Source organism: Hirsutella rhossiliensis (genome assembly GCF_020360975.1).
Source record: "Hirsutella rhossiliensis strain HR02 chromosome Unknown scaffold00002, whole genome shotgun sequence".
NCBI lineage: Eukaryota > Fungi > Ascomycota > Sordariomycetes > Hypocreales > Ophiocordycipitaceae > Hirsutella > Hirsutella rhossiliensis.
Genome location: NW_025408668.1, coordinates 4,148,545 through 4,271,245, shown reverse-complemented (window position 1 = coordinate 4,271,245; position 122,701 = coordinate 4,148,545). Strand labels below are relative to the sequence as shown.

Sequence of the window (122,701 nt, the reverse complement as noted above, 5' to 3'; positions counted from 1 at the left end):
TCTTATATAGATAATTGTAGCTAAACGGAAGAACCTTTCGGGACCAGATTTAGGCCGTGATAGCCCAAGACTAGGAATTCCGTGATACCTCGAGTAAATCTAGAAGTGTCTTGGTTCTACTAATATTCGTGTTTAAAGGAGGTTAGTCGTGCGGTGTTCTTAAGAGGTCTTAGCTAGTATTCTAAGCTAGCTCTGTTCCTTCGATTCCCGATTATACGATAACCGGCAACCCGTTTAATGCATAATAACATGTAAAATAACGAGCGATTCTTGCTCTATAGGATAAGATTTTGTCTATAATTAATATACTACTTATTGGCTTATATAATCGGGAGAGTATATTATAGTTGCTTTATTTATAATAGGAACACCGTTCCTTATAGAGAGGAAGGAATCTTCTAGGATACGACGTCTAAGCCTACGAGGCTAGTCTAGAAGAATTAGACTATTAGGCTTATCGAGGAGAAATTCGGTTAATTTATTCTCGAATTCCGACCTATCCTTAGGAAGTCTTCTTTAGCACGCACGACTTAGTTACCCGGGCCCCCTAGCTTTATATAAGCTAGGCTAATAATAGGGCGTACGAATAAGGGGCCTAAAGACCGTCGAATACGAATACTACGGCTAAGGGAAGACTAAGAGACGAATTTCTAGACGGACCCTAATACGGCCGGACCAGCTATATAAGGAAATTTAGGTCGACTAGACCGACGTCTCTAGGGATTAGGAAAGCTTTATTAGGGTAATGTTTTTTATAGACGCCTTTTTAGGGATAGTTTTCCCCTATTTCTTACGGACCTACCTAAGTAAGCATAACTAGTCTACCCTCCGGGACTTCGTTAACTAGATAAAATCCTACTTTAGCTACGAGGTAAAGAAGATATAGTCTAATAGAGAGCTATTTACGAAGGATATCTTAAATTAGCTTCGAAAAAGGGGCATTTTACCCCTCCCGTTAGCACCGAATACCTAGGCCTAGAACGGAGGGGTTTTAGGGAAGTCGTTAAGACCGCCTATTACCTTCGGAACCGGACCCTAGAGGGACTACCTAAGGAATAGACTAGAAATCCCCTCTTAAGCTCTTTAAGAAGAAGAGGGCCTCGCTAGCCTACCTTCGTACCTACGGCTATAAGGCATACGTAATAACTGCCGATATATAGCTAAAAAGGAAGAAGAAAAGAAAGCTTAATCCGAGAGCCTTTATTAGTTACCTCGTTAGTTATAATTCTATAGATATCTTCTAGATCTAGATTCCTCTTCTATAGAAGGTTATTTCGACTAGGGATATAATTTTCGACGAATCTAGCTTCTTCGACGGAAAAAGGGATTGATAGCCCCTCTTACTCTCTTAACGTTAGCTAATTTAGAAGATTTAAATCCCCCCTTCCTAATAGTCTTAAGAAGAGGTCCTAGACGAAGAAACGGAAGAAGAAACCAACGTCGAAGTAGTCGAGGATAACGCCGACTTCGAAGAGGAAGCTACTAGATTAGATAATCTAGACGAAGAAGGAGACTATAGGAAAGCGGTAGAGCTAGAATACGCCTACCTCCCTACGCCTCCTCTTACGGAATAAGAAGAAGATCTAGAAGCAGCTTTTTTAGTTAGTCTTCCCGTCTCGACCCCTAAGGGGGTAGGAAAGGCACCTCTCTCGAAGGATTACCCGGCTGCCTTTTTATCCCTGCTTTAAGAAGTAAAGGAAGGTATAGGGCCCGATATAAAAGAAGACTAACCTTTCCCCTATTTCGATCATTTTTCCGACTTCTACCTAACGCTAATAAAAGACGGTTCCTACGGAGCGTTTATAGTAGGCCGGCTCTTTAAGCTATAGCTATTAGTAAGGAAGGTATATAAAAGAGACCTCCCGGACCTACTAGCAAACTAGAAGTAGCTAGAAAAACACCCCTTTAGAGACTAGTTTTTCTAGGCCTAGAAAGACTACCTAGCCTTATACAAAGAGATAGGGTCTTTTAAAGAGGTCCTTAAGGAAAAGGCAAGAGGAAAATAGGTCCTTAGCTATAAGTAGGTCTTTATCTATAAGACTAATAAATATAGCTTCCTTTAAAAGTATAAAGCCCGGCTAGTTATCTACGGGAATTAATAGGAAAAAGGGGATCTACCTACTAGGCAACCACCCTAGCAGGGATGTCTTTTCGGACCCTTATAGCTATAGTAGTAGAATTCGACCTCGAACTCGATTAGATAGATATAGTTAACGCCTTTATTAACTGCCTACTCGAGGAAGAAGAAGTTATCTATATATAACTTCCTCCTAGTTTCTAATAACTAGGAAAGGTTCTACGGCTTAGGAAAGCTCTATACGGACTACGAAGATTACCCCTTCTTTAGCAATAGCATTTAATAGGTTCCCTTAAAGCCCTAGGCTTTACGAAAGTCCCTTAGGAACTATATATAATATAGAAGGGTAAACTTACGGTCTTCTTCTACGTCGACGATATTATCTAGGCCTACCTAAAAGAGGAAGAGGCTGCTGCTAGGGAGGCTATACGAAGCCTATAATAAAGGTATAAGATAACTAGGCTAGGGGAGCTAAAGTGGTTCCTAGGGATACGAATCCTTCGGAATAGGTCCTAACGGACTATCTAGCTTACCTAAGACGCCTATATCGATAAGGTCGCTTATAAATTCCTCCTTAATTCCCTTAATAAGAAGCTTCCCTCTACGCCTATATTAGATAAAGAGCTTTTACCTAATCCGTCCTTTAAGCTAGGGAGCAAGAGAAACACTAATATTAATAGAAGGTAGGCTCCTGCTTTTTTAGCTATTTCTACTAGACCGGATATCTCTTTACGGTCTCCGGCTAGCTAGGCATAACTAGAATCCTAGCCCTAGGCATTAAGAAGCAGCAGATAGAGCTATCCTTTATCTCTATTTAACGAGATTATATAGTCTGCGCCTAGGAGGGCAGGGAAGGAAACAAGCTACTAAAATCTTCCTTTATTCGAGCGATTCGTCCTTTACGGACAATTCCTTAGATAGAAAGAGCTTACTAGGGTATATTATATCCCTTTTTAGAGGAACTATTGCTTAGAGAGCTTCGAAGTAAGCTACCGTTACGACTTCTAGTACGGAGGCAGAGCTACTAGCTCTCTTAGAAGCGTTAAAAGAAGCGATTTTCCTTAGCCGGCTGCTAATATCTCTATAACTATAAATTCCGACCCTATTAGCTATATAATGCAATAACACGTAGACTATACGAATTCTTACGGAAAATAGTAAGTTATTGACCCGGCTATAGTATATCGATATTTATTAGTATTAGTTACGTTAAGAGGTCTAAAGGGGACTTATTTCCGTCCGTTAGGTTCTAACGGCATCGATAAAAGCCGACGGTCTTACGAAGCCCCTACTAAAGCAGAAGCTAGCTATCTTTTTATAGTAAATTAGGCTAGAAGACGTTTAAGAGAAGCTGTCCTTAGAAGCCCGCCTTAAGAATCTACGAGAGGAGCTAATAGCACGTAGGAGGAAGGAGACGTCTATAGCCAAAGAGAGGAATTAGGACTTATCCTAAAGGAGGGCCCCTAGCTTAATTAGGACTTATTCTTCTTAAAGGCCCCCTTTAAGGACTTATCCAGAGAAGCCCCTTTCTTATAGGACTTAATATCCCCAAGGCCCCTTTTCCTAAAGTAGGTCTAAAAGAGCCTAGGCTAAAACCCGGATTTCTTAAGTAGGGGATAAGTATGACTAAGACCTCCTCTATACGCTTACCGGCCTAGGTAGCTTTACCCTTTCTATAAGGGCAGGCTATAGCTAAGGGGGTGTATCGCGTGGCCTAATTCGCAGTTCTCGGAGATATCCCTTAGCACGAGGGACCTAGGAAGCTAAAAATAGGTTTTAAGGAAGGAGCTAAAAGGAGGTATAGAGAGGAGGGTAGGGGCAAGAGGGGAAGCAGAAGTAGCGATAGCTTCCTATAGAGGTAGCGAGAGATAAGACGGATATGCCGGCAATAGCTAGAAAGGAGGGGAAAAAACCAGCAAAAAGCTCGGTAGTTAAAAGGACATTAGTAGCTTCTTTAAGTAGGATCTTCTTTATTAATTAAGATACTAGATAGGTATAAAGAGGGGCGTTAGATAGAGGAAAGAAGGATAATTAAGGCAATATAATAATTACTCCCCTACCGCAATTGCTGCTCCCGTAAAAATCAAATCTCTCTGCCCTGCCTATCCGACCCCTTACTTCTAATTTTACCTTCGTGCATTTTCATGCACTTCTCGCATCTCTCTTCGCGAGAAAACACATATACTAAATTTAAAGCTATTACTAACGCCGCAATCGATAAACTTAGCCGCAGCCCGCGGTCTCTCGCAGCGTTATAATAAGGATCGTTAGCCTGAGGAAATATAAGGGGAAGTGGATTAAGAGGAGGACGCGGCAGGAGGGGCGCGCCGCCGGCTTCGTCAGGCGTTGGAGGGATCGTTGAGTCGGGGTTATGTGACCAAAAGTGCGTTGTGTGCGCGGGCGCGGGCATTTGGGCGGTACTTGCCAGGCGCGCGCGGCATAAATAGGCGGGGCAGGCTGGCGTTAGCACGTATCTTAAAAATGGGGTAAGTGTGCAAACAGCAATATGCTATTGTGTAAATAGCAGTACTCATAGTAATACTCATTAGAATATGCTGTCTTGGTTGTGTGAGACGTGCCCTTAAGTGGGTGTGCCCCTACGTAGGTGAGCTGACTTAAATGTTATTCCCTGATAAATCAGTCGTTCACCTACCCCTTGTCACGTGTACCTAGTCTGAGTGCGTCATGTATTGATGGACGAGTTTGTGATTGGATAAGCCAGTGACATACATGCTTCGCGTAATTTGACTCGAACCGCAGGCGGTCTGCCGTGGCAGAACAGGGGTGACGAAGAGTCGAAGACGTAAGAACCCACCCAAACGGAATTTGCCAAGACTTGCTTACCTTTCTGATCTTTCGGTCTGCCCAGCATCCGCGAGACTTGAATTACCTATTTATCAATGCATACTTGATAGACTCGCTCCATTTCTAGTTCTCGAGGCAATTTAGTACGTTTCCCTTTGGCCAGAACACATAGCGATCGGTCTGTTCCTTCGTCGATCACTGCGGTTCTACGTGCCTGCTCAAACTAACTAGGCCCAGCTCTGATTCAACTGTTTGGCGACCACCCACTATTACTACTTGCAATTTTACGACCTTTTCTAAACGGTTGCGATGACCTCGGAACCGATTCAAGAGGAAGGATGCATTGCTACGACGTTTGAGAGGAAATATTATCAACGCGGGCGCGTCTTTATCAAGAGGAGTCTGCGTCCTAATGAGTTTCGCACCGGGTATCGCGGTCTTCATATCCCCCGCCTTGGCAAGGAACGTCTTAAGAACGAAGCGGAGTCTTTACAGTTCATTTAACAGCACACTGATATCCCAGTCCCGACGGTATACTGCCACTTTGAGGACGACGGAGCATACTACCTAATCACGGAATATATCGAAGGTGTAAGCATGTCCGAACTTGAAGAAGAATAGAAAGCTATTGTGCGCGAGGAGCTTGAGAACCAACGAGCGAAACTCAAGACTTTAAAATCCTATAGTCTAGGGGGCCCATCAGGAATTATAATTCCTCTATATCGAGTTTTGCGACGTGCAGAGACAGAACACTGGTATCTACGGCCCTCGAGTCACGACGAATACGTCTTCTGTCACAACGATCTATCGCAGCAAAATATCATCGTCGACCAGGATACTCTCAAAATAAAAGCGATAATTGATTGGGAGTATGCTGGCTTTTTCCCGGCTCGCTTTGACTACCCATTCTCCGCTAGACTTGGACCTTCATCAGCTATCAACAGTGAAGTCGATGACTCACTGGATTTACTTAAGTTTCTACATTCTAAAGAAAGTGCGAGTCACTCGGCTACGACGAACGCCAACACCGACTCGACGAATAAAAAAACGTGAGTGTGGGCAGGGTGCTCTTGTTGATGTTATATGTTATAGGGCCACAAGGTCTCTTTACTAATGGAAACGGGTATCTAGGCTCATTGAAACTGTCCCAGAGAAAGTAACACATTAGATTCCCAGTTCCATCCACGAAGCATTGTCCAATTTATCCACTGCGAAGCCACGTATCCAAAGGAACCATATGTCAATTAGCTGCAACCTTGGGATAATGTAAGCCTTCAAAATCCGACAATTGAGGGTGAAAACTAATACCTAATGAGGAGCTTTCCCGCAGCTGGGATATTCGGTCTGGGTGCTAGATATAGCTACCCCGCAATGCTTGCATTTCTCGATAGTGGAAGGCATGGTGAGTTTAGAGCCGCTGAGAATAGATGAAATAATATATAGTATTGGAAAACCGGCTCACTGGTCAATCCGTAGCTTCTGATTGCTGCGGTGGTTCGCATAAAAAGTGAGAGATGTAGGAAAGGGGAGGAAGAGTTCTTATCTCTTCCGTTATAGTAACCGATTAACATGCTATAAGATCGATATAACCTGGGCTTGGTGCGTTTCACTTGCCTGGCTGACCTATGCCCGGCGACAAAACGATGCGACCCGCCGCAGCAGTTAGCGCCGAGGCCACCTGCTAATTGGCCAAGCACGGGCGACTTTGCATTCTGACCGGCGAATCGCGTGTCCTCGACACATTCTAAGCCAAGCCAGTATGCGTGTTGGCTGCGTTTCCTTTAGCGAGCGCTTCGTTCAGCCCGTTTGTCCCGTGCAATCCTTGTTCACGGCCAGTCTCTGCCACTAAGGCAGAGACTGCTCTGCATCCCGGCCGCAACCCTCGATAATCCGCCCGAGATGAGCAAGAGGGCAGCGTTTTTTTTGTGGGTGAGGGGGGCGCCTTGGAAGGTCTTCTCGTTTAACAGAGGTCACCACATGATGCTAGGCATGCCATGCATAAAGGCGTGTACGGATGTCGTTGCTTGTGGCGCCGCAACCGGATAAAACTGGTTGACAGATATGTCCGGCTCAACCAACCACGCTACGCACCCCAGCGGTGCTCGCCCCAGGTCACCCGCGGTCGGGCGATTGGCCGCAGCGAGAGAGCTAAGAACGCTTCTTCCCTAGGTCCCTCAATAATGGTAGCCCGCGACTGGCCACGACGGTAGTTCTTGCTTCTGCGGCTGACGATAGCAGAATGAGCAAACACTCGGAGAAATGCCTATAAGCATATCCCACGGCACCTCGCGACGAGAAGGATCATGTTGCATGAGCGGCTGAAGTGGAAAGCCTAGGCATAGATGGATAATGTCGCATAGCGGTACGGACTATTGCCCTGTAGGGAAAGTTCCTCTGGGCGTGATACAAAAGAACCAATGCCTAAATAGGAATTGTTGGACGTACAAAGTCGGGACAAATGTCGTCGCATGCATCGCTCAATTGCTATTGTGGGATTTTATTTTGGTGTGGTTGCGCTAACAACCTGATTAATTTTGGCTGGCCTAGACCTCAGCTCTTAGCGGGGATATTCCGCCCGTTAATTGCTTATCATCACATGCTGTCTATATCACTTACTGTCGATGAAGCAGAGTCACACATAACATGAGCGTCAATGGCAAAGCCGACAAGGGTGCGGGCGCCTGCCAACCCGCCAATGGCTGTGTGGGTGGAAGTACTTGCATATAACCGGGCATCTCATTGTATATGCGCCTCTCAGGACCAGTGATTGCCCGCCTGAAGCAGACCACGCGATGGTCGGCTGCGCCAACCCCGCCTTTGGGGTGGGTCTGAGATGAAAGCTCTGCTATGACAAAGCTTCTCAACCTCCTCTAATAGTGCCTTTACACAGATGCAATGCTACCATTTATAACCAGGATGATAGTTAGATCGGTAGGGATTCTATCTGAGCAGGCCTTGACAGCCCACGGCGAAGCCAACCAAGCTTTACGTTGCATTCCAGGCAGAAGTTCCTTGACTCGGCGCTGACATGAGCCTATCAAATTAACAAAGAGGCCATCCCTTTGAGGAGGAGCAAGGGGGTCACGAATAGGGATCTCAGCCAATAAGACCACTAGGCAATCAGGGTACATTATTTTACTAGCAAGTTTGGCTATGGTAGAAGTCCCAGCAATCCTGCTTAGTACATATAGCTACATCGCACTGGTCACATTCCTTACGAGTCTTCATGCCCGGCTTCTTGCGTGCATTGCTGCTGGTTGTGCCTAACGGCTTGCGCTGACTTCGTGATTTTAGTTCCCAGCTTTCAAAAATTGAAAATGAAGGCAGCGAGAGCTTTTGCCGCGATTGACCTGTTTATGCTGCGTTATAGGCGTAGATATGTCTCCAGTTCGAATTAGTTGTCTTGAGCTACCGTCTTTGCTATAAGCCTCGCAAAGATCTCTCACATTGCGTTGCCGCCACTCGCGCTGTGAGGTTATTAGCAGCCAGCTTGGCTGGCCCCAAAGCTGAAGAAGGTAGCTGTTAATAAGAGCAGTCTCAAGCAGGAAGGTCCACGCAAGTGCCCGCCAATTTCCCCTACAAACACGGAGGTCTAGTCCCTCTCCTGCTCTTAGTTGGTCACCAATATCAACGCCACCAATTTAATCATTATAGTCTGCAGAGATAGATGGCACAGGAAGACGTAGTATAGGCTCGGTACCGAATTTTTGCTGAATTGGGCGTGCTCGAGGCTGCATTGTTGTCGGCCGCCGCCGCCGAATTCGCTCTTTAAATTCCTCGCCAGAATAGACAGTTGAAAGGAATAGCATAAGAGCATGATATTTAAAAGCGAATGGGTTGACCTAAAAGAAGAAAAAGACAAATTAGTAGGGGAATTACTAGAGAGCCTGTCTTCTAGTACTCGTACCTGACCGTCAGGGGTTGGTGCAGTCTTTAGTGTGCCCCAAGGCCAACAGTCCCCCTTTATCGGAGCAGTGAGACACCAGAACTCATCATAGAGCCTCGCCGGCAGCTTGACCGGCTGACGGACAGCTTAGTGTTTTAGGTGAAGTCTTCAGTTGGGCAATCCGCTCTTTCTTTAAGTCGGCTCGAAGCGATTCAATATCAATGAAGATGGGGGTGGTGTGCACCTAGTGATCACGGTCTTCGGATGTCTCTGGATTAACAAAGAGGAAATTGGGCTTGTCCCTACTATCATAACTGGCAGCAAGCGGAAAACTGGTATCTGCTGAGAAGACCAGATAAAGCGTCTCATCATGACAAGGTCATGGGGAGTGCACTGGTTCATTTAAGAGATATACCTTGGGATTAGAGAATGTCGCACCACCGCGCCATCAACGGATCTTTAGGACTCGGCCCTTAGAAGGGCATTGTTCTCCGTGCATTGCGCCGTGGACAAATGCGTAGCCTCTGAGAAGATAATGCCTCCCGCTCGGTCGCAGAACAAACGGATAGATGCTTCCGAAAGCGACGAAGACTACATCCCCTGGCATAGTTGTGCATATGCAGCATCCAACCAACCCGCCGTCCGTGATAAAGATACTAGAGTCAGGATACTTGAAATCCCACACAGGTTTGCCAAATATGTGGCCATCTACCTGCGCCGACTTTTTGGATACTTCAAGCGGTATAAACTTGTTGTAAGTCTCTTCATCGAGGACCAGCTTCAAATAAGCAATGAAGTTATGCGTTAGAATTTGCTCAGCACAAGGATCGCTTGCCTCATCTAGCCCGAAGGCCAAAGATGTCGCTGTGGCGGCCAGTACACTGGCTGTGAAGGGTACTCCTGGGCGGCCGCTGCTCAAGGTGCTCAGAATTCGTCGCCATAAATTGTTTAACTCGTTTTTTCCCTTGTTCGAATCGATCATGGCGTTACCAAAGCAGCTCTCGTTGTACGTCTCAGCGGACCGAATGGAGCCGATAACGAATCCATGGAGAGACAAGACGTTTAATTCCTTGTCAATGTTCCAGATCGGCTTTGATTCCCCTGCTGGTTTCCATGGGAGGGATTTTCCAAACCGGAAAGGATTCCGAAACAGCATTGGTCTGTTTCAACGCGGGATCCAGGACAAAGCCTCGTCACCGGTAGCATAGAGTAGCACATCTGTCCTCTGGAATTGGATGAATGCTGCTTCGACTGAGTCTCGATACACGTCTATACATGATTTGTTATAATCTGGGTCAAGAACACTGCCAATGACTTCGATTAGACCCAGCAAACCGTATATCGCATCTCTCGTATCAGTACTTGAGAAGTTAGATGCGAGATAGAGCATAAACAGCCAATTTCTGGGCTCCCTGATACGTTCTGTGGAAACGATTGCTGCCCACCAGCAGTGCGCTTGCGTGAAGCCGTAGTTTTGGGAGAAGGCCGTTTCCATGATCATATAGCCTGCAACGAGCTCGACCTGTTCCCAACCAATCATATGACGGCCACAGTGCACTAGTCGTTCCTCGTTGGCGTTGATTTCTTGGATGACCCAAACCCGGGTGAAGTATATATGAGAATAAAACCAGATCAGGGATTTCCACACGGACGTGTTTGCAAATCCGCATTTACTCGGAACGGGCAGAACGGCGCGGTTCTTGAATACAACCTCCTGGTACACATCTTTCATCGAGCGAAGGTCTGAGACTGAAATTCCGATTTCCCTGCATAGGAAATTTGCAATTTCCAAGATCGAATTAACAGCCAATTTCGCTTGAGCGGCATTATCGGGTCCAAGCCATATGAGGACTTGCTTTGCTCCTTGATAAATCTTCCGCATCTGCTTTACCTGAAGGCTACGTTCTCGAATGTTCATTTGATCTATGCTGCAGAAATGTTAGGTTCGAGGAATCTTACATATGTACAGAGGCACTCCTCCTGATTCTTTGGGTACCTCCAGCTCCACAGGAGGCAACGATTTGAATGGCGATTGGGTCTACTTACCAGACGGCGTCGATCCATAAGTATCTGGGCTGATGTAGATGCCGCAAATGAGTTAGTGCACAGAAAAGGCTTTTGGTGACCACATGGTCTTTCCCATGGCAAGAAATAGATGTTGTATCATTCGGATCTCCCCAAGTGTAAGAGATAGCTTCGTATTCTAGGAGACAAGGCCACTCCACGTTATGGAGTATGCAGGAGATAGGGCTACCTTCGGAATCCGGCAGAAGCTCCACAATCCTGAACGAGCTGGATGTGAGCAAGGCATCGTGAGTGTATGGCATTGCAAATCGTTTGGAGGGATTTTCACCAAATGACGAGTTGAACGAGAAGAGAATGTTAGATGTTGCAACCCCCGCTTTGAAGTTAACCGAGACTGGTCCGTGCCTATAACCCGCCTCGCCAATCATAGCCCGGGCATGTGATTGCTTCCCTTTTCTCCCCACCTTCCCCCTCCTCCCCCCGCCGTAGCAATAGTAGTACACGCAACGGCGAACTCCTCCTTGCCCAGGGGTACAAATTTCTCCTAGTAATCTTAGTGTACAAAAGGGTTACTCTTGAGTAGATAAGAGGGCGGCCTCGACGGCCGGCATCGGTACCGCGCTGTCGTTGCCCTGGCTCGGATCACAAGAGCCTCTTCTTCGGTCGGCAGGCCGTCCTTCCACTGTTGCTTGAAGACGAAATCCGTATCTTCGATATTTTGGATGGAGCGAGTCGTCATAGGGTTCTTAGTTAAAACCTCGGACTAAAGAAGCAGTACTTAATCGTAGATTCTGTAGCTACCAGACGCATGATTGTTAACCTTCCGATTTTGAAGACACTAGCTTAGCAATCTGTCTAGTACCAATCGAACTTCGCGGTCCGGCCACTGTGAAAATAATTGTACGTACCAGGCGCATGCTGTACTAGTGACATCTAAATATCAGCAGGTGTTGGATCCACCTGTGCACTAGGCACCGATCGCGCACGTATAACTAATCGACCGCGCTAGTCACGTGCGAGTAAGAGGTGAGACACAGGGAGGAAGGTCTTTGCACACAGTTTGTATGGGACACGTTTCTAGTTACACAAGATATAACCAATTGAACCAGTTCGAATAACCTCACTGCAGTGAAGAGCCTGTCCACACTGATCAGTGTCGCCCGGCAAAGGTGACACAGAACAGCAAGACGGAAGAGAGCTAACCTATCGTCACGCTCTGCAAAGCGAGCTCCCTGACGGTAGGATAGTTGCTACAACGCGCGGATTGCTACGAAGACTCTGCATCAGAGCCCACTCTAGTTATCCAACCGTGCCTAAGCTTTGCTGTCATCAGCGACCCTTAGGCGTGCCCTATCGCACATTGATAACCTCATTGACACCCTGTGCCCTGTTTCTCAGCACACAGCCTGTCAATATGTCTGACAATTCATCTGCCGCACTAGCCCCGGCAACAGCCCAGGATACCCCGGCCAACGTGTCTCTCGAAGACAGGCAACTCGTTGAACGGAACCTGACGATCGTGGAGCCTTCACTCCCGATCAGGCATTTCGACGCGGATTTCTCAACGAACCTATCACCCAGAGCTCCTCCTTGTCCACCGCAACAGCTTCTTCTTAGGCTGTGTGGCAACATACACGGTGGATAAACGTAACCACGGAATTGCCCTGCTTGGGGATCTGTATAACGACTTCACGGGATGGAGCTATGATGACTTCGAACTAATCAACCCACGCCTTAGATCAAGACTCCGGACGCTTCTCAGAATTAGGGATCTATATGGGCAAGGCCAACTCTAGCATCTCTCGAGCTTTATGTGGCCTTCTAACAAGTAACGAACTTCCTGAATGGGATGAGAACGAGTTGCTTGGTCAAGAGGTTGCTGAAAACACCGTGGCATATAAGGTGAAACAGAAGCTGCTCCAAGGAACTGTTAAAGCGGCTATATCGTCACCGGCACCGGTAGTAATCCAGCAGCCAACTATTACCCGACCGGCGGAACCGGAATCCCCTCAGATCATTGAGACCCATCAACCCGCTCAGCAAGAGCCTCAGCATCAATGGCGCGAATCCTCGGTATCAGCAGACGCCCCGTACGGACTACCAACTTCCGAGATGCATACACGAGCATTCCACCTGTTCGATTCGAGAACGAGGAAGTTGAGGCCGATCTCACGATTAGATTCATTAAGATATGGGACAAGAAACTAGCCTATACCGGCGAACCATACGATATCTTCGATGACAAGATCCGGAAATTCATGAGCGTGTGCCGTCAAGCAAACATTCCTCCGTCTAAATTCCATGGTGTTTTCCTTCGATTCTGGCAAGGAAGCTCAGTCCTTCTTTCTACACGAAATCAGCACTGATTTAACCTTCGCTGAGATGTATCAGAAGATGAAAGAGCACTTTGACACCGAAATCAACCAGAAGATGTATCATACCCACTGAGCACCTCACCTTCAGCCGACTTCGGGCTGAGATGCCCGGTAAGTCATCTGACGAGGTCCTCCAGGCCCTTCTACGAAATTGCGGCTCTGTAGGAGAGCACTCGGGGATAAGTCTGGCGGCGAAGGTGGCCTGATCGATGCAACGCTCAGGGCGTGCCGTGGTGTGCCTGAATTCCGACTCGCGATATACTCTCCGCACCTACATTTGAGGGATTGGCATCACAGCTTCGATCATCGCTATCTGCCATGCAAGATGAACGATCTGAACAACCCAGTGGCCAATATCCCCAAGACCTGGATAGAGGACATGATCAGCACTTCGTGGATCGCAAATTTCAGCGAAATTCCGGCGGAACAAGAGGTCAATCACAAAGGCGTCAGCCAAATTGGAAGAAGAAATGCTACGTTTGCGGCAAGGAAGGTTGTTTCTCAACGAGACATCCTGAAAACGAGAGAAAAGCAGCCAAAGAGAAGTATCTACGAGAGAGGCTTCCACGGTCAATCTCGTTCGTATGCTATGTTCTTGGCTGACTATGAAGGGGAATCACAGGATCAGGATGACTCGAGCACCGAGGAATCCGATGATTCTGACTCCTCTGACCCTTATGAATCGTTCTACGCTGCTGCGACCTTCTGTCCAACGAAGCTTTCCATCATCGGATCTCTCCAGTAGGCATCAAGTTATTCAACAGTGACGAACCCACACAATTCATACTAGATCGTTACTCTCAAGACTCGTTCCAAGGAATCATGCCGGACACAGGTGCGGCATGCATATCGACGGGAGGAATCGAACAACTGCGTGCTCTCCAACGAGAGATGCCCCCAGTCCAATTCCGTGATGATCGCAAGCCCGAACCAGTTAGATTTGGTGCAGGAAGATTGAAACACCACTTGGCGTGATCACCTTGAACACACCAGTGGGAGAGGTTGATTTTCATATAGTCAACGTGCCAACGCCATTCCTCCTATGCCTAGCTGATATGGATCGGCTCGGCGTATATTTAAATAACGTCACGAACGAGCTCGTTGGCAATGGTGTGAGCGTTCCAGTGATTCGAAGATGGGGTCACGCGTGGTTCTTCTTGCGGAAACAAGAGGCATCAGTGGCATATCTCACGGAGGCTGAATTGCGGCGCCTCCACACGCGTTTTGGTCATCCATCCGTGTATCGGCTGCACAAGCTGCTGAATTCGGCTGGCCATGATGTGGAAATCGAAGCTCTGGAAATGATCAAGAAGTTCTGCCACTACTGTCAGATGAAATCCGACCCGCCACGAAGGTTCAAGTTCAGCTTGAAGGATGATTGTGACTTCAATTACGAAGTCATCGTTGATGTCATGACATTGGGTGGCAGACCAGTCCTCCATGTTGTTGATCGCCACTGCCTATCAGGCAGGGAGATTCCTATCCAACATGACGGCCAAGGAAACGTGGCTCGCGTTGAAACAATGTTGGATGGATACATACCTTGGACCACCCGATGTGATCACTCATGACGCAGGCACGAATTTCGCTGCTGCCGAGTTCCAAGCAGAAGCGAAATTGATGGGAATAACGTGTCATCAGGTGCCTGTGGAAGCACATTGGGCTGTTGGGAAGGTTGAGAAGTATCATGTGCCCGTCCGAAGAGCATATGATATATTAAAGGCAGAGCTGAAGGATACCGTGAGCCCTGATCAAGTCCTTCAAATGGCTTTCAAGGCTGTCAACGACACAGCCGGTCCGGATGGCCTCGTTCCAACCCTCCTCGTCTTCGGTGCTCTGCCTCGAATGACGATGGATTCGCCGCCTACACCTTCCGCAATGGCAAGAGCTAAGGCGGTGTGGCGAACGATGTCAGAGCTGAGGAAGATCAACGCCCAGAGGAAGGTTCAGACCGCGTTAAATACGCGTAATGGGCCTGATACAGCGTTGCGCCTGCCCCTATCCCTGGCGCTAGGAAGCGAAGTTCGCGTATTTCGCGAGAAGCACGGATGGCAAGGCCCATATAAAGTGCTCGAGGTGACGGATACGGAAATCGCAGTTGACCTGGACAACGGACCAGCGAAATTTCGCAGTACATGCGTCCAACCGTACTATCGTCACCCGGAATCGCTCCTTCCTCAGTTGCAACCCGACCCTAGCCCTAGCCGCACAGACCCATCAACACAACAATCACTCCTTCCTCAACACAATCCGATCAACAACATCCTCTTCAAAACCTCTTCCCTTCCACCCACAACTCAACAACCTCTTCCTCTTCCTACCACAGAAGACCAACCCAAACCTTTCGAATACCCTGAGCCAAAGAGGCCGCGCAGGCGTGGCTGACCTAGGAAGGATGCTGCACAAAATGGCACATCAGAATCCACTATTGTTTGCTCACCCGTTCAATTTATCGTTCATCATGAAGCTAATGCGTTTCTTGTTCGAAAAGAAATGGAACATCTCGGCCTAGCCAAGCGGCTACGAGCTGAAGGAAAGATCACAAGCACCGGTTTCCCATTTGAAGCTTCCGACACACTCGAGCTCACGAACCTCCTCGCCGCTGGGGTCATTGTACCCGAAGAATTCGATGCGAATAAACATGGTGGATATCGTGTCTTCAAATCACGAATGGTCAGAGAGGTTAAGGGAAGAAATACTGCAACGCCATACGAGAAATCACGCCTCGTTGTGCAAGGATACAATGATGATGGGAAACGTGGGATCCTCACACAAGCCCCTACCATCAGCCGGCCCGCACAACGCGTGGCCTTGGCCTTAGCACCGTTTCTCTGCACACGGGATATGTTCATCATGATCAGAGACATCACGATGGCATACACACAATCCCAGACCAAGCTGGCCCGTGTCATCCTTGCAGCCCTTCCTCAAGAACTCAAAAGAAGATATCCAGAGGAACAATCCTGCGAATCGTGAAGCCGCTATATGGCATCGCAGAGGCAGGAGCCCACTGGTTCAACACATATCACGACCATCACTGCCGCAAGCTTAATATGGAAACCTCTTCGTTTGACCCGTGCCTTCTGATCACGGCAAACAACATCGCCGACAAGGACCTGTTTGGCATCGCGGCCTTGCAAACGGATGACACATTCATTGTTGGCACAGATGCATTTCTCAAGATCGAGGAGAAAGAACTCTGCTTTAAGGCCAAGCCAAAAGAGATTCTCCAAGAAGGTTCCATCTGCGACTTTAACGGCAGCCGCCTGACCATACAAAATGGCTGTGTCATCGTCAGGCAGAAGGGCCAAGCCCAAAACCTCGAGGAGATCAATCTTCAGGCATCAAGTAGGCATCAGGATTATGCTGCTCAACGCGCCCGGGGCATATATCGCTTCGATTTGCCAACCCGAAGCAACATACGATTGTTCCGTTGCGGCAAGCCCAAGAGCCCGTTAATACCGACTTCAAGGCTTTGAACAAGCGGATTGAATGGCAGATCAACAATCCCGACCGTGGCCTATGTTACATACCCATCGATCTCGAGAGCGCGAAGATCTTTGTGTTCACCGATGGATCATTCGCCAACAATAAGGATTTAAGCTCTCAAATCGGCTTTGTGATTATCATCGCCAATGAGACCGCGCAATCAACCGATTCATTTTCCATCCGCGGAAACATTCTTCATTGAGCTCAACTAAATGCAAGCGCGTTACTCGAAGCGTTCTTGCATCAGAGATCTATGGATTGACATCGGGCTTCGATCTCGCATTTGTGATCAAGCAAACGGTCAATACGATCGCACAACGCCTTGATCTGAAGCAAATCCTGCTCGTCATTTGCACAGATTCATATAGCCTCTATGAGTGCCTCGTCAAACTTGGCACCACAACAGAGAAGCGACTCATGATAGATATCATGGCGCTGAGGCAGGCATATGAATCAAGGGATATTGCGGAAATCCGTTGGGTCAACGGCGCAGATAACCCTGCCGATGCTATGACGAAGGCATCACCAAACAGCGCCCTCACGCAGTTTATTAGCGACAATCAGCTAAACGTGAGGGTGGAAGGATTCGTTCATCGCAATAACACAACAATTCTCGACGAGATTTAATCGGTTTTTTCGTTCCCTCTTCTGCTTTACCGTCGTTCTTTATTCCATTCACATTAACGAGGAGATCCTCGTGTCCATTCCAACGTGGGACCGATGGAATCAGCTAGCGCATCCGGCGCTCGAAATGCGGCCCATGATGGCGTGTGGCAGAACACACCCAGTGTGGGGAGGAGAGCTACAGTCAGAGCACACTATCCAACATAGTGATGCATCGTGGTAGGAGTTTGTTGGTGTTCTTGTTCGTGTTTTTCCTATCTCATCTTAATTCGCTGTGTTTGGTGTGTTTTTGGTGGATTGATTAGTGCGCGATCATCGATTTAGAAAGAGGTTCCAGTGTTGGATCCACCTGTGCACTAGGCACCGATCGCGCACGTATAACTAATCGACCGCGCTAGTCACGTGCGAGTAAGAGGTGAGACACAGGGAGGAAGGTCTTTGCACACAGTTTGTATGGGACACGTTTCCCTAGTTACACAAGATATAACCAATTGAACCAGTTCGAATAACCTCACTGCAGTGAAGAGCCTGTCCACAGCAGGCTCGCTTATCTACGTCCGATGCGGCAGTACGAACGTTATCTGGACGCTGCGCAGGAACAATCCAAGTTACCTCGTCTCAAGCAGGGGCTTGAGAGCATAGTGGAAGAAATAGGGGCATAGAAAGGTAAATTTAGTAATATATATCTTAGTCTATCTATTAGGATAAAGGAGGGGCTTATATAGGTATAGTAACTATATATAGCTAGCTAAAAGAGGGCATTAAGATATTCCTATACCTAAGTTAGGCCTATATAATGTCCTTAGGCTAGGGGAGTTATATTAGTTAGGCAGGCTTCCTTATGCATAACTATTAGGTCTATTAGGCATGACTGTGGCCTCTTATGCCCACTCTCCTTAACACCTCGATAATACCCCGCCCACTCTTTAAGGCAGCACACAAAACATCAGCGGAGAGACGACAGTCTGCGTTGCCGGCCCATAGCTTGCTAATTGTGACAGAGTGCATAGTTCGACGTTTCTACCAATGTGCATTTCTATTCAAAAATCTTCCATCTTATATACCTGGTACGAGGGCTTTTCATATGGATGAGCACTAACAAACCTGTCAACCTTCTTAATCTACTTAATAGACACATAGCCCTACATGGAGGATTAAGGACTAACGAAAAGCAGCAAAAGCCAAAAAAAAAACTTACCCCTTTAGTGCCTCAACTGCCTTCCTAGCAACGTCTTCACCGACACACGGCGCCTCGACTCGGACCTCTCGTATCTGTTCGAGCTCACCCACTGATCCAATGTATGGATTTGTTCCGTCCCCTGGCCGAAATTGACCGGTACCAATAGTGGTCCAACAACATTCAGTATAGTTACCCTTAGGATATCGACCAGCACCAACTGCAAAAACGGCGCTCTTACAGGCTGCGAGATGCGACTCGGGAACGTTGAAGACGAGTCTGAAGACGGCCACAGCTGCGGTCGACATTCTAAAATTTTGACACACGTCAGTCGCCGGCCGTGGAAATGGTGCTGAAAAACGATTCCCGAGGCTTGTTGCCCGCGACTGGATAAGAATGGTGATCACAAAAGCACAGGAGGATCAATGACTTTATTCGGGTGCTCGACGTAGATTCCTTTCCGTCGAGAAGCCAGTAGACAGAAGCGGGCGTGGCGATCAGGCAGAAAAGATTTTTTATACCCCGCATCAGGGTTTATAGCCTGCTTAGTCAGTATATACTTAGCCAAGGGGAGAGCCAATACAGGCAAGGACCTCCGTCTCGAAAAGGGCACGGAGCCGTGCCCCCATTATGTACGGTGATTTTTTTGGGGGGGTAACGGCGGCTGATACGTTGGTGCCTAGGTGCGTTTTGTCTCTAGGCCACCTCCAATCCTTGCTGCTGCTGCACACCACCGAACGGGTCGAGGATCCATTCCTCCTTTCGAAGACGGCTTCTGGAGAGACCCTCCCCTTCATTTCATTGGAACAAGTCCTCAGCAGATGTCGAAACCGTTACACTCAGTAGAATTCGGAATCGAACACTTTGACGCTACCGAGGAACAACTTAGCATTTAAGGAGCTTCATCATGGAAGAGCCGGCGGAGGCCGTGGTCGTGGCGGAGCAGGCGCGCCCCCTCCGACGCCCACGAAAAGATCGAGCCGCGTCATCAACGAAGGCAAGGCGATGCTCCAGCTGGCCCTAGAGTCAATGAAAGAATCCCGGAATGATATGAAGAGGCTAAAGCGAGCAGTGACCGAGCAGAGCGAGGCCATCAACGGACAGCAGCAAATTATCCAAGAACTAAACCGGCAAGTGCCCCTGCTCCTCTTTTGTATGCGCTCTCGGCTCCTTTCGAGAGATTACCTCTCGGTTCACAAACGCGATCGCTCCACCTTCTGCATTGACCCGTCTCTGCAACAGGTCTGCGTTGAGGAACGGGAATGCGATTGGCGAGCGATTGGCGACAATGGCGATCATTGCGGCATATCTGCCTGGGCAGGACTCGTTGCTCCGATGTGTGACCGTTCACTACCACCGAGGCCGTCCGCCCCGAGCAGAACGCTTCCATCCCGGCGTGAGGGCAGTGTATGGATAAGCACTACTAAGCCGCGCGATGTGGGATCTACCAGGGTAGCATTACGACTCACACCATTCAAGGGCTGGGAAGTTGCGACTGTTATCTCACTCCTGGCCCCATAGCGGACGATACATCATCTGCCGTCGGTTTAAAGGATCCGGGGTGGAGCCTGGCCGACTCACTAATGCATGTAGAGTTGCCTCGAACGGGACCCCCCTCAAACGGGGACCACCCGATTCGGTGAGCCCGACAGCGCTTTCTATTATTAACCTAATTATATGTCAGCGCGAATATGTTTAACGAGAGCTTACTTAAGCAGCTACTATAATAAAGTCTCTTTTAAATAGTACTTTCTTAACCTTTAGGAAGTATAAAAAACGCTATTGCTTGCAGCTTAGGGACGTGCTAAAGTTATCACGTTGTCGCTAAATAGCGCGACGCTCTTATTAGTCTATACAGATACCCCTGCCTAGACCCTACGTGCGGTCTTATAACAGCCAAAGGGATACGAAATACATCTATACCTATGTAAATACATATTATATAAGTTACTTCGTACATACATATATCCTGCATTTGCATGGCTGTGCTTTAGGTATAAATGTATCTATTTGGTAGTTAGCACTTGTACCGTCAAGCGCCTCAGGTCTGGACGTTTCACTTTCAGCCTTCTAGGGATCAAAATTCCGCGTCCAGCGCAGAGCACCCCTTGCTGGTGCATGAGTGAGCATGCCGTTACGCTTCAGGGCCTGCACAAGTTTGAAGGGCCTGTTCAAACGCGGGGTGTTGCCTTACCCGCCAGCCCTTGCAGACGTTGCACACCCGGCCATACCTCTGGAGGTGCCCCTCGAGGAGGAGACGCTCCCATTCTACAAGCCCAAGCAGTACTACCCGGTCCGCATTGGAGATCTGTTCGTGGCCAGATATCAGGTCGAGGGGAAGCTTGGGTACGGCGCGTACTCGACAAGCTGGCTCTGTCGGGACCTCCAGTAGGTCGAGTTCAATTGTAGGCAGCATAATGTCACTGGAGCAACAAGCGTCTGACAATAATGCTCAACTCGGCAGGCACAACAGGTTCGTAGTTGTAAAGGTTTCCACCTCGCTGCGAGACCTGCCCACTGCCACCTACCGCGAGCTCGAGATATACCGGCGTCTCGCCAAGGTGAGCTCGTCACACCCGGGCCAGTCGTTGATTCGAGAGATGCACGATGCCTTCGAGCTTCGGGGGCTCGCTGGCAGTCATCAATGCCTCGTGCTTCAGCCAATGTACATGTCTCTTCTCCAGATGATGGCCCCGACCTGGAAGCCCTTTGACCTGCCTTTGCTCAAGATGACGCTGAGGCGGCTTCTATCCGCTCTGGACTTTCTGCACTTGGAAGCTGGCATCGTCCACACCGGTACCCATCCTCGCTTGGTAGTCGCACCTGGCCATGGTTGACTGGAAATAGATATCAAGACGGATAATGTCATGCTGAGCCTCGACGACGATACCGTGCTTGCCGATTTTGTGAAAGCAGAAGCCCAGGACCCAAGCCCGCGAAAGACGGTTGACGAGTCGACGGTGATATACAAGAGCCGTCGGTTCCGCAGCCCGTCCCGGGGCAAAAGCTATGGACTCCCTGCCCTCTGTGATTTCGGCGAGGCAAGGATCGGAAAGGCGCATTGCTCGGGGCCCTTTGTCCAGCCGCATATTTACAGGGCGCCCGAGGTCATCTTTGAGATGGCGTGGGGAAGCGCCGTCGACATCTGGAACCTGGCGTGTTTGGTGAGCACTGCTCTTGGCCACCTGTTCTTGCATCCTGGCTGACGGCCTAGCAGATTTGGGATCTTTTTGAGGGCAAACACTTGTTTGGAGCCATATTTGATGCCAAAGGCGCCCATGACCCGTTCAAGCACCTGGCTTTGATGGTTGCCCTGATTGGTCCGCCGCCGAGCGACTTCGTGCAGCGCAGTGAGACGGCGAACCAATGTTTCGATACCAGTGGTAAGCATCCCTAAGCGCCCAAGCAGCCCAGGTGGCCACAAACGCGGGATTAATGGACGAATTTGCAGGACATTGGATTGCCCACGAGGACGCCTTGGTCCCCGTCGTCTGGCTTGACAGTCTCGAGCAGCGATTATCGGGACAGGAGAAGGCGCGTTTCATTCAATTCATGCGGTCAATGCTGTCATGGTTGCCCGAGAATCGCAAGACTGCGAAAGAACTCTTACAAGATCCTTGGCTGCTCTGATCTTGGACCAAAGTTCTGAAATGGGCACGAATGCTAACGAAGTCGGAGATGAAGGAGGGAAGGGGAAGGCTGGTGGGAGGAGGTTTCATCAAGGAAACATTGATTTAAATGAAACATACGCTAGTACTTCTCTCTTCCTGTCGTAGAAGAAGAAGACAAAACTCTATCCTGCAAGCTTGCACAGCCGGGTTGGTGTGGGTTGCGCGGTAATGCAATGTAAGTGGTTCACATGATTCGCATCTACGGATACTGCAGGATGGCTCTAGCCGCCGGGTTTCAGGAGGCGCCGTATATTGCCACCTCGGTGCGTAGCGAATGAACGGCAGCTTATAGATCAGCAATACATGTGGGACAAACTGAACCATTAAAAGCCCGCGCACCGTCTCTCCTTCTGAGGATGGATATCCTCACTTCGATCGAGCTCCAAAACAGCCTAAAGCTTTAGCTGTATACGGTCATCATGTCTACGAACTTTCCGTCGTCTTATCTCTTATGTGGGCAAGGTCAAGCTCAGCGACTTCGGGAATCCGACCCACTCGTCCCTGGTCGACAAGTATTGCAAAGACCAGAAAGCAAAGGTGTGCACGACTCCCTCATGTCGTAGCCGCGAATTCTCAACCATTTGCAGGATCCTCGCATCAAGCAGGCCGTGATTCAAGGGACGAAACTGCTTAAGTCGCACAAGAACCCTACGGATCCGTATGAGGTTATTTCGATCTAATTTCTCGACAAGGAGGGCAAGGGGGTTGGAATAGGTCATCTTCACGTGGACGGAACCTCAAAGATTCGTTATAAGCAGAAACCGCCTTCAGACTCGCCATCTGCTGGATTTGAATAGGCCTTGGAATAAAACCATGGCCGTGGTTAGCCAGAATGCTGCTCTCCCCGACCTAAAGTTTGCTGGCTACATGTAGGCAGAGCTCTTTGCTGGCTACATGAATTATAGGTCTTGACTAATTATCTATCCGACCGGTCTGGCTAATCGTCCGACTAAAGGTAGGGGGGAGTCGTAGCGTTAAAAGTAGAGAGTACCTAGTAGTCCTAATCCCTTTATTTCTTATTAGTTTTAATAAAATATCTTAATAGATAACCCTAATACTAACCTAACCCCTACCCTAACCGCTAACCTAAACGCCTGTAAACTAAACACTTTAATATTATTAAAGAAAGTTACTAATAGCTATATATACTAGCTATAATACTTTGTCTCGCGCCTTTCCCTTTAGGTACTTACGCTATACTCTCCCTATATTTACTTACTTAGTCGATTAGCTAGACTGGTCGGATAGATAGTTCCCCCCCTATAACTACCTAGTAAAAGGTTCCTCTAATGCACGAGTCAGCCGCTCATACGTGTTTATAGCGTAGTTTATAAACACGTTACATGAAAATTATAACTGCCTTTTCGAGATATAACCGAAGTGTCGGACTTGGTCGTGCACTCTAGTAAATCCCCTATAAGTAGGGGTGGGCGTGAGTAACTTCATGTAGCATTGCGGCCGCTTTTCTATCTTTATATAGTAGGTTGAGATTGTTTCAGGTATGGTTTTGGTCCTGATAATGTCCCTGCTGGTTTTGATCTTTCCACCTTTACCGAACCTCGGTTCGGTAGTAAAGGTGATGGTGGTAACAGATATGGCGGTATTAATTCTGGTCAAAATCGGGGTGCTGTCGATGATGTCCCTCCTGACATAGCCGGTTAGGGGATTACCTGATCTGCCCGAGAATTTGCGGCTCGCTGATGTCGTGGCGTCTGGTCTATGGATCTGTTGGAGGAAGTGAGCCGTGGTCATCTTATGGAGTTCTCGACTGGAGTTTAAGTTCGGCCGACTATAGCGGGCTTTCTACTTTAGATAGCAAAGTATCCCCATCCTCCTCAACGTCTTTGCCTCAGTCGTGTTTGCTTGGGCCCATACACATGGCAGAAATGTACCAAGCCAGGACTACTATATTTGTCTGGTGCAGCTACCAGATACATAGGCACCGGATTTCTAAAGACTCCCGATCTTTTTCATTCTCTGTGCCAGCCAACTCCGCATTTGAATGCAACACGCCCCTAGCGGAGTAGGATTCTCCTTCAGCATCGCTATCAAAGAACTGCACGACCAATATCTCATCGGCCGTCTGGTTTTCTATCCAGTACCATTTGTGCCTTTCCGAGTATCTTGCCAAAAAACATTCAGCAAGATGGCTCTCACTCGCCCCTGGCCTTCCTAGACAAGGCGTCTTCACATCAACCGCCAAGTAGTCCTCTTCCTGGAACGTTCTGTAGTCGGCCACCGCCAACGGATCCCTTTTTACAGTCTCCAAGGGCCTCCATACGGAATACAATGCCCATCGTGGGCCACTACTATTCTTGTAAGACTCTTTCAAGCTCTTGCCAGCCGCTAACAGCAAGTCCTCATGAGCTATGATGTCGGCAGCGGCGTTTGTGGTGTTAGGATGGAAGTTCCGAATATGAGCTCGCGCGCCTTTTGGTGAGTAATCTAGGTGCACCTTTGATGCGGGGCCTACACCGCCAGATGTCAAGTTGAACCCGATCAGTTGCGGCAAGCGGGTCTCTGGCTCGTAAGCTTCCATGGCGGCGGGGCCGTCATTGTCGTTCCAGGAGGCATCCCTCAGCAAAAGAGTCTCACTTATGACGGTTTGACACCCTGTTAGTTGCTTCAGCATGGCCGTGGTTTCAGGAATGAGATGCTGTTTGACAAGGTGCGGATTCTTGAATGAATGGCGGTCGAATGGTGGCGCGTGTAAAATAGTAGGGTGGCGAACTGCCTTAAACCCATGAGTATGTAGCTGAACATGGCTGGGATAAAGTTGTAGCTCCGGAACTGTAGGAATGGGCCGCATGCTATAAAGCGGAACAAGACGTTTGTCGGCAAACTTGGAAGTGGACGGGAGATGAAAGCGAAGGGGCAAGGGAGATATTTGATAGAGGCTACTGGTGTCTTGGCGTAGACGTTCCTATACACAGAGAAGCGCGCTGCCCCCAGATTTCATATTTCTGCGAGTAAAGGTCATCCGACGACCCCTACGGAGTACTGAATTGTACCAACCGAGAACTTGCTGCAGGCTAATGCAAAGCTGGAAAAGAAGGACCCTGAATGCATCACTTCACCAGGCTCTACATGTACCTGGTGCATTGAATTCTTGTAGCGCTCGCCACAACTACTGCACGGTTTTGGCAACTCTTACTTCTTTCATACGTACGGGGCTCACCAGGTCTGGCGACATGTTTTTATACGTTTGGCGGTGTGATGATGTACATGGAAAGCTGTCCGAGGCTTATCTTTAATTCGTCGAGATTCTTTGTAGGGACGGTACTAATGTCAATGCACATATTCTTCAACATGCACCAACACATACGTATGGTGAATCACATTTACAGAGCCCATATACGAAGTACATACACATAAACAACGATAATAGAATCACTGGTTATAGTGGAATAGAGCATCGTTTTGCCCTAATCTCTGTGTCGTGTTACATGAGTAGGTACTGCTATGCATGATATATGTTCAAAATCTGGCTCAACTAGACCGTCAAAGTGCATCTTGCCTGTCGACTTGGTCTTTCAATCTGAATTCTGAGCTTTCATCGTCAAAAATCTTCGTTGCCATCATGGACCAAGCGCCAAGGCCAGCTATTGCGATTGTGGGAATGGGGATGAGACTCCCAGGGGGGATTTCAACTGGCCAAGAGTTTTGGCAACTTTTAATCAACAAGCGGAGTGGCAGATGTCGTGTTCCCAAAGAGCGATTCAACATCGATGCCTTTAGTGATTGGAAATTGAAGCAGCAAAATGTGGCTTCTGATTGCGGTTACTATCTCAAGGATGTCGACCTTGCAAAATTCGACGCTGCCTTCTTCTCCATGGGTCGATCAGAAGTTGAGCTTCTAGACCCTCAACGACTCTTGCTCGAGGTGGTTTGGGAATGCATGGAGTCGGCCGGCCAGACTAACTGGCGCGGAAAGAACATCGGCTGCTACGTGGGCAACTTTGGAGAAGACTGGCACGACATGCACGCCCTTAATACGCAGCAATTGGGGAGTTTTCGCATCATTGGCACGTCAGACTTTGCCGCCGCAAATCGGGTGTCATATGAGTTTGACTTCAAGGGTCCAAGGTTCGCACCACCTTGGCATGAAATAACAATGCCGTTTTCTTGCTAAAACGTTTTATTTCCTCCAGCGTTACTGTTCGAACAGCGTGCTCATCCTCGTTGACCAGTCTTCACCAAGCCTGTCTGGCATTATATAACGGTGACTGCTGTAGCGCCATTGTGGCAGGATCGAACATCATCATGCATCCAGGCATGACCCAAGGCATGACGGAGAAGGGGCTTATGTCCCCGACTGGTTCTTGCAAAACATTTGACGCCAATGCTGACGGCTACGCGCGAGGGGAGGCCATTAATGCGATTTATATCAAGCTCCTGGATGATGCCATTCGAGAGAATGATTCGATCCGAGCCGTCATTCGCGCAACGGCAAGCAACTGCGACGGCAAGACCTTGGGCATTGCCCGTCCCAGCACGGAAGCGCAGGAAGCATTGGTGCGACGAGCCTATGAGGCGGCCGGAATCAAGGACCCTTCACAAACACCTTTTGTCGAGTGTCATGGCACAGGTACACTGACTGGAGATCCCATTGAAACAAACGCCATGGCAAACGTCTTTGGGCGTGGACAGACGTATATTGGATCGGTGAGAGCAAAACCTCCGTAGTCAGAAGGTCCCCCCAAATGACTGATTCTCGACAAAGGTCAAGGTAAATGTCGGCCATTCCGAGGGCGCATCCGGTCTCAGCAGCAGCATCAAGGCTATTCTTGCCTTGGAGCACGAGACAATACCGCCTCAGATTAACTTTTCGAATCCAAACCCGGACAGTGAGTCGACTGGTCCTCCAACGAGGTCGACTAACTGACTGCACTGTTCTTTAGTTGCCTTTGACAAAGGAAATCTTGTCGTGCCGCTTGATCCCATTCCTTGGCCTAAAAACCGTGGCGCCAGAGTCAGTATCAATTCGTTCGGTATCGCCGGTGCCAATGCACACGTAAGACGAGCGAAAATTGCGCAGCTTTGCATCCTGTCCAACTTTCCGCTCAGGTTATACTGGACTCGGCTGCCTCGTATAATGGATCCCAGCCCCGAAAGCAGCAGCCAAGCCAGGGCCAAGTTGAGGGATTCGTGAATGGACCCGAACAAATCGACAAGTCAAGCAACATGAGGGTCCGTTACTCCAACATGGCTTACACGCCCGCCGCAGAGCCTTGGCCACTGCTGATTCCGGTGTCGGCCGACAGTGTCCACTCGCTCCACGCTCGAAAGGAACAGGTGCAACGATACATCAAGTCTCACCCAGCATCTCTGGATGCCGTGGCGTACAGTTTCGGATCACGTAGGTCTCATTTACCCGTCAGATGCTATTGCATCACTCGAACCGACGACACCGTTTTGGACTTTAGGGGCTCTCAAAGAATACCTAATAACGTCCCTGGCATTGTCTTTGTCTTGACCGGTCAAGGTGTCCAATGGGCGGGCATGGCAAAGGAACTTTTGCGCTTCTCATCCTTTTGCAACGACATGTCACTCATGGATGAGACGTTGCAGGGCTTGGAAGACCCGCCGTCGTGGTCAATTCATGGTGAGTATAGGCATGACACGATAGGAGCCATATCACCAAGGGGAGAGCCATGTGCTGATATTAGATGGCCCCGTGGTCGGGTATCCTCTCTTCCAACGAGGCTGGACAAGTCATGGACAGGGCAGAGGACTCGCAACCTCTCTGCACTGCTGTCCAGGTCGGTCTCGTTAATTTCTTGGCCAAGGCCGGAATCACGCCTGCTGCCGTTGCTGGCCACTCAAGTGGCGAAATTGCAGCTGCATATGCCGCCGGAGCCATCTCGCTATCAGAGGCCATCTTGAATGCATACCACCACGGACTGGCTGTCACGCATGTTCAACGTCGCGGTGCCATGGCAGCGGTAGGCATGGGCCGAGCGGCGGTGGCACCTTTTATTGCGAATGGAGTCGTTTTGGCGTGCGAGAATGGCCCTAGAAGCGTAACTCTCTCCGGTGATGAAGATGCTCTGGAGCGGACCCTTGCCGCCATCAGTGACAAGAACCCCAAGACGGTTAAGCGGCGGCTGGGTGTCAATGTTGCATATCATTCAAGTAAGACGACACACAAATTTTGCACGAAATTTTGCACGAAATTTTGCTCACTTATCTTTGGTCCAGGTCATATGCAAGAAATTGGCGCCATGTACGAGGAAATGGTCCAGCGGCACCAAAAAGAAGGCCTCACTACTGTCCCCTTCTACTCCAGTGTAACGGGACAGCTGGTTGAGACGGGCTCAAGACTTGAGTCTTGCTACTGGAGGAGTAACCTTGAAAACCCAGTCCTCTTCCACACCTCGGTCGGGAACCTCTGCAACAATCCCCCCTTTTCGTCGAAATTGGACCCCATTCAGCCTTGGAGGGCCCGCTCCGGCAGATTGCCTTTGAGACAAAGAGCCACAGCCTTCCCTACGTTGCCACTTTGAAGAGGGACGAGAGTGCTACCTTGTCACTGTTAACGGCCCTAGGTGAAATGTATTTGCAGGGATGCCCCGTAAACTTTTCCTTCAACCCAGAGACGCCGGTTCTCGTCGACGTACCACACTATCCCTGGGACCACCAGCTAGAGTATTGGAGCGAAAGCCGGTTATCAAGGGCCATCAGACATCAACGGCATCCGTACCACGAGCTTCTAGGGTCAAGGGGACTGGAATCCATCGACACGGAGCCCTTCTGGCGAAATCAGCTCCGCGTCGATAAGGTTTCCTGGCTCAAAGATCACATGATTGGGGGAGACATTCTTTTCCCGTGCGTTGGTTACGTCGCCATGATGGGCGAGGCAATCAGACAAGTGACAGACCAGGACGCGTTTACTCTGCGGAATCTCGTCGTCAGATCTGCCATGGTGCTTGATGAAGCGGCAACTCTTGAGACGATGACCACCATGAGGCCTTTGCGTCTAAGTGACAGCACCAACTCGTCGACGTGGCACGAATTCAGCATCTCGACTTTCAATGGAACGTCGTGGGTCCAGCACTGCATTGCCCAGGCAGAGCTGGCGTCGAGGAGCATGCTTCAACGGCTCCGGCGGGGAGCAGCACGGCTCCTCCATATACCCGTAAAGTTGATGGACAGCGCTGGTATAACCAAGTGCATCGCACCGGCTTTCAGTTCGGGCCGCGCTTCCAGGTCCTGCGGGATATTTCTGCCAGCCCAACGCAGCCCGAAGCAAGAGCCAGCGTTGCAAGCCACTACGACGACGAGGCCGCACATTCCTCGGTTCATCCCACGGCCATTGATGGGTGCATGCAGCTATTCATAGCCGCAGCAACCAATGGGCCGGTTGCCTGGCTAAGCAGGCTGCATGGATTCGAAGTGAAAAGGAAGCCATGATACGCGATGATTCGGATCATCTCGTTCCTGAAGCGAAATATTGGGCATCTCTAGGTGTTGAGGAGCGAGCCAACGTCTTTGATTCCCTGGGCCGGCAGCTTGAAGCTATGGGAGACGACATGTCAACCGTGGCCAACCTTGGCCGCAGACTGTTTAGGGCGAGTAGGGACATTTTCCGAGGAGTTCTCGACCCAATCGAGATTCTGACCGAGCAGGATGGGCTGGGGAACTGTCAAGCTGGTAAAATACCGCTACACCATGCAAAATGAGGGCACCCCCAATAGAGGTGTTACTAACGCGTATTATAGGCCCTTCCTTGTCCTGACAGGAACACATACAACCTGGCCGGCGGCACGGCCAACTTGGACGAGTTTCTGTCTCTATACTCCCATGCGAGGCCGGCCCTGAGGGTGCTCCAAGTCGGAGCTGGCACAGGGACTACGGAGAATGTCTTGAAAGCCCTCGGGTCAAAAGACGGAGGCGGAACTCGACTGTATTTACACTACACCTTGAGCGACATCTCGGCCGGCATCTTGGCCGCAGCTGAGGAGAGATTCAAGCGTTATCCGGCCATGGACTTTAAAATGTTGGATCTTTCCAGGGATGCGACTCAACAGGGACTCAAACGTGCCTCTTACGACTTAGTAATTGTTTCAAACGTAAGACGAAAGGGAAAAGACATTCAAGGCCGAGTACCTCGACGCTGACTCGTTTCACTCCAGACTCTTTACGCCACCCCGAAGCTCGGCGAAACGCTGCGCAGTCTTCATTCTCTTCTGGCACCGAGAGGCAGGCTGTTAGTCCAGGAGTTGGTGACAAGTAAGCTTCCTCCACATGTCGTGTTTGCAGCAGGATTAATCATGTTGGAAACCAGCCGTCAAGTTACGGGCCATCCCTCTGGTAATGGTACGTCCATTGTTCATGGACCCATCATAGAAATGACATGTTTTGATGGGTTTCTTGTAAACCATGGGTATTTCGTTCAACTAATCTCCTCTCTCCATTATAGGGCTTTTTGCCTAGTTGGTGGGCTCGAGAGGTTGACGGTCAATCAACGGAAAGGTTTATCTCGTTAGAGCGTTGGGATAGAGAGCTCAGCGACGCAGGCTTTTCGAGGACGGATTCGGTCATGCTGGATGACGACGAATCGCATCAGAGAACCGCCGTCATAGTTGCAACTACGGCGCACGCAGGGAGCTGGGACCGACAAGTCACATTTCTATGCAACAAGAAGAGGCCAGAATTTGGACTCGCTCTATCACGTGTTTTCCAAGATGAAGGTTTCGCAGTTTCCTGGGCCAATCTCGGCGACACAAACCAGGATTTTGGTCGGAATGTTGTTTCCTGCATTGACTTGGAAACCCCCTTCTTCCACGACATGTCCGAGGCCGATTTCGAGGCGTTGGTAGCCTATATTTCGAAAATCCAGGGCGGTCTTTTCTGGCTCACCCGGCCGGCCCAGATTGAATGCGCCGACCCTCACTACGGAATGACAATTGGAGCGGCCCGAGTAATACGGAACGAGGTTTGGTCAAAGTTTTCGACGTTGGAATTGCAGACACTTGACCCCAATGTCCTTCCCCTTGTCTTGGCCGTCTTTAACAAGATCCAGGAACAGGTCAACTTTGAGCTTTACAATGCGGACCGGGAATTTGCCGTTCACGACAAGGTCGTCTACGTTGGCCGCTACGACTGGTTTCAACTGTCTGACGAGCTGGAGGCTCCTGTCGACGATGATGGCCCAATGTGCCTGGAGATTGGCCAGGCAGGATTATTAGATACTCTTGGTTGGCGTCGATGCAATTCGGAATCAAAGCCTTTAGCAGACGACGAGCTGGAGGTTGAAGTTGGCTGCGTGGGGTTGAACTTTAGGGCATGTATAACGGCCATTAGGAATCCCCGCGGGGCGCTCAGTGCTGATGATTGTTTTTATTCAGGACCTCCTTAATGCCATGGGCATGCTAGCGCCCTTGGAAGCCACATTGGGCGGCGAGGCTTCAGGCATCATCACTCGCGTCGGATCGTCGGTCCGCCACGTCAAAGTCGCAGACAGCGTCATGGCTTATGGTGATGGTTGCTTTGCAACACAACTGAGAATGCCCGGTCGCCAAGTTGTTCGCGTGCCTGACGGCATGAGCTTGGAGGACGCTGCCAGCCTCCCCGTTGCTACCATGACGGCAATCTACTGCGTCTTCAACGTCGGGCACATGTCAAAGGGACAGGTGATTATCATGTTCAATGCCACAGCGCTTGTTATGGAACACTAACGCGCCTCGACTCAATAGTCCATCTTGATTCACTCGGCTTGTGGAGGCGTTGGTCTTGCTGCTCTCCAAGTTTGCCGAATGCTGGAGCTCGAGGTAATATCGTTTCTTGTCAATTCATGTCTTGATTCGCTGACAGAGTTCAAACCTTTGAAACATGTCGATAGATATATTGCACTACCGGGAGCGACGAAAAGGTCCAGTATCTAGTCGTCAACTGCGGGACTCCCCGAGACAAAATCTTCTCCTCCCGCGACACGAGCTTCCTTGGAGGCGTGCTACGAGCCACCGACGGCCGCGGCGTCGACGTGGTGCTCAATTCTCGGTCTGGAGACTTACTACATGCCTCTTGGCAGTGCGTTGCTAAACACGGAAAGATGGTGGAGATTGGCAAGTCCGACTTGATCGGTCACGGCTCTCTAGCTCTCCACCCGTTCCTCGAGAATCGGTCTTTTCACGGTGTGGATAGGGACCTGTTAAAAAATGACCGCCCTGACCTCATCCAAAGGTGAGACTCCACAGATATGATGAAGCAAACAACAGTCTTGGCAACTGGCTGGCTGACCTTTTCCGTCATTGTAGAACCATGGAGGCCTTGGTCGAATACTACCAGCAAGGCCACCTCAAGCCTATACCGCGCCATGTGTTCCCGGCTCATAACATAGCTGATGCATTTCGCTACATGCAAAGCGGGCAGCACATTGGAAAGATTATCATCTCTGTGTCCAAGGACAAGAGTCCCCTCCCAGCCAAGACGACTTACTGGAGCCCATCACTGTCAGATCAGTCCACATATCTTCTTGCGGGAGGCTTGGGAGGCCTAGGCAAAGCAATTGCAACGTGGGCCGTGGAGCACGGAGCTAGACATTTCGTCTTTCTCTCTCGCTCTGCCGGAGCCTCGTCCGAGGACCAGGAGTTTTGCGAGAACTAGAGTCCCAGGGCTGCCGAGCAGTTGCCGTAACTGGCAATGTTGCCAGCTTGGCTGATGTGAAACGGGCCGTGGAGGCTGCGCCTTCTCCCATTGCCGGCCTTTTCCAGATGTGCATGGTCCTCAAGGTAATGATGGGCACTTTGAGGACAGAAGAGGGGTAAAGAAGCTAATGAAAAGAATGATTAGGACAAGCTTCTTTCCCAGATGACTTACCAAGACTGGACTGCGGTGCAGGACCCCAAAGTTGAAGGAACTTGGAATCTCCACCAAGCCCTCTTGGGCACCAAACTCGACTTTTTCATCCTCCTCGGCTCGACGAGCTCGACAGGTGGCTTTGTCGGACAGGCCAACTACGCAGCCGCAAACGCATTCCAGGACTCGTTTGTGCAGTACCGCCACCGTCTGAAGCTGCCATGCTCCGTCATCGACGTCGGGCTCATGAAGGGGATAGGCTACGCCGCCCAGCGGCCCGCGCTACTCGACTCTCTACGGGACAAGGACTTTTACACGGTGCAGGAACAGCAAATGATGGACTCTATTCAGGTGGCCATCAGCCAATCTCAGCCGGGGAGGAGTGACTGGACGGCCATTTCGACCAAGGCAAAAACGTATAGTTGCTTGCGCGAGCTTGTCCTCGGGTTGAACTCGCCAAAGCCCTTGTTGCATACGGACAATCGTATTACTTGGAAGCGGGACTTTCGCATGGGCAAGTATTACTTGCTCCACCCTCAAGAGGATGCAACTGGCGAGGCCAAAGAGACCGGGGGCATCCGAGATCTCGTCAACTTGGTTGCATCAGACGCTCGGGTGCTTCACGACCCTGCCAGCCTCGAACTCGTGACGGGAGAGATTGGGCGCACAATATGCGGCTTCCTAGTCCGTCCGGCCGAGGACCTGGATCCCAGCATGAGCATAAGCTCCTTGGGCCTCGACTCGTTAGTCAGCGTCGAAGTCAGCAACTGGTGGCATCAAGTGATGGGGGTTGACATGACTGTGACGAGGATTGCAAATGCAGGGACACTGGGGCATTTGGGCAGTATGGCAATCGATTTGCTACAGGAAAAGTACGGCGTCAAGGCAAGGTGAAAAACTGATACTAGTCCAAAAATGATGGCTCTCGTCTGATTGACGGGGTGAGAAAAATAGGCGTCAATCAAGGGATCGACAAATTGAATAAGCTATAAACCATGAGTATATCGGAGAGATAAGTTATAACTAGGCCGGGCCTGAATGGGGGATACCTCGATGATCTCGACGTATTACATGATGACCCCTTTCCAGGCTGTGAAGGAGTGGTAGGCAAGGACGCTTAGTAGGAGTGCATTTCTCGCACTGCCGAACAAAGCGGCGAATACCAGTCCGGTAACTAAGAAGAGATATGCTGTGGGAATCAAACCCCAAGTTCGCCTACGCGAAGCTTCTCGTGGCTTGGCTCTGATTATCTAGTATATACAGGGTGCCAGAAAAGCCGTGGTCACTGTAAATATAATACTGGCCTCGGTGGCCTCCTTCATGGTAATCTCGTCCTGTATGATGCGGTAGACTCGAATGGTGGAGAGAGCGGAATTCGGACTTGGAGTAATGAGAAGGCATATGAGCACCGGATTCGCCCGGAACGAGACGTGCTTTATATAATGCTGAGTTATGACCACGAATATTGGTACTTGGAAGATAACGCTTAGATGAAGAGAGCCGTAGAGCGTTGTCGTGGTTAACTATATAACGAACCCCCTATATCTACTTCCCTTTATAAAGGAATATAAGAAAGATATTCTAGAATAATTATCTAAAAAGATAAAGCAAGCCTAGAAAAGCTAGCCTATAAGGAGATATAAGCCTAGATAGAACTAATTCCTTATTTTAGTGTCACGGGGCTAGGGCCCTTGGTTGGTTGTTTGGTTGTTGGACCAAACGTTCTTATGTGTGGTCAATTAACGAAGCTATCGCTTAGTCAATTCCGTTCCCTTTTACTGCATTGTGCGCACCCACGCCGTGTGGCAAGGGGGGTCTAGTAGCGCGACCACTGCTTCTGCCCTTCTGGGCCAAGACTCTTAGACTTAGTATATAGAAAGCGGAAATAATGATAAAGAGAGAAGGGGAGACAGCATAATATGGTATTAGTAAGAAATAACATACAGTAATAGAAATTCGGTACGCTCGTTCTTTTCCTTACAGGGGTTGCTTTAGCGCGGGATACGACTCTTAAAAGCTTCCTCCGTAAGTTACAGAGATGCCTGGCTCACCCAGCCGCGCGACGCACAGCAGCGGGTACGCGGGGCTTACCCGGCTCACCCGCGGTCGCGCGATTGGCCGGAGCGCTGGAGCCAGTTGCGCATTTTCCTCCGGGTCCCGATGTAAGGCTGGCAGCGGAGACGAGGCTGTTTCGGAAGAAGAGAGGGGAACCGATTCCCTCGCCCGGGCGCAATCAACGGGGTCTGAAGCATCCAGCGTGGCCGGCAATCGTCACTTCTCGTCCGTTAGCGACCTCATCCGAGAGCAACAAGAGGTCACCAGGCTTCTGCATCTACACCAAGACGCCATGGCTACCGAGGCTACGGCTCGCAAGTTCTTCGCCTCGCCCCTCTTCGCCGTTGTCGGAGCGAGCTCCAACCCGGCCAAGTTTGGCCACAAAGGTGCGCGCGAGTAAACCACGGCCGAGCTTCATCCCATTGACGGCCCTACGGTCCACGCTTGGTATCTCGTCCACGGCCTCGACGTCTCGCCCGTCAACCCGGGCTCGCCGCATGTGACGGTCAAGGGCAAGGACTATGCGACAGTCCCCAACCTCTCGGCCCTGCCCAACCCCAGGCAGACGTCCGTGTCCATCATCACTCCCCCGGGCGCCACCCTCGGGGTGCTGGAGGAGGCCAAGAAGCTGGGCATTCCGGCGGTTTGGATGCAGCCCGGCACCTTTGACGAGGCCGTCCTCGAGTTTGCCCTCGCCGAGGGGGCCTTTGAGTCGGTCGTGTACGGCGACGGCGGCCGCGGCAGCGAGGGCTGGTGCGTGCTCGTCGACGGCGAGAAGGCCCTGAAGGATGCAGGGAAGCTGTAAGGGGTCCGTCATACTGCCAACAGGTGGTGTCCAAACACCAAAGGGGCCGGCCGTGTGGCCTGGCCCGGGCATGGCATCAGATCAGCATACCGTGCAGCCGCCCTGTGGACATGACGATGCATCATGCTACAGACAAGGGCGACACAGTCATTTGCATTGTTCAAGGTCCTCTATGGCCTCCGCCATGACGTCAAGGCAGACGAGTTCGCTCTCGACAGCTCTGAGGCCGTGCCCCGTTCTGCAGATGCCGCCCGCACATATTTTTTCTACGTGGCTCGGTGCTTGGACTTTGGACAAACATTCAAACATGATCGAGAACCACCTTGTACCTATCAAGCTATCTCCCCGTCATATCAATCATCTTTATGAGGAAGAGACACCCGAATATTAAAGACCCACGCTGGCGGCGTTCCAAGACCCCGGTGGCTTATCCAGCTCCGCCCCACATAAATCCCAAAGTAAACAAACGCGCCTCGTCGCAGCTTTAACATTATTACCCGACCCTCAACAACCCTTCGTCGCCGCACCCGTTCAAGCCTGCAAATCGGCCTCCCTCAGAGCCATTCTCACTCTTCCGACTCTCCCGCCGTCGCTCGCATCCGCCCATCTCGACATGCTTTACATGCTATCCTAAATCGTCTCCGGTTGTCGCGTCGCGTCTGTCGCGTCCAACAATTCCCACCACCTCCATCAGCGCAGCACGCCGATCCCCAACTCCGACGCGCATCAGCCGCCATGGCCGCCGACGAGATCAATCCGTACATCGCCTACGAGGCCCGCCTTGCCTCGTTTCAGAAGAACACAAAGAAGAGAGGCTCGACTGCCAGCGGCCGTGGCAAGGCGCTCACCTGGCCGCACAAGCAGATCGCGCCGGCAAGCGTACGCTGCCTCCCTTGCTTGCCTCTGTCGCTCTCTCCACTGACGGCGCCTTGGGCAGCTCGCCAACGCAGGCTTCTACTTCAATCCGACCCCCGCCTTCCCTGACAATGTCACCTGTTTTCTATGCGGCAAAGGCCTCGACGGCTGGGAGGCGGGCGACGACCCGCTCCTGGAACATCTCAAGCACGCGTCCCACTGCGGCTGGGCTGTCGTGGCTGCCGTCCAAGCCGAAGTGGCCGACTACGCCCAACAGGACCCCAGCTCGCCCGACATGATCGAGGCGCGCAAGGCCACGTTTGCGGGCATGTGGCCCCACGAGGGCAAGAAGGGATGGAAGTGCAAGACCAAGCAGGTGAGTCGGGTCCGTCCGCCGCGGCTTCCCTCTGCTGACTCTTCCAGCTCGCCGACTCTGGATGGAAATACACGCCTACTGCCGAATCTGACGACATGGCAACGTGCACTTACTGCGACCTGGCGCTTGATGGATGGGAACCTGGGGATAAGCCATAGTGAGTCTGCGCCATGGATCCGCCGCCCATTGACTTTCCATGCTGACCCCTGGGAAGCGACGAGCATTACAATCGATCACCAGAGTGCGCCTTCTTTGTCCTTGTCAAGAAATTCGACGGCACCAGAAAGAAGACGAGCCGAGCCAAGGCCAGTCGCGGCTCAAAGGCCTCTCGGCTGTCGGTTCAATCGGTCGCCTCAGAGACACTGTCAACTGGAGATACAACCGCGGTAGGTGACGATAGTATCGTCACCACGAGCTCTACCATGTCTCAGGGGGGAAGGAAAGCAAAGGGCAAAAAGGGCGCGGCCGCCAAGGGCAGCCGGAGCAAAGCCAAGAAGAACGAGCCTGCGGAAACCGAAGATGCCAACGAACACGAAGAAGTTGCACCGCCTCCGAAGCCAGCAAAGTCTACGCGTGGCAAGAAGCGCGGCAGCGAGGCCGTCGACGACGCAAGCATGTCGATTTCGGAAGCGCCAGTGACTAAGAAACGAACGACACGGCCTCGAAGCAGCACCGTCACCGATGCCTCGACCGTCATTGCCGACGATAGCGAGATTGCCGACGCGCCCGGGCCGTCTCGCAAGGCTTCGGGCCGCAGAAAGAATCCGGGATCGAGCGCAAAGACCAGCCGACAGGTGTCAGCCTTCTCGACCGTCTCTACCGCGTCCATGGCATCACTGAGAGCACCGGTTGACGAGTTCCCGGACGACGAAGAGATCGAGCGCCAGTTGGAAGCCGACCTCGCTAGAGAGTCGGATGAGGACGACCAAGTCGAGGCGCATCATGCTGAGCCAGGCGTGGAAAAGCATCTAGAGGATGCTGCGCTGCAGGCCTCTGGCGACTACGCCATGTTTGATCCTGCCGAGGCCGATCCAGATGACGCCGCCGTGGAAGAGGAACTGCTGGCTCTGCAAGCGGAGATGCAAGTCGATGAGCCAGAGCAGCCGCAGGTTCCCAAGAAGGGCCGCAAGGCCGCCACGCGCAAGGCTTCTGAGCAAACCAAGACGAAGCCGGCAAAGGCAGCGACGCCGCCCCCTGAAGAGGAAGCCTCAGTACCAGAGCTGCCGAGCGAGGAAGTCGAGGAGCCGCATGATGTGACAGTCGGGAGCACCGACACGGTAATGAGGGACGCAGAGTCAGGGGGGCCCGGGGCAGCTAAAAGAGGCCGGGGCAGGCCTTCCAAGGCCTCACTGGCATCACAACAGTCGATTGATGCAGAGGCGCCGCCTCCGCCCCAGCCAGTCGCCAAACGTGGTCGAGGCCGTCCGTCCAAGGAGTCGCTGGCGTCTCGAGTGTCTACCGACTCTGTGAAGCTGATGGAACCCACCGCACCGGCCGTAGCTGCTGGACGGCCGGCGAAGAAGGGGCGTCGGCGCCCGTCCAAGTCTTCTTTGGCGTCGCGAGCCTCTGCCCACTCGGTGCAGCTTATCGAGCCTGCCGAGCAGCCAGTGACGGGAAAACGTGGTCGGCCATCCAAGGCGTCACTGGCGTCTCGAGTCTCTACCAACTCTGTTGAGCCTGTCGAGCCCGCTGATCAGCCAGCAAAGGGAACACGTGGCCGCCCATCTAAGTCATCTCCGGCATCGCAAGCCTCCGTCGCCGACAACGAGAGCGGACGCGGAAGGCGGTCCAAGAAGGCAAAAGAATCAGTGGAAGCACTACCGCCTCAACCCGTCATGGCAGTCGATGAAGCACAGGCAGAAGCAGATGACCTGGCCGATGCGACTGAGGGTGTAGAAGCGATGCAGCTCGAAGAAGAGCGGAGCAGCCTATCCGTCGCCAAAGAGCAGAATATGCCGCCGCCGACCGAGCCTGCCACCCAGCACTTGACTGAGCCTCGGTCCACGCCGGCCAAGGTTATTTCACCAGCACCTTCGGCGAGACAAGCTGCTTTGTCGCCTTCTCCATCGCCGCAATCATCCGATGCGGAAAACCAACCTCCTTCGTCCAAACCGCTGGCTAGCACTTCGGCGAAGAGGGTCGTCCTCGCTCCGGTCACGGCGACGCCGATGCGCGGCTCTCCGACGAAGCGCAACGTGCTTGCGGGACTGGAGAGCTCGACCCCCTGGACGGCAGTCAACCTCGAGGCCGTGCTGGGAACTCCCGAGGCCGGCGCGGACAAGGAGAACACGGTGGGGCGCATGCTCAAGAAGGGCAAAGAGCTGACGAGCCCCGAGAAGGGCATGACGGTGGAGGAGTGGATCTACTTCAACGCGGGCGAGGCGGAGAAGAAGCTCAAGCACGAGTGCGAGACCATGGTCAGCAAGTTCGAGCGCGAGGGCACGAGGGCCATGAATGTGCTCGAAGGACTCTCTGCCGAGTAATGGAACCGTTCGGGACAAGGACAGACGGGACGGGTGTATATAGCGTGGCGATGCCCGCGTTGGGCTTGGAGACGGCTGCATGGACAGGGCGCTTCGGTTGTGTCTTTTCCCGCTTCTCCAGTGGCGGCGGTACCGGGATGGAGTTTTATGTGAGGACGGCTTCTTGCCATTGTCTGCTTTGCAGCGTGAGAGTGCGTGTGCTTTCTGCCGCCGCAGCGTTACGTTTCCCGATGAGAGGATGGCGGTGTTGGCGAGATGGTTATGCCAGTAGCCCGCAATAACATTCACGGAGAGGAGACGAAAGCCAAGCCGGCAAAGTATCCGCACCGGGCCATGACGAGCAATGGCATGCAATCGTAGGTGTTGACATCATGCGCGGGACACGCCTTCATGTCACCACAACGCGAGGAACTGCTCACGGTTGGTCCATCTCACAAGGCCATTTTCTCTGTTGATCTGCTGTCTGTGTTGCCACTTCACTTTCTTCATACACGCCAGGCCCCGTCAGAACCGCAGTGTGACAAAGTCCCATGATCCAGTCCGATATCTTTCGTACATGATGAGCAGAGGCGGCTGGTTATCGCAGAGTCAGTATCGCTCGGCTTGCAGGAGACGATGAAGATACCCACATAGCCGGCGCCGCTCATCGCCCAAGGGGGGCTAGCCACCATGCCCTTCCATGCCATGCTGAGGATCGTAGTGTCGACATGGTTGCCGGCCGAGCACATGGCTCAGCGCCATCTAACCGCCCCAATCCATCGCCTTGGGTTTTGGCTAGAGTCCAGGATGGACCTTGTTGCCGGACTCGAGCAGTTTGTCTGGCTTCCCCCCGTTGTCTCGGGTGATGCAGATGAGCTCGGAGAGCTGCCGCTGCAGGTTGTTGATGGCGGCTCTTTGACGTCGAATCTCTTCCCACAGGGCCGAGTCGACGGACTGGTCACTACGCTGCCTTTGGCGAGGCATTAGCAGGGCACAGCGCGCAATGCCGGCGGATTCTCAAGGCGAATAACGCGGCATGTCCATGACCAGCAGAAGCCGTGATGGAGGCCGAATCTCATACCCGGGAGATCCATCTTCGCCTCCTCGGCCAGCGATTCCCGAACGACCATACTCAGCACTGTCGAGCGGGGTGCTGCGGCCTCTATCTTCCGGGACACGGAGCACCTCGATAATCTTTTCCGGGGAAAGAATGCCGACTACAGCCTCCAGGGCGGCGAGCTGTTCAAGAACCTGGTCCGCATCGTCGAGGCCGTCGAGCTGGCCCAGAAAGAGGTTTGGGTACCCTTGGAAAGCGAGACTGCCACCGCATCCGTGAGCGAAGAGTCGCCGACGACGACGACGTCAAACGGCAACGTACAACCCGGCCTGGATCCGCCTCTTCATTCGCGTCACCATGAACACCCTTTGAGCGTCGTCGGTGTTGATGTATTGCTCGCAGGCGCGAAGGCTCTCGGTGTCGACTCGAGCCCTCCACAAGCTGTGTTTGAGGGCGAATAGTTGATACCAAAGACTTTGCTGCTGTCCAGGCATGTTGTTGACTTTGCCACTGGCGCTCTTGGTATGCTCGTTGTGGAAAGACTCAGAAGCGGGCGCTGGTGATCTTGTTAACACAGCTGCAAGGTGGCTCGTGGCGCTGAATCAGACTTGCCGCGTTGCTGTTGATCTGGCTTCTGCGTGACAGCGGGCGATGGAAGAGAGGTGAGAGGAAAATGTGAGTGAAGAGATGGAGGGCGGCTGGCTGCGTGTGGTTGGCTGCCAGTCTTTGGCAGCTGCTGCAGCGTTGCCCCGGGAGCCGAGGTGTGTTTACTCGGGGGCTTCAAGGAGGAGTTGCGTAAAAGACTCTATACACCTTCTGTCTGTAGCTGTTAGGGATGCCGGACGTCAGTCAGACCTATCGGGGTTAGCCATGAATACGTCGAGATGCTCACTATATCTGTTGGACGCTGGACAGTCGCAAATAGTGCTGTCCGAGTAGTGGGAAGTATAAAGCTTGTGCTTCTTAGCTATCCAGGCGTTGGGTGTGCCTCGTATACAGACGGGTCTGGCGTCTCTAGCTAGGGTACAGAGAAGAGCCAGGTGTTCTGGATCCTGACTGTGCGCTCGAACCGGTTGCGAGGGCTAGATGACGAGGAGACTCTCTGGTGTTATAGAAACACGATTGGAATCCACCGTGTGATGGCCAAGCGCCACGCCTGCCACGTCGGCCTCAGGCAGTTGCGGTCCTATCTCTGCCGGCGCCGAGCGATTTCGTCTGGCGTATTGGCCGGGGCCACCATCATGGGCTTGACCATGTCTTCCTCGGAGGAGCCTTGCTGGTCTTGCCGGCACCCCGAGCTCATCCCGGGCAGTCGGGCCGTGGCAAAAGCGCCCATGATGATCAACGGCCGGCTCGCCCTGGCCAGCACGGATGCGACAGACATCGACCTCACCGGGCCAAGCACCCGCCTCATCTAGCGCCTCCAGACGCGGCAGGCTCAGGACATGGAGGCTGCCCTGGCGCAGGCAACTCGGCTTGGGGAGCGAGGGCTAGGGGACCGGCAAGACCGGCAAGACCCAGTCTTGGTGCTTGTAACCAGCTTGTCGCTGACGTGTCCAATGAATCGTTAGGCGACCTCTCGAACGTCCCGCTTGAGCTTGAGCTCCAGGGCATTGACCCTGAGTAACGAGTTCATCTCATCTGGCCAACTCTCTGATCAAAGCTGAATACGAGAGCACTCGACAGACTGGCTCACAACAAGTCCCCCATCCGAAAAGAAAACGGACCAGTGGGTCGATTCTTCCTCCGTCTTGTGATCTCTCCTTTATATATCCAGCGTCCCTTTCAATCCTCGGGGCCAGGGCCACCCTCGGTGTTGTCCTCGTCGTCAGAGTCGCCATCCCCTAGATTACATCCTCGAATTGCGGTTCAATTGCCCCGTAATGGTGAAACATGTACTCGGTGCTGTGTCTGTCCGCAGATAGTCCTGGTACTCAATCCTCTCTTCCCCAAGCTCGCTGATTGGCACCATGACTCCAGTGTAGCGACACAAGATCGCATTTAGGATCGTCCTGCACATTCTTCCGTTCCCTTCCTGAAACGGATGGATTTCCACGAACTCCAGGCAATTTTTCGCGAACTGCGATGGAGAAAGCGGCCTCGCTCTGTGTAAGGCGCTGGATGAGCTGGAAAATTGTTCATCTGCCGTCTCCTGTCGGGTGGTGATTCCCTACTCTTGATTGGCTTGCATGTTTTTTCCAACGACCATGACATTGGGCATAATCGTCCTCGGCCGGACTGCGGAGTTTGAGCAGACGGCTGCTTCGGCTCGTGTAGTGGCAGTCGGCGCATCCGGGTGGCACGTCTCAAAGACGCCATTCACCTCTGCATTGAACCGCTATAAACCGTGTTGAGCCGTCGACTTGGCGAAAGTGCTCGGTATGGAGCCTGGGCGGTTCGGGGCCTCCCTGGCAGAAGAGTGAGATTTCCATGTGGGTAGATACGCCGCACCCGAGCCTACGCAGCCGGAGAGCTGGCGTCGAAACTCGACTAACGGCTGGACCTCAAACCCAACCTGGCCTTGTATTTCCAAGTCAGGTCCTCGACGAGGAACGCTCCATGTTGCAGCAACCTCTGTCTGAAGATATCTCTCTCGAATGGGCATTCCTGTGTTGCTGTGAGGTGACCATGACCCTTAACAAAAGGGCCAGTCGTGTCTGTCGAGCTGATATCTCAAGGTGGCCTGACCATGCGACTCGGCAAAGCAGATTTGGTGCGTGAGCTGAGGCTACTGGATGAGACGATGGGGCCTATTTCTCGATCGAGTTCAGTAAGGGTCGACTGCGGTTGGTCCTTCTCATTCTGGTGCTCAGACTGATCGAGCAGGGACGGTGTCACGTATCCCCAGAACGTTGGAGTTGTTGTCGTGCCGATTCGCGTCTTCAAGACGTCGTCTCGCCATGGATAGCAATCGATGGAGCTTCGGCGGCTTTTGGTGACTCGAATCAGCAAAGTCGCAGGGGACCAGTCCACGTGGCGAGACCCGCGTCGCCTCCGGTCCTGCCCTCGTCCCTTCGCTTGCCGCAGAAAAACGCCTTGATTGTCTAGCATGAGGCGATACGCTGTGGCCAGGTAAGAGAGCAGGACGTTGATGACGTCGATTGTCGCGCTGGTTGGGTCATGATGTCATCCACGGGTTCTTGGCGACCACGATCCCCTCTCCGTTGTCAACGGACCGACGGAGCCAGGACCTTGTGTCTGTGTGCCGCGCGAACACGGCGAGGTCGAATTTCCCGTAGCAGACGCGGCTCGAGCCTTTCCATAGGTCCGAGGCTCGTCCAAAGACTCTTGTCGGGACATACTGCAAGGGCCGCTATGCCGTGTGTGTCGAGCCCAAGAAACTGCATGCGCCTGGGGTAGAGCGGCCTGTTCCAAGTGTGAACTTGTCTGTGTCGAATGGCCGGTCCAGGGTGCCAAGGTGTGGTCCGGTAAGGCAATGCTTGTTCGGCATATTGGACACGACGCGGCTGACGTTGCCGTCGTTGAGGTCCAGGATCGTGTACAATTCTTCTTCGACGAGTGCTCGGCGCATGACCTCTGGGAACGGCAAAATGCGCTCCATCTTTGATCATGGTCGTGCGGTGGGAGTCAGCCTCCGTAACGCGCGCTGGTCGTGACCTGGTTTTGTTCTTGCCAGTGTTGCCAGTATTGCCAGTGTTGCCTAGTCGTAAAGCCCCCCAGGCCAATGAAATTTTCGAGCGTCTTGCAGGACTGCTGCCATGTATGTGTAGGTCGTGTCAAGACATCGTGGCTTTTTTATGCTGCCCGAGTCGACCCAAACTAGATGTCGGAAAGAGGGGGTGGGGACCACGGCAGGAAATTTATATCCGAGGAACTGGTCCGTCAGTCTCGACAGCTGCCTGCCAGACGGCAAACGCGGCACCGAGTTGGCTGTGAAAGTCGGGATAGAAATTCATGTGCGTAAACGGCTGGACACGGGTGCCTACATAACGGGGTGTGAATAGGAACACAATAGGGTCAGAACAGAGAAAACGACGCCCATGAACTGGCAAAGGAAGACACACACACAAGACGAAAGGTAAAGAGTCAAGATATTAAACGGGTAACGCGAGCTTTGACTCCGCAGGTATGGAGACAGAAGACGTGTACACCAATGCCGTCCGAACAAAACACATTACAGATCCAACACATTAGTTCCCTTCCCTCGAAGCCTTGTACTAGAATGATCATAGAGTCAGGCCGTTTGCAGCATTGTATTTCCATTCGTGAGCGTCAAACAAAAGAGGGACAACAAGGGTATCTTCCGAGCTTTCGCAGAGCTGCCCAGCAAAAGAGAGAGATGGAAGGGTTGCCATTAACGAGCGGATGCTTTTTCATAACCATCAGTCATTCGCGTGCTCTCGTACCCCAGGTGAGCATGAATAAACAGCCGAGCTTCGACTCGTCAACAATGGCGGCCATTGCAGAAACAAATTAGTGTTTCAAACAAGAGGGTACAGCGGAGAGCGCCAACACTAAAGGAGCAAGGCCATCAAGACGGACAAGATGGCCGGCATGGTGACACCATCGGCGGCGAGACGAGGAGCCGCCCCGGTCACGGCCGCAGGCCGGCTCGTTGTCGATGAGGATTCGCTTCCGCTAGCTTCCGAGCCCGAGGCCTTGGTGGCCTCGGATGACTTCCCAGGCTCTCCGCTGATGCTACCCTGCGTGGGCGTCGTCTCAGCACTGGTGACCGTTGCATCGCTTTCGTCGCTGCCACCGTCGCTGCTGACGCTTCCGCTGCCACTCCCGCCTCTGCCACTCGCGCTCTGCAAAGTGGGCGTTGGCGCAGACCCGGAGGAGCCGGAAATGTCAGTGGGATACAACGTTGCTGTCAGCGACGACGGCCTGGACGTCGTTCCGGTTGCAGAGGGCCCGGATCTCATTGGCGAGCCGGTCCGCCGTTCGTCCGAGGAGGATTCTACAGCGGTGTTCAGAGCAGACTTCGTCAAGAGACTGGTCTGTTGTTGGTCTTGATTCGTCGTTGCTGAAGCAGAGGGCGGAGAACTCGCCGGTCCCGTCTGCTGTTGGTCCTGGTCCGAAGTGGTTACTGCTGCAGAGGTTACGGCGCCCGTCGACGAACCATCCTGTTGACCCGAGGACTGGACAGCGGTAGAAGCGGCCTCTGACGACGTTGGCAATGGTGACGCTTCAGTGGCTTCTGATCGGGATGAAGCCGTCTCTGCGGCACTGGATGCCTCCGGCGCGGTAGCCACGGCACTTGCTGACTTCGTTCCAACCGATATCGAGGTCGCCAACTCAACCGAGACAGTGTTGGCCTGGCTGTTGTTCTCCACCGGCTGCGAGCTCACCGACTCCATCGGGACAAAGCTGGCCTGGCTCGTCTCCGCCTGGCTGCTTATCTTCACCAATGGCTGAGCAGTGACGACGCTCTCCGCGACCGGCGCCGTCGCCAGCCGGACAGGCGTCGCCTCATGGCCGGAGCAATATTTGAAATACTGACTGAAGACAGGCCCCACGTACTCACGGATCGTGTTCTTGCTGGCGTCGCTGTTGGCCGTGACGCACTCGGCGCACGCATCATACCCGCTTCGGAACGAAGATCCTTTCTTGCAGAGCTTGTCACTTTTTCCCACAGATCCGCCAATCAGCCAGGCATCGTTGCACTGGTCAAAACACACATGGGGAGTGGTGGCTCGCTTGCCCAGCCTGTGCAGGGCCCGACGGCCGCGCCGGGAGCTGGGCGGCAGCGGATACACGTTCTTGGCCCGAGTGGATGTTGCAGTTGTGCGAGGCCAGTCCGAAAGGCTTGTCTGAGACCCCCAGTTGCCAGTCGTGATTGTCCTGGTGTAGCCGTACTCGACCTCTTCATAAACCTCGAAGGTGAAAATGTCATAGGACAGGCCAAAGGCCTCTGGATTTAGGTTGAAGTAGCCTTCTGACAGAGGGAAGTAGCTAGATTCACCATCTTCCCAGGTAACGTTCCGGATAGGTGGCGAAGAGATGCAGTCTTGGGGGCTGCACAGAAAGTCGTCCGATGGTGGGCCCGGCCAGACATTGCAGCCGTCCGGCTTGGGCGGGCTGCAGACGTATCCCGGCTTGCAGCCGAAGGTCAGGTCCGAGTCAGGCGAGAGCGGGGCCGAGCTGCCGGTCGGCGAAGGGCAGACTGAAATGTCTTGCACCGTCTTTGTCACTGTGGTTCCCGCTGGAGCGGGGACGCTGCTAGGAGCCAAGACAACAGTAGTCGGGATGACGGCGGTTGCGCCAGAAAGCGTGGTCCTGATAGTTGTGCCGCCCTGGGTCAACGTCAACGTCTTGCCCGGGAGCGTCGTCGTCAACGTCTTGCCGCTCTCAGTCAACGTGACTGTTCGACCTGGGAGCGAGGTGGTGAAGGTGGATCCGCCTTGCGTGACCGTGACCGTCTGGCCTGGAAGCTCCTCTGTTACGGTTGATACAACCGTCTCTCCCGGGAGCGTTCTCACGAGCGTGCTGCCGCCCTGAGTCACCGTTATGGTCTGGCCCGGAAGCACCTGGGTGATGGTCGCCACCACGGTCGAGGCAGGCAGGGTCTCTGTCTCTCCTGGACGGTTGACTGTGAAGACCCTGCCACTCTGAGTAACCGTGATTGTTTCTCCTGGGAGTTGGTCGGTAACGGTGTTTATCACTGTCTGTCCAGGCAGCGAAGTGGTAAAGGTCCTGCCGTTCTGAGTTACTGTAATCGTCTCGCCCGGGAGCACTTGGGTCTGGGTTGATACAACTGTTGCTCCGGGAAGAGTTCTCGTTCCAACGGGAAGAGAGACTGTGAAAGTTGTGCCGCCCTCGACCACGGTGACCGTAGTGCCTGGGAGCTCTTTTGTGAGAGTCGAAACGCTTGTAGAGCCGGGCAGGACCACAGTCTCCGCTGGGAGGGTCCTCGTCTCTCCCGGGAGGTTGATGGTCTCTCCTGGCAGAGTGACCGTGCTCCCTGGAAGTGTGGTTATAAAAGTCTGTCCATCTTCGGTCACGGTGATTGTGGTAGCCGGAATCTCTCTGGTCAGAGTCGATACCGTTATCGACCCGGGGAGAACTACCGTCTTCTCAGGCAATGTATATATCTCTCCCGGGAGCGTAATGGTCGTCGCCTCCCCTGGCGCAGTGACGGTGACCGTCCGTGTGTCCTCGATTGTAGTTGGCACCACCGAGACAGTTGGCACGAGCACCGTCTCTGTGACGACCGATGGCTGCACGACCGTAACAGCGTTAGTAGCCGTGACTGTCTTCCACTCCGTGGCTGTTATCGTGTCACAATACTGGTCGTCGCCGACGTCCGGAGGCCCGTAGCCGTAGCCTGCACTTTCTACTGGCGTCGGGCGAGCACCGTCGACAGGTTTCGGCACACAACTGTACAAAGTCAGCCGCTGGTCAAGATAAGAGTAGATGGGCTTTCATCGGTGGCAGGAGGGACTTTGGAACTCGCAAACGCAGAACTGCCCGACGCCTGGTCGAGACAGGACGGCTGAGTAGACTTACTTCTTGGTGGTGGTAACAGTCACTGGATACGGCTGAATCAGGGTTAGCCATCGCGATATCCTCTCATATTGTAGCGTCGACTTACCGTCTCAAAAGTTGAAGCGGTGGTTCCCGTGACAAGGTCTGGCTCATACTCAAGTTTGGTGGAAACGTCATGCTGGGTGACTGCGATAGTGACCTGGCCCGTCGACAACAGTCAGAGCAGGTCCCGCACATCAACGGCCAAGACTCACCGTTTCGGTCTCGTAGAAAGTCGTGCTGAGGCGCTGTATAAGCCATCCGACCATGAGACATGGAAAGTTTGGAGACAAACTTACTGATACGTGGTGGCGAGCAACGTCGACGTGCAGCATTCCCGGCACCCAGGGATTGGAGACTGATACTGTTGACTGGTGACGGCATCGACTGCGTAAGGTGTCCCTCGAGAAGTCCCGTTCCCGGAATAAGGAGGATCTGCAGAAACAAGTGGAAGGGCTCCAAGGACCCAGAAGGCTTTGCCGTAACGCATCTTGAGCCGAGTCGCCGCGCAAACCGCGAGAAGCGAGCGGCGGAAGCGAACGTCCAAGAGACCAGCAAAAGGTCTCGTTAGCGGCAATCCAGGCACAAAAAACGAGAGTTTGCAAAGACGACGATGGCAACTACAGCCAAGACAAAAGCATAAGGCTGTGTCGGGACGGACGGCTAGGCATATATGCAGCAGATATGCGAGGCCTCTCCGGCTGGGCTTGAGCCAGCCTAGGCAGTAACGGGACAGGCACGACTATTGCACAGGTGGATGGTCCAGGCTCAGGATTGATGTCACGCAAAGGTGGGCGATTCAGTCGCTCCAGAGGCAGAGGCTCTACAGCGAGGCAGGACCAACAGCCATCAACGGCTTGTCCGTCGAGTGGCTAGGACCCAAGGGCAAGGACGTGGTAGAAACTGTCCGACCTGCGCAGGACATCGAAAGGTTCATACCGAAGGCACGGACGGACCTGCTGATCCGGCTTCCAGGGGTTTCTGAGGGCCGATGATATCTGGGAACGGGCCGCCGGAATCGACTCCAGCGGTCGCGGTGACCAGAGGAGGCTTGGTGGCCACCAAAGTATCTCTAAAAGAGACTGGTCGTACAACAGCATGCAGAGGTGCGTCAGGAGCGGCCCATCATGATTTGCCTGCCGGGGCACACGTGGAGGAGAAGCCCGTATCGGATCGGGTGACAAGCCCAGCCTCATGGCAGGCAGCATGTTGCGCTGTTAGTCCGAGTACGAGAAGGTGAGCTCCTTGCTACATGGGCCGGTCATGGAGATGCAGACAACTAACCCCCTGTCGGCAGGGGCTCAGCCTCGATGTTGGGAGCTTGGCGTGGGGTCCACGGCCAAAGGGACGCACGACGGGAGCGATGCGACCGGAAGAGAGATGTCGACGATGACCGAGCGGGGCTGCGCACCGAACTTCATCCGAAAGGTGCTTACCCTGGGCATAGGACGTCGTATACGAAGAAGGCGGCATGAGGCTAGGTTACTCGACGATGTCGGTTCAGAAGTCGAGGGCCCAGAGTGAGCACAAATAGGGGAAACACCTCAACGATCGGGCATGGCTAGCCTCGACAAGGGTGCTGCCCAGCAAGAAGTTTGTTGGCTGGCTGGTTGGTTCCTTTCCCATGGCAAGACATGGCTGTTGCTCGCGCGGTTCCCAGAGGTCAAGCGTCGCCGTGATGGAAGACGAGCACGACGTATCTTGGTCTCTCGGGATCGTTGTCTGAGGCTGCAGCCTGCAATGGGCCGTTTCATTTCTCCGCAAGAGAGCCAGGACAAAGCCGGCTGGCGGGCGCGGAATCATGGGCGCCGTCAAGCCCAGTCACCCGCAGCCTGGGGTGGGACAACGTCAGACCGATGGACCGCATACCCTGCCGCAGAGAGCTGGCAAAAGCAAGATCCTTTGGAAGCCGGCGGCACCGGAGGAGGATCGGGCACGGATGCCGTTGATTTGTTCGCCGGGTGCGCAGTCGTAGATGTATGTGCGTTACGCGAGTACTGTACGCTGTCTGTATGCACAGTGAGCCTCAGCGTCCCGAAGAGGATGATTGATGCACGTGCAGTATGCAGTGCGAAAGTCGCCACAGAGAGTTGACGGCAATGGTTGCGTTGGCGAGACTATGTATGTAACTTATGCACAAGGGGTACCAAGGCGATGGCGCGACGCCGGATGAAGCTGAAGCAGAAGCTGAAGCTGCAGCGTCCAAGTCGCGTAGAGATGGCGGGGCGTGAAGAAACAGGAGAGACGTTGGGACCTTCGATAAGGCGTTGGTGGTGACCGGGAAAACAAAGCAAGGGGATGGAGAACAAGACGAGTGAGGTTGGAAGGCAGAGAGGTTGGAGCTGGGTAGAGCCTGTGGAGTCGGAGGTGGAGGGATGAGAGGTTTTTGGGCACGTAGAGAGTACAGAGTACACATCCTGTCTTTTCTCTCCTATTCAAGGCCACGGTATAGGGTACTTGACACGCATCAGACTCTCTCCGGCTGCCAGCGGGGCAGGGATGGCAGCTGCCTAGGTAAGTACCAGGGCAGGCGGCCTGTCGGTAGCGACTGCCAGGTAGAGTAGGTAGGTAGGGAACCCCAGTACTTCGTACAACTGCAACCCCCGCATCTGCTTGTAGCCTGCACTACTTGGATCATAGGTACCTACCTACCTACTTGGCAGCGCTGACTTTACTGGTACTCGCTACGATACTCCGTACAGCACGCAGATCAGAGACGCGGGGAGACCCGCCTGCAAAAACCACCGCCTCTGCATCGCCATGATTTCTGTTACGAACCTCGAGTAACGTCAGTTGCGCGGCGTTGGTTCCGTCTCCTCAATACACAGCACAATACCAACGTCATCATTGTCCGTTCTCCGACAGACGCACACCCTCTCACACATTGGCGGAGCACACGGCCGCACGCCATGCCGCACGAACCAAGCCCGCCATCGCGGACCCAACGTCGCGCCCAGGAGCACCGTTTGCGAGGGCGAGGCAGACGGCGACGTTCTATCAACATGTCCGCGAGTGCCAGTCCAGGCCTTGTTGGCAGCGCACGGCACAGCCTCCAGGTCGTGCGTTGGTTGCACAGTTGCACGCACGCACATTGGCTGTCAAGCAAGCAATCACAATCGGTTGAAGCTGCAGTCGGCACATGCAGTCAGATCTAAGTCAAGACAAACAACACCTCCTGCCGTGCGGAAGCCCGACGCCTCTTCCCTCCGCATATGCAATCGGCCCATATTTCGTGGCCAAACCCTCGGCCTGGCAACAGATCCGTATTGGCTCGTATTGGCTCAACTGGGTTGCAGGGTCTGCTCTTCCCTCTCCTCCCCGGCGCTTGCTGCAGGCCCGATCGACTCCGCGGTTGCACACAGAATCGCGATTATTCAATCGCATTGTATTTCTATCAAGTCGTGGTCCCGGTCCCCGATCAACAAGCTTCCGGCCCGAGACATGGCACATGCGATGCCATGCTTGTGTGCTCAAAAGCCACGACAGAAGCCCAACGCCGGTCCAGCACTCAATCAAGGATAGTCCCTCGCTAGCCGTGCCTCGATGCCTGCAAAGTTGGACACCAAAAGTCTGCCGTCCTTCAGCTTGGCGGCCATTACCAGCAGAATCTTGACATATAAGTCGTTCTACGTCCAAGCCCGGCCTGGCCGTTACTGGGTGCCACGCATTGACTCGAATCCGGCCATGGCACGGCCCGTGCTGCCGCCTGAGCCTGCGCGAGGCACCCTCTCGCAAGAGGCAAAAGCATCACATCGTCCGCCGCCGCCGAAGCATTCCGCTTCGGGGGGCGTCCTTATACCCTTTTCAGCCGCTTCTCGATACTTGGCCGCCACAGCTCATGCGTGGCCACGGCTTGGCCAAAGGCGGCTCGTCTTCCCTTTGTCTTAACAAAGAGTTTGCCCGTGCCTTCTGCCAAACACGGCCGTGTTACTTGGATGAGCCTGCTTCCCCCTGCCTGCTGCATGCTGTACATTGTGCGTCAGTCTGCATAGTCATGTGTCGTGTCCCGTTGTCCATGCGTACTGGCCACTTTTCTCGCGTCTGTTATCCCCTACGGGATAGTTCGGGCCATCCTAAATCATCGCCACTACTGTACTTGCAACGAGCGCCGTCCAAAGTCGGTCGAACCACCATTGTGCACAGCTGTTCACGCTCCACTTTCATCCAGGCATAGTTTCTGCGGAGAGATCCAAGCAGGGCTTGCAACAAAAGCGTCGCCAACGGGATCTCTCGGATGCAATGCTAGCCTTGCGTGCTCCTAAACTGCGCCATCAACGCCGAGTTGTACCAGACTGCTCTGCGTCCGTGTCAGTATAGTCATGAGAGCTCGCACAGGTCTTGTCTTGGGCCATGCCGCAGGTTTGGCGGCTCAGGTTTCCGCCCAGTTTACCAGCTGGCAGGCCCGTCAGATCAACACAAGCATTTGCTACTGGAAACAGCCTCGAGGTAAGACTGATCAAAGACTGACTCCGTGACTCTCAAAGAGAACGGGTTTCCCCTATGTCGCTAACTTGTGCGCCCCAGCCGCCTTGGTTAGGAATATAGTTTACCTGGATGGAGGCAATATCTGGTGGATGCCTGGCCTCGACTCGGGAGAGTTAGGAACGGTCGTGAACAATGGTCTGTGAATCTCCCGGCAGCAAGCTTCTTGGCCATTTCCAACTGACCGGCCAAAGGCAACTTCCAAGGTGTCATCCTCACTTATAACCTCAGCGATCCGATTACGCCAGACACAAACACCACGGGGCTTCTGGTCAAGAATGAGCTGTTCAAGGCCACAGGGGGCAAGGAAAACGGCATCAGCGCGGAGCCCAACTCGTACGATGGAGGTATGCTTGCCAACGATGCCGAGTTCTTCCTCTACGGCGGTGCCCTGTTTCGAAACGACGACCTCTACGATCAACCTGCTGCCGACGCGGTGCTGGGATATCAAGCGTATCAGTACGGGGGAGACAAGCCGTTGTGGCAGAAAGGCTTCCATCCAGCTCATCTCGATGACGGAGTTACTCGATACGTTGCCTCGGGCGCAGCGGTCAGCGCGCCTTCGGAGAACAAGGCGTGGTACTTTTCCGGCCTGACGTCCCCGACTCGGGGGCCGATCATGTCCAATCCCAACCGAACTACCATGGCAATGAACATCTCAAACACTCTCATCACACTGGATATGACCACACAGCTCGAGGAGAAATGGAGCAATTCTACCCTGCCGGATGACATCAAGGGCCGCTCCAACGCGGAAGTTGTCTGGGTTCCAGTTGGAAAGCAAGGAATACTCGTGGTCCTCGGTGGCGTGACATATCCCGAATGGGCCACTGTCATCCACAAGTCTGAAGACCCAGCGGCGAGCGTGAGTGATTTACAATGGATTCAAACTCGGAGAGTTGAACGCTAACAGCCTTCTCAGGAGAAGGAGAGTCCCGAGTTCATGAGAGTCATTGACATTTACGACGTCGCCGGTGACAAGTGGTATAAGCAGCCGACCAAAAACGGCCCTGGAACCCGCAGTAGAGGTTGCGCTGTGGTGGCCCCTGCTGCTGACCGGTCGAGCTTCAACATCCACTACTACGGTGGATTTGATGGCATTCATCCAAAGGACGCCTTTCACGATGATGTCTGGGTTCTCTCACTTCCTTCCTTCACCTGGACCCAAATCAACAACGGCACGGAGATTCACGCACGGTCCGGTCACAAATGTTTTCTCCCGTATCCGGACCAGATGATGGTATTTGGTGGTTACGTCCCAGAAGCCGGTAATGTTCCCTCGTGCCTAGACAAGGGGCCCGTCGTGGTCTTCAACATCACCAGCGGGGAGTGGCTGGACTCGTACGATCCGAAAAGGTACGGCAAATATGGAGTTCACGAAAAGGTGCGAGCTACCATCGGGGGCGATGCCTCTGGCGGCGCAACAGCCACGGCGCCGATGCCTTCTGGCTGGGCTACGAGCGGGCTTGCCGATGTCTTTGCTCAAAAGTACGACAGCAGCAAAATCAAGGCTTACTGGCCCTACGACACCACAGCTGTGGCAGGGCGGCTCGAGCTTCCCGTTGACGAGACTAAGGGTGGTGGCGACAAAAAGAGCATCATCATTCCCGCCGTAGTTGTGCCCGTTATTGTTCTCGCTGGAGTCGGTGTTCTTGTGTGGTGGCTCCATCTCAGGCGCCGGCGTTACGGCGGCAGCGGCTCGGGAGACTCGGACGAGGCCGCATCCCGGATCCGATCGTGGATCAGGGGCCAGGGAGCAGAGAAGGCGTTGACCATGACAAGCTCAGGGGCCCCAAGTCCAGACCCGGAGAGGGCAAGGATTGCAAGCTCTCCCGCCTTGTCGCCAGGGCGCACGCCTTCGCACCATGAGACGCCGCCTTCCCGCCATGAGATGGCTGACACTCAGCTGGCAGAGCTGGGAGGTACGTCGTGCAATGCTCGTGCTACTGTGCTGTTACCACGACTGCTAACAAGGTAAACAAAGACACTTCGCCGCCAATCGAGCTTCACGACACGGGTCTGACGCCCGTCGAAGTAATTCAAAAGCACTCGCACTTTGCACCCCACAAATTCCACTCGCCGTCGGCGCCCTCTCAAGAGTCCACGTCTGGCTTCGGGGACGACTCTAGCTTGGTGTCCCGGGCCTCGCATGCACCACACAGCCCTGTGTTGGATTCTCCGTTGCTCGGAAACACCCCTCAGCTGGCCAGGCCTGATGCCGCTGAAGCCGGCGACTCTGGGCGTATGGACGTGTTGCCCGAAGAGCAGGAGCCGGCTCGAGAGTCGCCTATTTTTGTCACTCCACCAAGCGGGAGAGATGCGAGGGGGGGCGACTTCTTGTCGGCTGGCGAGACGGCCGGTGGGACGACGAACAACACCGTTGATGAGAAGACTGAGAGGACGAGCAAACTGAAGTGACGAGCATTGATTTGGAAACGTCTCCTTGCTCTGTCCCGGCTCTTCACGCGTCAAAAGTCGACGCTGCAAATGCGCACCGAAGCGCATCAGATTCCCTCGATTCCCGTTTCATCCATGGCAATAAGGTCTGGATACCGGCCATGATGAAACTTGCACTTTATTTTATTCCCCCATCTAGTAAAAATAGTCCCTTTGCGTGTAATTGTATACAGGTATGGTATTCATCATTCAGGAAATAAGTCCCCAACGTTCAGATTGCATGGTATTCCAGGTTTCACCGGCTCGTGCACATGGAAACTCATACTTCGATAATTTCCTCCTCGTCGTCCCCTTGAATCTCTTGGGCCCGCTCACTCGACTCCTGGTCCTCGTCTCGCATGAGAACCTGCACCAACCTCTCGCACGCTTCCTTGACGTCGTCGTCGTGCACGTGGAGATGGGTCTCGCGGATGATGGGATACACCTTGACTCGGCGCATCAGATCACGCCCCTCCCTTGTCGTCGTCAGGAGCAACAGCGTCTCGACGTGGGTCTGGATGACTGTGCTGTCCGGGTCGCGCTTCTTATCGGGCGGCAGCAGCTGCAGGTCGGGCAGCATGTCCATGGTGTCGTCGACGTCGTACTCTTCGCTGCCGGTGATGGGGAGCAGGATGTAGGGGAGGATGTTGATGGCCGTGTCGGATAGAAAGGAAGGGTGAGACTGGACTTCGAAGGCGACGTTTTTGATTGTGCTGGCGACGCCCTTGCGCCGCACCTCGGACTTGTGCTCGGTGAAGACCTTGAGCTTGGTCAGGGGGATGACGCCGTCGTAGCTCTGTGAGTCGACAAAGTACTGCCGGACGTCAACGTGTTTTGCCAGGTCAGCGAAGACGTAGGCCAGGTAGTCGAAGTCTGCCTTTTTGTTGTAGGAGCCGTCTTGGCCCTTGACGAAGAGGTCTAGGAGTTGGTTCAGGACCTTGTCGTCGGAGCCCAATTCCGCGGGAGGCTGTTGCCTTTTTCGCAGCACGCTCTCGAAACCACTCCATTTGGCGAGGTTGGCGAGAAGCATGGCGAGCGAGTTTGCATTTGGCTCCTCAGGGTTCTATCGGAGGGGAGTTAATGGGCGGCAAAGGGTGGTGCGGGTGCTCAAGTGAGCTTACAACTATGTAAAGAAAGACGAGCTCCAGGAACTTGTCATCCTTGGCCAGCTCCTCTAGCACTTCGGGGTCGGCAGACAGGTTGACGAGTAACGTCAGGACATGCTCGGCTATTTTCTGCGGAGCAAGAGGGTCAGGGGGCGAAAGGTCGTGGTCCGGGCCAAGTGTCCGACTTACAGGATGATCTTTGACTAGAAGCTTCAGGTTCTTGACGGGCTTGAGGCCGTCGGCCTTGAAGATTGCCGGCTCGACTGTCGAGTACGGCACCAGGTTCTCTGTAGCGGCGAGGCGAATCTGAGGGTTGGGGTGGGCGATGAAGCCCACGAGCTGTCGTCATTGCCATGTTAGGAAACAGGGATTTTGGGGTTTTTTATCAAAAAAAATCGTCTGAACTTGGGATGGCATACTTCTTTTAGTTCTGTCGGCATCTTGGCACGGTTGTGCCCTCAACTCGGGGCTGTCTTGGCTTTGACCCGGGGAGAGGGAATGGCTTTGAGTGTTGGAACAGCGCCTTTGGCTTGACTGGCAATGGAGGGGCACTTTTATTTATCGCGATAGTGGAGATGCTGCTGTAGTGACAGAGGTCTTTGTCATCAAAGTGGAGACCCGCCGTTGCACACTCTGGCCAAGGGACCGGCTCACGAGAAAGCAAAATCTAACATGCATCTTTTGAAGATTTCCATGGGAAGCTGAATTCTATGTTTTTCGAGGCAATTCAAGGCCCGACTTGTACGCATCCAGAGCTCGTACAGTAGTGTCGCGACTTGATGTACTTTGTACCTTGTCATCTAGGCGGTGAGACTGGTCAGCCATGCGCTAAGCCCTAACGAGAACTGAGGGGTGGCAGATCGATAAGACCAATAAATTTTTGATCTGGTTTCCCCTCGACCGCCCAGCGCCCATCATCGCAAGACGACTTCTCCCCCGACCCTTGCGCCCTCATCACTGCAACATGCCCAAAACCACGGCCCCTGTGGCCGGCCGCCAGGCTAGGCGTCACAATCCCCTCGAGGACGACATTACCGCCACCGGACTGCTGCGAAACAAGCCGAGCAAGAAAAAGTCGACTAACAGCCAGTATGCCGACCAAAGCTTCGTCGACTCCAAGGCCTCGCACAATATCCTGCGCATCGGTCGCGAGCTGGCCGACGAGGAAAACGCCGAGATGCGAGCCGCCATGCCGGAGCCTGCCGTCGACAACTTTGGCTACGACTCGCGATTCGACGACGCTGCAGACGAACAAGGCAAAACGTACGACGACGACGATGCATGGGGCGGTGAGGAAGAAGTGGCTGAGGAGATAGAGGTGGACCCCGAAGATCTCGAGACTTACAACAAGTTTATGCCCGACGACGACGAAGACGACCTCCTCAAACACGGTTGGGATCGCAAGCCTTCTGGCGAGGACGAGGGAGAGAGCATCAACTTGGCCGATCTCATTCTACAAAAGATTGCCGCGCACGAGGCTGCCGAGGCGAGGAAAGAGGCCGGCTTGCCCGTCGACGATTACGAGCTTCCCCCCAAGGTCGTCGAGGCTTACACCAAGTAAGTGCCATCTGCACCCATGAGCTCGTCCCGCGCCTTTGCTGACCATGCCTAGAATCGGACAGATCCTCACTCGCTACAAGTCGGGGCCGCTACCCAAGCCCTTTAAGATTCTCCCCACGGTGCCGCACTGGGAGGAGATTCTCGACATTACAAAGCCCGAGAGCTGGACGCCCAACGCCTGCTACCAAGCGACCAGGATCTTTGTTTCCCACAAGCCCGTCGTCGTCCAGCGATTCCTTGAAATGGTGATTCTGGAAAAGGTCCGCGAGGATATTTACGACAACAAGAAGCTCAACGTTCACCTCTTCAACTCGCTCAAAAAGGCCCTCTACAAGCCTGCGGCATTCTTCAAAGGCTTCCTCTTCCCGCTCGTGGGCAGCGGGACGTGCACCCTGCGAGAGGCGCACATCATCTCGGCCGTCCTTGCTAGGATATCTATTCCCGTCTTGCACTCGGCCGCCGCCCTCAAGGGCCTGTGTGACATTGCCGCTCAAGAGGCGTCACAGGGCAGCGAAGGCGGCGGCGCGACAAACATCTTCATCAAGACGCTGCTGGAGAAGAAGTACGCCTTGCCGTACCAGGTCATCGACGCCCTCGTGTTCCACTTCCTGCGGTTTCGCAGCGTCGACCCCGCCGGTGTACAGCCAGGAGATGCCATGGCTGGGCTGTCGGCCGAGGGCGATGCCAGGGCCAAGCTGCCCGTCATCTGGCATCAAAGCCTGCTTGCGTTTGCACAGCGATACAAGGGAGACATCACCGAGGACCAGCGCGAGGAGCTGCTGGATCTCCTGCTGAGCCACGGCCACTCGGCCATCGGGCCCGAGGTTCGACGAGAGCTGCTGGCTGGGCGGGGCCGCGGCGTGCCTCTGGAGCCGCAGGGCATGGCGCTAGACGGAGATGATACCATGGCCATCGACTCATGACGACCGGCTTCGTGAGGACGGAGTGCATACCGGGTATGAATCTAACGTTTCAGAGAATTCCATGTACGGCGTTTGGCGTGACGGGCCCTTGCGATGTTGGGCGTGAAAAATCATTCCTATCTTGCTCGAGACGACACGATGAGGAGGAAGCGGAGACGTGAGGGAGGGGGGATGGTTGAGGATCTACCGCAGCACCTGCGAGCGCAAACAGTGGACACTTCGATACCAGTGAATAGAGTCGCTCTTCGCCACGCAACATCTACAGCTGGCTACCCCCTATCTGTGCCTGCCCGATTCACGCTTTCCGGGCCAAGCGTTGAGGCGTCCCAGGCCTGCGCGAGCGGGGGACGAGGCAAGTGAGGTCAAATGGTCCAGGTAAGGAGCGTCGTGGGAAGGCGAGGGATGGCATGTCTTGATGCCGTTGCCGAACGTGTGGAGCATCCGACTTACGACGCACGGCCATGTGGCCAACGACCCTGACACATCTATCCATGAGTTCCGACCTATCCAACCTATATGAGACACATTCTTGTTTGCCCCAGAGACTGTCAGCATCGATAACCCTAAGCGCCCCCCTCGTCCGCTCAAGCAGCCCTTGTCCTCGTCTCCTGCCGATCCGGCGCAAAGCACAGCTCCCCATAGTGGCCCCCTTTCTGCGACCAGGGACCGAGGCTGGGCTGGCCCCGGTGCGTCTGCGGCCCGTCAGAGGCGCCGCGTCCGACTCGCTCATCCGCGGCGCCATGGTGTCGAGCGCCGCGGCGATCCCTGGTGAGATAAAGTGCGTGTCACGACGCGCGACTCCGCTCCTGTTGCTCGTTCTGGTCCTCAGGCGTTGCCCAGAGGGACAAGGTGCTTTTGCGGCGCACCTGTTCACTGACATCCCTTGTCCGCATAGCTACTGTTACTTCAACCTCCCACTCGGGCGCCTCCCGACGCCGCCAGTCTTTCGCCTCGCCTTTCCGACGTTGTCGTCCGCAGCCATGGCCCACGAGGGAGACGGCGGCGGCGACGACGACGACGACGATGACGACGACGACGAGAATGACAACAGGGCCATCAGCCCTTCAAGGCGCAGCTGGATGCCCGACGACGGAGCCGTGGCAGACGTCTCACCAGCCTCGACGACGGTCCTGCACGGCGCAAAGACGGCCGCGACACCAAGCCCTACCATGCCCCGGCCGCGCTGGCACGGCGTCGACCCGCCACGCCCGCCCCGTGACGGGTTCGAGTAGGTCTGGTTCCCCGAGGGCTACTGGGCAGAGCGCCGGCTGGCAGGCCCGCCGCGCAACAAGAGTAACGCCAGCTCGCGCTTCTGGAAGTGGCGCTCGCGCTCGACAAAGTCAACGAGCGAGATGGACGCGGGCGACTTTTCGTCGGCTTGTTCGCCGCCGTCGGCGAGTGCGCCGGGCTGGCACGCGCTCCATCTCGACGCCGCTGCGCCGCCGCCGCTGAGTCCCTTTCTGTCCGAGTCGGCGCACGTGCTTTCCTTGCAGAACCCACCGGGCTTCGCGATGCCTTACCAGTCGGCCGAGAAGCTCGTCGCTCCACCGCCGTCGTTTCCGGAATGGCCTCCGAGGGATGGTCGCGTGGACGAGGACGCCTCTCAGCGGACCGTCGTCCGAGTGCCGTCTGCCGCGGCCGCCTCCGCCGCTGCTGTGTCCTCTTCGACCACCTCCGCTTCCTCCTGGCACCTGCACGGCAGGCGATGGCTCTCCAAGGCTAGGAGAGAAGTCGAGTTCAAGTTCCGCCCACGAAATCGCCAAGAGGTAAGAACAGAAGACCCCCCGCTGCCCAAATGGCTGGGGGGACGCGCAGCTGTACGCAGCCAAGAACGTAGACTCACCCGCGGCGCACCAGAAGTACCGCTCCGCCTTCCACACTACCGACCACGACGACGACGAAGACGCAGTTCTCCCAGCGGCCACGGATGGGTTGCGCCGCTGGCTCCGGCCGAACCACAGCCACCATCACTCCGTCGGCGGCAGCGGCAGATCGGCCACCCGGCCCAAGGACGACTCTGGCACGGTGAGGGTTTCCCGCAAGCTCTTTGGCCGAGCGCCCTGGCACCGCAGGGGATCGGCAGGCTCGTTTGGGGACTCGGCCAGGGATCTCCTCCAACGTGGGACGCCGCCGGCCACGCCCATGTCCACGTATACCATGGCCTGTGAGTTTTCCCCTTGGGGAGGTGTCGGTGCCCCCAGATTCACCCAGGCGGGAATGGCTAACGGTTTGTGCAGCAACGGGATTGGCGGACAGTTTCAAGTCGGCAATCAGCCAGTTTCCCGGCGGAGTGAGGCTACCCTGAGCATCCCCGTGATCTCATTCCGTTGACTTGCCTCCCTTGTCCTATGCACTTCTACTCCGCGCGTCCCCTTCCTCTCTCGAGATGCTCTTATTCTGACCCTTGATGTCTCGTGTCAACAGGAAGCCGTCCGTGTCAGCACCCCGCCCTTGGACGAAGACACGGCCGACGGCAAGCCGCGCGGCTTCTTCACCTGCACCACACCCCCTTCAGACACCCAAGCGTCCCCCGCGCCGCCGCCCTCGACGTCGCCCATACTCGCGCCCAGCCCGCGCCCCGGCATCCACGGCGCAGCATTCCGCGGCAGCAGCCTCTCGGCCCCCACGCGCGAGTGGTGGGAGGTGTCGCCCCAGCGCGCCCTCCGCCGCGGCCCGCGGCCCCTCGCTGCTGGCCCTGTGGCAAGCCGCGGCGCCGGCGCCGGTGGCGGCAGCAACTTTCAGTTCGACGTGCCCGAGCACCTGCCCAACAGCCCGCTGTGTCCTGCACACAGTCGCCACAAGAGCGGCGGGACGGGCGTGTGCGTCTACCATGGGAGGGGCAAGGCCAAGTCGCTGCTCAGGGATGCGGACCGAGTGTCAGCGGCGGAGACTAGTCTTTCACATGGGTACGAGAGCGCGATGCCGTGAAGGGGCTCGAGGAAGTAGCTCATCACCACGGCCCGCAGAGGACGCGAGGTACAAGTGACGAGCAGGATTCGACACGGCGAGGGTTCTTGAGCTAGCCAAGCAAACATCGACAACTTTCGAGTAGTATATCTTCTAGAGGGGGCGTTCAGGCCGTAAAATGTTTCGCGATTCGGTCGGAACGCCGTGAGTACTTTCGGCTATGCCATCAAGGTCCATAATGCGCCCTTTCTCTCCTCGGACTCTGTCACGTCCCAGCCCGACTGCTTGCCTTGAAATTATTGTTCATCAAGTTATGACAGAATAACATACAACACAATGTGCCGGACAAACACCATTCGCCACCCTTCCATCTCTGTGCGCCAAGTGTCTTGCGGCTGTGCTCACAAATCATCCGGCTGGCTGAACCATCGCATGGACCGCTCGGAGCGCTTCTTCCTATCCTCGCGATCACGTCTATCCCATAGCGCGACCGAAGACAGGGTGAAGGAGCGGACGGCATGTGGCCGCTTGAGGCGGTTGAAGACGTGCGCGTTGCGCTTGACGCCCTCTCCGTTGACGTGCGTGACGATCAAGACAACACACCACATCAGGGTGATCATGGGCAACAGCCAAGGCGTCAAGGGGGGCGCGGACTCAAGATCCCGGTTCGAGGCGAAAAGCGCGGTGAGGCCGGTGCCGAGAGCCAAGAGAACGATGACGACGATGCGAATTTTAGGCCATGCTTTGCGAGGCAGTCCGCGCACAAGCAAGGTTAGGATGATCATAAGAAGCAGGGTCGCCCCGGTGGCGATGTAGGTGTACGCAAACTGCGCTCGTGCATTAGCCTTCCGACGGCATCACTCGTAGATTTGGTGATCCAAAGGTTCGACAACTTACTACCAGGATGTAGCGATCAGACGCCGCATTCATAACACCAAGTTGATACTCTGGGCTTGTCTTATTACCCCCCCAATACTTGGTAAGCCCTTTATCCTCGAGCTTTATCCCGTACGTAGCAACAAATGCATTGATTTTTGCGCATGAGATGGTGACGATGCTCCAAATGGCACGGTTGGTGTTCTCGTCCAACGTGTCCTTAAAGCTGGTGTTGAAGTTGATCTCGACTTCACGACGGTCCTCATGGGCGTGAGCCCAAACCCAGTCAGGAATTCGGGAGATATTCTTGAGGGCTTCGCCAATAGTCTCCCAAGTAGTGTGTAGTTTGGGAGGGTAATCGTTGAAGAAATTTAGAGTACTGGCGTTGAGCGAGTCGTAGACTTGACTGGTCGTCTTGTTCAGGGGTGATGTGAGGAAACCCCAGTCCTCAAAGTCTTCGTACTCGCCTGAGCGACTCAAGACGGTTGACCAGAGGATGAGCTGCGTGAAGCCCTGTGTGAAGATGACGAGGGCAAGGTGAAAGGGCAGGTGGACAACGGTCCAGGCCTGCTGCCGCAAGGCGGGAAGGTGAAAGGAGGATTTGAGCCAATCGAAATAAACCAAGAAGACAATGTAGAAGGTTGCGGCCGCAGACGTGATTTGTCCGACGGTTATTGCGTCTGTTGGCCTGATTAGAATCTCCATCGTGTCTAATGCAGGTGAGCCAAGCCAAACTCACCCCAGGCATCCGGGTTTTTAACAATCGTCACAACGTCCTGCGCTACTTGAACGACACCTTCTCCGATGATCATGACTGTCAAAAGTGTCAAGCGCTTCATGAGATGCGTCCTGGTGAAGGAGAGGACCGGTGAGAAATTAGACAAGAGGATGCAAAGAATGGCCTCGGCTCCTGAAATGCAGTACCATGCCAAATATGCACGGCTGCTGATCCCCTTTGTATAGCGAAAAGAGACTCCCAGATAGACGGACGCGGAGGCGAAATGAACGGCGATTTGGAGACAGAGCGGCAAGCGGGCCGCCTTGAACCTCCGCACATGCCACAGCGTGGTGCCATATTCAATAGTCAAGCACGCGCGTGAGCACGCGAGGATGAGAGCTAGATTCGGTCAGTCTCTGTAGCCTAAACCCGACGCCGACGACAGCTTTGCTGCTTCAGCACGTACATAGAATTTGCATGGTCTCGGGGTGCTGCTCCTTTGGGTTGAAGCTGGGAGCCACGACAGCGAAGCCAACCAAGACGCCGAGTTGAATGGCTCTCGTCACGCGAGCTTTGGCTGGTTAGTCTAGATACAGAGACTCGCCAAACAGTTCGAGAAAGGGGAAAGCCTCACAGAAGATGCTGTCGGTGACAAAACGAACGTCGAACAGGGTCACAGCGAACCACGTGAGCCACAGGATGCTGGCAGTGATGCGGTCAGCGTCAGGGGCAGCGAATAGGCGGTTGCAGGCGCAGAACGGTGTACCAGAAGTAGCCAACAAAGGCTTCGAATTGGGTTTTGTCACTGATGTTCTGGGTGTCGGAAAAGACGTTGTAGTTTGCGGCGAAGAAGAGATCGAAGAAGATCTCGAGGAGCGTTGGCTCGGAGTGCTTGAGCGCATGACAGTCAGCAAGAAACAACTAGCAGGATAACGAGAAACGCACTCGCTCAAACTCCGGGAGGTCATCATCGTCGCCGCCGGGGCCGACGCCGTCGTCAATGTCGTCTTGGCTGTCATTTGGAGAGCGCGACGGGCGGCGGCTCTGACAGGTACTCGTAGAACTGAGAACAGGGCTCTTCAACGGCCGGAGCTTGTCAGGCAGGCTCGAGCTCCCAATGTCCGACATAGTGTCGACGGTCTGAGGCTTGATGCTTTCGCGAGTGAGGCGACCCGTTTGGGACCGCTGTGGGCGAGCGAACCGGTGGTGACGTTGATTCTGAGTGAGGTCGCCATATTTGCGGATGGAGGGAAGCCAGGCAGATTTCTTATTACCCAAGGCTCCAGGCTGGGCGACGAAATAGGACCCGAACGAGCAGCAGGTCTCGAGAGAAGTGGACGTGCATGGGTCAAGAGACTCCACCGCCCACGGGCGGGCCGAGATATGAGGGTCCTGTTTGTCGGGCCATGCTCGCAGCGCCTTGTGAAAAATGAGCGAGGCCGCAGCGACTCGGTGGAATTAGGACCGCAGAACTGGTCATCTCGGGCGAATTGGAGTCTCCATGGGCTTTGAACGGACGCATCGCTCCGAAGGCTCGCAGTTGAAGAGGCCAGAGGGCCGAGCAGGGACAGGGCTCATGCATAGAGATGTCTTGGCCGAGAAGGGGCTAAAAGGAAATGACTCAATCGAGGCCGTCGAGGATCCGCCCGGCTCAGTTCCTCCTAGCCAGAGAGTCGACTGGCAAGCCGTCAGTCAAGGTTTGACAAGGCAGTATTCAGAGAGGTTTGCTTGCTGTATGGACAGTCAGACTCTGAGGCTCATTTGGTAGGTGGCTATCGGAGGGCACCGTCAGTTTCACGGCAGATGAACCATCAGCCCTACATGCACGTCGAATGCCAAGCAACGGCGAGGCTAATATACCTTATGAGTTAAGATTTGCCAAGGCCAAGGAAGCCCCGTCTGTTGCCGTATGAATCGAAAAGGGCACGACGAATGCCGTGGGGCGGGCGGCAGTCGAGTCGCAAAAAGGCACGTGAACGAGGTTAGGCTCATCCATCTCCTGGTGTGTGCAGAGACAGTGCTTATTGGTTTCTGCAGATGTGCAAGAAGAGACCTCGGCATCGCGATAGCCTCTTCTCGTGGCCTGTTGTGGCCGCTGACTAAGCTGGGCGTCTGTCCCGCTAATCGAGTCCCGAGACTCTTCCATCCAGTACTGTTTACGACAGAATAGCCTGCACGAGTAAGTAATATGAACCCAGCCGTACCGAGGTGCGAAAGGAAGGCGTAATTATCTCCTCCGTACAACTATCGAATAAACTGAGATGCTCCGAGTTGAGGCGAGACTGACATGGCGTTCGCGAATCAGTCACGTGATCATAGCCCCCTAATCCCTTTACAGTAATGGCAGGCCGCGTCAAGCGCGTCTCGTACGCGCTGGCCCGGACGTCATCTCAGTTCCTCCCCTTCTCGACGACCGCCGCCATCGCCCCCATCTCCACAATTCGCCGCGTCGCCAGCACCAACCAAGACCGAGGATGCAGCGACGTCGCAGTTTATCCGGTCCTTGTTCTCTGTCTTGCATCTGCATTCGCCTTGGAGCCTCCTAACCTGCCCTCGGACAGAGCTCGATGGCCATGGATCATGACGCGACCACGCCCACCAGCCGGAAGCGACAGCTCCCCCAGGCAGATGCCGCGCCGGCCTCGACCCCGGCGTCCAGCAAGCGCATCAAGCTCGACGGTGCGAGCCCTCAGTCGCCCTCGACGCCCAGAGCCCTAAACGCCATTGCCTCGGCCATCTCAGGCGTCTTTGGATATGCCCGCCAACAGCAGAAGCCTGCAGATAGCGGCACCGCTTCTGAAAGCACTTCTCAGCCACACGCCGCAAATGGCAATGTTCTTGCAGCCAACCCCTCTTCGCAAGCCCCCGCTGTCCCCCATATCCGGCCGGCAATAAAATTGGCGGCGCTCAGAGGAACAAAATGGGACAAAGGGGATATTGTCGGCCCCAAGCTGGCAAGGAAATCGGCGGCCACTTCAACGAGGGCGACACCGAGCAAGGCCCGAGGTCGGCCAAAGAATGGCAGTGCAGCGTCCGCTTCGAATCGCCGCCCCAACGGCGCACCCCCAAATGGACTCGCCACCGACGACGGTTCTGGCCCTGCCGATGAGCTTGCTCCCATAGACTTCATCGCCGATACACCAACAAAGAACCGTTCCGTACCGCCCAAATCCCGCACTGGGATGACCCCCAAGGGAATCTTGACTCCTACCAAAAAAAGGGGCCGCCCACCGAAAAGCGTCACCTTTAACAAAGGGCTTAGCGGCGAGGTGTTTTTCGAAGACCTGCCCAAGACTCCCAGCGCCAAAAAGTCCCGGGCGTCCAGGAAGAAGGAGGCGGAGGCAGAAGAGAATGATGACGAGATTCGGTGTGCAATATGTTCAAAGCCAGATTCCAAGGCGCCCAACGAGATCATCCTCTGCGACAATTGCGACTTTGCCGCTCACCAGCTGTGCTATGAAGTGTCAGAGATTCCAGAGGGTGATTGGTTGTGCAAATCTTGCGCCCAAGAAGACGTTCTCCAGACCCCGAGCAGGCCTGCAGATGCTGGCAGGATAAATGCCCTCGCTGCCCCCGCCCCCGCGGAAATCCCCGACATACCCAACTTGGAGCAGCACCTACGCTCGTTTCAGCGGGTTCTCCTGGACAGGTGTTGTGGGCGGCGGCGCATACGCATGTTTGGGCACGACGAATCCTACGACAAGGCGCGTCAGTTGGTTGAGCAAACGGTCGTTGCTGGAGAGGGCAACTCCATGTTGATGATAGGGCCCAGGGGTTGTGGCAAAACGACGGTAAGATGGCGACACAGTCATCGTGCCCAGACGGAACTGACACGGCGCAGATGGTGGAGAACATTATACTGGACTTGTCACAAGAGCATCGGCACCTGTTTCACGTCGTCAGACTCAGTGGCTTTATCCATACCGACGACAAGCTTGCACTTAAGGAGATATGGCGTCAGCTCGGTAAGGAGATGGAGGTTGAGGACGAACTCGTGAGCAGGGTGAGTAGCTCTCGGGCGAAGTTTCACGTGGGACCATCTGGGACTGACAACGGGGCCAGACAAACTACGCAGACACCATGGCATCGCTGTTGGCATTGCTATCGCACCCGTCGGAAATCACGGGAGCGGACGAGGGCGTGACTTCGCAGTCAGTCGTTTTCATCATTGACGAGTTTGACATGTTTGCGTCTCATCCACGGCAGACACTGCTGTACAACCTATTTGACATTGCGCAGTCTCGCAAAGCGCCGATCGCAGTGCTAGGCTGCACGACGCGGCTCGACGTGGTGGAGATGCTCGAGAAGAGAGTCAAGAGTCGCTTCAGCCATCGATACGTTTACCTTTCGCCGCCTAGGTCGCTTCCTGCCTTCTGGCAAGTGTGCCGGCATGGCTTGATGATTGACCGGACGGACGTGGACAAGGAGGGGATTGATGCAGGCCTGGAGGGCTACGAGGAGTTTCATAAGTACTGGACTCGAAAAATTGAGGTAAATCGCACACGGCCGAGAGACGAGGAGAAAGGGTGGATGTCTGATGGCTGGTTGAAGTGACGCTGACTGGCGTGAATGCAGGAGCTCTACAAGCAGCGGGCGTTCCAGAACCTGCTGCAGTACCATTTCTTCACGACCAAATCAGCATCGGCATTCTTTACGGAGTGGATCTTGCCGCTGTCGTCGGTTTCGGCGCGAGACGCGACGCTGAACTGCCCGACGGCTGGTGCAGAGCTTACGTCGCTGGCGCCACCCGACTCTCGACTGCAGCTTCTGCCGACGCTGTCGGAGCTGGACCTGGGCATGCTCATCGCGGCGGCCAGGCTAGACATTGTGGCTCACACAGACACGGTCAACTTTGCTATGGCCTACGACGAGTACAGCGGGTTGGTGGGAAGGCAGCGGGTGCAGTCGGCAACGTCGGGGATGCTGGCGGTGGGAGGCAGCGCGCGGATCTGGAGCCGCGGAGTGGCGGGCATCGCGTGGGAGCGGCTCATCTCGCTGGGGATGCTCGTGTCGGCGGGCATCGGGGGCAGCAGAGCGCCGGGCCACGGGGGGCTCGACGGCAAGATGTGGAAGGTGGACGTGGCGCTCGAGGAGATCCCGTCGGCAGTGAAGCTGGGCGCCGTGCAGGCCAAGTGGTGCCGAGAGATTTAGGCCGAGGGCATGGATGCATGACGTGGCGTTTGCAGACGAAGCAGGTTGCCTGTGCAAGGTATAATGGGCTTGTCCTACTAGAAGGCCTGGGGCACGACGTTTTCGTCGAGGGCGATGGGCCTGTTGGTGGCACTCCTGCTGCTGGGGTATGTCGCATTTGAGGTTGAAGATGTGGACGCATCCTGCAGTGCTAAAAATAGCCGCGCCCGTCCGTCGTGTCCCGAGTTACCCTATACCCATTCGTTTAGTTTGCGCCACGCACGCAACAGACGATTGATGGATGGCAGAGTTGTTGGACTAAGCGGCGGAGAGAGCTGACATGTCCGTGTGTTTGGAGGACTGCGCGTGAGACCATTTAGAGAATGGAGATTCGGGTCATCCGCCATGGGCAGCCCGAAAGTTCCAGTGGATGCATGCCTCTGTAGGAAAGCTACAGGGGCATATGACCGTTCTACAGTGTTCTACAGTAGGACACCAGGGGCCAAAGTACCAAGTACCGAGCAGGTCGGTCATCATCCCTTGCATCATCGTCGCCAGTAGCCTGCAAATCCCCCTTTTCATCTTCATCTTGGTCCGCCGATTGGCTCGTGGCCTCCAGTCAACAGCACAGGAGTGAGCTTGCATGCAAGTTTTGTCCAGGTCATACGCCCCTCGAGCCGGCCCCCCCCCCCCTCCGCCCGAAGTCGGGCTTCATCAGGGAGATAAAAGCCGCCGTTCACACAAAGTGGTTGCTATCATCATCATCATCATCGCCAGCTCCCACAATGTCGACCCGAAACGTCTTCACCGTGCTGACCCCCCTGCCGCCCAGCATCACGCGCGAGACGGCCGTCGGCTTCCTCCACAACCACGTCGAGATGATCGACCTCAACCCTCTCGTAACGGACCGGCATCCCATCGACCCGCCGCCGCACGCGTCGCCCGAGGAGCAAAGCTGCATCTGGTTCTCCGTCACGGACCGCCTCGCCCACTGGCCCGGCAGCCACGTCTCCTTTACCTGCGCCTTCCACGACCTCGAGCGCGGCCTGCAGACGCACTGCTACGCCCCCCTCGGCGTCGACATTCGCGAGACGTGGTCCGTCGCGGGTTCTCTGCCCGGCGAGCCGAGAGAGCCCGTCGAGCTGGGTCTCGGCGCGCCGGCCTCGGGGCTCTACCTGCGTGAGGACGTTGACCTGCGCTGCAACTTTGTCATGGCCACCTTTGTCAAGAGGACGCTCAAAAGGGCCCACGCCACCCTCGTCGAGCATCTGGTCGCTAAAGCCCAGCTGCAGCAGCAGCAGTCTCAGAGCCAGCAGCGTCCCATCCATGCTCCGGCAGACACGCGCGAACAAGGAGCAGCAGAGCTCGAGTAGACGGCGCCTGCTCACTTTGTTTGTCACGTTTGAAGCCATTCAGATGCTCGTCGCAGATATCCCAAATACTCACTCACCACCTCACCCTGATGATGAGTCACGACGATCATGATTATGAAGATACGCAAATTATCGTTAACCCCGAGAATAAGACCTATGATACCAGAAAGACAGTCCCTTCCCCTCAGAATAACAGTCTATGTATACCATGCCCCAGAAGAGAGACGAACACACAGTTCCCAGATCCCCAACCCCATCGTCAAAAGCCATCTTCCCGACTCCCACACCATGGATACCTGTCGGAAGAAACAACTCCAAGCACGGCCGGCCTGCCTCGGAACGAATCGGGCAAGCGGGAATGAAACTCGAAAGACCACACACCTGCCCTCTTTATAGGGCCAGGTAGCCGACAACACCGGCAGCGACCATGGCGAGGGTGTAGGCGACCTGGCGGCTCTCGGCACCGGCAACCTCGACGGCATTGCCGGGCTTCCCGGAGCTCTGGCCAGGGGTCTCGGCGCCCTTGCCGGGGTAGCCAGGCTGGGTAGGAGCCTCGGGACCCTTGCCGGGGTAGCCAGGCTGAGCCGGAGCCTCGGGACCCTTGCCGGGGTGACCGGGGTGTCCCGGGTGGTCGGGGTGACCAGGCGCCTCGGGGCCCTGGCCGGGGTATTCGGGGTACCCCCGGTGGCCGGGGTGACCAGGCGCCTCGGGGCCCTTGCCCGGGTGGCCGGGATGGCTGGGGTGACCGGGGTGTTCCGGGTAGCCGGGGTGACCAGGAGCCTCCGGCCCCTTGCCCGGGTGGCCGGGATGGCTGGGGTGACCAGGAGCTTCGGGGCCCTTGCCGGGGTATTCGGGGTACCCCCGGTGGCCGGGGTGAACAGGAGCCTCGGGGCCCTTACCCGGGTAGCCAGGGTGAGCAGGATAGCCGGGCTTTCCGTGGTGATCGGGCAGAGCAGGGTAGCCGGGATGGCCAGGCTTGACCGGCGGGTTGGGCAGGTTGGTGGGCGGCGGGTGAGCGCAGGTGTGGCAAGGCTCAACCACGGTGCAAGGGCAGTCGGTAATGGTCAGCGTGGTGGCCTTGGTGACGGTATACTTCTTGCCGGCAAAGGACAGCGTGGTCGGGCCCGGGCAGTAGGTGGTGTACTGGCTGACGACCTTGGTGGTGGTGACGACGGTGTTGTTGCCGTGGTGCCCCGCCGTGTGCGACGGCTTGACCGGGTGGTGGGCGGCCGCCACACCGGCGAGGGCGGCGACGAGCATCGTCTTGGTGTACATGTTGACGGCGGGTTGGATACCGGGAAGCCAGAGGGTTGTTTTTGTGTTGTAGAAGATGCTTGGCGCGACAGAAGAGCGAATGAAAGAGGCAGCGAGAGTACAAGCTGGCTGTGAGATTTTTGGATCAACGAATGACTGTGAAAGCGAATGTGGGCGAGGGGAACGAGCAACGAGGAACTGTCGGAGAGAGAAAACTGTCGAATGGATGCTGGGTGATGGAGAAGAAGAGACGCACCTCTGGGACGGGAGCAAAGGCCGGCTTTTATGCCTCCTCGTCGGGGCCAGGCGCAAACACCCGCAAAGAAGAATACAACACATGTCTCGTCCGTCTATCCCATCGTCATCGTCGGGGCCATACCGCAAACGAGCGTGAGTAAACAAACAACAGGTCGCAACCGAGAATTCCCCAAAGCGGAAGCTCGAAATGCCATCACCACGCACACACTCCGTGTCTCTCGGAAATCTTCGTCTCCCACTCGCTGTCTCGCCTCGGACCCAAAACACCAGATGGCACTAAACCCGGCCGACGAGCTGCGGGTGGCTTGTGGCTGCGTGCCAATCCAGGCAGGACCGCCAGAAGCAGTCAGTCGGAGACCAACACAACAACAACCACGCCCAACAGGACAATCCGCATTCCAGCTCCTCCGCAGATCACCAGTCGGCCGGCGTTGGTCTGCCGTCGTCGCCGGCGTCACTCGCCAACCAAACAATGGCCCCCGGCTCGACCTGGTCGCGGACGCTAGCCAGCACTGAGCGGCACGTTTCTTTCGGCGACACCTGGGAAGCCGTGTCTCTGATTCGTATTAGAGCTAGAGCTGCGCTCCTTTTTCCATTGCCTTTCTACTCCTACAGGAATCCGCACCTCCGGTCGCCTCCTTCATCCGCACGTGCCCAGGCTTTAGTGGACATGCTGAAAAACAACAATACAAGCCCTTCGCATCGTCGCCGTCGTCCTTCCGTCTCATCGCCCACTTCAACAAGGGAAGCCGGCTTGCTGCCAGGCATGGGGACAGAATCAGTTGATTGGAGGCCCTCCCCTCTTTCCCATGTGAACAGAGCTCATCCGGGGGACTTCTCGACGTCTGTGCCTCCGGACCGCTCCAAATCCTCGCCGGTCTCATGCAGACTATTGACCATGGTCCGTCCGAACCTTGACCTCACGGCGGCGCAGATATGCACATCGTCGCCCTCTCGTACCGTCCGTCTCTGTTGTTGTTACCGTCGACTGGTGACCTTGGCCCCCTCTATGATCCGATTTGCCCCAACGCCTCGTCGCCGTTTCCAAGCATCACGGGACCAAAGAAGGCGGCATAGGCGTGACAGCCAATCGCAAAAGAAATAACAAAAGGGAAGAAAAGTGCCTCGCCGGTGGCCAAAGACGTCCCGGCGGGCTCGATCCGGTCGGATCAAGAAGAGTGTGAAAAACAGCGAGGGGCAAGCCTCGGTAAAGGACGCAGCAACACCGAGTAATGCAAAGGTATAATGGAGTGAAATCTAGAACGTCTCGTGTAGACCGTTGAAAAGCGAAATGCTGCCATGTCGTGATGTGGTAAAGTCGTACGCGGATTGCGGGGACATTGTGTCGCCCACGCCGCATAGCTCGCCGTGGGCTGCCGCTGGGCGATCCGCCACGGGCCGCTGCGACCCTGCCGTGAATTACTTGCGGTTCGAGCGGCTTTGGCTTCGCTCAGGAACGCGCCCGTTGATGTCGAGATCGTGATTCCGAAGCTGCTGCTCATACTTGGCGTTTCGGAGAAACTTGGGTACCGAGTCCTGTTGTTTCTCATCAGCTTAGTGGTCGTCGCCTACTTCAGGCCGCATCGACGGCGACAGGGGCGGGCAGGCAAGCCACTTACGCTGGCCATCAGCTTAAATACCGCGTTCTGGGCATCCTCAAAAAGAGCCGCAACCTCCTGCAAAGTCTCAATCATCGAATTGTCCTGGCCCACTGCCTTGGTCATCCGGGTGGCCAGGTTGTTGCGCAGTTGGTGGTCAATGTTGAGCTCGCAGGGAGAGCCGGGAGCCAGAAAGGCGTTGTATATCCCGTAGGCCTGAGCCATTATCTCCTTGATGGTGTCCATCGATGTGGCTGTCGGCGACTTCTGGGCTTGTCGAATGGCCGTCTTGCAGCCGCGGACAAACTCGGCCACATCCTGGTAAAAGGACAGGTTTTCCTCGCAATGCGTTTCCCGGAGGTTCTCTCGGAATAGGAGGCGGAGGGCAGGGTCGGTGAGAATCTTTTCCAGTCGTTGTGTGTTGGAGTCGCGAGAGATGCCATTTCGTTGCGATCCTGTGCCGCCTTCGCTCTCCGACGCCCGACCCCTCGAGCCGTTGCCGTTGATGAGGTCCTTGCCTCGCTGGCTGAGCTGGTAGATGGCATGCTTGGTCGGCTGGAAAATGTTGTAGCCCGTGTTTTGGGCCATGAAGGCCCTGTCTGGAGTCACGGCCTCGACAAGGCCATACTCGACGAACAGAGTCGCAATCTCGACGGTCTCGCGCCTGTCGACAATGGTGGAACAGTCCATGAGCCAATCCGTCGCCGCTCTGCCGGTAAAGGTGTCGCGATATATCCTGCCGTTGATCTTGCGCTCCGCAGCCATCTTGACACCAGTGAGACCGTCCTTGTAATCATGCAACGAGTCCGAGTCGGCCGCCGTGGCCGTTGGCTTGACGTTGCGGGTCTCGGTGCCAACGAACCTGCGGAAGATGACCTCGATGGTACCCAGGTCATTGAGGAGCTTGTCCGAAAGCTGGTCCCGCTCCAGGATGACGAGCTGGGCCGCATTCATGCTCGACAGCTCGGCAACTTGCTTCTGTTGGATGCCATTCCGTGCACAGAACCTATCAAGCACGGTGACTCCTTTGGGAGTAAGTTGCCACACGGAACCCTTCATATTGTACACTTGCTGGTACTTTCCATCGGCGGATTCAACGAAGCGAGCCTCGACGAAACGCTGGCAAATGGACCTGGCCATGTCCTTGGCCATGGAAAAGGTCGTGGTCGTGGTGGTTGTCACGATCCGCGAGGAGTCCTTTGGATCCGGCATGCGGTTGGACTGGGAGAACTTGAGGGACCCGAGATTGTTGATAGCATCCTCGGAGAGAAAGGTGTACTCGACTTTGGATAACCGGACTCTATGAGCCGAGAGCGGCAAGAGACTAACAACCAAGGTGGCGAAGAGGTCCTTGAAGTCCTGTTGGCGGAATTGTCAGCGAATGGGGAAAAAGAAACAAGCCTGGCCGTGTGCCAAAATCAAGGGCTAGCCAGGGCAGGCTGGCCGTCGCCACCACAAGCGTCCGGCTTGCTCGGGCCAGACGCTACACGTGCCCCCCCCCCTCCCCGGAAACGTACCCTGGTGAATGGCCGATCATCGTCTGTCATGCGCAGCAGACGCGACGATGTCTGATGCATCTTGCTGTCGGAGACGGGAAGCCTGGTTGGGGCGGGGGGGCGAGCTTGGGGCTCTGCGGGGGGTCGGGCTGGCGAGTCCTTGGCCAGGGCAGAGTCGACGGGCTGCCTGGCGTCGGCCCTCGAGCCAGGCTCGTTGGAGGGGGTTGACGAGACTTTGAAGATTGTCGTCTTCTCGGGGCTCGGAGGCTCCGAGCTTGGCGGCGTTGCGGGAGCAAGGGACAGACGGGCCAGCGCAGAGGTGGACTGGCGGGGCCGGATGACGGGATCGGAAAGGCTGGCGATGGCGCTCTGCGTCCTGTCCAGGGCGCGGTTGAAGAGGCTGTTTGAGGAACGCTGCGACTTGGTCGAGGCAGAGCCGGTGGACGAGGTGCTCCCGTGACGCGGCTGGTCTGCCGAGCGGTCAGAGATGGAGGAGCGAGGCGTCGGCAGGCTGTGCTTGCGGCCGGGCAGCGGCTCCGTCTTGTCTTGCGGAGGCGGGTTCTCGGCGACAGTCGTGAGGGGGTGCGAGAGGGCGGCCATCTGACGGGACGGAAGGGGGAGGAAGGAGGCCCAAGGCTCGGTGGTGAGAGGAGACGGCAAGGTTGAAATAAAAGGCGACTGAACGAATGCGAGCGAGCAGACGTGGGACGACCATCAGACTTGGGGGAGAAGGGGAGGGAGGGCCTGGTTCAGTACAAGTACAATGCGCACCGCAGGAGGGGGCGCGCTTGGGGCGTGCTCCAGGAGAGGGTGGGCAGCCCAGAAGACGAAGACAGGGACCAGGCCGGGTTGACTTGACGGGAATACAGTGCTGCAGAACTACAAGTCCATTAAAAACCAAGGGTGGGTTGGTGGGGGTGACCAGGGCCGGGGGAGGGGCCACGAGAGGAAGAGCTGCGCCGGCTGCAAGTACCAGGTAGGTGTGTGTGTACCTCGTACAGTATACGTGACGGTGGTTGGGTGGGGTGGTATAACAGAAACGGGGGTGGTTGCAGCACCTTTCTCCACTTCTTTTTGTGGCAGCGGATTCCCAGGGCGGCCCATGTATCTGCTACAGTGCATATGCGTACCAGGCACGGTATGGGCGCCACTTTTCCCAGCGGCAGAAGGTGCCAGTCGATGGCATGGCCGAGGATCCCTTGGCAACCCAGACGAGTGATAGATAGGGCATCAAGCGGCGCGGCCACCCACCTGCTAACATACACCGGGTACTGTGCAATTGCAAGTGCCGCTTTGGGGAGGTGGGGTGAGGAAGGCGAAGGCTTGTACGAAGCACACAGGTAGCTAGATTCACCTGCGTCGAGGCGCTCTACCACACGTGCTGCTGCATGTCCTTCCTGCGGGATCCGGTCGACGAACGGGGGATGCGATTCGACTGCGCGAGCGAGAGGGAGAGGGTCCGGGAATAAACTGGTGTCTTGTCTGCTTGTCTAGCGGTCATTGATTGCTAATACTAGTTGCCAAAGCTCGAAGGGTCCTTGATGACCTGTCATGACCACACCGTCGGCAGCAAACACCCCCACTCGGCGTTGGTCAGCCTGACCTCGACCCAACTGCCTCGGGTTGGTGATTGCACGGCGGAGAAGAGGAGACGAGACCACGTTTTACGCATGCACTTGAAGAAAGCTGACCCCGTATTGCTGTAGAATGGCAGACGTCACAGTGGGGGTGGCAGTTGGGCACACCAAACACCAACCTCCCATTGGAAACGAGCACCTGGCGACTCATGTTGCTCGCCTCTGCATGACGAACCACGGCACGAGGCCACATCAAATTCTTGCTCTCGCCTCGGCGGAGGCAGTCATCCCTCACGGTCTAGGCGCGGAGTACCCAGCTAGGCAAAGCCACGGAAAGACGGTGACGGGCTGCAGCAAGGCTGCCATGAGGCCAACAAGGGACCTCAAACAGTTGCCCTGCCCCATGGGTCTCCTCCCGCTGGTTTCGGCTGTGCTTGGACAGGGCGTGCATGTCTCCCGCTCGGCCAGAAGCTTGCCCGCGGCGATGAGCTGCCTCGCTGCTGACGACGCGGGATGCAGCTGGCTGCAGATGGGATGGTGGCTGGATATGTAGAAACAAGACACCACATGGCCTCGGCAGGGCTGCCGTTGGGGCAGGCCGGTCGGTGTGGGAGTTGGCTGCCAGTTGGCGCGCACGGATTAGGGCGCAACGCGTGGAAGAAACGTGTAAAGTACCCGCGGACTGCCTGGCAGGTGCAGCACCGTAAGCCCCAAGGTGAGCCAAGGTCAGAAAGAGAGGCGATGCTGTCAACGATGAGGCCTGGGCAGGGCTGGCGGTCCACCGACTTGCTACTCTGTTGGCTGCACTCGATTGCCAAAGTCGAAACACTTCTTCCCGTTGGCATCGCGTTGCCCGCCCGCCGCATCCGAGAGACGCGTCAGTCGGGATGAACGACGAAGACTGGCTGTTCATTTCAGTTGCTCCCCGCATGTGCCATGTGTCATTATTTAGCCTGTGAGCACCGAAATACAGTTGGACAGCTGCTTGGCGTGGAGCACGCGCTTGTATTCGAAAAAGAAGAGGTCGCGCCCGCACGAACCCCCCCGCAGCGCCAGACAAGCCAGGAGGGGAGGAGGCATGGCATGGCGCTGCGTGCATCCACGAATACAAAAGTCCAGTTATGTACGTTATGTACGTTATGTACTTGATGAACGTGACCAAGGCCTCGGCAAAGGTGGCTATCCGGGTGCTCGAGAGTGCAAAGTAGCGGTAAACGGACGGCACGCCACCGCCAGGGGATCCGATGCTTCGGTCTTCTAGGTATTCCAAGATGCCATCTATCAACTATCAGCTGCGGCAGTGGGCATTGTGGGGAGACGCCAAGTACTTACTCTACGGAGTAGACGCATGCCAATGGAGTTCCCAAGAGACCGGAGAGAGCAGCTTTCTCACATTACAGTGCAAATAGCTGGAGCTCGGTACAGTTGCACGACAGGACCCAGGGCATGGCAAAGCGGGCCTCCCTCGTGGCCAGTCTTTTTATCCAGATCGGCGCGTGGTTCCAGGGATGCTCGTCCACCGGCCCATGCCCCTTCGGGCTGCCCGCCTCGTTGCTGACGGACACTCTTGTCGGTGCATGTGCAGAATGCAGAGTGGTGGAGTGGTGCATGGAGGTTGTGTTTCCCCAATCCAAGCACCGCCTTCCCACCTCCCATCTCCCACCCGCACCAGCACAAAGTGATGCTGCTGCCAAGAAACGTGCCGATCCTTGTCAAGGCCTTGTCGTGGAGACGGATATATTCGCCATCCATCGAGGCCCTTCTCTCCTCATCATCGAGCGATAGATGGAGCCCGCCCTTGAGCCGAGTCAGGAGAGCGGGCGACCGGACCCCGCCCTCGGGTTGCTCGCACTGTCTGGCTACAGCAATGTCCCCTCTTGCTCACAGTTCGCGAGACGCCGCCCCGATACACTGCGCACTGTGCCTTGCCGACCTGCAGCACCGCCGGCCGCTGCCGAGATGCGGCTCGCACGGAGCAGCGCTTTATCAAATACGATGTCGCTCCCTGGACGGCACCTTGCGGCACGGGGCTTGTCGCGGGCTCGGACCCATCAAGCTGCCCGCCGACGACGGCAGCGGCGCCTCTCGACGGGCCCCCTAATCGGCATACATACAGCATATAGCTCTCTTTGTGCATTACTCTTGTCGCACCGATGTCTCCTGCCCAGTCAGTGTCCGTCGAAATAGCCGCGGTTCACTCGTCTCTGTGTCCCCCCAAGCACCGTCAACCTTTTTTTTTCCAGAAGCCTTGGCGCCTACAGTAGTGCCAGGGAGCGAACAGGGGTCCTCTCGCATGGGCGCAGATTTCAGCTCTGGCACAGGCCATGGAAGCCGGTTCGCGTGGGACTCGGGCCGCAATGACATGTTGCAGTACTTTGCGAGGGGGGACTTTGCGAGGGGGACTTTGCGACGGGGGACTTTGCGAGGGGACTTTGCGAGGGGACTTGTGCGCCGCTCTCGTGTCCTGTCCGGACACCTTGGCGAGGCCATGATAGGCACACATGATACATACCGCAGCCGCGAGTTAACCTTTGGTCCCTTGTTCGTTGGATACAAACGCTTGGCCGGTTTCGGAGATTTGAGTGCACTCGCCGCGCCCTCATCAGACGACGAGCAAAACGTCAGACCCCGCACGCGCTGCCTCCGGAGAGCCCACGAGCCCAGCAGGGCAGTCCGTGGCAGTCCGTCACGGCAGAGGCGGCTTGATGAGACGTGGCCATGGTAGCAGTGCTTGGTGCAAACGGTCGCGGTACCGGCGCATGCAGGCGCGCCTCGTATCGCCGCCTCGTCGTCGCCAGAGGCTCAATTGAAGCCCCATGTGGCCCCATGTGCGCGCGGAGAGCCTGTTTGGTCCTGCCGCGCCCGTACATGCACATGGAGACACGGAGACCTGGAGTGACAGCAAGCCACGCGAGCCGAAGCTACCCAGGCCCTCTTGTTTCTGCCGGGGCCATGCACCTGGCTGATGGCACGCCGGAGTCGCGGGCATCCGAGCGAGTTGTGTCAAGCACTGCACCTGTCATATCTCGCCATTGGCATGCTCCAGTGTGCAAACCAGAGGGGTTGGCGGCAGTTGGGGAAACTCAGTCCGCTACAGGGTAGCAGCGGCGCAGCCACGGGATACCAGAGGCATCACCAGAGGCATGTGAAGACGCACCAAAGGGCATTTATGATTGGTCCTCTGCCACGGTGCTATGGTATACATACGGTGCTTTATATAGCAGCATGGCCAAGTATAAGAAACGTTGGACAGTAATAGATTAGGTAGGTAGGGTAGATGCACATCTGTATCCCGGAGAGAAAAAAAGGAGAGACAGACACGCACACGGGATATGGCCGATGGGGGTGGGCTCCATGCTTTTGGCGCACCGCGCGATGTGACGACGACAACGGCGGCGGTGACGGGTGGGTGAGAAACGGAGGCCTCGCTGCGCGCCCCTTCCTCCCCTCCTTCCCCTCCCTCCATCCCTTTCCCTCCCTTGCCCTACACTGGGGAGCCTGGGGCGCCGGCATTTCAGGTTTTTAGGCATACGCACAGCAATCCCGATGCCAAAAACGCCCCCCCGAGCTTACCCAGGCCAATGGGCTCAAGAGTCGACGACCAAGCCGTACCAAGTACCAGCCATTCATGCACTGGCCGGCTCCGCAGGCACGCGACTTTGCCGGCGCTGCGCGGGGGAGGAGGGGAAAATGGTTCGTTTGCGACCCCTCCCTGCTTGTGGTGCTTGGTGGTGCTTAGTGGTGCTCGCTCACACCGCACCTTATCACTGAGGAGGGAAATGGAAGCGGCAGCTTCGGCTGCGACGGGGTGAGAGGAGTGAGAGGAGAGAGAGGGAGAAAAGGGGAAAGAAAAGGCGCCTTTGACTTTGGCCCCGGCCCCGGTTATCCCCCATCCAGCTTCATGATTCAACGGAAACGTCCAGGATGATGGCGGCCGGCACGGATGGCCTGGGAATCAATGCCCTGTACTGTACGTGCTGTACGTGCTGTACGTGTATTTACCCAGTCAGCCAGTATCCGTCCGTCCGCACTGCCCGAGAGATGCCAGGTGTCGAGCAATCCAATAACACAAACGGATGCCTTGGAAGCAATCGGCCGAGTGACGGACGAAACAGCTGACAGGTGCAGTAGCCCAGCCAAGCTATCCAAGTGCGTCAGCACCAAGCAACAAGATGGACGCCTCCTTACCTTGGTGCTTGGATGCCCTGATAATTACCGAGTACACACTTTGGCATCACCTGGTTCTGTTTGCTTTTCCTCCATGTCACTCACCACAGACTTATGATAACCATTACCGCCGGAAATGCGGAATGCGGAAAACCGTGGCAGGATGCGAGTTTGCGGAAGAAAAGGAGGCCCAAGGGAGAGAGACATAAGCATCGTCCCGTCAAAAGGATGGCCCCTCTTGCTTATTAGAGACTCGGTCTGTTTCTTCTCTCCTTTCCGATTCATCGCCTTTCCTCACCCCCTTTCCCTTGGGCTGCCCCCCTTTCGTAGTGCAGGTGGCTTTCCCTGGCCGGCAATGGTAGGGCTTGGATAGAGTGCAGCAGCGGAATGTTGTCCCATTGATAAGCTGGCTCAACCGGCTACCTTTCAAGCACAAACATCCGGCCCGGCCTAGACCTTGATGGGGCCCTCGGGCCCTCTAGCGGTGCCCTCTAGCGGTGACGGCGGGCTAGTGGATGATGAAACTCGGTGATGTGTCTGGAGCAACACATGCCTGGGAGGGCGCATGGCAGATGCGCGACATGGCGACAGCACGTGGCCATGCAGTGCACCGGGAGGACGCCTTGCCGTGGAACGAACTGCAATAAATGTAGACCATATGCTGCGCAAAATGCCTGCCTGATGACTCCGTCACGGTCCAGTCTTGTTTCGTCCACCCAAGCCCACGCCCGTCCGCGCCCTCTTGCAAACCCACCACGGCTGTCCAGAGAGCGCGAGAAGACCGGCGCTAGCAGAAAGCAATCTGACAGCCGCTCGGAGGCTTCCGGCGCTGGGACCGGTCTTTACCATCGGTGCTAACAGCAACGAGCTCCCGCCAATGCTACGCCGCATCTACTCACTAATCTCAGCTGGGTAGAAGCTCGTACATGGATGGGCCTTTTCCCCCCACGGACGCCGTCCCAATCAGGCGCCTCGCAGTCCGCTCGTCTGCATTCCCGAGTGTAAAGGCAGCCAGGGTGGAATGTGTCGTACTCGATAGCTCCTCGCTGCCTAGTCGCTGTTGGGAGGCGGGCCCACGATGACGAGCTGTGTTTTATGTTGCGCTATCGAGGCGCGTGCTTGCATTGCGGCGAGTGACGCAGCTGCACCGCGCCGGGATTTCCGGTGCCTGGGGGCGTAGACAGACTCCCTACAGAAGGCGGCCGTGTTCTAGAAGGCACGGCCCAAGTCTATTGCAAGATCCATGTCGTCTTGAGTAGAGAAACGAACTATGGAAGAAGGCAGGGCCATGCTCCGTAGACACACCTATCGGGGAACGCTAGTCAGCTTCTGCCAGCAGAAAACAGGTAGCCCGAGCGCCACCCCGCCACAATCCGGGTAGGTATTCAGGTATTCTGTGACCCCCGCCTCGCACAAGGCACAGTGCAAAAATAGTTGTGCGCTGCTTAGAGGGGGTGAGGATAAAAAGGGCAAGCACCATGGGTGGGGGGGTTGGCACGAGGGCTGCACTGTGCACAGTACGGCGAACTGGTCGCGATTAGGGGAGCGGGGAGAGGAGCGGTGATGCAACGAACGGTGATGACAAGTACTTGCTTGCACTGTACAGAGTACGACACGAGGTAGCACTGGCAGCCGAGTGCTAGTCTCTGGACCTTGTCCAGCCCCACCACACGGAGGTAATGCCACGTGGGTTGAAGAAGCCACGCGCAGTCTTACGTTTAGGCAAGGGGCTTGCCAACAGCCAACAGCTCTAGTACTACCTGCTAGCGTGGCGTCCACAGCATGTACCGGTACTTTCTCTCCCGTGGTGACAGTCCGGGGCGGGCAAGAATCAGTACCCGCCGACATCTGCCACCAAGCCTAGGTACCTCTGTCCAATGGCTGTGTGGTGGTCTGGTCCGTCACTAAGGGGAAAGAGCAGGATGAATGGGAATAGGAGAGAGCACCCAATAGTGACGGTATAAGGTACTTGGTACATACGAGGGCAAGCTTGGCATGGGCATGGCCCCATTGGTCAGCCAGCAAGACGAAATTCTCAACCTCAGCCCACGACCCAGGCAATAGCCGTCGCGAACCCTTGTTCTTGGACGGCAAGCCCGATGACCGCCTCAATCATCGTCCCCCTTGGCCATGCCTGTCGATGATGACAAGTCGGCCGCTCAGCTCGCTGCCCGCGCCCCAGCCTCGCTCCTCAAGCAAAGAACAAACAAGAGGACACGGACCTCGTCGCCGCTCACTGCTCTCTCGCGTCAGCCTCAGCCCGCAGCTACGCACGCCGCCGCGTGCGTGGCGGCTAATGATCTGAAACATGAGGCAACAACGGCCATCCCCGTCGACCAGGTTGTCGACTCCGTCAACGTGTCACCGGGATTTTGGACGGGACGCCGCCCGGGGCGGGGGTTGCTAATCTAGGGGAGCGCCTGCTCGAGTCAGTCAGCACCTCTCGTTCCGAATCTCGCCCACCGAGACCCCAGCTCCCTGCCGCGCCACATGGCGAGCCCTTTGGCGGGAGCCGTCATGCCATCATCCATTCAATGCCATGGAGCAGCAGATGGACCCTGCTTGTCTACTTTGTTGGCGGCGCCCCGGAAGGCATCCCCGTCTGCCGCAATCCCGGCTCCTCCTGGAACAGACAATGACGCTTCGGAGATGCGGTGGCACGAGACACTTACTTGTTCTCCAAAAAAATGGGACATGGGATGGGATGGGGGCGTACTCCTTCACTTGCACGACGGTCAACGCGTGATTCGGCTCTTGACATTGATTTGGCTTAGACCTCATGGTCAAACTACTGCTGATGACATCAACTAGCTCAACTCAGGTTACGCATCAGGATGGATACCGCATGCCATGCCCGTCCACCTGAAGTGCTTCCTCGTTGCGGGGCGCGTATCCTATTCATCTACCCTCCCCCGGTGGCGCTGAGCAGGCCGTGAGACTGCCCAGGGCACCTGACTCGCCTGTTATTATCCGTATCTTCTCTTTAATTTGCGGAAATGCCAACCGAGCGGCCCAAGGGCAACTATATGCGAGTGTAGGCCGTGCCTGCCGGGAACCTTTTGGTTGACCTGTCCCTTTCCCATCATCAGATCCAAAGAAAAAGCAACCAAGAGATAACGAGCAGACTAGGTAATTAACCGTTATACCAACTTGGCTGGGGATCAGAGAGCTCGAAACAATGCCGACTCGCCAAGGGCACGTCTTATTTTCGGCGAGTATCGACTACTTGGCCATGTGCCAGCGGCTTCGCACGCCACGCGAGCAAACCTTGTCAGCGCACCCGGACATGCAATTCGTAACGACGCCACACCGTGAGACTGTGGGTCGACCAGACACCGCATCAGTTTGGACCAGTCACGAGGACCGGGAGCCGGGGGACCCAGTTGCTGGTTGCGACCGCCGCCCGTTGAGGCCTGCCTAGGTACTATTGGCAGGTTACCGTAAGCCTCATGGAGCGCCTTGCTTGGCTGCCACGGCCCGTTGCTGCCTACCCGACTCCAGACTCAGCCCGTCCAAGAGCCGATGGCGCTGGTTGGCGGCGAGCTCGCAAGCTCTATCGGCGACGCCCCATCGCCGTCAAGGACGCGATGGGAGCCGCCGGCGATGACGACGCGCGCTGGTGTCGTTCTGGACTGTTGAATGGACCCTTTGATTGTGATTCACGATGCCCGCTTCCGGGCAAGGCGCCGCGGCAGCCTCTCGTTGGAACCGGAACAGCGGGCCTTGTTCCCTTGGGCACTGAGCAGCTGGCTGATTCGTGCCAACAGCAACGTGTCCCGCTGCGCCACGGAGCGCCCTCATGATGCCCTGAAGGTCGCGGCGCCAGGGCGGATAAGTGAAACTGTGCCGGCATCCTCTCCGTAATACCGCCCTTCTCTCATTTCTCTCTCGAAGATCTTGCCTACTTACAAGCCCACGAGCAGGCAGGTGGCTTGTAGCCAAGAGCAGGACAAGCACTACTGGTTTTAATCGGAGTGGGCCGCGAAGCCTGTCCGCTTTCGTCCTACGGGATCACCATCCGAGCTCTTCTGGCCGTTTATTTGGCCTTTGCTCCGGATCTGTCATGGCCAAATCGACGGCAGTCAAGCCCCCAAAAAGCCTGTTGCGCCCTGCAATTGCCTCTCTGTGAACTCAATAAAAGCATTCCCTTACAGCGGGGGCTTGAATTATTGTATGAGACCGACGAGGGAAGCCAAACTCACTGTCGGGGGAACCAGCCCCACCCCTCCTGGTCCTGTCGCAGCCTGCAAAATCCACGGGGAATACATTCCGCTAGACTTCATCCCCGAGCTCGGACCGTGCTTATAACCTTGCGTGCTCTCGCCGCCTTGCCGCCCATCGGGCAGACGTGGGCCGCCGCCGCGGGGATTGGTAGCGGCACGTCCGATCCGCCGCGGGCATCGGGGCCGTGTCCCGCATTGTTTCGGGTCTGTCCTCCGGAGACGTGCTCCTGTCGGCCACGCCTGTTTTTCTGCATGCCCCATGATGGTATGCTTCCACCTGCCTGATCCCATCTGCAGGCTGGTACGGATATCGTGGTCGCCAACCGGTTTCGCTTATTATTTCCCCATTCTCCGCCTGCGCCGGCTCCTGGCTCGCCCGAGATCTGCTCGCGCCTCGCTCCACTGTCCATGTCCGTTGGAGGGGATACGCGTCCATCGACCCATCCCATCCGTACACACATACACTCGGTATGCAGGAGGTGCTGAGCGGGCCATGCAGGCCTACATTGCATCGGAAGAGGAGCGCGGAACGTGGCTTCGTGCCGGGTCGGAGAATATTCCTGCTCTCACCGCGGCGCCCCTCCCCCCTTGTCGTCCCAACGTGAAGCAACGGAGCGGCTCCGGCCAGAGACGCGTTCACAACCGGACCAAGCGGGGACAGAGCAACGGCAGGCCAAGCGGCTTGGGCGGCGACGTGCTTCGCAGCTGGCACACATTGTCGTCTCCTCGGGTACTTTTCAGGAAGAGGAAATCCCATGAGAGATTGCCAAGCGGCCGCTATTGGAAACGCGCAGAGATGCCAAAACAAGGGCTGATCCGCGAGCATGTCGATGGACCCAACACGTGGACCGGCTACTGGCCGTCGCGATGCTCGCTCGTGCCACCTGCACAATCTTTTCACGGGACGGCCGAATCAAGGCCGGCGCCGGCGCCGGTGACGCGGAATGGGTGGCAGCAGCAGATGCATCTGCGGACGTTGTCTGGGAGCCACCTCACCTCGAGGCCAAGCACTCAGTCTCCAACAATGCTCTGCTACGTCGAGCGTGATCGTGGTAGATATCAACCAGAGCATCAGAAGATGCCATGGCCTTCCCTCGTGGACCTTTTTCTTACACGCCTTGCTCGGCCAGGGCACCGGGCCGCTCTTGCGAACATGCACGTGCATATATATACATGCAGCATGTACGGGGGGGAGTGTCAGTGGGGAGCCTTTTTTTATTTATATTTCTTTTGTCTGTAATGATGTGTTTCTCTCGGTTGAGCTTGAAGCGACCCAGGACGCACAATCCCAACGGCCGTGAAGGTCTTGTTCCGTTTCTAGACATTTCTCCCCACTCGACCTTTGTCTCGTCCACCCCCCACGTGCTCACCGCCGAATGACGAAGAATAACGAGAAATAACGCGAGAAGGAGACAGAAATGTGTTAAATGAAGCTTGGCCCAGTGGGCCGAAGACGAGAGTGAGGTCACGACATCGTTCCCATTCAATAGATTTCGGCCCCTCCGCAGGTGACGATGGAACCATGACGGAGAGAGCCATCTTGGCGCCCGTCTCTCTCCCAATACCCGTACCCGTACCCGTACCCTCCCCTTCCCCATAAGTACAATAAGTACAGTGTCAGCTGTCACTGCAGAGAAGCATGCGCGTCGTTGGACCGCCCCGCTGGAGACCTCGGAACATGGCCATCTCGGCGGGCGGGACCGTTTTTGTTCTATCCAGTCCGGGGAGGGGCGCGCGCAAGGGAGGGACGTCTGCGTCCCTTCTGCCTTGTTGGGACAAGTCCAAGCGGTCGGTGATAGCAGTGGGGGCCAACGGCGACGACGTCGGGCCGGCGGGAGAGGGCGGGGCCGGAGACGCCGTTGGATCCTCTTGCTGGACCCGGCAGAGGGGCGGCGGAGCTCTGATGGATAAGAGACGCAGGCAGAGATGGGCGCGACTACAGGGGCAAAGACGCGACGAGTGTCGCCGTCGCACAGCTGGACGGTATTAGACTCCCCGGACTGGAGTGTTTTCCATGAGGCCCTCCATCTTCAGCCTGGCTCCAAAGGCTGCTCGTCACGCCATGCCTGCACTCGTTCGGCATCGAGTGCTGACCTTTTGGCTCGCCCCTGTCCTTGGCCAGTCGAGATATGTTATTCACTCTGCTTCTCTGCTCCTGTATGTCTGCGATTGCCACCTGTCTCATCGACATCGCCCCCCCCCCCTTTTTGACATCCTCGAGCAAAGGCCGAATCCCCCCCTTCTCAAAACACATCAGAAAGCCAAAACGCCGACGCTAGTATTTTCAGTATTGGAAAACCTAAAGCAATCCCTGCCGGCAGGTAACAGCCGTACCTGCCAAGGATGATGCATCGTGAAAAACAAGCCATTGGTAGTACACGGCGTCGCGGGCGGCGGCGTCTTATATCGACGCAGGCGCGGCATCAACCCGCCAGCCCTTGCTGCGCATGTTCGTCTCAATCGTCTTCCAGATTTGCTCCACCACCTCCTTGTCGCGGAAGCGAGACGAGTCGTGGCCGTCGCCCCTCCACCGGTCGACGCCCGTGGACAGCACCCGATGGCCCCAGTTGCGGACGCTGATGGGGACCTCCTCGCCGCGCCAGCCGACGTAGACGCCAAAGGTGTGCTTGAAAAGCTCGTGGGGGTTGCTCCACTTGTAGTTCTTGAACTGCCAGTTCTGACCAGTGGTGAAGACGGCAACGACGCGGTTCCAGTACTCAGGCTTGAACTGCTCCGAGCCCTCGACGAGGATGAAGCGCATTGGGCGGTTGGGATCGATGCCGCGCATGGTGCGCTGGACGTGGAGCATGCTTGCGGAGGAGGCGGCGGCGGAGGCGTCGGGAGGCACAAACTTGCCGTCTTCAAGGAATGAGCGGGCGTTAGACATGCGGAGGAGGGACGAGGCCGAGGGCGACAGCAGGATGATAGGATCTGGCCGTCGGGATGAGGCCTTTGGGTTGCCAATCAGCGCCGGATTGACGCTAGCGACGGCGGAGGCCGAGTGTGATTTTTTCTGGATAAAGGGCACGGCCAATTTGCGCACGTGGGAGAAGTCCTGACAAGCGAGTAAGCCTTGGATCGTCGAGTGACCCCTTGGAACAGAGAGAAAGGAGGGCCTTGCAGAGAGGTGAGGGAGAACAAGGACGAAGGAAAGCGAGGGCAACGGAGACGTACCGTAGGCTTGATGCCTCTGAGGACCGTGTTGCGATCACCCATGCGGCGCTCGGCGTCGTAGACACTGGCGAGGCGCGGATCCATGGTGCCCTTGCCAGACCTGGCCTTGGCCGTGGCCGAGACCGCGCCGGGCTTGGTCTCGGGCGCAGCGGCGGCGGCAGCGGCGGCGGCATCACCGGCCAGAGGCTTGATGTACTCGCTCTCCTCGCTGGCGCCCTCGAGCCAGGTGATGAGGTCGAGCCTCTCAATGAAGCCCAGGTTCTGGACCTTTCCGGCGGAGCCTGCGGCGGCGAGCCTGTCGTTGAGCGTCGTGGCCGAGGCATTGTACTCGGGGATGGCGAGCTCGCGGTTCAGCCAGGCAAAGTAGATGCTGCGCAGGTCGACGGGCTTGTCGTTTGAGATGAAGCGCGTGGGGGCGTCGAGGGGTAGAGCGGCGGCCTGGCGGGCAAAGCGCAGGTGTGAGGCCTGGGCGAGGGGCGTCTCGGCGGAGGAGGCGGAGGAGGCGTCGGGGGTGGCGGCGGACGTGGTCGGCACGAAGGCGCTGCCGGAGGAGATGGCCTGGCGCAGGAGGAGGAGAGGATCATGGTCGGCGGCGGCGGCGGCCATGACGGGCAGAGATGGGACGGCAAGAACGAGCTAGGGTCTGATAGTGTAATGGCTGGCTGGTGGTCGCGGTCGTCTTCGGTGTTCGTAACGAAAGCGAGAGGAAGAGGGCAAAAAAATCGGGAGCTATCCCAGAGCTAGAATGGCGATTGGTGCGCGGCGAAGAAGAGGGGATGGATGTTCTATCCCCAAAGCATAGGGTCCTCCGCCCGTAAAGGGAAGAAGAAAGAAGAGGCGAGATGGAAAAAGCGAGAGGAGAGGCGGGCGCAGCTGCGGAGGTGGGCGCACGAAGATGGCGATGGGGTGTGAAGGAGGTTGAGGCGAGGTTCTCTTTTCGTAGCCGCTTTGTCACGCGTTTAGCTGCGGTACTGCACTTGAGCCCCAGACCGGGTATCTCCCCTGCAGGGGTGTGTGGTCGGGGTACCTGGCGCGTCAGTGACCAAGGTACCGGTCTGGAGAGCTCCCATTACCGCTTTTGGCGCTTGGTGCAGAGAGGGAAAAGCAGCGGTGATTGGATTTGATGCCTGTGCATCATCCAGCCACGCCTATTCGTGGGCTTAAACCGAGCACTGCACAATAAGCACTGTACTGCCTATTGGTGTTGACGTCGTTGATTATTCCCTTGGTGGGAAATGATGTTGTATGGAGGCTGAATAGGCAGTGCCCAGCCAACTTTATATTGGGCCTTGCTATTGTCGTCCCATTCGAACACGAAAGAGAGACGAGCCGCGAGGACACTCGTCGTGATGTTAGCTGGGATGAAAGACCATATTTCGAACGCGAATGCCGCGCTTGCAATCTCGTCGACACGGCGTCAATTCTGTTCTACCATCTATGCCCAAGGCCAGCCAGCCAGACTCCCTCCCCCCGAAGGACGCTCCCACACAGGGCAAAGCAGCAAGAGAGTAAGGAAGAAGGAAGAACACCTGCCCGGAATGCATGCATGAATTTGCAACAATGGACCGCCAACGCCGTAACCAGCCCCCCTCAGATGCCAAAGACGAGCTTCATGCGCTCGTACGTGTAGAAGCTGATAGCTGCCATGGGTATCACCTTGACGTATCCAATCGTGAGTCCGACAAAGAAGCCCCGGAACCCCCGTTCCCGCATGATGACGCCCGCCGTCTCGCCCAGCCGCAGCCGGCGTCCGTCGCCCACGGCGCCGCCGACCTGCATCCGTCGCCGTATCACCTCGAGCGGGTACGACGCCGTCTGCGAGATGAGCCCGGCGACGCCTCCCGCGCACAGCTCCGCCCACGACCGCAGCGGCGCCGGCTTGCCGGCCGGCTGGTTCCGTGTCCGCGGGAGCGTCGTGTGCTGCGCGACCGACGGGTGGCGCATCAGGTCACTGACCGTGTCGTGCGTCAGGAACGACATGCCCGCGTACGGCAGCATGCCCAACAGCGTGGGGAGGAAGCCGCGGTAGAAGTTGATGAGGCCGACCCGGGGCGCGACCGATTCGATGGCCGATGCGGTGGCCCGCAAGGGAGCCGGGGCGCCGGGGAGCCGGGCGGCGGCTGATTTTTCGACCGGGTGCTCGTTGTAGATTTGCCGGCATATCGACGTCAGCGACGAGCGGCCGTCGCGCTTCGTCTCAAAGGCAAGGCGGACGCGGACCACCTCGAGCGGATACGTAAAGAAGACGGAGGTGACGCCGGCAAGACTTCCGCTCAGTAGCCGCCGGAGCGGCGTCTCGTACTCCCTGCCGGGGATCAGTAGGGCGCGGATCTGCTCGTAGGCGAGGAACTTGATGCCGGCGTAGGGGAAGATGCGAAGGAGCGTTGCCGAGTGGCCGCGGAAGAGCCCGAGGGCACCCTCGCTGTGGTAAATGTCTCTCATGGCGGTGGCGACGCCGAACGAGGAGCCCGTGTACTTTGCGAACTGCGGGTTACTGGCTTGGAAGAGAATCTTGACCCGGTCAAGAGGCGCCACAACAGTCTTAGCCTGTTGATTTGGCACGCGCGCCATCCGTCAGCATATTCAAACTCGTGGCGGCGCCGGCAGAGACAGGAGAAGAAGGAGGCGGATGCTTACGGCGCATCCGGCCAAACCACCCGCGACGCCTGATCTCCAGGCATAGCCCAGCGACCTGGTATCCTTGCGGGGCGTCAGCGCCTCGTCGTCGGTCGGGCAGACGGCAGGGTCTCTCTTGTCGCCGACGTGCTGCCGTACGTGTTGCACCTGGTCGCGCGCCATGTCGGATACGGCCGAGGTGTGTTCGGTGGCCAAGGAGGATGGCATTTTCGGGGGCTCGCAGCCCAGCGCGCGCGGCTGGCTCCGGACAGTGCTGAGGGCTGGCGTCTCACAGGACCGGCATGCCGGCGCAGAGGCAGACCATGCGGTGAATGCGAGTGTTGGCGCGGTGCGCTGGGGGGGGGATTTGCTTCAAAGGGCGGAGGGCGGCCGGATGCGCAAGGAGCGGATGAAACGGGGTATATCTATGTCAAAGCGGGACAGGAACCAGGAGAGAGAGAATGAGGGGAGGCAGAGAGGTAACGACGGGGATGTCAGACAGGCCGCTCGTGCGTGTGTGTGCCGAGGAAAGAAAGCGACGATGGTGGCAAGGCGGGATTTCCGGCTCACCACGGGCCAACGAGGGGACGTCACTCGACTCGTTTCAGTGGAGGTTTACAGGCTTACAGGGCCTGCGCGCCGCGAACCAGAGGGCCGCAGGGAGCGTCGAGCCGAAGTTTGCCGAGCGGACCAATCTGCGTACCGGGTACGTACCCTCGGCTCTCAGGGACTGACTGCTAGACTGCAGTTGGTTGAGAAGTTGAGGCCTCGCCCCGAACCGCCGGCTGTCACGGCGAGTCAAGAGATGCTTGATTGATCGAGCTACATCTCCAGCTTCTCCAGGGCGCCAGTAGCCCTCACGGCAGCGGCCGTGATGCTCCACAGATTCCGGGCAGCAACCACATCCTGCGCTCGCCGCGAAGGCGACTTTACCCTGCCAGGGCCATCTAGAAAGCGGCCTTTCCAACGCTCGCTGTTTTCCCTCACCTCGTCGGCCGCTGCGGCAAACAGAGTGGTGCGGGCTCCCTTGTCCGGCCCGGTGAAGAAGAGCGCAACCAACGGACGTGCCATGAACGGCACCGCGCCCGCCGCCCCCTCCGTCTTGACGGGGCCAGGGTTGAGCGAAAGAGAGATGATATTGCCAGGCTCGACATCCATGCGGCGCTGCAGCTCCGTTGCGAATAGAATGTTGGCCAGCTTGGTCGTGCCGTATCTCCGTGCCTGGCCTAGGCACGAATCCTCCCATCCAGGACTGGCGCAAGCGTCGTCCAGATCCCTGGCGCAGGTGAAATGGTTGCTGGGGGAGGCGCGGGCTTCTCCCGACGACGACACCTGAGGATGGCTCTCTTAGCAGCTCCTCTGCCTATAGCATTGCGTTGCGCCGCGACTGCTGCACCTACCGTGACAACGCGCACATCGGATCCCTTCTGCGCCGCCGTGGCCTTGAGCAGGGGCAACAAACAATATGTGAGTGTCCAGTGGCCAATGTGGCTTGGAAGCCGTCAGCGTCCAACGTCCTGTCAACATTCCATCAGGGAGAGCCAACTTGACTGCCATTGCCATTTCGAACCCATCAGAGGTTCGAACATAGTTGTAAGGGTCGATGCCAGCGTTGTTCACTGCGTATAATGTTAGCACGGCCCACTGATCTGCCAGGCCATTGTCAACACATGGATACCGAGTATGTCCAATCGCTGCTCTTTTGCTCGAAGCTCGCGTGCCGCTTCGACCACCTGGGCCTGGCTTGACAAGTCCAGACGAAGCCAGACCAAGTTTTCCGGGGGTATTGACGGATTGTCCCCTAGGAGACGCTTAATGGCCGCCTTCGCACGGCTCTCTGATCTGGCCGCCAAATATACCTTGGCGCCCTTTGATGCCAGCCGCCTGACGGTGTGATATCCTATTCCGGCGCTGCTCTGGACTTAGCCATGTCCACTGGTCCGAGAGTAACACGTACTTTGCTCCAGTCACGACAGCAACCTTGCCATCAAGATTCTGTATATGGGACTCGTCCCATCCACCGGTCCCAAAGCCAGCGAGGGCTCGCTTTGAGAGAATGACACCCAGCGGCAATAAGACGAGGCACCCGTAAAGGAAGTCGACCGCTCGGATACAAAGTCGACGGATCCATAATGGAGACATCTTGAGACTTGCACGGTTGATAGGCGTCATGGTTCTCCGTGATGTTTGCCAGATGGATTCCACGCCCGAAAAGAGTCGAAACTTGCAAGAGAACCTAGATCCGGTACCCTAGTCTATGAGGTGTAGATAGTGTTTAGTATTGGTTCGGACAACACTTAGTAGTTACTATAGCTATAATATATGCACGGAGTACCTTTCGGTGGAATACGAATAATAGCCGAATTACTGACTGCCGGACCACGACTTTTGTCCCGCACCCCATGCTGCTACTTCTCGTTTATTGCATCAGTCGGCTGACGGCGCCGTAGCGAGCAACTCAGTCGGCCCATTCGCCCTTATCGAGCCGACGGGTAGACAACGAGCGTTGCCCCTGTCTGCTAAGCTCGCTCCCAAGCCCTACGTAGGTATGCAGTAAAATAGTGTAATTATACATCGGCGACTTTAAATCCAACCCGGTACGTCCTCGAGTGCTCTGTTATCAGATAAGGCAGTCTCGAAGTAATGCCTGTCTCTGGTGGCGTGGACTCGTTGCTTCTCCCTCTCTCGATAGCAGCGTCAGGAGCAGTCCCGCTCAGCTCTTCGAGGACGATGTCATCTTTACGTACCTACACCGAATAAAGGTCAATCAGACACACCTACCGATAACTACCCGTTGGAAAGATTTTTGCAGCAATGTGCCTGCTGGAAACGGGCATCCCATTTTGCCATGTACTGTACACCGGGATTACATAACGATCCACCACGACGATGCCACCATCGACGACGCGTCTCCCCAGCCGGCTTCCGCCACGACGGCAAGGTCCAGCCCAAGCATGAAGCCGACGCCAGAGCCCGACGGCCGCGACCCCGACCCTTCCAGCATCCTCTTCCAAACCCCGGACAAGGCCGTCGTCCTGCTTGATGTTCCACGGTCGCTCGAGGAGAGCCAGGTCCTCTCGGGGCAGCAGCCTGTGAGCCGCATCTATTCCGACTCTTCGCCAGCCGTGCCCTTACCGACGCCGGAGCCTAAGCAGGGCTTGAATGACAGCGCAGCTTCCGCGCAGTCGCAGGGCACTGCCGTCGCCGATCTGATGACAGGTGCGGCCGTGCGGAACGCATTGCAGCAGCTGGCGGACCACTACTCTGGCCCCTACCATCTCCCTCGTTTGGTCAGCGGCCCGGGGAGCCACGTCCCCGCTGCCGGCGCCGAGTCTCCCTCCTGCCCGGTCGTCGTGCCCCCGGGAGCCAGGTATCTCCGCGGATCCATAGAAGACATGAGGCAGACCTTTCTCGACACGGCGCCCAAGTTCGACCTCATCGTCCTCGATCCTCCGTGGCCGAACCGCTCGGCCCGGCGGCGGCGGAGGAAAGGCTGCTACGCTACGGCTGACACCATGCGCGAGATGAGCGAGCTGCTCGCAGCCATCCCCGTGGCGGCTCGCATCTCCCCTGACGGCCTCGTTGCCATTTGGATCACCAACAAGCCTGGCGTCCGCCAGCTCCTCACCTCTGCCGCCGGCGTATTCGCCGCCTGGGGCCTCGAACTCGTGACCGAGTGGACCTGGTTGAAGATTGCCGCCTCGGGCGAGCCGCTCTACGACGTCGACTCGCTGTGGAGGAAGCCGTGGGAGACGCTTCTCATTGCTAAGCCACGCCGCTCTCGCCCTCCACGCGCCCTCGGGCCCAAGGTTGTAGTCGCCGTGCCCGACGTGCACTCACGCAAGCCCAATCTGCGCCCCCTGTTCTGCGAGGTGCTCGGCAACGGCTACGTCGGCCTCGAGGTTTTTGCCCGCAACCTGACGGCAGGCTGGTGGAGCTGGGGAGACGAGGTGCTCAAATTTCAAGAGGTGCAGTATTGGCAGCCCGCGACAGGTCAGCCGATGGAGTCGTAACAGCATGAAGCTCGACAAGGCTCCGTGACTCTTATTGTCATCCATTTCTCTGAGCAGCAGCCAGCCATGACCGCACCAAGACGGGTGGTGGCTGGTGCATGTAGTGTACAAAAATTGCGCCTCTTCATGGGACAGCCCCTGGCAAGGGTGCATCTTGGCTTGACAGCCGCCGAGGCGTCAGGTAGGAACAAGGGATGGTGTACGGTAAATCCCTCCCCGGTCGAATCCCTGGCCACGGCCCATTCCTCCTACAGCATCACGACGGCAGCATTCTACCTCGTTGCGACATCTCCCGAGTCGCCCTTGATCGCGCCCTTGTCGTCCTTGGGTAGCAGCGTGTCCCACTTGGGGTCGAGAACTAGATCGTTTTTCCACTTGATCTCACCGGACAGCATCTGCTTGGCCAGGCTAGCCAGTTCCTGCCTCTCCTTGGACAGGGGCTTCTGACTTATGAGGGGAATCTTGAATTTGTGTTTGTTGTAGTTATCGTCCTTGTTCTCGTCTTTTTGATCCTCGCGCATCTTCCACAGGTCGTTGCTCCACGGCTCCAGATTCTGGGGCACGTCGGGCCACTGGAAGGGCTTGGCGAGCTCGACGGTCATGACCTTGAGCGACTGCGGGCGGTAATAGGACTGCATCGTGAATGGGCGCCGCGTGATGGGCTGCTGCTTGACGTAGACGCGGACCTTCCTGACCTCGACGTTGTAAAGGTTCCAGAGATAGTCGCGGAGATCGAACTTGGTGAAGCGCAGGGGAACCTGGAAGCAGGCCTCGTTGGGCGGGAGGTGTTCTTTTCGCAAAAAGGTGACGACATGGTCGGGCCTATCCAAGTCAGACAATGGTGAGCTCTACACGTCGCTGGAGGGGGGCGAAGTGCTCACAGAAACACCTGATTCCTGCCGAGCTTAAAGGCCGGCAGGTGGCGCGCAGCCGCTTTTGCTGCTTCGGCCATGGCTGGCGTGCTGATGGGCAAGAATTCTTCTAATGGCAGAGAAATCCACGGCGAGTTTCGTCGGCGGTCGTAGACGCAATTACATAAGCGCACAGTGAGCCCTCCCCCAAGACCGCTGGCGCAAGCACTGTAAGCTCGGTGACTCGGTGAGAGAGCGGCAAACTTGTGGGCTGCTGGACTCTGCCACTTACCGGCCTCACCTCACTGAACAGGCATGGGATAAGGTAGCTCAGGTAACAGAAGAAAATTTCTCACAGAACAGTTCCCGTCTTCGCTCACCACCTGTGCTGCTGTTCGACGAACAAGCACGTTTCGAGGCGGGCAAGCGACCAAAACTCGCGACGCCCTTGGTCTCCTTTTGTCCACAAGCCCAGTGTCGATGCAGGCGCGCGTGCCATGCCTTGAAGAAAGGGACCTCGCTTCGGGCCGAGGCAGCGCGGCGGGTAAAAGGTGAACAGCTCTCGCATGCTCCACGACACGTCTCTCCAGTCTTGACCGGGAGTTCAAGGCGCCTCCAGAAACCATTCAAAGGATAGTAGCAACGACAAGCCCAGAAGCATCATACACCGTCGTCTTCATCATCATCGTCATTAACCCGCAGGAGAATCCACGTAACCGACTCCAAACTCTTCCCCAAATTCTTTCCAACTTCTCATCGCAACGACGGCCTCGACATGGAGTCCGACGGCAGCCCAGCCGCCGAAGAGCGTCGCCAGCATCAGCATCAGCAGCAGCAACAGCACGAGCTTCACGAGCAGCAGCAGGAAGGGGAGTCCTCGATCCCCGTGGCGAGCCTGCGCGACCTGATCGACGCCGAGAAGGCGCTCTATCCTGGCGCCAGCACCTGGGCCCCGGATGAAGACCGTCTCTTTGAGATCCTCTTCCTCAGGCAGGAACTGCCGCTGCTGCCCTCGAACTGGACCATGGACTTTCGCGGCGTGCCCATGACGGACACCATCTTCCAAACCTCGGACGAGTACCCGCGCATCGTCTACGCCCGCGACAACAACTTTCATGGTGAGTCGCTCAACCAGCGAGCCGAACCTCAGCTCCTCGTCCCCTTCGTCCCCCCCTCTGCAGATAACGCTGACAACGTGTAGCGACAACGGCTCTCACGCACCTCATCGAGGTGACTATGCAAGTTAGGACCTCCTGCCAATCGGGCTTGCGCCACAAGGCACCTTCGATCATCAAAAAGGCCATCGAGCGCTACATCTACTGGGCTGCCGAGGACGGTGACTACCAGAACCTCCGCTACATCCCCAACATCACCGTCGCCACCGTCGACGAGGGCCTGGAGGAGGATGATATAACCAGGTTCATGAAGCGGCACATGCGCGCCCTCGCCCGTCTCCAGCGCGAGTTTCTCAAGGAATCCCGAGATGCCGACTTCTGGTATGTCGGCGGCAAGCGGGCGCGACATGTGCGCTCCCCCAGACGACTGCGCTCCTCCAGAGATGAACGCTTCTACGAACACGCGCGCCTCATCAGGAAATACATGCTCGACGATGACGACGACGACGCCGAACTTGGGAGTCGGTCGACTGGCGAGGACCGGTCGGCTGCTGATGAGTCGATGACGGGCGCGACGGGGGAAGAGATGGAACTGGACATTGTGGCAAATGCCGGGACTCAGAGCCGGCCAGTCTCTACAAGCCCCTGCACCCGCATTGGCGAAGGGCTGGCCGCCATGGACTTGGATGACCAAGAGGCGCTGGCCCAGGACTACGCAACAGGCAGGCTCCAACACCACGAGACTAGCGGTGCCCTCTTCCGCGACCGCGACCTCACACCGGACAGCGCGAGCAGGGCCTCTGAATCGCTCCGTCTCGACGACACCGCCGTCCACGCTGACCCCGAGCAGGCCACAACATACCGCCGTCACCCCCCCGTCGTCTACGGCCTCTTTATCCTGCACACCACCGTCTTCCTCGTCACCCTCGACTCGGCCAAGGGCGAGGCCGCCGACGTCAGCTACCACGTCGACATGGTCCTGACTGACGTGGGCCAGAGCGTCTGGAACGCCCTGACCATTGCCATCGCCGTGTGCCGCGCGCGCGACGAGCTCATGGCGCGCGTCGACGACTTTGAGCCTCTCGACTTGGTGGAGGAGAGCGACCCCGATGCGTGAGTGAGAGACAGGAAGAAAAGACCTACCTTTTGATATTGTTTTCTACCTTATCCCTTTGAGGTTAACTTACCAGTGTGGCTAAGCCATTGTTGTCCTCGAGGCGACGCCGAGTACATGGCTGTTTTTGTCTGCCATATTGGATCCTTCGTTCGTGTACATACACCCCCCTTTTCTTCTTTGAAACTGAGAACGTCACTTTTGTAGAGAACAGAACAAAGACGCGTGCTCCAGTGGCTGCCGTCGTCGCCCTGCACCAAACCCCCGGACAGTGCCATCCCTCAGTGCGGAAATGTGATGCAAGGCCCTGATATACCAAACTAGTATTGCCAACTTGAGCTGACATCTAGACAAGCCATCTCCTATGCCCTTCTATGACCTCGAAACCCGCCGGGCATCTGTATCGTCTATAACCACCCAACGCCAGCAACGAAGCCCCATGTCGCCAACAGCGGATGTCTCCTCATGCCTCGTACAAGCCGTTGATTTCTTTCTCTTTTTTGTTACATGTGCATGCCACGAATCCTCGGCTAGATGCGCTACATGAGAAGGCCTTGCTTCTCGTAGCACCAGGTCACACACCTGGAAGGAATATAGTCGGAGAGGAGGGAAGGGGTGTTGAAGAAAAGCACGCACGAAAAGATGAAAAGGGGAGAAAGCAGGGAAAAGTGAGAACTGCAGATGTGAATATCCCTACAAGCCCTTCCTTTCGACTGGCATCCACACCTCGAGCTGGCGAAGCAGCCGTTGGTACAGGAACAGCATGCAGCCGCTTTGGATAAAGGTCCAGACGCCGCGAGGCCCGACGCCGCGGAACCAGCCGGCAATGCCCTCGGTGCGGTAGATGACCCTCAGGCCCGTAATGACAGACGAGGTCTCGAGGGCGACGGCGCCGGGCCTGGGGCGGTGCGTGCTCGGCGACGAGGTGGAAATGTGGCGCTTCTGCGGGCCCAAGTCCTTGGGGGGTCCGGTCTGCTCCGAGGGAGGGTTGACCTGCGTCTGGAGGCGCGTCTTGACGACGTCGAGCGGGCAGGTGATGACGCCGGCGAGACAGCCGGCGGCGGCGCCGGTGAGGAGCTCAAGGGGCACGCCGATGTCGCGGCTCCGCTGATATCTGCGAGCCCAGGTGTGGAACTGCTCCCAGAACATGAGCTGCAGGGCCGAAAAGGGCAGGTCGCGGTACAGGGTGGCCTTGTAGCCGTAGAAGAGGGCCGAGGCGCCCTCGGTGCGGACAATGGTGCGGGCGGCGTCGAGGGTGCCGCGGTAGTTGTAGCCGGACTGGAAGTGCGGGTTGTTGTAGCGGCCCTGGAGCTGTAGGCGGGTCTTGAGGACTTCGGAGGGGACGTAGACGATGGAGGCGGCTAAGTCGCCGGCGAGGCCTGCGGGGGGTGTTAGCTGGGGCCTAATCCAGGGTGGCCGCGGCCTGAGGGTTGAAGGGGAAAGGCCACAGACCGGCAGAGAGATAGGCTAGGTGGTGCTGCAGGCCGCGATCGAGGAGGAAGCGCTTGCTCCACTCGTAGGTGCCGAAGAAGAGGACGGTGCCGGGAAAGGAGCCGCCAAGGGCCGGGAGCCAGCCTCCGTACAGGCCTCTCCGGATGCCCTCTTGCCGCCAGATGGTGTAGTAGGACTGGCCGAGCGACGAGTACTTTGAGGGGACGTTGGGGTCGCCCTGCTGGCGCGTCTTGACGGTGTCGAGCGAGTGCATGAGCAAGTCACCGGTGGAGCCGCCGATGCCGCCAGCAATCATGGCCTAGGAGCAAGGGGAGTCAGCGCATCGTCGTCCCCCCAAGGGCTCTGCAAGGCAATGCGGCACGCGGCCAAGACGGACGCACATGGAGAAAGGGCGGGCGGCCTTCGGCCTCGACATCGTCGGACCTCATGATGCGGTCCGGCGCGGACCTTCTGGCGCTGACTCCCGGCAGGTCGAGCGAGTAGCGGGGCGCATGGCGAGGAGACGAGGACGGGAGCGGAGCGAGGGCAGCGTCGTCGGCGAGGGCGGCGCTGTTGCTGCTGCTGCCGGGGCAGCTGCCCGTCGCGATCGAAGAAGAAGAGGAGGAGGAGGAGGAGGAGTTGGCCGGGGGGGGGTAGTAGATGGAAGAAGTGGTCGGCCAGGGGCATGGCCCGGCGTCGGGCGTGTGTTTTCTTTCGCTCCCGTGACCGGGGAGTGAGGAGCGTCGTTCGGTTCGGCCGAGAGCGGCGAGGGATGGGCGGACGAGCGGCGAAAGAGGGAATTGGAAAAGAAAGGACTGCTCTCTCGCCTGTTCTTGTCGTCGTCTTCGTCGTCTTTGTCGTCTCTTGGCTGGCCGGAGGAATGGCGGCCGTCCAAGACGAGGATGGTTGAGACGAGGAAGCTGGTGCGACGCGGAAACTTATTTTTTTTTTGCGCGTGTTACAGCACCAAGGCCGCCCCGGTGCGGTATCGCCGAGAGCCCGGCGGCGGACTGGTCCGTGCGTGGCAGAGCCGCAGGTGGATGTATCTGTACCTGCAAAGTACAGCTGCCTGACCTTGATCGAGGACAACCTGGGTCCATTTCACAGGCCAATTGGAAACCATCAAGGTAGGAATGCCCCCGGCGAACAGAAGTTAAGATGCCTCGGGTGGCGTCACGCACCCTCGAGCAGTCAATTCGCCGGCTCTGAAGCTTAGAGAGGAATAAACTGGCTTACTAATCGAAGACATTCAGGCTGCCCGAGACTTACTAAGCGATGATACAGTGCCCCGATACAGTGCGTTGATTCCGACTTCCACCTCGAGAGGCCAACAGATCCCCGTAGCTGATGGGAACGTGACATCAAAAGCCTTCACAAATGTGTCAGAAACATCCAGAACCGAGTCGAAATCCACGCACCTGTGATTTTCACCAAAGCCTTCTAAATGTCCCAAGCCAGCACTTGTCCCCAAACTCATCCAACACGCCCGCGGGACAAAGACGGTGACATTGACATGGGTGCATATATCATTCCGAGGCCGATTCCGCTTTGCCCCCCGGCATCTTGCCCGTGCCAGCACCCAGCCGTCGTCGCAATCGCCGTGCTTATGCCTCGTCGTGCCGCTGGTGGTACCCAATCCGGGCGTCTTCCACCATCTGCACTCCTCCTTCGTGCTGTTTGCCTCGGCTGCCTCATTGGGAATCCGTTTCTTATCTCGGGTGTAGCGGCCTGTCCGGAATCAGGATGCCAGCGTGCCCGTAGAGCGGCCATGACGACGGCTGAAGCATCCTGTGTCGGGTCAAGATGGAGGTGAGATTCCAGACGGGTGAGAAAAGTCACGATTGAGCCCAGGCTCGAGAGGGTCCTGTTATATACCGTACAGTTGGCCCATCTTGCCGACTCACCTGCCTGATTCTCCAACCACGTACACATGCGAATCGCTGGAACACAGGCTGGGGGCAAAGGGATCCGGCCCTTGACCATCACTCCCTGATCCGCATAGCATCACCAATGCTATCGAGGGCTCTTTTCTTCTGGCCGCAACTGGTATAAAGAGCCAAGAGGATCCTCACGTGGATAGTTATCAGCAGAGCTATATCCGCCTCTCAGCCTGGCAGTTCATTTACCTAATGCATTCAAAACGGTCTCTTCAGCGTTTCTGTTCGACTTGGGAAAAGGAGACAGGCAGCAAGAAAGTCTTGGGAACAGAGGTAATCAATGGTTTGATACCCCCCCACACGGCAAGCCCAGGCCTCTCACCCCTGCTGGATGGGCATGTAAAAGCCAAAGCGGTTGCGCGGATCATACACCTCCTTCAGGAGCCTAAGCTTCGCCAGCCTGACCTCGCCCCGCCCGTACACCTCCTCCAGGCCCTCGGCCCCCATGGCATAGTTGAGGTAGGAATGGGGCGGCGAGAACGGGCTCCTCGTGGCCTCCCGGATCCTCTGCCCGTACCGGGCGGCCTTGTCGACATTGGCGGCGTCGTCGCCCGCCCATAGCATCTCGGCAGACATGAGGATGTCGTAGCGCCGCTCCTCGGGCGCCACGGCGTTGTCCCGCTCGGGCACGGCGCGCACGCCCTTGTTGCCGTACGTTTCGAGCAGGACGAGCGACGCGGCAAAGACCGGGTCGGCCGTCAGCTCCGAGAACAGCTCGAACCCCTCTCGCATCGCCGCCACGTCCCACCGCGCAAAAGAGTTCGGAAACCCAATCAAGTTCCGGTTATTCTTGCACGGGGGCCCGTCCACGCCGAAGCCGCCCATCTTGTGGAGGTCTCCCCACGGAATGTTGTTGACGGTCGAGGCCGCGGCTGGCTTGAGCTTGCGAAAGGCCGCCGTGTAGTCACCTAATGCGGAATCGTTCCCCTCGCTGAACATTTGCAGAGTGATGACGGGCTACGCACGTCACATCACACAAGTCTAAGTCCTCGCTGCTCACGAGGGACAAGAGTGTGGAGTACTCACATGTCTAGAGTCGAGGTTCGCGTCTCGAAGAATGTAGCCGAACAAGGCAAGCATCCCAGGATCCTCGTACGCGTCCAGCAGCTCGTTCCACGTGTCGAAAAAGGCCTCAAGCTTGTCCTGCGTGAAGCTGAGCGTCGTTATCGTCCAGGGTGCGCGGACATCGTACGTCTTGATTTCCAAACTCGTGACGATGCCAAAGTTGTGTCCCGCACCGCGCAGGGCCCAGAAAAGGTCGGGGTGCTCTGTCGCCGACACGTCGACGGCGCTCCCATCGGCCAGCACGACGCGCGCAGAGACGAGATTATCAGCGGCCAAGCCGTGGCGCGCCTGGAGCATGCCGTGCCCGCCGCCGAGCAGCGGCCCGGCCACCGAGATGCACTCGCACGAGCCCGTGACTGTCGCTGAGTTGGCAAGCAAGCCCCCTTTGCGGGCCGACAGGATGGCTTCATAGTCACCGACTCACCTGTCTGCTTGCCGTGGCTGAAGAGTGCCGCCGTAAGCTCGTGCTGCAGCGTGCCCCCGCCCACCTTTGCCGTCTGTCCGTCGGAATGTAACCTGGTGTTGTTCATCTTGCGCATGTTGATTTGGATGCCGTTCTTGAGCCTATTCAACGTCGACGGAGCCCCGTGGCCGCCACAGACGGCAAGAAAGGGCATCCCATGCCGATTTGCATACTTGATCTATTGGAGTAAGCGCTTGCCCCTCGGCCACGGCCAAGAAGCGGCAGCCCTACTGTCTGTTGCACGTCGCTTTCCGTCGCAACCTCGACAATGACCGCATAACCAGGAGAGATGCGCGGGGAAGTCGCCCGCTCCAGCAAGGGTCCGGCAATGGGTGACGAGGGCAGTACTATGGTCGCGTCCTTGGACAGGCGGGGAGCGAGATGCTTGACAAGCGTCTTTTCAACATCAAGTCGCGGCTGGGACGTAAGATGCTGCGTTGCGGTCAACGCGACGGCGCTGTTGGCCAACAACAGGGCAACGAGACGGGAGATGCTCATGATGCAGCAACGGACGCTTCAATGCGCATGTTGTCGTCTCAAATAGAGAGGGCGAGCCTGGAAATGATTGCCTTTTTGATGGACCTGACCGCCAGATCGACTCCGCGAATCTCCTCCACATAGCTAGCGGCAGCAATAGATTGAGACGGGCCACTGGTGTCCCAATGTTGCATGATGCTGCATGAACGAGACAGGGCGAGGCTCGGCTCGAACATCGGTATCATTGGCACCATGTTGCATCAGCACAAGGGTATGAAGGAAGCGCGTTTGCTGCGATCCGAGACGCTGTCCGTCGCGCTGAGGCCCACGTCAGCTTTACCGTGAGGATAGGGAGCCCGACGATGTCCACTCGCGAGCAAAACGTAGTGCTTTTGAGTTTTGGCCGGTTAACATGCTCGAGTGTTGCAGCAGTTCCGCCGATGCCCTCGAGAGGAAGAATGTAACCTCTACGTGGCCTCCTGCAAGGGCCTTTCGCTGGCGGAGGACGGGAACACGCAGTGAGCGCGAACAGAGACTCCACCCACCCTCCCAAGTGACTCGGCCGATCATGAGCCGTCTGATATACAGGATACAGCATCACCGCCGGTCAAGTCGCCAGCGGCGGCCGTCGCTCGTGCTCCCACCATCTCACAGGCCCGAACTTTCTCCAGGGGTAGACAATGTGCGTTACCCTGCCCGTGAGAAGCCTCTTGGACACGGGCCCGTACGTGTTGCTGTCGAGGCTCGATGCTCGGGGGCCGTCCCCTTCCACCCACACGTGGCCCGGAGGGATCTTGACCGTCGGGATGGGATACGGCGCCTTGGTCACGACCACGTCCCCCTCCAGCGCCACGACCCGCTTCACCGCCACCACCTCTGGGTGAGCCGGGCTCCTGCGAGTCCATCCATCAGCTTGTTGTCCTTTTGCTACGGCGGTCTCTCACGAGGAGGAGGCGCCTGTCCAGATCTCACCTCAAGGTGACAATCATCCCCCGCTCGAGCCCATCCTGCGGCGCCCACTTGTAGTTCAAAAATAAGTCCCTCCTCAGCGTCGAGTCTCGGTCCGCGTTCATGAAGGGATACATAGAGGCCCCGTCCACGAGGGTCAGCTCCGCCACGTGCAGGTTGAACCACGCAACCACGGGGATCCACGTTGCGAGTCCGACGAGCTGCAGCGCCGCTGTCTTCGAAGTGCTCTGCAGCCGAGACTTGCCGAGCCGCGCCCACAGAGAGCCGAGTGCCATGAGCGCGCTAGTCCGGCCCGAGGCCGGGGCAGTGAGCGAGCTGGTGAGGCCGAGGAGTTGGAAATCAATTGACCTTGGCCAGACGCGACGGGCTGTGAAGTCTGACGAAGTTGAAATTTGAATTGGGTGTACAGTATACAGTAGGTACTAGCTTAGCTGAGCTCTCCACCCAAATGGCCTTTCAACAGTGGGTTAGGCAGGCCCGTAGCGGCCAATGGGTGCCCACGGCAGTGGTGGAGCTCGGCACCTACAACGAAGCTACAGTGTCCCCGCAGAACCCGCAACAAGTTGCCCCCCAGAAAGCAGAGCAGCAGAGTCAGTTAGGTCATGGATTCTTTTGAGAACCATGGTCAATACACTTGAATTGCAGTTTTTCTCTTCACACCCCATCTGCTGACGCCATCTGGGGCGTTACATGCTGTACAGCAGTAGTCATGTTGGCAGGTAACAATCCTGGGTACGCCCCGATGCCTTTCTGCCTCTTCAGCACAACGCTCTGTTGCTCTGAAGTACCATCTCACTGGACAGGGCCGGATCCCACGTTTCCCAGGCCAGGGAATTCTCATCCTAGTTCCCGAAGCGCTCTGCTCCGGCGGTCGTCCATATTTTGAAGCGTACACCAGCGGGCAGAGAGCGTATCCCGGCTGGCGCGGTTAGATCGTCTCTGGTATGTTGTCGTCGCTGTCGCTGACGCTCTCGTCGCCACTGACCTCGGCGTTCTCGCGCTCCCTCTTCTCCATCAATGCCTGCAGCTCAGCATCGTCGCTCTCCGTCACCGCCTTGGGCTCCATCTTGACCGTCAGGTTGCCCCCCGCGCCCTGGATGCTCTTTCGGATGTCGGCAATGGCCTCATGAAGTCGGGCGATACCGAGGCCCTTCTCGAGACAGGTGCTCGTAAGAACGTACAGAGGAGGAGACACGAGCTTCACCTTGACTTCGGTGCCCGTCTTTTCGCCTTCGGTCGCGTTGCCTGCCTCGGCAGTTCGCAGCGCCGTCTTGACAGCGTCGATGCCTTCGTAGCCAAAGCACGTCACTTCAATGTCGGCTCGGACCTTGATCTTCTGGGGGGTGAGGCGCTTGCTGATGTACAGCTTGAGCTCGTCGGCCACGGGCTGGCTGGGAAAGGTGATGTCATTCCACACCTCGGGGTTGCTGTCTCAATTTAGCGTCGTACGCCAGGCCAGACATGTGCAACCAACTTACGTGATGGAAAGCTTGAAAGCGTCGATGGCATGGCCATATCTCCGGTTCAGCGGCCAGGCGAGGGTCTCGTACAGCGTCTCGATCGGGGTTTGTGTCTTTTCGGCAACGTGTCGCATAATCAGGTGGACCGTCTTGCTCTTGTTGTATCGCTCCTCGCACTTGACCATGTCCTCGGGCGAGACTCGTCGCTTGGATAAATCAATGTATCCTGCCACACCTCCGCGTTAGCTTTGACAAGAGCTCGTCGCCTCAGTCTGCGCGGCAAAAACGCACCCTTTTCCTTGTCCACTCGAAGCACGACGACAACCTCGTTGCGCCCGACTCTGATGAGTTTCTGAATAGATCGAATACGTCGTCGCGAAAGCTCAGAGAGGAGAATCATGCCGTCGATGTTGTCATACTCGAGAAGCTTCACGTAGGCGCCCATCTCGGCAATCTGTACGCTGATGTCAGACGAGCGGGTCGTGGCTGGAGGAGAGCCCCGACGTACCTGCTTCACGTTGACCATGACGAAGCTATCAATCTCCGGGAACTTCTCCTCGTAGAAGCGGCAGTTTGTTAACGACATCTTGGCGGTTGTGTCGCGGGATCAGAGCTTCGGTCGGTAAGGAGAGGATTCGAGGTTTGAGGGTGGGGTTCGGTTCCCGGGTCGACTCTCCGCTCGCGGGCTCGGGTCGTTTCTCAATCTGCACGGCTGCCTTGGAACTCTCTTTGTGGCCAGTTGGTGTGGTTCTCGTAGAAGCGCCGAACGTGGGATCGCAAAGAAGGCTCGCGTGCGGTTGGAGAGAGGGGAGCAAGAGTCATAATTTTGATTTATTTTGCACGGGCCGAACGACGATGGTGGGGTGTGGCGGAGGTGGTGTGGCTGAGCGGCGGAGCAATTGGTGGCGGCTGAAAAAAGTCCCGAGGAGCTATCGACACGTGATCTGGCACGACAAACCATTGCGAGGCATCCAAGAGTAAACAACTGCCAGAGCTCCGTCAAACACGACCTTTGCGTTAGGTTATCCGGTCATGGCTCCAGGTGAGGAATTCTTGAGCGATACCCTTGACGTCCGCGACAGCTTGCTAAACGTCCTCGACAATGGCAGCCACGCAGTACGAGCTCTCGCCGCCGCCGGGCGATGCAATATCTGCCCTCGCCTTTGCGCCAAGCTCCGGCACCAAGCTCCTCGTCTCGTCGTGGGACAGGAACCTGTATAGCTACGACATTGCCAGCGGCCCGGATGCTACGCACCTGATGAATACGTACCAACACCGAGCACCCGTGCTGGATGTCTGTTTCGGCGCCGGCGATGACGAGGCGTTTACCGCTGGTATGGATTGGGGGGTCAACAGGTGCGAGCCCCTTGCCTGGACTTTGGTGTCCCGAGTCATTGCTAAGCTGACTGTGGGAACAGGATAAACCTCCAAACCGGCGACATGACGCTTCTCAGTAAACACGACGCGCCGGTACGCTGCGTTGTCTACAGCCGCGATCATGGTGAGATTCCCCCAACACTTCGTTGAGCTCGCATGCGGCGGCGTTACTAAAAATGGCATATCCAGGCATCCTTGTGTCTGCCTCGTGGGACTGCAGCCTGCACATCCACAACCTCAAAGACCCCTCGAGCGAACCCATCAAGATGACTCTGTCCGAGAAGCCCCACGCTCTTGCCGCCAGCCCGTCCAAGGTCGTCGTCGCAATGACCGGTCGTGCCATCAGCATCTACGATCTCAACGCCATGGCGGATATGTTTGTATCTGGCAGCAAAGAGCTCGAACCGTGGCAACGGCGAGAATCCTCGCTCCGATTCCTGACGCGCGCAGTTGCCTGCATGCCCAACGACGCGGGCTACGCCACCAGCAGTATCGAGGGTCGGGTTGCCGTGGAGTGGTTCGAAGACACCGTCGAGTCGCAAGCGCGGAAATTTGCCTTCAAGTGTCACAGGCAGCCCGCTCCCGACGGCGACGGCGACATAGTATATCCGGTCAACGCGCTGGCGTTTCATGCTGTTCACGGGACGTTTGCCTCGGGAGGGGGAGATGGCACCGTCGCTCTGTGGGACGCCGTGGCCAAGAGAAGATTGAAACAGTACCAGAAGTATCCCAACAGCGTGGCGGCGCTTTGCTTCTCGAATGACGGAAAGTACCTTGCTATCGGCGTCTGCCCCGGTTTCGAAAATGGACAAGACGACTACAATGGAGCGGGCCAGACCTCGGTGCTGGTGCGGGAGCTGGGTGACAACGAGGCAAAGGGAAAGGGCGCCAAGTGAAGGGGCCGGCCGAGGCATGGGAATTTATCGATCCCTATGGGCGTTTTGGTATCAGGGGGGGTCATTGTGCTTGTGAAAGGTTATGTGGAAACTCGAGGGTTGAAGTTGGTTTTGCAGATACCCCGACTATGAAACTGGATCCTGACCATCGCGCCGAGAATACTCATTGGCGATCTGCTTAGGTATATCATGGCCCACCTGTTTAGTGGTACTCTGACCTTGGCCCTATTCTTCCCGAGAAGTATGCTTCCTACCATGCCGTTATGTCATTTGGTCGGCAGTCGAGGCCACTCGGGCGATGTGTCGCTGCCCTCGAAGCCATCGCGGCACTGGTACGACCGGCTGTCAGGCCACGGCGGGTCTGCGCTCGGCCGGGGTATTCTATAGTCGCCGATGCGGACGCCCTGTCGAAACCTATATCGGCCAACTTTCTCGATGTTCCGGGGGGCATTTCGAGGCACCGTCTTCAGCTTCTTTGCGGGTGCTACGAGGGATTCTTGTGAGCTGCGGCCAGGCCATGGACGGTCGTCCATCCCGGCATGGTCAAAGTCTGTTTGATTCTGTGAGTCTTTTGGACCGGTCACATGTTTGAGCGATGATCACCACCTCGATCATCCAGCTCCACCTGCTCAGGTCGGATATCAAAAGACTGGCCTGCGTCGCCGCGTTGCCGTTTAAACCTGCCATGCGAAGCATCATTCTCCAATGTTGCACCGCCCTGGCTTTCCACAACGCCGCTATCGCGAGAGTGTTCGGAACTGTGACGATGTCGGAGTTTATCCGAATCCTCGCTTGCCGGCGTGGGCAGTTGGGTCGCGTGTACCCTGAGCGATCATTTCAGCTTTGCCGGGGACACGAATAACCAGTGTCGCAACCCTACACATCAAGATTTCCGAACTCATCCAGCGTCCGAGGCACAAAGCTCGTATCGAGACCGTCCAGCTCATCTTTGCCGCAGGAGGCGCTCGTGTGCGAGCTCTTGTCCTGGAGTTCGTCGGGTGATTTGGTACGGCATGGCAGGCTTCTCGTGCGGGCGGCAGATCGAATGATGCGCGGCGGCCTTCCCATATCGGAGGAGGAGATAAAATATCGATGGAAAGTCATTTCGAACAACCTGAGAGTGAGCAAAGGAGTCACGGGGAGCGTCGCGCGCCAGTCGAGAGTGGACAGCAGTGACATCGTCGACCGGGGACAAAGCGGTGAGAATTCGAAGTTTTATATTATTACACGAGGAATCTGGCCGCTCCTTTCTTGCACTGTCGTGGGTTGAGGTGCGCCTGCCTTCGTGAGAAAGGCAGGCCAGCGCCCAAAAACACTCGACGGTATCACTTCTCAGATACTGATTCCATTTCGCATTGAGGTCCCACAGCTGTCTCTCCTTTTTCTCTTCACATACTTGCATATGTCTCTTGGTCTGATTCCTTCGCAAGTCCAGGGTGCAATAGCCGTGCGGAAGGCGTTTTCCGGACAGGCAAATGATTCATTTCATCGTCGTCAGTCGCTACCGCATATCCTTTGCAGCAACACCACCTATCGCCGAGGTAGCATACCGTTCTTGAAAGAAAAAACATGGGAGGGTTAAGAAGTGCAAGTTGAGAAGGCCACCATGGATGTAACGCAACAGTCTGCAATTACCGCCGGGAGGAGGGTAGGCATGTATTCACCGGCTTTTACACAGAACGAAACACTACACTACCATCTGCCAGGCAACGCGACAATACAAACGCCTTACCATCCGCGTCCCCTGGAGGTTTCCCAGTCCCTCTGCTCCCAAAACCGGGGAAGTAATTGCTCCGGAAGCCAGCGCCATTGACACGTCTTGAAGTGGGCTCCCTACTTCCCTCCTTTCTGGGGCGTGATAGGCTAAACGTGCAAATGATTTAGCATTTCGCAACCCGTTTGCGGTCCAGCAGGAGAATTTATTACCTGGGTATCTTTGACGTAGTCGTAGGTGGCGGCCGTGTTGAGCAGCCAGATGTCTCCGGACGACTCGGGAACGCCTTTAGGCCACAGGAAGGAGTGGGGAAACCCGAGTTCAAAGGGCACTGCATTGTCAATGTCCTTGATTTCCTCCTGGCTCAACTGAATCGTGAGGGCCTCGATGTTGCCTTTGAGGTGGTCGATCTTGCGGCCGCCGACAATGGGGAAGACGTGTGGCGCCTTGTGCATCACATAGGCCAGGGCAATGCTAGTAATGGCCGTGTTCTTGCGCTTGGCCACGGCCTCGAGCGCCTGACTGGCCTTGATGTCGACCTCTGCGTAATCCGTCTGTCGGCCTTCCGAGGACTTGCGCTGCTCCTCACTCTTAAACTTGCCGCCACCGAGAGCACCCCAAGGTGCGAGACCCATGCCCTCTGCCCTGCACATGGGGATGATTTCGCGTTCAAAATCTCGGGAGGCCGCGGACCAGCAGCCTTGGTAGACGCAGAACTGACGGAGGCCGTGATTGCGCGCATATTCATTGGCTTTGCTGCATAGCGGTCAGCTCCTCCGCCTTCCCTGCCAAAGGGGACTCGGGCGTAGTTACCTGACGACCCACGCCGGAGTGTCGCTGATGCCCAGGTACAAGACTTTACCGCTGACGACGAGATGGTTCAACGACTGCATGAGCTCGGGAATCGAGGTGCTGTAGTCCCACCAGTGGACATAGAGCAGATCAATGTAGTCGGTCTGCAGCTTCTTCAGGCTGGCATTGACTGAAGTGTGCAAGCTCTTGGCCCCATTGCCGGTGAAGTTGGCCATGACGTTGGGATGGTTCGGGCCTGCCTTGAAATTGGTGGTGTACTTGGTGGCGAGCACTGGCAATGGCGTCAGTCTTGTGGCACGCACGCCCATTGTGCGAGGCCCACGCACCCATCTGGTCACGGTTGCCGCGCTTCTTCATCCACTCGCCGATCCATTTCTCTGACTCTTCGCATTGGTAGTTGTTGGCAGTGTCGATGAAGTTTCCTGTTGCGATACGTCAGCGGCATTGCATTGTCCGTGACCGTGGGCATGGAGACGAACCTCCTTGCTCGAAGAAAAAGTCGAGGATGCCTTCGGTGGTGGCCTGATCACATGCGCCCATCCAGTTCTTCCTATCCCGATGTAAGCCTCGCTCGCTCTCGCGGGCCCTCGGGCCAAGACGGCTTACCAGGCGTCGCCAAAGTTCATTGCGCCGAGGCATAATGGGCTAACTCGAACAGAGGCAGACGGCGACAGCATGCGATATCGGGCCAAGGGCGACTTGGCGGGAGGCGCCATGGGTAGTGCGCTGTCCATGACGGGTAATGGTTCGGGCGAAGATGCTCTGTGATGGTCTGAGAGGGACGAGGAGTGCGAGGCAGCCAGAGGAGAGCAAGAGACGTAAGATAGAAAGGTGAAAGGACGCAAGCGACGGGGGAGGGCGGAACGGCGGCGAGGGGTTTGATGTATTTACACGGATGCAGCTAACTAGTCGCTCTTGCTCTGCTCGGGCGACCTTGTTCCACTGCGAAGTTGGCACGGGCTCTTCTTCCTTCTTCGGTGGAAGCTTCCCCTCCACTCCACTACGAACAGCACGGTAATTCGAGTCCAAGCTCACGGGCCACGAAAGCTTTCCGAGAGGGAATGGAGCAGTCGCTGATACAGTAGAATGCGGACCAGCAGGCGAGCCAGGATTGCCTCGAGTACCGGCTTGACCTACCCAGCTCGGCCAGGCACAGTACATGTCATGGTCCAGCTCGAGAGGGGAGCCATCTACTGTAATGTTGGTAGTTCAATGTGTTGCCTCAATCCGGTAGATGAGCTCATCGATCGACGGAATCTCCACGGCCGCGGGCCCTCTAGCGCCCCTCAAAGCTGCCATGCCGCCGAGTCTTCCGGATAGTGGCTCCTCCGGCCGCGAATTCTCGTCCGCCGGCAGGGAGCGGGATGCACGGGGGCGCGGGGAGAGCATGGCGGATGACGTCGGCGAGACGAGCTGGAGTGGCGCATCTGTGCCTTGTTGGTCGGCAATCCAATTAGTCGTCTTGTTGTCCACGCGTCACCAAAATCTGCGACACAAAGGTCAGGGACAGAGGAAGCAAGCCCGGATATATCGGGCCATCTGCTCAGACACGAGCTTGACCTTCTTTCGCAAGTCCAGAGTTACAGCCGGCTGGTGGGTGGGCTTCGGTACGCCACCGTGCCACTGCTCAGGCCCGCGCTGCTTCTTGATAGGGGTCGCTAATAGACGTTTCCGATGCCCGTTTATGAAGTCGGACTAGCGAGGGCCTTTTCGCCGCGCAAGAGGACTCGGGTAGCATCTCCATTTGGCGGTGTGTGGAGCAGAGGCTGCGAGTGGCTTTCGTGCCGACGCATAATACAAGCCGTGGAGACAAGTATCGTGTTATCGTAGGTGTGAGCTTCTTGTATTGGCGAGCTCTCATCGGCGAGGCGCCAACTCCGCAAAGAATCGATTCTCCGTGTTCTCGAGATGCTGCTGTACTGGGGGATCAGCGAGCGAGCGTTCATATCGAGCATCATGAAAAATCAGTGCGAAATTACACTCTATACTGTATAGCTTACTCATCCTTGGCCGGACAGCTGAGTAATTAGTTACCTTTGCACTCTGGGCCAAGCTCTTCCAACTCTTACCGGCCAAACTTCGGACTCGGTGAAGAAGCAGATGATCACCAGAAATTGTTGCCCCCGTCAACCCGAGTCCCGAACAGCCTTCGCGGACCCCGATCCAGTCCCTCAATCGAAACGGGACAGCCGCCATGGCCTCTCAGCATGGCGTCGCCAAACCCGGTTCCCTCTAGGGCGGCTCTACACGCTCTCAGAGGCGTCATCCTCACCACCTCTTGCTCCGTCGTCCTCCTCGCCGAAGAACGCCGACGCCGTCTGAAAATCGCGCGAGCAGCCATTGAAAATGCTCGAATGCTGCACTTGGCCAGCTGCGGTCGCGCCCCGATTGCGCCGGTCGATGTACGACAAGAGGTCCTGCCCCCATCTTCATTCCCGCGGCCGAGAACGTCGACTCGCCGCCGCCGCCGCCATCTACAGCCGAGCCGGTCTCCGTCAGATTCTCCAGCCGGCGATGATGGGTCTATTCCTGCGCGGTCAGCATTCACGGCCGAGGCGAGCGTCTTGGCCACTCCTTTAGCCAATATCCTAATAGACATGCAATCGCGGGTATCCAAGCTGCTCAATTCGGACTCTCTCTGGCGTACACGTCCAAAGGCACTGCAATCATATCGAGCAAGCGATCTGAAGCCTTCGGTGCTACATCCAACGCCTGGTGTCACGAGCACTTGCGACCCTACAAGATTGAGCTGCCCTTCATACAACGCAAAGGCTGCCCGGACGAACCTGTGGCATTCGGTTGTGCATCTTCCCGACGAAACGGACTCGGCTTTCGTCGATGAGCGCACAGGCAGTAAAGCCTTACACGCGACTGGATCGGCCAAAGAGTTTCTTACCTCGTCAAAAACCAGCGAAATCCCTCAAGCTTTCTACGACGAAGGGCTGGTGTTGCTGCAACGGCTGCTACAAGACTTGGCATTACACCGCTCTGAAGCTGAAGCTCTGGATAGGCTTCAATTAGCAACTGCAATCCTCGAGAGGCTCGCATCTTGTGGCCACCCAATTGCCATGGTCGCCGAGCGACTCGCAAGCGCCGGTGCCAGTCTTCTGCGGATAGCCTTGGACCGCGACCATGACGGAGCTACAGTCATTACTCATTCTTTGTTACGTCTGTGCAAAAGCCCATTGAAGGTTCTCATCGCCCTTGGCGAATTCATGCAGAGAGGCGGATCCAGCACACACATGGAGCAGGCCCTTCAGTTTCTCTCGGGACCCAAAAGGCGGCGGCGATGGATGGGCGGGATGCTCATTCATCGAATCCTCGCATACCATGACAGGTGTCAGGAAAGTTTCCAAGATACAAAGCAGCTGTACCAGGCGTTGCAAAACGCCGGGCTCTTTCAAAAGTTCAACGTCCCTCATGCCACAGAGTGCAAGATTCGGGCATTGATGGCCTCCATGGCCATCGACCAAGGCGACGACGCGCTTTTCCGCACAGAGGTGCTGGCCTTTCAGAAAATGGCACCCGATGCCATTCCGCGTGACATGAATTTGCAGCGCCTGCTCCTCGTCAGGGAGGCCACTCTGGGGCAGTGGGATTCCATCCACGGCCGCATTGAGATGCTCAGGCGTTGCGTGGGCATCAGCGCCGGCTGGATCGAGTTTCAGGCAGCTTTGACTCATGTCACGGACATATTCGCTTGCAGTCAGTCTCCAGAGGAACTCGAAATTTTTGTACGCAACATGGTGGCCAAATATCGAATGAAGCTCGAGCACGGATGGGTATTCCTTGTTTTCGATAGGCACGCCAGCCGGCGTCAGGCAGACTCGGCGTTCTCCTGGCTGCAGTTCTGTTGCGACAACGGATTGGTCTTGGATGGAGCCTTTCTTCAAAACCTTTACTCCAGGTGCCGCAAGTACTGGTGCTTCTCTGACAAGAGCGTCGAGAGGCTACAAAAAAGACTGGAGAATTTTTGGGCGTTCGATCCGGGACTGGACCATGACATAATCGCCCCTGGTGCCGCCTTACAATCGAGCAGTCAGCGGACAAGGGCAAAGCAAATGCGGGGCGCGGCGGCTCGGGCAGCGACTGCTAACGGCAACCAGAACGTGTCAACGGACCGGCCACTGTCTGGCGACAAACTGCGCTCGGCAGTCGTGGAGCTTCTCAGTCTGGAGAGCTCAGGAGTTGAAAAGGCCGTTTCCCTTGTTGAGACGGCCTATTTGCGAGGAATTGATGTCAGTGAAGCTCTGACGCCAATATTATTGGCACGGCTCAAAGAGGGCGACGATCCTAACAACGTGATCTGCGAAGCCCTGCGAATGGGAGTCCGAATTCACGGCAGTGCCTTCAACAAGGCGTCTCAGGCGTTGGCGGCGAGGGGAGATCTCCGAGCATCGTCAGACATGTGCCGAATTGCGGCACGAGAAAACGCCAATGGCGATCTTGCATACGACGAGTACAACTTCTCCAACCTCGTCTTTGCCTACACGGGCTCGGGGAGGTACGACGCGCTGCGGATGCTGCTGTCTGACTTCACGTCCGAGGTGCTGTGGTGGCGGGGTAGTCGCGTGAGCCAGGAAAGCATCAAGCTTGCGATGAAGACGGTGGCGATGCGGGCTGTCGTTTTTGTCAAAGAACAAGCAAGGCACAGGAAAGCCTTGAACTGGCTCGATGAAGCACTCATGCATGTCAAGCGGTGTCGCGCCACCAAGGGTGACCGGCGAATGGTGGCAGACACGCTGGTGCGCATCGTCGAGGCAGCGTCGAGGCCCGGCCGAGCAGATGAGAGGGATACGGTGACAACTGAGGACGATGCTTGCTGTGGCGTGCCCGCTGCCGTGGCGGTGGGAGGGGGGTGATGTCAATTGTTGCAGACGATTGGCTGGCTGCTGACAATCCATTGCAGTCGCACGGTGTGGAGCAGATGCGTGATGAAATAGACGACTCGGCACGTGCACACGAGTTGGAGACGGAGAAAGTCGATTTGCATGTGATTGCGGCTTATAATTGGGTGGTTCGATCGGGCCATGGTGAGATCTGCGCCGTGGCCATTGGCTGCTTGTCACCGGCGGAGCCACAGTGGCGCGTTTCTTTTTCTCTCCAGCGCTCTGCTCCGCTGTACTCGGTAACTAGGGAGCTCTGCATAACAAGATTGCGGCGCAGAGCCTCCTTTGTTGTAGCGCTTTCCATCCACCGCCAACCCTAATAAACGTCCCATTGTCAATCCCCGCCGCACCATCGTTCGTTCCAGCATCGGGATGGCATGAGCCTCTGCGACGACTGCCCCGCCGTCTTCTCAACATATAGCTAATCCCCCACCTCAACTCTACCTACTCGACGCGTGCCGAATCTCGACCTTCTCCTCGTCGTCCTCGTCGCCTCCTCTCCTAATCCTCTTCGCCGGGCCGACCCAGGGACGCACGCCGGCATGGCTTCAACGCAATTGCCCTCGGCCGCCGCCGATGCGCGCGTCCGCCGAGAGGTATACCACGAAGCCGACGTCGTCGTCGTCGGCGCCGGCGTTTTCGGCTGCGCCATGGCCTTTGCCCTCGCCAACCAGGGCCGCTCCGTGCTGCTGCTCGAGCGCTGGATGAAGGAGCCCGACCGCATCGTCGGCGAGCTGCTGCAGCCCGGCGGCCTCGCTGCGCTCAGGAAGCTGGGGCTGGGACACTGCGTCGATGGCATCGACTCGATCCCCTGCAAGGGCTACAACGTCATCTACCACGGGCAGCCGTCGCTGATCCCCTACCCGCCCGTCGACCAGGACGGCGACGTGCCCTGCAAATGGTCTGGGGCCGGACAGGAGGGCAAGAGGCCCCAGGGCAGGAGCTTCCATCACGGGCGCTTCATCATGCAGCTGCGCAGGGCTTGCATGGCGCATGACAGCATCACCGTCGTCGAGACTGAGGTGACCAAGACGGTGCGCGGCGAGCACACGGACCAGATCCTCGGCGTCGAGGCGCGCACGACGGACCGCGAGACGGGCCAGAAGAAGAGCGACTACTTCTTTGGCCACCTCACCGTCATTGCCGACGGCTACGACTCCAAGTTCCGCAAGCAAGTCTTTGACACCAAGCCCGTCGTCAAGAGCAAGTTCTACGCCCTCGAGCTCATCGACTGCCCTCTGCCGCGCGAGTTCTTTGGCCAGGTCATTATCGGTGACGCCTTCCCCATCCTCCTCTACCAGATCGGCTCCCGTGAGACGCGCGCCCTCATCGACGTGCCTCAGGGCATCCCCGAGGCGTCGCCCGCGGCTGGCGGCGTGCGCGGCTACATCCGGAACGTGGCCATCCCCACCCTTCCTGAATGCGTCCGCCCGTCGGCCGAGCGCGCCATCGAGGACGGCAAGATCCCGCGCAGCATGCCCAACAGCTGGCTCCCGGCCTCGAAACAGGCATCCAGCGGCCTCGTCATCGTCGGCGACGCCTTCAACATGCGCCACCCCCTCACCGGCGGCGGCATGACAGTCGCCTTCAACGACGCCCTCCTCCTCTCGGAGCTCCTCCACCCATCGCGCGTGCGGCAGCTCGAGGACGCCCAGGCCGTGCGCGCCGCCGTCGACGCCTTTTACTGGCGCCGCAAGAGCTGCACTTCCATTATCAACGTGCTCGCCCAGGCCCTCTACACCCTCTTTGCCGCAAACGACCGCCAGCTGCGCGCCCTCCAGCTCGGTTGCTTCGAGTACTTTCGGCGCGGTATGACGGACGGGCCCTGCGCCCTGCTCGGCGGCATCCTCCAGCAGCCCTCCATTCTGGCCTACCACTTCTTCTCCGTCGCCTTTCTCGCCATTTGGGTCAACGGGTGCGCCGTCGTCGGAAGCGGACCCCTTGCGCTATTAAGGCTCCCGCTTGCCGTCATCGACGCCGTCCTCATCCTTGCCAAGGCGAGTCGGGTGTTTTTGCCGCTTGTCTGGCGCGAGGGGTTCCAGTGAGGCTCTCTGTCTCTCTTTCTGTCTATGACCGTATACGGGGACAAGGTCAGACAAGGCAGAGAGCGCTATAGAGCTTGGCGGTGATAGTGTTTGGGCTTTTCTTGTTTTCCGTGCGGGAGATCCGGGCGTTGGGCGTCACCTTTGTTTGGCTGCCTCGTACGCGAGCAGCACATCGTCACTCTTCCCCCACTCTACCCATGTATATTCTAGAGGCCAGGCCACGCCTCCGGGCTTTGACACCGAGAACAAGCCTGGTCCGCGGGCATTGGATAGGCGACGGCGGACTGATACGCGGCTTGGTTGCTCCATTTAGGGGGCCCGTCGATGCCGCGTAATATATATAGACAGGTGACCCGTGATGGCGCTTGGCCAACCTTCGCCCGACGCATGAGCATCCTTTATTTCTCTCGGCATGGCGCGAGCATAGCAAATCGTGTTAAACGTCTAGGTCTAGTTACCGGTCATCTCAGTCTATGTAGGTCACGGGCAGCCAAAGTCTCGGCTGCTGCGCAGGTCAAGGGCCGTCAAGGCGGCTCTCTCAGGGGCTTCCTTTCTCCCCTCAGATCCTTGTCGTTTCGGACCTTTGTCGTCCAGGCTACGTCAGCCGCCGGCGGTAGACGCCCATCATCCAACTGGCCCTGAGGACGGCGAGTCCAACGGCCATCTTGACGCTGTCCTGAATGACGTTGAGCTTGCTGCCGCCGACCTCGTGCCACTCGATGGGCACCTCGGCCACCTTGATGCCGGGGCTCGCGCCGATAGCGCGGCCGTCGCTGCCGAGCACGGGGACGGCGGGGGCCGACTCGGCGAGCATGAGCATCTCAATGTCGAAGATCCAGCCCTCGGCGTGCATGTAGGGGACGATGTGGGGCAGCGCCGCGCGCGAGAAGAGCTTGAAGCCGCACTGCGTGTCGCGGATGCGCGACGTGGCCGGCGGCGTGAGGATGGTGAGCACCAGGTGGAACGAGCGCATGAGGAAGTTGCGCAGGGCCGAGCGCTGGGTGAACCGCTTGTGTGTGAGCCGGCGGCGAGGAGCTTGGGTGATGAGCGTGGAAACAGAGAGCGTACCTTGACTACGGCCTCGCTGCCAACCAGGTGGGCGCGGCTGCCAATGGCAACGCCCCGGCGCGACCCGTCCACCACCTCCTCGACGCCCTCCATGAGCTTGCCCACGTCGCTGAACCTCGAGGCTCCGTCGGCGTCGGCAAAGAGCGCATACTCGCCCCTCACGTGTCGCAGTCCGTGAGTGACGCCGCCGCCCTTGCCCCTGTTGCGGGCCAGGGACACGACGCGGAGGATGTCGTGGAGCTCGTTCGCGCGGGCAAAATCGAGCACCACGTCGACCGTCTTGTCGTGGCTGCCGTCATTGACGATCAGGATTTCGTAGCCGCCGTGCCCCGCGGCCGTCACGGAGCCCGAGGAATGGCCCCGCACATGCCGCCGCCCGTCAGGGCTGACGGCCGCAGCTCTGGCTTTCGAGGAACGGCCGACGTGCTGGTCGAGGTAGGCGACAGCCTCTTGGAGCGTGGGGATGATGCGCTCCTCCTCGTTGTAGGCGGGGAAGACGACGCTCAGGTGCACCTCTGCGGGCTCAATGGAGCCGGCATCGGGCAAGAGGAAGAGCTGGTCGTCGGCCTTGACACGCTCCTCGTCCAGGCGGCGCTCGGCGAGCCAGCGGTCGTACCAGCACGGCAGCGGCCTGGGCGCGGTAGGCGTGCCCGAGGGGCTGGACGTGACGTATGATTTCTCGGAGGGGAAGGCCGGTCGGGGCTTGGGGGCGACGAGATGGAGGAAGATGAAGATCTGCGCAGCACGACGTTAGCCGCAGAGAGAAGCCGGGGGGGGGGGGTTAGGGGGGCCTGCCGCTGATTGAGCAGAAAACAGGCGGGCACGTACGCTGAAGAGCGCAAAGGCAACGAGGGCCAGGAAGCAGACGAGCAGGACGGGTACGGGGGTCGCCTGGATCCACGCGGACAGCAGGCGCACGGAGCGCGCCAGGAGCTCCCAGAGCCGCTCCATGGCAGGAGAGGTGTGTGGACGAGTGCCGAATTGCGCTCCTAAGTCCCGGCGGAGCTGAAGCGAGGCGTCGATTGATGCTCCCGCATTGAAGGGGGCACGGTTCGGTTGAGTGGGTGAGGAAAAGAAGCCAGGCTGGCTGTGGATGATGCCTGATTGAGGAAAGAGAAGGTTGTGATGGAGTGGGAAGAGGACACGCTGAAGTTAGTTGATGAAGAGTGCAAACGGGCTTGGCAGTTTGGCCAAGGTGGGCTGGTAACGAAACGGCTTCTCGCAAGGCTGCCGAGAGTTGACCAAGGTACCTAAGCGCGCGGCGTAAGGCTGGCCAATCAATTGACAGAACCCTTGACTCGGTACTCGCCAGTTGGTGACGATGGCGGGGTAGGGTGCCGAGGTACACGAGACTCGTACGTCCACCTGAGCAGGTACTCTGACGTGGTACATGTACAGGTTTTGTCAACCTTGTCATCTGCACTGCACCTGAGCGACCTTGCAGGCCAGCGGACCGTACCGTCCTGTCGGGACACGGGTTAATTAATGACTTAGGTTATCCCCTTTGCTCCCTTGTCCTGCTGCCACGAAATGTGGGCAGATGCAAGCTTCCAGCATCCATCCAACTTGCAAGCTTTTCATTCTACAACGCTGCCAATGCTGCCTACCCTGCGTCATGCTAAGCAGCACATGCTCTATCCAAACGGCCGACGTCACTCATTCATCAACACGGCACGGCCAAAACTGTAACAATACCCCTGTCCCGTGCCCGGTGTCGACTTAGGTATTCCCGGGCACCAAATGAACCCATGCATTTTTCGCATTCCCACCTCCAAATCAGTGAGCCACATTATTCCAAACACTTGTCCCGCCAAGCTGTAGTGGTCATGAGAATAGGAAAGAACTCCAAAACTATCTTGTTCGAGTTGAGCACGGAGCAACAAAGCTCCGGTAGCTAGACGACGACGGCGGAGGCCTTGGAGCTAGACCACCGGCTCTTCTTTACTATCTTGCCTCCGCCTTTGGAGCCTTTCTTCTTGCCGCTCGGCGTGGCCGGCTCAGGGAGCGACGCCTGTTCAGGAAAGACGTTGACGACATCCTCGTGTGCCAAGGGAGGTGGTTTCCGACCACGATCCAAGCGAGAGGCATCCTCATACGACGACCTTATGTCTGTGGAGTTGACGGGCTCGAATTCGGAGGCGTACATTGTCCGGGCCATTCTCTTGTCCCCTGGCCTCTGCTGAGCTGCACCATACGCTTCCCCGAAGCCACTGGGCGGCCATGACTTGTCCGAATCGGCATGCGAAACCGATGCCCAGTTGAGAGGATACTCGGCCTGAGGCACCACCAAGGGCGCCGGCGTTCCGGGAGCAGACGCAGCTACGCGCGACGAGGTTGGGGTCAAGCTGGGCAACGAGGAAGTCGAGTTCTGGCGCGGCGTCATGCTGCCAGCAGACGACGACCCTTTGGCGTGGCCACGACTAGTGAGTGCCGTCTGTGAGGGTAGCGGAGGAGTCAAAAAGCCTGAATGGACTGGCGGAGGGGCCGCGACCTGGGCGATGGAAGCAAAGCCCCTCATCGAAGGTGGAGGGCGGGAATCTCGGACGTAATTCGACGGCACCATGCCTTTGGCTGATTTGCCGGCGGCAACGCGCTCGATGGAACTATCGGACGTTCTTCGGGGGCGGCTCGGATGCAGTCGATGTGGCGAGTCGGCGAGCCGTTCGCGTGGACGAGTCGGTTTGATCTCCAGATCATCCTGAGAGCCAGAGCCGGTGGAGCCACTGGAGCTCTCGACCGGCGACGGCTCGCCTACTACTGGTCAGGTCTCCAAGACGAATCATTGTGTCGCAGGCACCATGTCGTCTACGAACCTTTGCTCGGCGTGGGGCTTGCCCGTTGCGAATCGCAAGCTGGCCACCTACCGACGACTTCTTTACCCTTGAAGGAGGTGGGTCGAGAGTAGGAAATGTGTGGGACGGGGTAGACGGCCTCTCGACTGCGGTCGGCGTAAGAGGAGACGCCCGTGTAACTGTTGGCTCGGGGCAGGCGAGCCATGGGAGTGGCGTCCTCTCCCGGGTACGTGACGTGAGACAGGCTGCTGCCAATGCGGGGGGCACCAGGCATGTTCATGTGATGGCCGCTTGCAGCCATGGCGCTTCTCCTGCGATTTTCTTCCAGAATCCGTGGCCGGTCGAGCTCTCGCCAGCTAGGTGGGGCGCTGGCAAAGGCATCCGTGGCGGCGTGAGTGGGTACATGCTTGTACGGCACCTTTTGCTGCTCCTTCTTCTCCTGCTCCGCCACCTTTGCGTTGTGTTCCTTGGCCTGCTGGCGGCTCTTTCTAATATGCGAGAAAATGGACATGGCTGCGTGGTTGACGATGTGCCGGTCGGTCGGGATGTCGGTGGGCACCAATCGAGGCCCAGCAAGGGCCGCTTAACAAGAGTTTTATATTGCAGTGAAGATGAGAGACGAAGGTGATGTAAGTCGACGGATCGATGGTAGGTAATGGACAGGTTGGTGGTATTATCAACCGTGTCAGCAAGGAGGTAGTCAACGACACGGATGAAGGATGTCGTGGGCGTCACGCACCCCGAGGAGCGGTGTGTTGGTGCGCGTTGGCGAAAGGGGGGTTTTGTGTGTGAGAAGAGCGGACGAGAAGAAGCAAGTGCTCGTCGACGTGTGGTTGTCCTAGACTGGCGTTATGATGCCGTCTACCTCCGTAAGGTGGACCCGAACCCTGCGCCAGGTGGAACTTGACGAGGAACGGCGCGGGTGGGTCGTCTAGGGGTCATCAGGCGAAGGGAACCCTGAACGGTGGGGTCGTGGCGGTCCTGAAAGGAGGAACGCCGGCGGAGAGGCGCAGCCGTGGCCCAACCAGCGCCCGAATGTGGACGGACAAGCCTTCAGCCTCAGCTCGATGTCAGCACCGGGCTTCAGGGGTGGGGGCCAAGCTGCAGTTGTTGAGGGTTGTGGTCGGAGATTTGTCGTCGTCGTTGTCGTTGTCGTTGTTGTTGTTGTTGTTGGAGAAGGAGGAGGAGGAGGAGGAGGAAGTGGTCGAGGAAGAGGTTGAGGAAGGAGGTCGAAAAGGAAGGAAGGAGGAGGCCGGAAAGGAAGGAGCGGATCAAGATCCCGAGAGGCCCGGCCCGGCCGATTGCTCCCCCCGGTTTTAGTATCTTCCGCTGACGGCAAGTACCCACTTCGTATCGTGTCAGCGTCAGGGCGCCCTCCAGGTACCTGGCCGTCGCAACTGACGTGCTGTAAATCACCCCGGTCTGGCGATGCAGCCACGTAAATCTCGGCCCTCTTGGCACTTGATGACGGCCAAGCAAGTGAAGCAGAGTGCCGGTGGCGCCCGCTCCTGTGCTGGCGTGCGAGGGGGGATGGTGCAAAGTAGTTATGACCTGCGTTTGTTGGCGGGAGGGAAAGCGGCTGGCCCTCTTGGATTCGTCGAATCTCGTTCTTGTAGAAGGTCTCACTGCCGCAACTCCCACTCAAACGGCGTGGCGTGGAGAGTTGAGGGCAAGGGGGGGGAAATGAAGAAGAAAAGCGAGGGCGAGATCGGGGGGAAGAAGGAACTGGGTCTAAAATACGGAAGTGGGCCAGAAGAAGACGAGGGCAAGGTGACGATGGATAGCGCATAAGCCTTGTTTATATAGAGCGGGTGCCGGCGCGGCCGAAAAGCACCGGCTGGCAAGACTTAATACGGGATGGGATGCTTTGGCTTGGGACGCTACCGTAACTACTCGACTCGACAGTCAGTATATGTACATGCATGCATGAAAGCCTGGAAAGGTCGACAGGCGAACAGGGATGACATGTCCGGGGGCATATAGCATTAGATTTCTGTGGACGGTCTATTCTCGTGCGCTGGCGACTCGTACGTACAGTATGCAGGTGCGACCGCAGGCAACGCACAGTACATACAGCTCGGGCCTATAATCCATGGAGCCCTTGAGCAACATCATCTCCATCCACAGAGGGGGGCGTGATGCGAGCAACGCCGGCGAAGTGGTTGGCGTTGCCCAGGCGCCGGATCGTGCCTGGGCAAATACAGCATAAAACCAAGTCATCGACACCTCATGTCGGCACGCCCCATTTCTCCAGACCGCACACCTCGTATTAGCTGGAGGTGGACTGGGACTCCTCCCCCAGCCTGACAGG

The 122,701-nt window shown here is 56.5% G+C and overlaps 29 protein-coding genes across 29 annotated transcripts; 13 read left to right on the top strand and 16 right to left on the bottom strand.

Annotated features, from left to right (window-relative positions):
• Nucleotides 1-20,586: 20,586 nt before the first annotated feature.
• HRG_02073 (kinase) lies at nucleotides 20,587-22,088 on the top strand (the record flags this gene model as incomplete). The annotated part of the gene is made up of 5 exons (XM_044860544.1): nucleotides 20,587-20,846; nucleotides 20,923-21,254; nucleotides 21,306-21,622; nucleotides 21,676-21,841; nucleotides 21,910-22,088. 5 exons carry the CDS (start codon nucleotides 20,587-20,589, stop codon nucleotides 22,086-22,088), a joined length of 1,254 nt encoding a protein of 417 aa, XP_044724177.1.
• A 3,939-nt stretch (nucleotides 22,089-26,027) lies between these two features.
• Nucleotides 26,028-33,823, top strand: HRG_02072 (polyketide synthase dehydratase domain-containing protein; the record flags this gene model as incomplete). The annotated part of the gene is made up of 21 exons (XM_044860543.1): nucleotides 26,028-26,215; nucleotides 26,281-26,794; nucleotides 26,853-26,976; nucleotides 27,031-27,143; nucleotides 27,197-27,488; nucleotides 27,615-27,734; nucleotides 27,860-28,264; nucleotides 28,331-28,474; nucleotides 28,564-29,267; nucleotides 29,321-29,451; nucleotides 29,758-29,782; nucleotides 29,851-30,201; nucleotides 30,265-30,354; nucleotides 30,552-31,415; nucleotides 31,480-31,764; nucleotides 31,828-31,902; nucleotides 31,974-32,314; nucleotides 32,389-32,583; nucleotides 32,784-32,862; nucleotides 32,924-33,337; nucleotides 33,392-33,823. 21 exons carry the CDS (start codon nucleotides 26,028-26,030, stop codon nucleotides 33,821-33,823), a joined length of 5,886 nt encoding a protein of 1,961 aa, XP_044724176.1.
• A 1,453-nt stretch (nucleotides 33,824-35,276) lies between these two features.
• HRG_02071 (coA binding domain-containing protein) lies at nucleotides 35,277-35,789 on the top strand (the record flags this gene model as incomplete). The annotated part of the gene is made up of 2 exons (XM_044860542.1): nucleotides 35,277-35,370; nucleotides 35,515-35,789. 2 exons carry the CDS (start codon nucleotides 35,277-35,279, stop codon nucleotides 35,787-35,789), a joined length of 369 nt encoding a protein of 122 aa, XP_044724175.1.
• A 735-nt stretch (nucleotides 35,790-36,524) lies between these two features.
• HRG_02070 (inhibitor of apoptosis domain-containing protein) lies at nucleotides 36,525-39,503 on the top strand (the record flags this gene model as incomplete). Its single annotated transcript, XM_044860541.1, has 7 exons — nucleotides 36,525-36,668; nucleotides 36,727-37,020; nucleotides 37,068-37,177; nucleotides 37,235-38,297; nucleotides 38,385-38,516; nucleotides 38,604-38,643; nucleotides 38,722-39,503. 7 exons carry the CDS (start codon nucleotides 36,525-36,527, stop codon nucleotides 39,501-39,503), a joined length of 2,565 nt encoding a protein of 854 aa, XP_044724174.1.
• A 774-nt stretch (nucleotides 39,504-40,277) lies between these two features.
• Nucleotides 40,278-41,033, bottom strand: HRG_02069 (uncharacterized protein; the record flags this gene model as incomplete). The annotated part of the gene is made up of 3 exons (XM_044860540.1): nucleotides 40,278-40,452; nucleotides 40,615-40,800; nucleotides 40,861-41,033. The coding sequence occupies 3 exons, from the start codon at nucleotides 41,031-41,033 to the stop codon at nucleotides 40,278-40,280; spliced, it is 534 nt and encodes a 177-aa protein (XP_044724173.1).
• A 4,186-nt stretch (nucleotides 41,034-45,219) lies between these two features.
• On the bottom strand, nucleotides 45,220-48,362 carry HRG_02068 (glycoprotein X; the record flags this gene model as incomplete). Its single annotated transcript, XM_044860539.1, has 10 exons — nucleotides 45,220-45,308; nucleotides 45,372-45,460; nucleotides 45,769-45,797; nucleotides 45,852-47,030; nucleotides 47,121-47,243; nucleotides 47,289-47,880; nucleotides 48,010-48,041; nucleotides 48,095-48,187; nucleotides 48,243-48,275; nucleotides 48,327-48,362. The coding sequence occupies 10 exons, from the start codon at nucleotides 48,360-48,362 to the stop codon at nucleotides 45,220-45,222; spliced, it is 2,295 nt and encodes a 764-aa protein (XP_044724172.1).
• Nucleotides 48,363-52,346: 3,984 nt separating this feature from the next.
• On the top strand, nucleotides 52,347-54,927 carry HRG_02067 (Galactose oxidase/kelch, beta-propeller; the record flags this gene model as incomplete). The annotated part of the gene is made up of 7 exons (XM_044860538.1): nucleotides 52,347-52,473; nucleotides 52,552-52,647; nucleotides 52,704-53,374; nucleotides 53,432-53,493; nucleotides 53,575-54,431; nucleotides 54,494-54,590; nucleotides 54,672-54,927. 7 exons carry the CDS (start codon nucleotides 52,347-52,349, stop codon nucleotides 54,925-54,927), a joined length of 2,166 nt encoding a protein of 721 aa, XP_044724171.1.
• Nucleotides 54,928-55,225: 298 nt separating this feature from the next.
• Nucleotides 55,226-56,491, bottom strand: HRG_02066 (uncharacterized protein; the record flags this gene model as incomplete). Its single annotated transcript, XM_044860537.1, has 4 exons — nucleotides 55,226-56,008; nucleotides 56,067-56,180; nucleotides 56,241-56,390; nucleotides 56,471-56,491. 4 exons carry the CDS (start codon nucleotides 56,489-56,491, stop codon nucleotides 55,226-55,228), a joined length of 1,068 nt encoding a protein of 355 aa, XP_044724170.1.
• A 524-nt stretch (nucleotides 56,492-57,015) lies between these two features.
• Nucleotides 57,016-58,534, top strand: HRG_02065 (bystin domain-containing protein; the record flags this gene model as incomplete). The annotated part of the gene is made up of 3 exons (XM_044860536.1): nucleotides 57,016-57,340; nucleotides 57,383-57,608; nucleotides 57,664-58,534. The coding sequence occupies 3 exons, from the start codon at nucleotides 57,016-57,018 to the stop codon at nucleotides 58,532-58,534; spliced, it is 1,422 nt and encodes a 473-aa protein (XP_044724169.1).
• A 740-nt stretch (nucleotides 58,535-59,274) lies between these two features.
• Nucleotides 59,275-61,462, top strand: HRG_02064 (uncharacterized protein; the record flags this gene model as incomplete). Its single annotated transcript, XM_044860535.1, has 6 exons — nucleotides 59,275-59,312; nucleotides 59,430-59,762; nucleotides 59,838-60,300; nucleotides 60,350-60,698; nucleotides 60,772-60,824; nucleotides 60,959-61,462. 6 exons carry the CDS (start codon nucleotides 59,275-59,277, stop codon nucleotides 61,460-61,462), a joined length of 1,740 nt encoding a protein of 579 aa, XP_044724168.1.
• A 380-nt stretch (nucleotides 61,463-61,842) lies between these two features.
• HRG_02063 (bacterial low temperature requirement A protein (LtrA) domain-containing protein) lies at nucleotides 61,843-64,163 on the bottom strand (the record flags this gene model as incomplete). The annotated part of the gene is made up of 7 exons (XM_044860534.1): nucleotides 61,843-62,268; nucleotides 62,339-62,997; nucleotides 63,057-63,434; nucleotides 63,502-63,606; nucleotides 63,670-63,737; nucleotides 63,802-63,926; nucleotides 63,981-64,163. The coding sequence occupies 7 exons, from the start codon at nucleotides 64,161-64,163 to the stop codon at nucleotides 61,843-61,845; spliced, it is 1,944 nt and encodes a 647-aa protein (XP_044724167.1).
• A 1,212-nt stretch (nucleotides 64,164-65,375) lies between these two features.
• On the top strand, nucleotides 65,376-68,186 carry HRG_02062 (AAA ATPase domain-containing protein; the record flags this gene model as incomplete). Its single annotated transcript, XM_044860533.1, has 5 exons — nucleotides 65,376-65,534; nucleotides 65,597-66,826; nucleotides 66,877-67,038; nucleotides 67,098-67,526; nucleotides 67,611-68,186. 5 exons carry the CDS (start codon nucleotides 65,376-65,378, stop codon nucleotides 68,184-68,186), a joined length of 2,556 nt encoding a protein of 851 aa, XP_044724166.1.
• A 764-nt stretch (nucleotides 68,187-68,950) lies between these two features.
• HRG_02061 (uncharacterized protein) lies at nucleotides 68,951-69,538 on the top strand (the record flags this gene model as incomplete). The annotated part of the gene is made up of 1 exon (XM_044860532.1): nucleotides 68,951-69,538. One exon carries the CDS (start codon nucleotides 68,951-68,953, stop codon nucleotides 69,536-69,538), a length of 588 nt encoding a protein of 195 aa, XP_044724165.1.
• Nucleotides 69,539-69,928: 390 nt separating this feature from the next.
• HRG_02060 (uncharacterized protein) lies at nucleotides 69,929-70,813 on the bottom strand (the record flags this gene model as incomplete). The annotated part of the gene is made up of 1 exon (XM_044860531.1): nucleotides 69,929-70,813. One exon carries the CDS (start codon nucleotides 70,811-70,813, stop codon nucleotides 69,929-69,931), a length of 885 nt encoding a protein of 294 aa, XP_044724164.1.
• A 1,656-nt stretch (nucleotides 70,814-72,469) lies between these two features.
• On the bottom strand, nucleotides 72,470-74,744 carry HRG_02059 (regulator of G protein signaling domain-containing protein; the record flags this gene model as incomplete). The annotated part of the gene is made up of 3 exons (XM_044860530.1): nucleotides 72,470-72,586; nucleotides 72,670-74,007; nucleotides 74,166-74,744. 3 exons carry the CDS (start codon nucleotides 74,742-74,744, stop codon nucleotides 72,470-72,472), a joined length of 2,034 nt encoding a protein of 677 aa, XP_044724163.1.
• An 11,768-nt stretch (nucleotides 74,745-86,512) lies between these two features.
• On the bottom strand, nucleotides 86,513-87,891 carry HRG_02058 (cell division control protein 73; the record flags this gene model as incomplete). The annotated part of the gene is made up of 2 exons (XM_044860529.1): nucleotides 86,513-87,166; nucleotides 87,286-87,891. The coding sequence occupies 2 exons, from the start codon at nucleotides 87,889-87,891 to the stop codon at nucleotides 86,513-86,515; spliced, it is 1,260 nt and encodes a 419-aa protein (XP_044724162.1).
• Nucleotides 87,892-88,875: 984 nt separating this feature from the next.
• HRG_02057 (mitochondrial carrier protein) lies at nucleotides 88,876-90,084 on the bottom strand (the record flags this gene model as incomplete). The annotated part of the gene is made up of 2 exons (XM_044860528.1): nucleotides 88,876-89,832; nucleotides 89,923-90,084. The coding sequence occupies 2 exons, from the start codon at nucleotides 90,082-90,084 to the stop codon at nucleotides 88,876-88,878; spliced, it is 1,119 nt and encodes a 372-aa protein (XP_044724161.1).
• Nucleotides 90,085-90,723: 639 nt separating this feature from the next.
• HRG_02056 (short chain dehydrogenase domain-containing protein) lies at nucleotides 90,724-92,043 on the bottom strand (the record flags this gene model as incomplete). The annotated part of the gene is made up of 6 exons (XM_044860527.1): nucleotides 90,724-90,927; nucleotides 90,982-91,233; nucleotides 91,302-91,392; nucleotides 91,448-91,520; nucleotides 91,580-91,812; nucleotides 91,859-92,043. The coding sequence occupies 6 exons, from the start codon at nucleotides 92,041-92,043 to the stop codon at nucleotides 90,724-90,726; spliced, it is 1,038 nt and encodes a 345-aa protein (XP_044724160.1).
• An 812-nt stretch (nucleotides 92,044-92,855) lies between these two features.
• On the top strand, nucleotides 92,856-93,914 carry HRG_02055 (MT-A70 domain-containing protein; the record flags this gene model as incomplete). The annotated part of the gene is made up of 1 exon (XM_044860526.1): nucleotides 92,856-93,914. The coding sequence occupies one exon, from the start codon at nucleotides 92,856-92,858 to the stop codon at nucleotides 93,912-93,914; it is 1,059 nt and encodes a 352-aa protein (XP_044724159.1).
• Nucleotides 93,915-94,186: 272 nt separating this feature from the next.
• Nucleotides 94,187-94,866, bottom strand: HRG_02054 (ribosomal protein l23 domain-containing protein; the record flags this gene model as incomplete). The annotated part of the gene is made up of 2 exons (XM_044860525.1): nucleotides 94,187-94,736; nucleotides 94,796-94,866. The coding sequence occupies 2 exons, from the start codon at nucleotides 94,864-94,866 to the stop codon at nucleotides 94,187-94,189; spliced, it is 621 nt and encodes a 206-aa protein (XP_044724158.1).
• Nucleotides 94,867-95,540: 674 nt separating this feature from the next.
• HRG_02053 (uncharacterized protein) lies at nucleotides 95,541-96,997 on the top strand (the record flags this gene model as incomplete). Its single annotated transcript, XM_044860524.1, has 2 exons — nucleotides 95,541-95,883; nucleotides 95,967-96,997. The coding sequence occupies 2 exons, from the start codon at nucleotides 95,541-95,543 to the stop codon at nucleotides 96,995-96,997; spliced, it is 1,374 nt and encodes a 457-aa protein (XP_044724157.1).
• A 690-nt stretch (nucleotides 96,998-97,687) lies between these two features.
• HRG_02052 (mitochondrial carrier protein) lies at nucleotides 97,688-98,874 on the bottom strand (the record flags this gene model as incomplete). Its single annotated transcript, XM_044860523.1, has 3 exons — nucleotides 97,688-98,373; nucleotides 98,447-98,744; nucleotides 98,827-98,874. 3 exons carry the CDS (start codon nucleotides 98,872-98,874, stop codon nucleotides 97,688-97,690), a joined length of 1,032 nt encoding a protein of 343 aa, XP_044724156.1.
• Nucleotides 98,875-100,680: 1,806 nt separating this feature from the next.
• Nucleotides 100,681-102,388, bottom strand: HRG_02051 (FAD binding domain-containing protein; the record flags this gene model as incomplete). The annotated part of the gene is made up of 4 exons (XM_044860522.1): nucleotides 100,681-101,319; nucleotides 101,389-101,789; nucleotides 101,852-102,068; nucleotides 102,122-102,388. The coding sequence occupies 4 exons, from the start codon at nucleotides 102,386-102,388 to the stop codon at nucleotides 100,681-100,683; spliced, it is 1,524 nt and encodes a 507-aa protein (XP_044724155.1).
• Nucleotides 102,389-104,264: 1,876 nt separating this feature from the next.
• On the bottom strand, nucleotides 104,265-105,382 carry HRG_02050 (eukaryotic translation initiation factor 2 alpha subunit domain-containing protein; the record flags this gene model as incomplete). Its single annotated transcript, XM_044860521.1, has 4 exons — nucleotides 104,265-104,763; nucleotides 104,815-105,022; nucleotides 105,088-105,250; nucleotides 105,305-105,382. The coding sequence occupies 4 exons, from the start codon at nucleotides 105,380-105,382 to the stop codon at nucleotides 104,265-104,267; spliced, it is 948 nt and encodes a 315-aa protein (XP_044724154.1).
• A 516-nt stretch (nucleotides 105,383-105,898) lies between these two features.
• Nucleotides 105,899-107,069, top strand: HRG_02049 (mitotic checkpoint protein BUB3.1; the record flags this gene model as incomplete). The annotated part of the gene is made up of 3 exons (XM_044860520.1): nucleotides 105,899-106,152; nucleotides 106,215-106,297; nucleotides 106,363-107,069. 3 exons carry the CDS (start codon nucleotides 105,899-105,901, stop codon nucleotides 107,067-107,069), a joined length of 1,044 nt encoding a protein of 347 aa, XP_044724153.1.
• Nucleotides 107,070-108,902: 1,833 nt separating this feature from the next.
• HRG_02048 (aldo/keto reductase family domain-containing protein) lies at nucleotides 108,903-110,330 on the bottom strand (the record flags this gene model as incomplete). Its single annotated transcript, XM_044860519.1, has 6 exons — nucleotides 108,903-108,932; nucleotides 108,996-109,539; nucleotides 109,597-109,867; nucleotides 109,923-110,018; nucleotides 110,076-110,146; nucleotides 110,203-110,330. 6 exons carry the CDS (start codon nucleotides 110,328-110,330, stop codon nucleotides 108,903-108,905), a joined length of 1,140 nt encoding a protein of 379 aa, XP_044724152.1.
• Nucleotides 110,331-112,838: 2,508 nt separating this feature from the next.
• Nucleotides 112,839-116,530, top strand: HRG_02047 (squalene epoxidase domain-containing protein; the record flags this gene model as incomplete). Its single annotated transcript, XM_044860518.1, has 5 exons — nucleotides 112,839-113,378; nucleotides 113,703-114,443; nucleotides 114,506-114,629; nucleotides 115,014-115,354; nucleotides 115,403-116,530. The coding sequence occupies 5 exons, from the start codon at nucleotides 112,839-112,841 to the stop codon at nucleotides 116,528-116,530; spliced, it is 2,874 nt and encodes a 957-aa protein (XP_044724151.1).
• Nucleotides 116,531-117,125: 595 nt separating this feature from the next.
• Nucleotides 117,126-118,549, bottom strand: HRG_02046 (glycosyl transferase family 2 domain-containing protein; the record flags this gene model as incomplete). The annotated part of the gene is made up of 4 exons (XM_044860517.1): nucleotides 117,126-117,266; nucleotides 117,315-117,527; nucleotides 117,599-118,333; nucleotides 118,427-118,549. The coding sequence occupies 4 exons, from the start codon at nucleotides 118,547-118,549 to the stop codon at nucleotides 117,126-117,128; spliced, it is 1,212 nt and encodes a 403-aa protein (XP_044724150.1).
• Nucleotides 118,550-119,492: 943 nt separating this feature from the next.
• Nucleotides 119,493-120,901, bottom strand: HRG_02045 (uncharacterized protein; the record flags this gene model as incomplete). The annotated part of the gene is made up of 3 exons (XM_044860516.1): nucleotides 119,493-120,352; nucleotides 120,412-120,746; nucleotides 120,804-120,901. 3 exons carry the CDS (start codon nucleotides 120,899-120,901, stop codon nucleotides 119,493-119,495), a joined length of 1,293 nt encoding a protein of 430 aa, XP_044724149.1.
• Nucleotides 120,902-122,701: the final 1,800 nt, after the last annotated feature.